Source organism: Heloderma suspectum, chromosome 2, assembly GCF_057233095.1.
Source record: "Heloderma suspectum isolate Gila_16-S chromosome 2, 16-S_ref, whole genome shotgun sequence".
In the NCBI taxonomy this organism is placed as follows: domain Eukaryota; kingdom Metazoa; phylum Chordata; class Lepidosauria; order Squamata; family Helodermatidae; genus Heloderma; species Heloderma suspectum.
The window spans coordinates 267,888,021-268,013,966 of NC_139459.1; the positions used below are offsets into that span (position 1 = coordinate 267,888,021).

The 125,946-nt window shown below is 44.7% G+C and overlaps 2 protein-coding genes across 8 annotated transcripts in view; one reads left to right on the plus strand and one right to left on the minus strand.

Annotated features, from left to right (window-relative positions):
• Positions 1-26,332: 26,332 nt before the first annotated feature.
• Positions 26,333-97,128, minus strand: ANXA6 (annexin A6). 6 transcript variants are annotated; one of them, XM_084839183.1, is made up of 26 exons: positions 96,979-97,128; positions 90,000-90,075; positions 69,572-69,662; positions 68,040-68,134; positions 66,095-66,208; positions 65,797-65,887; positions 65,012-65,091; positions 64,864-64,920; positions 63,691-63,784; positions 61,214-61,309; positions 60,648-60,706; positions 58,684-58,806; positions 57,366-57,424; positions 54,132-54,210; positions 52,833-52,914; positions 47,964-48,058; positions 46,423-46,536; positions 41,932-42,022; positions 40,462-40,541; positions 38,377-38,430; positions 34,433-34,450; positions 32,658-32,751; positions 31,676-31,771; positions 29,122-29,180; positions 28,342-28,464; positions 26,333-27,527 (listed from the first exon to the last, which is right to left on the minus strand). In XM_084839183.1, the coding sequence occupies exons 2-26, from the start codon at positions 90,015-90,017 to the stop codon at positions 27,468-27,470; spliced, it is 2,022 nt and encodes a 673-aa protein (XP_084695309.1). In that variant the 5' UTR covers positions 90,018-90,075; positions 96,979-97,128; the 3' UTR covers positions 26,333-27,467. The 6 variants fall into 6 exon arrangements, with proteins under 6 accessions (XP_084695309.1, XP_084695310.1, XP_084695307.1 ...); XM_084839184.1 differs by having other exon boundaries at positions 96,923-97,128; XM_084839181.1 differs by lacking the exon at positions 96,979-97,128 and adding an exon at positions 96,435-96,572.
• Positions 97,129-119,876: 22,748 nt separating this feature from the next.
• Positions 119,877-125,946, plus strand: part of LOC146354539 (cationic amino acid transporter 2-like) — a 26,133-nt gene continuing 20,063 nt past the window's right edge. Inside the window, exon 1 of one of the 2 annotated variants that reach the window (XM_084832431.1) lies at positions 119,877-119,937. The gene's annotated coding sequence lies outside the window, so the exon portion shown is untranslated. Of the gene's footprint in view, positions 119,938-122,684; positions 122,746-125,946 lie in introns of those variants that run through there. The other variant, XM_084832429.1, reaches the window with a different exon arrangement.

Sequence of the window (125,946 nt, forward strand, 5' to 3'; positions counted from 1 at the left end):
GGCACAGTTACAAGATGGGGGATACGTGGCTCAACAACACTACAAGCGAGAAGGATCTTGGAATTGTTGTCGATCACAAGCTGAATATGAGCCAACAGTGTGATGTGGCTGCAAAAAAGGCCAATGCTATTTTGGGCTGCATGAATAGAAGCATCGCTTCCAAATCCCGGGAAGCACTAGTTCCCCTCTACTCAGCACTGGTTAGGCCTCATCTGGAGTACTGTGTCCAGTTCTGGGCACCACACTTTAAGAAGGATGCAGACAAACTGGAGAGGGTTCAGAGGAGGGCAACAAAGATGATCAGGGGACTGGAAACAAAGCCCTATGAAGAGAGACTCAAAGAACTGGGCATGTTTAGCCTTGAGAAGAGAAGACTGAGGGGAGATATGATAGCACCCTTCAAGTACTTGAAAGGTTGTCACAGAGAAGAAGGCCAGGATCTCTTCTTGATCATCCCAGAGTGCAGGACACGGAATAATGGGCTCAAGTTACAGGAAGCCAGATTCCGGCTGAACATCAGGAAAAATGTCCTGACTGTTAGAGCAATATGACAATGGAACCAATGACCTAGGGAGGTGGTGGGCTCTCCCATACTGGAGGCCTTCAAGACGAGGCTGGACAGCCATCTGCCAGGGATGCTCTGACTTGGATTCCTGCATTGAGCAGGGGGTTGGACTCGATGGCCTTGTAGGCCCCTTCCAACCCTACTATTCTATGATTCTATGAATAACATATATGGTCGTGCAGCAGACTTGTAGGATTGTGGTGTAAGTCCCGCTGATTTTAGCGGGCTTAACTCACTTAGATCCAAGTGCTTTGGCTTCATTGTTTTGTGGATTAATTGACTTGTTAATGCATCTAATTAGCATTGCCAGTTTTAAAGTTGGCAAATTATGGGCAATCCAAGCATACATTGTCAGTGAGTCAAAATAAGGTGAGGCACCAAGGAGCTTGTACCAACCACAGGACAATCATGTTTATTTAGTCCCATTATTGGATAATTTTAATTATTAAATATGGAATTGGAAAACCTGCCATTACTGTTTAGTGGTAACTATATTTTGGCAACTGGGGGGGGGGGAGAGATATTCAAGCAGGGAAATCACTTTCTTCCTGTGGTACAAATTTGTACTCAGATTTCCTTGTGCCGGGGGAATTTCCCTATCTAGTAATGCTGTATTAATGATCTAGATTTTTTGTCAATAAAGATTGCTGTGTACAGAGCATATCTCTGAATTCAATTTGCCAAAGTGGCAAACTTATCTTCTATGATTCATCATTCATGTGAACATTACTATTTTCCATTGGTGCTTTCTTTCTTATGAGGAGCAATACTGCAACAACCAAACAATATGGCCAACCCATCCATACAGCCAGTGCGATGTGGTGGTTAGAGTGTTAGACTGGGACTCAGGAGACCGCAGTTCTAGTCCCCATTCAGGCCATGAAGCTCACTGGGTGACTTTGGGCCAGTCACTAACTGTCACCCTAACCTACCTCACAGGGTTGTTGTGAGAATAAAAATGGAGAGAGGAGGATCATGTACGCCTCCTTGGAAGAAAGGTGGGCTATAAATATAACAAATATGTTTTCAAGTTATTGTGTACAGACCTGAAATATGTACCAACCATGAACAGTAAAAAGGGATGGTAGCCCTACTTCTAAATCTAATCAATTATCTCTGTACCGGACTGAAAATGCATTTCATCAAACAACTCTTAGTTCTTCAACACCAACCACCTCTCTCAACCTATAGGAAGTCACTGCAGCAGCACTAAAAATCACAGAGAAACACTGAAAGTATACCTCCATTGTTTTTCTTTCCTTTCCTTTTTTCTCAGATCAGCATTTCAAGAAGTGGTTCTGTCTTGTTCCACAAAGCTGTGTCATTTTAAAATGAGACAGCATTGTTTTAAAATAAAGGAGCCAGTGAGTGATATCTTAAGTGTCAGCTAGCAAACCTACGCTTATTCTTGATTTAAAGTGACACTGCCCCTTCTTCTATAACCAAATGCCACCTTAAAAGATTCTGCAAGCAGCTCAGCTTCTGCAACCACAGCACAGATTTTTGGCATTTCTTCTCTAGAATGTAGTTAATTTAACTCTCATGTTCCACAGATACACTGCTATGGATGTCAGTGTATTAACTAGGATATCTAGGGAGACTTGAATTGTCAGTTCCCACCACGGTTCTGAGAACCAGCAATATTTTCCAAACCCTGAATAGTACTCCCCTCTTCCCTTTAATCCAAGCCCCATTGTTACCCAGATTTGTCTTTTTATTCCTTCTGCCTCTGCCTTAAAAAACTTACATAAAGGGAACTCCCCATTTGCCTGAACTAGCCAAATGTTTCAGCTTAGCTCCACGGCTGTTGAAATAAACAAATATTGTTTTGCTCAAATATTTTATCAGGTAGCCATGAAAATGGAAGCTACAGATTCTTGGATGGTGTGCTTCCTATACTATAGCAAATCCAAAGATCCAAACAGGGTTTGTTCTAGCTTATTTGAATTGAAAAGAAGCACTGGGGGTGGGGTGGGGTGGGGTGGGGGGTGGAGAGAGACATTTCAATTCCTATGTTCAAATTCTGATCTATATATCACAGGCTCCCCAAACCTCTTCCCCAAACTTCCCCATGTCCAAAATCATGGGGAAAGTTTCCCTTTGACTACTCACTCAGGCAAGTAAGGGAGAGGGTCCCCAAGAGTCTTCCATGGTGCTTTAAACGAATGTGGGGAGGAAGACACACCCAAGCTTACTTTTAACTTGGAGACGGGGAATTCCCCCTGATGGAGGCCCTAGACAGCTCTTCTTCGGTGGTTTTTGAACAGGATCCAAAAGCAATTTAAAGGGCTCCCCTGTAGCCCAGAGGGGTATGCTGAAGTACGTCACCATTCAGTGAATAATTCATTGAAGGAAAAAACGTTGATTCAGTTTTGGAATCCTAGAAAGACATGATTCTTTCATGCCAAGGAAGGGCTATTCTTCTTGCCACATTCCTTAAATGGATAAAAAGAGCCGGTTTATTTTTCCTAGGGAAAGTATGCTCAGTGAGCCTCTATTTTGTCCCTTTTCTGTAGTAGCCAGGAAAACACGTGTAATCAAACCCCCGAACTGTCTGTGGAATACTAAAAATAGCAGTCATATTATTATTATAGTTATGATTACTGTTGATAAACTGAGTGCCAAATGTGGGAGATATATGACTGAATGGTACACGGGTATGAAGAAAATGGTATGGGGAGAAGGATACAACACCTCTCCCCCCACCCCCGCCACTGCTCTTGTCAGAACCCTGTGGCTAATTTTAAGTTTTTTTAAAAATGGGAGAGCCAATCAGTCTCCCACATCATGACCATCTGAGCCCTGAGGGCCTGGGATTGCCACCTGGCTAGTGTTTTACCACCCTTCCATGTGATGGCCCAGGCAATGTAAAAGCTAGAAGACCTAAATCTTAACTAGAGCTGTGAAGGTCTGGGGAAAAATGGGTGGGGGGACAGGATATTTTCTCACTGCTTTGTCCCCCCCCCTTTAGTTTTAGCATCACCTATTAACATCAGGACACTGGGATAGCAGCAGCTGAGAAGCTGTTATAGTGAAGGGCTCATTTCAGGTACTCATTAGCCCCAGCAGATTATGAACACTGGAACGTTATTGTTTCTTGGGGCACAGCTATCCTTTTGAGGAAGGGATCAGAGTTGGGAGAGGAGAGCATAGAATGAGAGAAAGATCTGTATGGGGACCAGTATTTTTAAATCTAGCAAGCTGCCTTATATCAAGGCTGATGACTGGTCCATCTAGCTTAGGGCCCGGGGTCCAAATTTGGCCCTACGTGGCAGGGCTGGTGCCAGCCTCCAGAGGGCCCTCGGCATAGTGTTGGCAATGAGGCCCCCACTTACACATCACCTGAGCCGCCCCCTACCGCTCCCACCAGCCAGCCCTCATTTCTTTCTCTTTTTTTAACATGGAGGAAGAAGGTCTTCCTCCCCCTAACCCAGCCAGCCCCACAGGTGAAAGGAAGCCCCACAGCAGCTAGCTGCGCCAGCCTGCAAGGCCTGCACCGCTCCATTTCAGAACAAAACTTTTTTTTGGCCTTATGCTTTGAGTAGCAGCAACTTGAACCAATCAAATGCTGGCTCAAGGGGCGAAGCAATGAGGGTATAGGAGCAGTGAAAAGACCCCGCAGCAGTGGCTTACGTGCCACAGTGTTTCCTCTTGCCAGCAGGGCGAAGAGCGGGAGGACTGGAAAAGGAGGAGGTGCTGCCATTGTAGCAGCAGCAGTCTGATCCAGGAACAGCTGCCACAGGGATAGGCTTGGGCCCTTTCGAGCCTCTGAGCCTTCGGCAGTTGCCGGTCATGCTCTCTTCCCCCAGCCCCCAACCATTGATGGTTCGTTGGATTCTTGAATTATCTGCAGTTTTTTCCCTATTTTAAAAGGTTGAAATGCCTCTCCTAAGGTTTAATTACTGGCAGTAATTGCTTTATGCTACAATATGCTTAAATATGCTACAATATGCTACAATAAGCTACTCCGCCATGCCCCCTCTATAATGAGCTTCTGCCACGTGTTGAAAACTTGGTTGTTCAGGCAGGCATTTGTGGTGGGCTAGGGAAAGTTTAGAAAATGATGTTTTAAAGTGTAATTTTATTGTTTTTAAACTGTTTGTATTATTGTACATCACCCAGAGCGGCTGGGTGACTGGCCAGATGGGTGATTAAGAAATTTAATAAAATTAAAAATTAAAAAAATGCTAAAACCTTTGCCTTTGGCCTCACCCACCACTGGAATGCAATCCTCCAGAGCTTCTCAAAAATTGAATTTGGCCTCTGGGGCTGAAAGAAGTTCTCTGCCCCTGGTCTACACTTATTGCCAGTGGCTCTCCAGTGTTTCAGGCAGGAGCTTTTCTAGCCCTACTGTAGGTGTTGGGGACTGAACCTGGAACCTTCAGCATTCAGAGCATGTGCGCTATCACTGAGCTATAGACTTTCCCCAATAGGGTGGTGCATGTCAGCACCTACAGGAAAATGTTAGAGAAGGTATTTTACTTCAGCTAAGGAAGAATAAAGAAGTATCCAAGTATGTTTGCAGTTTGTTGTTTATGACTGTTGAAACTCAGCTAATTCCAACCATAGAGCTGCTTTGGTTGCAAAGGAAAAGCAATTAGCATGCAGCTGGAATACAGGTAGATCATGCTTGAGTTCAGAAAAATAATTGTTCAAATTCCATTTGCAGGTTTTCTCTGCCTACATGTTTCCAACCCACTCACTCCTGGAAAATAATTATTTGCCTTGGGGGGGGGGGGGTCCAAATCCCCTTTGCAGGATGCATTTCAGACAACCATTTTCTTCAGAATGTCTTGGCAGGACAAAACAGCACCCCTTATCTGTTGCCTCATAACACGCTGTTTGGGCACTTGGATCAAAAGTGTCCCTGCTCCCATTAATCCATTTAAGTTCTGGAGCTTCTTTTTCTCTCTGGCTTATGAAATTTGTGGTTTCTTCCCTCTCTGTGTGTAGGAATATGTTTTAGGACTTTCCCACAATTTAATTCCCATGCTTCTCTAGAATAACAAGATAAGAACACCGTAGTCTGCTTCCAATACATATAGGAATAATTGAAATAATTTGCAAGATAAGCTATGGGAGTCACAGATAAGTCGTTTGATAAGTATGGAGTTGCCAGAAGAATAAGTGGGTGGGCTGCCTTTAATACAGAGGTGTTGAACCTCTTTCAGCCAGAGAACCAAATTTCATTTTGGAGAAGCTCTTGGTGCCACATTCCAATGGTGGGCAAGGCTGAAACAAAAGGGGTAAGGCCAAAAATACCAGCATACTTTCGCTTAAATCTCTTACTGCCAGTAACTAAGCCTTATGGAGAGGAATTTCAGCCTTTTAAAATTGGGGGCAAACTGCAGAAAACTGGAAAACCACCAAATGACCAGTGGTTGAGGGAAAGGGGAGGCAGGGGAAGGGGACATGGCCAGCTGGGGACACCAAGAGGACTGGATTGGGATCCCAGGAAGTTCTGAGATTCTGCACCCCTACTTTAACAGTGAACATCTGCAGAGCGAGGGCAGGAGAAGTGGCTGGTGAAAAGTAGGCAACCCAAGGTATATTTAGATAATGTTACTTCACAACAGAAGTTCTGCTGTGGATAACACAGTGATACATGAGCCATTTATTGTGTCCTCATTATTCCTTTCTCATGGTTGTTTATGGGCTCTTAAGACAATGTATTCAAAGAATTCCAGAAAAACGTCTATGTCTGCTTCATTGACTATGCTAAAGCCTTTGATTGTGTGGATCACAACAAACTGTGGCAAATTCTTAAAGAGATGGGAGTATCAGACCACCTTACCTGTCTCCTGAGAAACCTGTACGAGGGTCAAGAAGCAACAGTAAGAACCGGACATGGAACAACCGATTGGTTCAAAACTGGAAAAGGAGTACGACAAGGCTGTATATTGTCACCCTGCTTATTTAATTTATATGCAGAGTACATCATGAGAAATGCCGGGTTGGATGAATCACAGGTTGGAATTAAGACTGCCGGGAGAATTGTCAACAACCTCAGTTATGCAGACGATACCACCCTAATGGCAGAAAGCGAAGAGGATCTCAAGAGCCTCTTGTTGAGGGTGAAAGAGGAGAGTGCAAAAGCTGGTTTGAAACTCAACATTAAAAAAACTAAAATCATGGCATCTGGCCCCATCACTTCCTGGCATATAGAAGGGGAAGAAATGGAAGCAGTGACAGATTTTATTTTCTTGGGCTCCAAGATCACCGCAGATGGTGACTGTAGCCATGAAATTAAAAGACGCTTGCTCCTTGGGAGGAAAGCTATGGCAAACCTAGACAGCATAGTACGAAGCAGAGACATCACCTTGCCGACAAAGGTTCATATAATCAAAGCTATGGTTTTCCCAGTAGCAACGTATGGCTGTGAGAGCTGAACTATAAGGAAGGCTGAGTGCCGAAGAATTGATGCTTTCGAACTGTGGTGCTGGAGAAGACTCTTACGAGTCCCCTGGACTGCAAGGAGGTCAAATCGGTCAATCCTAAAGGAAATCAACCCTGAGTGCTCATTGGAAGGACAGATACTGAAGCTGAAGCTCAAATATTTTGGCCACCTAATGTGAAGAGAAAACTCTCTGGAAAAGACCCTGATGCTGGGAAGGACTGAAGGCAAAAGGAAAAGGGGATGGCAGAGGATGAGATGGCTAGATAGCATCACCGATGCAATGAATATGGACTTGAGCACACTCCAGGAGAGAGCGCAGGACAGGAAGGCCTGGCGTGCTATGGTCCATGGGGTCACAAAGAGTCAGACATGACTGAACAACAACAACAAGACAATGTCATGACCCTCCAGTTTCATGTCTGTTTTTTTAAGAGCACTTTCGGGGGCGGGGGTTAGAGGAGGAAAATGGAGTATTATTTCTGAAAGTGAAAAAAACTGTATTTTCCTTCTTGTATAATTCTGCTATAGCACTGTGTCACCTAGAAGTTATGTAGCAGAAAAGCAGGAAATGAAAAGCTCTTTGTGTTGATCTTGGATCTCAATCCTGCAATTACAGAATTGCAGAATTACAGAACAGATACAGCAGATTAACAGCCTTGTGTAGAAAAGCTCTATAGCATGATATGGAGTAAACATCTTTTCAACAGTGAGCATCTTTTTGCTTATATGCCCTCCTATTTTTTCCCATGGCTGTGACAGACTCCAGAGAACCCAGCTAACTACTGGTGTGGTCAGCTTCTCACCAGCCACAAATGTGTGCACACAGCACAGTACTGCAAGTTCCTCCACCACCTCTGCCAGAGAAATCATTAGGTGGGCTGTTTCACCACAATCAGTACCTTAATCAAATGTCGAGGAGAGTCAGACGAAGTCAGAGTGCTTCTTCCAGGGCTGGCCCTATTACTAAGCAGACTGAGGCACCCTCATCAGGTGGTGGAGTGGGAGGAGTAGCGAATTGTGTCTCTCCCCTGCCAGGAGAGCCCAGCTTCACCACTGCCCTGCCTCTTCCAGCAGGTCCTCTGGAGAGCACCGCCAGACGCTCTCCTGCCATATTTGCTGCAGCAAGAGAGCTGTTGGCAGGGCTCTTTGGAGCCATCACCTGCCCCGCCCCACTCCCTGTAGCTTTTCTGCCACCACAGCAGAAGAAGCAGCCTCAAGACCTGGCCAAGCTCTCATGAGAGTCCTGTAGCCAAGAAAAAGAAAAAGACCTAGTGTAGATTGGCCCCAGTTGTGTTCCTGTGCTGCTTCATGGGCCATTCTGAAGTACTGGAGGACATGAGCCGTAATGTCTGTTGTGTAGAGCAGGTGCAGGTCAGTAAGGAAACCTTTTGACCATGGCAGGCCAGATGACTAATGCTGAAATATAAACAACAGAGAGCTCTCAGATGACAGGTCTGTCGGGATAACCTTGGCCTTCATAGCAGGCTTAGGACAAAGCTCTGTGTCTTGGTGGAAAATAGCTACATTGTCAAAAGTTGTCTGGTTGCTTTAACTCTTCTTTCCCAGGGTCAGACAGTGTTGTCCCTGTCTGTGTTGTGCCTTGAGGCAGTGTTGTGCCTTGAGGTTCAAGAATCAGACAGGAAGAATGGGGTCATGTGTACACTTCAGGTTAACTGATGCCAAACTGGCACCATATTCCTCTATGTACCACAACAGCATGCTTTTCTGTTAATTCAGAATAAGTACTGCTCCTTTGGTTGTGCATTCACAACAATCATGTACATGAATCAGAACCACCCAAGTCAACCGTGCAGAGTCATTGCAAGGTCTTAAAAACATACAGATTTCTGACAGTTGCATCGTTTTTACACCTGTTTTAATTTTTTGTGCAAAATAACTTGCATGTGCCCTGTGACCATAGCTCACAGGCATGTGTGCACACATGCCCATGCTCATATTAAGAAATCTGCAAAGTACTCAGGGAAAGTGTGCTTTAGTAGAGAAAAAGCCTGGGAGCAGGAAAAAAAATGAAAGGCACATAAAAATAACCAAGGCCAAAACAAAATATCCAGAATAGGAAATATTCTGTTGGCACTGAGTAAGCATCGCATGGTAGGGCCCTTTAGAGCAGCCCCATGGACCAGGACACCAAGCCCTCATCCTCAGAGGGAACCCTCCTGATCGCTCTTTCACAGAAGAAGAGGTTCCTGAATTAACTGTTCAGGAAGAAGACTCAGTTACAGAAAGGTATCATGAAGTTTCCATCTCCTCAGGATCCATTTCTCCAGGAATACCCAGGGACCTGCCCCACTGTGTCCAGAGGAGGTTGCACTGCCATCCTCTGACTCTGAGGGCTCCAGCCATGAAAGCACCACCATGCCACAGCCACCCCAGCATCATTGCATCCTATAGGTGCTAAAACAGACCAGGCCCATGAAAAGAAAAGGACTTAGTCAGCATGGAGGTGGGGCTAACCAGCCCTAAAGGAAGACAAGTCCCCACTTAAGGCTCAGTCACAATCTGCTGCTTGTTCAAGCAACATACAGACAAGCCTGTCTGACTTCCAGCCCCAGCATCACTTGGAGCTTTCGGTGGTGCTGTCATCTTCCCATTCCTGCCTTTCTGGGAAACCTGACTTTCTGAAAGCCCTGTACAGACCCAATCCATAGCGGAACCTCTAACCCAGGCCTCACCAGCATCCAATGACATTCAGCCCTCACAGGCAAAACATGCTGCTGAGGCATAACTTTTCTGAAAAACTGGAGCAGAATTAAAATGATGGTTCCACACAACACTTAACTTTGGTTATATACAACATTAACGTGCAATGCCTGTTGTCATAGCAAGATCCTTCTATAATGTTTACTTAGAAATAAACAACTCAACACTGGTTCCCTGCAACATTAATTAGTAGCTTCCTTCTTGCAGCTTCTGCCCCTATGGCTTTCTATTCTGCATATTGAAGAATGTCCTGTTATATTACCCCTTAAATAATTCCTATTTTGGTTGTGGGGGCTTTTATTTACTGATTTCCTATATTTTTTTCTTTTCATTTTTTAATAGCTTATCAGCTTATTGGACTATAAAAGCAAAAATAAAATGAGAGAAAAACTAATTAAAGCCTCCCTTCTCCAGAGAAGGAGAACTGACCACTTAAGGGGCAATTACAAGGCTATTCATCAGTAAAGCTGCTACCACACTGCACAGAAACATTAAAAAAGAAGCTGCAAGGAGGCAGCCACTAATTAAAGGCACAGTAGCCCTGGAAAGCCCTGGTAGTACTTTACCAGTCCACACTGAACAGTTATGGATGAGATGGGAGGACCAGATTCTCCATCAAAAGTAAGTGAACAAAAATGAATGAAAAATAGCTAGTATAGAAGCAAACTATGCCAAATATCAATGGGAAAACAGGAATCTCATATTTTCCACCATAGGGAAGGCAACATCAATAATAAGAACATGATAAGCTACATGGATCTTTATCCACACTTGTTTTGTTAAGTTGTAAGAGAAGACTTTACTCCTCTTCAAATTGATGCACTTCAGGATAAAATTCTGAAACAGGGATGTTGCTTGTTCAGGCAAAGGCTGCTTCAAAGTAGCATAACCCTGCTGCTAATAAGGCCCCTTTTAAGCGCCTCCTAAACATGCTCAATAAGACTTAGGCTGCAATTCTATACCCCCTTATATCTGAGAGTAAGCCCCATAGAACTCAGTGGGAGATACTTCTGAGCAGACATGTATAGGATGGCCCTGTTAGTGTGCATAAAATTGCAGCTAGGTAGCCTGATGCTTTGAGTCCTGATGAGTTCAATGTGACCCAATTAAATGTGCATAGAATGGTAGCTTTGCAGCTTGGTCTATGCAAAGTTATTTATTTACTTAAAATATTACTATACCACCTTCCGGGGGGGGGGGGGCAATTATGGTGGTTTACAAAAAAAATCAGAAAACAAAAAAACCAGTCATGGTAAAACATTAAAAACAATCTTAAAAGCCATAATATAGCAATTTAAAAAACCAAATTTAAAAAAGGTGTGTCTTGAGCCCCTTCCTGAATGCAGAGAGAGTGGGGACCAGTTGTAGCTCCAGAGGGAGTGTGTTCCAGTGGGAGCAATGCAAGAGAAAGCCCTGTGTGCTTCTTCATTTCAATGCATGCTTTGTTCTGGATAGGATCAGGCTGTTATCCACATTTCTAAGGTACACAATGCATTAAGTTCTGGTATACAGTTTTGAGTGTTCAATACATTCTCAAGAATGAAGATGGTTCAAGTTAGTGCATGATACACTGTTCCCACTCCCACCCCCACTGGGCAGTGGGGGATGACCCTCCTCCCTAATCAGGTTGAATCTGAAAAACAAGCAGTCTTGGATAAGGCAAGACTGGTTTTAGATATACCTCAGAGGCAAGACGTGGCAGGACCCATGCGTCAAGAAGAAAAGATCTTGCACTAAATGGGTCCAAGGTTTTGGGTGGCAGTCTCCCTGTTGACATCAGGAGTGGGGTATTGACATGATTTGTTTACCCCTCGAGTCTGCTCTCTTTGGTTCCTCTGGTCTGAAAGAAAGCAGTGAAACAAAACGATGACGCCTTCTGAGCCCAGGGAGGAAGTTTTGGTCAGAGAAGGGGATTTCCAGAACATTGAGATCTCTGATGTCTATGCAAATCAGGCACCCAGGTTAATCTGAGTGCATCTAACAGGCCCTGCATAATAGAATCTTGTACGTAAGAGAAGAGGATACTGTGGCATGGCGGGGCGGGGCGGGGCGGGGCGGGGCAGGGCAGGGCAGGGCAGGGGGAATGAAAAGGATATAAGGACCACTGGGGAAAAGGTGCCAAGAGGAGGCCAAGAGACAGGAGAAGAATGGGAAACAACAACTTGATAGTCAGAAACTAAAGAATCAAAAATGACATCAAACCCAATCTGGAGTAGCCATCAATATAAAAGCTCAGAATCAAAAATGACATTAAACCCAATCTGGAGTAGCCATCAGTATAAAAGCTCGTCATTATTACAGACTAGTTGTTCTGTTTTGACAACTCTGAGGGAAGCCTTACTTATGCATTCTTGGGAAAAGCAGGGCTTGAGAAAAAGAATAGGCACCCTAGCCCTCAATACTTGCACAGGCATAGCTGCTTATGTTGCCATCATCATAAAATCATGGAGCCGTAACTCAGTGGTGCTATGCTTTCTGCCTATAGAAGGCCCCAGGTTCAATTACTGGCTAAAGGTATTGCAGGTAGCAGGGCTGCAAAAGGTATAGCTCTCATGGAACTATTGCCAACTGGAATATGACTAATCTAGATAGACAAATGGTCTGATTCACTGTAAGCCAGTTCCCTATTGCATTCTGTCCCGGCAACATCTTGAGGGTTTTTTTTTACATGTTGCACTGGCTTAACTATTGACTAAGACACCCCATTCTGTTATATTTAAGGGCCTATTAAGATGACAAGCTGGTTGCATGGTGGAGACCTGAAAGGCTTGCACATGGTGTCCCACTGCCTGCAGCAAGCCCGTGGAGTGCAGCTACTTCACATGCAAAGTTCGGTACTTCCTGACGCACACTGAAAGCTTTTGTGTTCTCTTCCAGTGAACTCTGTGTTATTCAGTCTGGCTTTCAGTTCAGAATGTGGCTTATTCCACAGGCATTCACTTCCAAGGCGATCTTAACATTTTGCAGAAAGGAATCTAGTCAGAAGTTTGAAAACTGCTGTTTGGACTGGTTAAATTAATCCATGTAACAACAACAACAAAAAACTATTGGCTTGGGGATTGCATATTGCTCTAGAATCTAGAGCAAAACACTGGATGGAATGGAACACATAAAACAGAATAAAGTGAGTATGAATGAAGGGGAATAACATATAAGTGGGACTTTACACAAAGGTGGGGATGGGATTGGGCAGAGATTCCTCCTTTTTTCTCTGGACACCCCCCCTTTCTCATGCAGCCCCACAACACAAAAACAGCTGTGCACCCCTGCTCTAGATAATTGAATGTATTTCTATTAGCATCCAAAATCATTTCTTAATGAACAATACCTATACATCCTGGCAAATGTATTTCTGGCTAAGATATATTTCCGTCAATAACCATCGTGGTAACAGGTATTGTGTCTGAATGTCTGTCAGCTGAAATATGCTGCCACTCTGACCTAAACAAGCTAGTGTGTGTGTGTGACACATTCTCAGTGACTCGGGTGCAGAACCAAAATTAGGTGGGGGGCAGGATGACACACACACCCCAGTCTCCCATGGGCCTATAATGTCAGGTGGGCATGGTCATGGCCCTGACATCATTTGCCCCCTGGTGGAAGTTCCACATGGATCTTCCACCCAGTGCTAGGACCAGGGACCAGGGATCAGGCTGCCTTGTGCCTGGACTTTCCCAGTTAGGGAAGTCCCATACATGCCAAAGCTGAGCTAGACGAGCTTTCTTTGCTCTGGTGATAGAGAAGCGAAGGGGACCCAGCCGGCTCTGCCCAGCTTCCCTCGCCTTACCTCCTTCCCCCAATGAGAAAGCTCCTGCGCAGTGAAGCAGCAGCCTAGGTGAATCTCCACTGTTGTTGCTGATCTGTGGTCAGTGATAATAGTGGGGATTCCTCTCCCTGCCTCCTCTGCAATCCCTGGTTGGGACAGGGCTTATGGAGGGGGCGGATTAGGGCCTGCAGGCAGAAGGTTCTGCACCTCTGCGCTACCTGGACTCAACTCACTCTTGTAGCTCAACTCACTACTGCCACACTCTACACAAGGATTTGAATACAATAAAAATGCACTGTCCAAGAAACGACCCTCTCTAAATGTTATGCAGTAAGGCCTTTTCTTCAATCATTTGTGACGCGCAGGAGGTGTAACGTTGGGTGTTTCCAGATGGAGCGATCCTGGCGCTAACAGCTCAGCTATTTCACTCCCCACCCCCACCCCTAATGGTATTTCTGTGGTAAGAAAAAAGATAGAACCCCGGGGGGGGGGGGAATGCAGGAGGGTTGCAAGTGGAAGACTATTTACCATTGCAGGTAACTATGTTGGATATTTAACTTCATCAAGGCTGCAATCCTGTACACATTTACTTGGGAGTAAGACCCACTGAACTGCCATCTATTCTTGTGATTACTCTTTTAAATAATCATCTTATTCTAGATTGTTCTGATCGTCCATTCACAAGGCCAGCAACATGAAATGGCAATTAGTTCTAACAAGAGTCAAATTGATTTATGATCTTCTAGCATTTTTTTTTTTTAAATCAAGCCATGAAAGCTGGAGCCTTCTGGCTTTAGCAGTTATATTCATCAACTGGAATGCATTTGCCAGGGTGAACAGGTTCACAGTAGAGCCCTGGAGGCAGGTTATGTGCCTTGAAGGTTTCTAAAATTAGACAGTACAAAGACAACTGAAACCCCCAACCCCCCAGCACAATTGGCAGACAAGAGACCTCTTCTAGTAAGATTCCAAATCAATGGATCTCTCCAAACAACTCTTGGTAAGTTTTGCATCCTGTGCAAAGATCCTCTGGTGACTTTCCCCTCTCAAGTGGGCAGAGGGAAAGAAAGTCAGGGAATGAACTGGGCTGAATCAAATTATTATTTCCATTTTCTGAAATTATCAAAGAACTCTCTCTTAGGTGGAATTGGCGGAGGGGTTTATGAGCAACCTACAGCACAATCCTATGCATACTTAGAAATAAGCCCCATTGAGTTCTATGGAGTTTATTCCCAGGTAAGTGAGTAGAAAATCGCAGCCTCATACTATTATTGGTAAACAAGAAATGCTGACATGTCACATCTCTGTGGAATATTGAAAACACCGAACTGAATGCACAGGAAATTATCTGCTTTCTAATTGTAAATGAGGAATGCTTAAGGACTATGATTTGCATATGGCTTTCTATCTGATTGTTACTTGCAGTTAATATAACAGAAACCAAATCTGTTCATAAATGAATTAAAATGATGAACTGAGATGCTGAAATACATATTTATTAGGGCTAATTGCGATTGCATTATGTTAGATTGATTTGTTAGCCTCATATATGTATGGCTTAATGATAGGGGTGTGCAGTATTTATTTCCATTTTGCAATCTCATTCATTTTCATTGATAAAGGCCCTATTTGTTTTGTTTTACATTAGTTAAAATCACATTTGCTTCTTTTTCTGTTCATCAGAATCACATTCATTTTGTTTCTCAAATTCATGTTGGTTTTTAAAAATCTGTCATTTGTTTTTTGCTACTGCCCTGTGGCAGTGGCAGTAGAGGTCTTTGCCATTTTCTTTTCCCAGAATGCTTAGGAATGACACATCCAGGGCATTCTGGGAAAAGAAAATGGTGACCATCAGGAGGATGTCTGCTCTTGGTTAGAAAAGGTAAGTCCTTCCCACTCCAGAATGGTACAAAATGAGGAACATGTGGGTCTGAGTAGGAATAACAAATAAACATACCCATTTGTTCCTCAGTGTATTGATTTCAGAATGAAAGGGCCCCATTTGGTTCAATGTTTTAATTCGTTCCAAATCAATGTATACCCCTACTTGAGGAGTGTTGTAGGCATATGCAATAGCTCTGCCCCTTTACCGCTTGACTCAATACCATTAGAGATTAACAGTGCAATCCTATGCAAGTCTACTCAGATGTAAGCCCATTGAATTCAGTGGGGCTTACTCCCAGATAGGTGTGTATAGGAGTGCAGACTAAATTATGCAAGTTCTCTATACATCATGCACTTAAGAGGCCTTTGCAACATTTATGCACATTGATCAGCAATTATGTACTTCTGCAGTCCCACTTTTGTGGAAGTGAGCCCCATCTAACTCAGAGGGATTAGAGCAGACTCACTGAAATCAGTGGGAGTTAGGATCATCCCGACTTTCCTAAGTCCTATTGATTTCAAATGGTTCTACCTGGAGCATGTCTAAGTCTGGATCCAACCCCAAATCCTAAGAGTGTGGCTTGTTTAGCATATGTTACAACTGTCTCTAATTTGTAGGATCTGGAGTCAATAGTTATCTTCAACCCATATTTTTTATATTTTATTATTTGCACAGGAGGCAAATAATTGTTCCTGTTTTTCGCCTTCCTCCCCAAAACAAACAAAAAGGTTAGTGTGAGTTGCTGGAGTTGTTGCTTATCTCTAGTATCTGGTTCTATCTTTAGGATCTCTAGAATGTGAAACTCTGATTGGGGCAGCCAATGCATCTTGTCTGTAATGCACATCCATGTCAATGTGTGTGCTTGAACTACAAAGGCACTACGCAGTGCACAACATGCCTTTTCACACACTGGCCAGGCTGCTTTTGAACTTTCGATAACATACTGCAGGATAATTATATCTTTCAAATATATTTTCATGAGATTGGGGGTTTAGACAAGAGAGGGTTACTCAGTCCAGAAGTACTGCTGCAGACTGGCAAAGTTGCTAAGTGTCTTCCTTTTTTAGGGAAATTATAGGCTGGTGGCTCTCAATAATTGACATGTTAAAATGGCTAGGGCAGCCTTCCCCAACCTGGTGCTCTACAGATGTATTGGACTGCAATTCCCATAATTCCCTGCTGTCGTCCAATGTATCTGGAGGGCAACAGGCTGGGGAAGGCTGGGCTAGGAAATAACTGAAAGGGGCTTACCTCTCCCACCATCTCACAATGTAATTCAGATGTGTGCATAAAATAAAAAGACGAGACTGCAGTTTGATGGTAGACAGAGAGAATTTTTTTTTTTTTCTAATTCAGGCATGATCTTCGAATTTTCGAATCTTCAAAGATCATGCCTGAATTAGAAAAAAAAAATCACGGAGAAGCCACGATTCTTCGAAGATAACACTTTAATTAAAAAAAAATATCCGAAGCTGGGGATAGGAGGTGGTAAAACTTAGTCTAATTTGAAGGGATAGAACAACCCCCTGCTCAATGCAGGAAGCCTGATTCCCAGGCAGTCGCCCATCCAACTACTGACTGGGGCCGACCCTGCTTTAGGGATGTACGAAAGTCACTTACCTTTTACGAAATTTGATTCACGGTGGGGGGGAGGCGCTCTGTCCCTCCCCCCCCAAATTCTGGCCGGGGGGGGAGGCGCCCTGTCCCTCCCCCCCAAATTCTGGCTGGGGGGGAGGTGCCCCGTCCCTCCCGCCGCGAATCCTGGTTGGCCAGGTCTGCAAATGGCAGCGGCTATAGCCGCCGCCGTTTGCGTCGCTGCAGTCAGCCGTGATAGGCTACGTAAATGTTTACGTAGCCTATCATGGCTGAGTTTAAAAAAAAAAAATCCACGTGTACGCAAATGGCGGCGCCTATGGGCGCCGCCATTTGCGTTCCTTATTTTGGCACGTCTAGTCTACATAAACATTTACATAGACTACGGCGAAAATAAGGGGAACGCAAATAGCGTAGACGTTATGCTATTTGCGTTCCCCTTATTTTCGCCGTAGTCTACGTAAATGTTTATGTAGACTAGACGTGCCAAAATAAGGAACGCAAATGGCGGTGCCCATGGGTGCCGCCATTTGCGTACGCGCGGGTTTTTTTTTTTTAAACTCAGCCGTGATAGGCTACGTAAACATTTACGTAGCCTATCACGGTATTTTTTAAAAATCTATCCGCGATAGGCTACATAAATCTTTACGTAGCCTATCACGTGTGTTGTTGTTTTTTTTAAACTTGGAAATGGCGGCGGTGGCAGCCAGTCGGAAGACTGGCCACCGCTGCCGAACCACCGCCGGAGCCGCCGCCGCCGCCGCCAGGGAGATTCGCCCAAGGTAAGTCCCGTCCCGGGGGGGGGGGAGACCGTTTCGCCACTGATTTCGGGGGGCCGAATGCGCTGGCATTCGGCCTCCCCAAGATTCGTGGCGAAAATCTCTGACATCCGTACCCTGCTTAGCTTCCGAGATCAGACAAGCGCACACATCCTGCCCTTTGCTTGTTGCTGAGGAAACATTGAGTGCTGAGGAAGCTATGTGATCAGTAGCTGGAAGACGATATGGGGCCGTCAAGAGCTGTGATTGGACAGGAGGGAAATACAAACACTGCTGTATATGGACAGGCAGGGGAGGGGACTACGACCGGATTTGGTAGCGAAGGCGGAAAATCAGAGCACATTAAGGGGAAATACCGGGATATCAGGGTATTGAAAGCGGGAGTATGGAAGCGGGAAATTCCGGTTCCAATCTGAGGTGGGTACTGCGTAGTGTGAAAGACAGGCAGTGAAAGCGAAAAAACCCATAAGTGTAGATCGGCCCCTGGACAGTCCTTCAAATAGAGGACTGTCCTGTGTAAAGTAGGACACATGGTCACCCTACTTGTGAGTCTCAGGCTTTGGGATGCTGTGGCCGTGGCAAACCTAATGGTAACCAATTGAGACATCCCTTCTTTCTTTCTGAAGGAACCCAATTAAAATAATTCCATTCCTGCAGAGGGAAGAATGCTAAAGTCAGAATTTTCAGCAAAAGCCGTCCATTGAACATAGGCAGAACCAAAGCTATCTAATGAAGACCCAAAGGCTATAAGTGAGATTCCTCCCAGAATCTGCCATTGGCAAAAAGATGTGAAATAATGTTGCTAGCTGACTCAGGAGGGTATGTTCCAAGTGTCTGGATGCAATGTGCATAAGTCTGATTGTTATTTTTGAAATGTCGCAACTCCTGAAGCACAGTTTTGCTTGTCCGGGAAGCTTCTCTGAACAGCCCAATTTGAGGCAAGGTCATGCAATGAACCTGTAACCTTTAGAATGATGGTTTTCCTGGGGGAACCATTTAGGGTATTGTTTTCCTTATGACTAGCCTTCTCCTTGTCTTCCTCAATTTTTTAAATTTATTTTTTACTGTCCTCATCTCTCCTAAACATTAAGACACTCTTTCCTATTACTTTTTTTTGACACAGCACAGCCGTTAGTGGAGGCAAGAACTGGGGAAAATAGGGGACTGAGGGACAGCTGGCAAAGAGGAATCACCTCCTTGCTGTAGTAATATTAAAATGTGGGCTGCCATATTCATGCATTCTGTGTGTGTGTGTGTGTGTCTCACACACACACACACACACACACCACTTTTCAAAACTGCTTATGAGCAACCATTTTCTGATCCTTATGAGTAACATGTTTTTACCCCACATCAATTCAAATTTGACAGGGCTGTCAGGGGCCAAATAAATGCTCCATGGACTACATCAGTTGCCCATCTTGACTCTCAGAGATGGCCAAGTTCAACTGGCAGTCTTACAGCTCAGATGTGGCCCTGAAGCAATTATAGGCCTAAGGTGGCCAGTTATGTATTACCAAAAAGAAAATCCTCACCAAATGAAGAGGACAAAGGAGGATTGAAATTTTCAAATGCTAATTTATACGTCAGATATAAATTTAGAAATAATTACTCTCCTATAAATACAGTTACAGTACATCTCACCATAGTGGGGAAGTCTGTGACCAGGTGACCTGTGAGACCACCTTCCCAGTCTGCTAACTGTCGATGGGCCACTTCATGGCCTCTGTATCACTCCCTTCTTACAGTTCTTTATCTTCAAACTGACTTGGACTGGACAGGCCACCTTCTAATGGAGGATGTTCCTCTGACGGCTCTCCAAAATAGAGGACTGTAAAGAACCCTAAGTGGTCCTTCCAAAAATGTTGTAAGAAATTGTTTCCACACTTTAATTTACATCTTTATAACTAGTGTAAAGCCCGTGGGCATCTCTACACCAGCCTAAAATCCTGTATTTAAAACAGGGCTTTCTGCTTCCGTTTTAAATGCAGGATCACAAATGACTCCCTTTACACACGCTTCCTCCCCCACCCTTCTCCCCCATAGCTGAGTCTTCCATTATCTTTCATTGATCTCTCTCCTCTTCTTGCTGCTTTTACTCTTTTCACAGAGGGAACTCAAGCGGAACACAACCGGGTAATTTGATAGCTCATTATCTGCGATCTATTTAAAAACGGAACAAAGGGCATTTAGTGCAGAGGACGCCTTGGAGGGTCACGTCATCATGTAAGAGCCCGCAGACTTCCCCGAAGGAGCAATCTCAACCACAGGATAAAAGCTCCATGTGAAGAAAGCCCATGCCGCAATGGGCGCTAGTAGTCCTGCTCCTTTCCTGCTTTTTTGCCCCTCAGTCCCCTCACCACAGAGGGCTGATGACAAATGCAAATGTGGCTCATGCATAGTGAATCCCCTTCTCCGAAATTTGCATGTGGTGGAGACCCTCCCTTGCACACCCCGATTGGCTGCTTCCATCCCTTTCCCCCTACCTGTTGGCAGTGATAGCCTAACTGCGTGGCTGCACCCAGGCCCCACCTTTGCGACGCACTGATTGGCTGAGCAGGGCTGTCCCTCATCCCACTGGCAGAGGGGCTGCCCTGCCTGTTTGGCATGGAGGAAAGTAATTGCTATTAAAACTCAAGCTTTGAATTTGTTCAGACTTTCACAATTTTCTGCACATCTACATTGCTCAAGCTTCAGTTTAAAACGAAAATGAGCAAAATCGGTCTGGTAGATCTCAAATAATACGCCTTATCCTACCATATTCTTATATAAGATTGTGTGCGAGGCTGCTATTGTTCTTGGGGTAGACTCGACACACACCCACACACTATTTGGAGAAGAGATGGGCTTCTGAGAATACAGAAATTGGGCATTGGCCAGCTCAAACTCAGAAGGCCATCCTGAGTAGATCAGAATAATTCCAGAAAGTCAGTTGAAATTCCCGTGTTGTCAATTTGGAGGCAGTGGTGAACTACCTCCAGTGATAGTGATGACAGCAGCTCCATGTGTTTAAACTGAATCTGCCCCAGTTGTATAGAAAGGGGTGGGGTTTGGAGGTCTAATTTTAACAACAAACAGGATGTGTGGGTGAGGAGTACAGAACCTCACTCACATCTGCAGTGTACCTGCCTTTAGCCCCTCTCCTCAAACATTTTTCTCCAGCTTGAGGAAGAAAGCTGCTGAGGAGAAAAACACCCAGAAGAACAGACTACTGTAATAAATCTCTTATTTGATGTATTTTAGGGTTGTCCAGTCTTTAGTATCAAGCTGGATCATACCATTGTTTGTCACTGATCACCTCCCTTCAAATCTAGGACTTTGTGTCCCCATGTTAAGTGTGTCAGTCTAGGCCCGGGGAGACCCGAGTTCAAATCCTCTCTGGGCCATAAAGTTCACTTGTTGACTTTGGGCCAGTTACTTTCTCTTGGCATAGTCCCAATTCACAGAGTTGTTGTGAAGCTAAAATGGAAAGAGGAGAGAACGGTGTATGTTGCTGAGCTCCATAGAAGTTGGGATATAAATGTAATAAAGAGCATATAAGGATCAAACCAAACACGATAGTGCCACCATTTATGGATCCAGCTTGTTCACAAATAAAGCAGGGGCTGAGTGGGTGAAGACTAAAAACAACATATAGGAATCATAGAATAGTAGGGTTGGAAGGGGCTTATAAGACCATCGAGTCCCCCTGCTTAATGCAGGTATCCACATCAAAGCATCCCTGACAAGTGGCTGTCCAGCTTCATCTTGAAAGTCTCCAGTGTGGGAGAGCCCACCACCTCCCTAGGTCATTGGTTCCATTGTCGCATTGCTCTAGGAGATGGTGCCCAAACCCTCCCCTCCATTATAGCATACTTTCCCACACTTGACTGGCTTCAGGCACTTTGTCTGTTCTTGCTCTAATCTCAGAAATGGACCAACAATGAAGAAAAGTGGTTTGAACAACCAAGTCTGGTGAGGGAAGGTGTCCGAGAGAGAAGGCTTTGGAAACTCTCAGACACTCCTTTTACCCCTCACAAAGATGCATCAACCACTGTTATGTCTAGTTTGGCTCTAAACAGTGGTGGCGGGTGCCCATTAGGGTCAGTTGGGCAGAAGACAGGACAGATGCTCAGTATTCTAAGTTGGCTAGAAGAGGGCAGGAGATCATGTGTGGCACGTGGCAGCTGCACATCATGCACTGGAACAAATGTACCTGGCTGCTGTAGGGGAGGGTATCTCTCTGCCATAAGTGGGTGGGGGACAGATATGGGGCTGATGCCCCATCCACCCAAAATATAGAGCTGCCTTTGGCCCTAAATGTGTCTGGGTGTGAGTGTATGTGTACTTAGAAGAAACTGGAAATATTCTTAAAAATTAGCATAGAAGGGGGTGTATGTATCTAAATAAAAAGTTAGTGTGCACAAAGCAGTTTTCAAAAGGCTGTCTGAAAGAGCAACCGAATGCAGAACAAAAAGCAATGAACGGAAGACGCAACAAAACAGAGTTAAGATGGGGGTGTTTCCCAGTAGCTGGCATAACTGCAGTAATGGTTGAGCAATGCAATAAACTGCCCATGGAAGTTAAACCATGTTTTTCCCTGGAGATTTAAAAAATCATGCAAAACAGCTTGTCTCTCCCACTGGCGCAAGTGTTTGTTGTACATTATGCCTGGAAGCCCTATAAAAAGGAGCTCAGCCCTATTTCTCAAATGACTTGGCTCTCCAAAACTGTCCTTCATTTCCTGGGCAAAGTTTGATACCAAATATTCCCCATATTTATTTGGATATTTAGATCTCATTGCCTAGCATCTGATTTTAGTATTTTGTCAGACTTCTATTTTACCACATTTGTTCATTATGGGCTTTTGACATTCTGACTGTATCTGACAGCTAACCTGCAATTGTATCTATTGTAACAGTTGGCAGGTGTGTGTGTGTGTGTGTGAGAGAGAGAGAGAGAGAGAGAGAGAGAGATTCTATATTTAATATGAAAATATGTCAACATATCCAAGACACCCCCGTTTCAAAACTGGGTGTAAAATTTCAAATTTTCACAATCTTGAATAAGAACATTTAAAACCTTGTGTAACATGATGCAATTTGTTGGTGTGACTGAAGGTTCATGCAGCAAGAATGGTTCTGAGTATGAAAAAAATCCTTCTGATGCTGGAGGTTGGGCTAGGTAACTCAGATATTCCTCAAAATGGAGGCTATGATCTATAATACATGTTTGCATTATTTTATTAGCCTTTCCGATTAAAAACCTCCAAACCACAGATGAAGTGATGCCAGTAAGCGTGATGTATGTGAGAGAATGGTTGCATTAGTGCCATCATGACGGTCTCTGTGGGTTGGTAGAGCTAGTATAACTGTAGAGTGGAATTTTTCTATTACAGGGTAAAAAAGGAGAAAATAACACATTTGATTAGGGTGTCAGGCAACTTCACACATCCTTACTAAGTAATTACGATTAGCCTTTACAATATACATATTAGAAAGCATTTTCACCTAAACACTGAAGTAACAGGCTCTGATGGAAATAAACTGTACATTTGAAAGATTGGCCAGCCAAAGTCCATCTCGGAAGCCTCGTCGGAAACAGCCCTGCTTGCTCAGTCCAGTCATCTGAGAATTATGCCTATGTGCGGGTAGCAAATCTCTTTCCCTTTTCCCTTTGTTACCAATGGGCTGTTTATAAGGACCATGCCCACTACCCCCCACCTCCCTGCCCCCGACTGCCCTGTGTTGAGCGGAACATCAGCGAAAGAGCTGTACTTGTATAGGCCCCCCTCTCTTGTAGGCGTTCCACTCATTGTGTGGAACGTAGGGGCTGAGACTGGAAACTTCAGTCATGCTACCCACTCAACTATTATACATAGAGGATCTTGTGAACATCCCTCTTAGTAGCTTAAAGCAATGCTGAATTTCCTGTCTGACAGCAAGAGTTATTTTCCATAATATAGTAGGAAAGAGACCAGTTACTCCCAAGTTGCACAGCCTTCTAGGATTTCGAGTTTATTCTGCTGTCTCCTTGGGTACAGCTTGCCAATTCTCTCCTGAACTCTTTAAAAATCCTTTCTGTCTAGGCAGTGGAAAAAGGAATTTACTAGTTGCTGATTGATTTAGATAGGTTTTCTTTGTGCAAGAAGGGAACATAGGAACATGAGTCGTGCTGCATCAGACCAAGGGTCCATCTAGTGCAGCATTCTGTTCACAGAATGGATAACCAACTGCCCACGGGAAGACCACTAGCAGGACATGAGGGCAATAGCACCCTCCCACCCATGTTCCCTAGCAACTGGTGTACATAGACATACTGCCCCTGATCCTGGAGGTAGCAGATTGCCATCAGGACTAGATAAGAACATAAGAGCCATGCTGAGTTTGTCCCATATGTAACCAAAAAAGGACTATTCTTTCATTCTAGGATGTTACAGTGGTGTGCAAGAACATCAGTATGGCCTTCAGCCTCCTTAATTTTGAGAAAGGCCTGTGTGAGAATGGAGTGAATTTAGAATTAGTTTCTTACCAGATAAACTACCCTGAAAGCCTCCTGCAGCCAGGAAGTAAGAATATGGATGTTTAAAAACTGTTTTCAGCTTTCCCTCTTAAACTGTAAACTCTTGACCTTCTTAAACAAAAAGTAACATTGAGTTTATTTCCATAATCTATGCCTGGAGATAAATTCACTCGGGCATACTTCCCATCACCACTGAGGGCTCATGCTACTCAAGGTTTTTGAACCTTCCCTACTTAAAAGATTTTTAAAGTCTTCTGAACTGCCCCTAAAACAGGCAGAGGGGAGCTGTGGCCCTCCAGAGGTAGTTGAACTACAACTCCCATCATCATTGGCCATTCTGGCAGTGGCTAATGGGAGTTGGAGTCTAACAAAAAAGTTCCCCACTCCTGCCCTAAAAGAACTAAAGTGGTCTCCAATAAGAGATTTGTTTAGTAGTCTGACATGCTTGGTGGTTGTAGCGGTTTAAAAATAAAAACATGTCTCTTTTAAGAGGGCTGGGGAGGCCATGGTGCCTTGCCTATGACACCGCCTAAGCCAAACATGCTAACTTCCTCAGTCCTGGGACCAACACCACATCCCTTTCCACTTTCCAGCTGTAGTTCTGAGAGCATCTGAATCAGTTTTGTCAGTCTCCAGCTATAGGAACGACCCATTTCTTTGGAGAGGACAGCACCCTCTTATTAATTTGGTTGCAGGGCATATCGTTTCCTTCCAGTTGCCAACTCTATTGTCATTTCTTCCAGTGTGCGATCAGAATATAGACACAAAGGGATTGAGGGATTAGAAAGCAGAGAGCCAATCCCGACAGAACTGATATGATTTTACTTACTACACGGTAGCTGAGCTATTAGAATTGTAGGTTACAACCCAAAATGTCATCTCGTCTGCAATGGCTACAGAGCTGCAAAGAGGATGCCATGGCTCCTTCTGCCCATTGCAGTTTCCTCCCCTCACACCACCATCCCTGTTCTGTTTACTCCAGCAGGCAGAAGGGAGGGGGAGGCTCTTTGGTTGGGGACCCAGCAACCCTACTGCCTGCTTTGCTTTATTACAAATCTTTGTGGTGCAAAGCATGATGTTACTCTAGAAGCCGCTGCAGGTAAATTGAGCCAAGAGCACCTTGGAAGCATTAGAACCAGCAGATTTCCTGGCCTTGTCACCCTGGAGTCCTCTACAAACATTACATCTGTGCTCTAGGGGAAAATCCTCATGTGCAAGAGCAAAGAGGTTAATGCCAACACGTCAAGCATATATAGGTTTCTGGGAGGAACTGGTAGGTCACGTTATGAAGGATAATGCCAGGCTTGTGGTGCCAGGCTTGTGGCCAGAACAAATGTAAAGCAAGCAGCTCACAAGCCTCTTGGTTGGCTTTTCCTGGCTTGGGAAAACTCTTCTATATTTGCTGTTTTATTAAGTGCCGTCAATATCAGTGCTTGACTTGCTTCTAAGCGAGAGGTGTGATCTCAAGTGCATCTTGAGCCTGGACAACCCCTTGCTTGAGGAAGCTGGACTTAAGCAAAAGATGTCTAGGGGTGCCCACAATGATTCCATAAAAAACTCTCATTGCATGCATATGTAAATTCGCATCCTCTCTCATTCATCATAACTATCCTGTGAGGGCCTGTCACTGTTCTTTATTGTGGCCTGGGACTAGGCAATGTGAATATATTAAGCACAGTCCCAGCTTGCCTGCACTGGTTGCCAATTTGTTTCCAGGCCAAATTCAAAGCGCTGGTTGTAAACTATAAAGCCCCACATGGCTCGGGACCCCAATTATGCAAGGACAGTGTCTCATATGAACTTACCTGGTCCCTGAGGTCAGCTTCAGAGGGCCTTCTCCGTGTGCCCCCCTCCCTCCCTCCCTCCCTCCCTCCCAGAAGCTCACAGGTGTAAATTCAGGAACAGGGCTTTTCTGTGGTTCCCCATGTATGGAACCGTCTCCCCAATTAAGCTTGTCCGGCGTCGACCCTTACATCTTTTTGGCACCAGGCAAAGACAATGCTTGTGGGCTGCCTTTGTGGTGTTCATCCTAGGCTGTGAGCAGGGGGAGATTGTGCATTGGTGGATGAACACTTTTCATACTGTATTGTTCTTACATTATGTTTTTACGGTATTATTTTTATTTGTATTATTGTGCTGATTATGGCTTATATTGATTTTGGGTATTCTTTCCCTGTTATATTAATCATGGATTTCTGGGTTGTGTATGTTGCTTTGACGTTAATTTTTGTGGTGGGAAGCGACACATAAATTAAAATCATCATCATCCCATTTTACAGGTAGGGAACTGAGGCTGAGAAATAGTGACATGCCAAAGACCATCCCAGTGAGACTTCATGGGTGCTAGGAGCCTTGAGACCAGGCCTCAAGATTCACATTCTACCCCATTGGGCCATGCTGGCACTGTTTCGGACGCCATTTAAAAAAGTCTGTACAGAGTGACCAGACATAGCTGATAAAGGGGGTTTAGAAGTAGATCACATTGGATGTTTCAAGATCTAATTTTAGCCTTGAAACAGGAAGATTGGCCCTGGCTCTCCCTTACACAGAGGTCATAGGGGAAAGTTTTATGCTGATGAGAGCTTCAGAGGCACTCAAAGCCAAAGAGATGTCTCACTGCTTCCACTCAGGGAGAGATCAAAGATGAGACCCCAACTTGCTCCAAACTTGGGAGAAGGGTCAGGTCTCATCCCCACCAGACCTTTGGAGGCTCTGCTTTCAGGCTCCTCTGGAGTGCAGTGCATCTCTCATTTTGTGTTGTGTCAAGTGGTTGTCAGACTCAAGAAAAGGCTGCCATTGGTAACTACATCTGCAGACTACTACATGGGAACTGGATGGGTAAGTGCTTTTTGCATGCCCAGAATCTTATGTAAAATTAGACTCTTGTTGTCCTGTGCTTTTTACAAAAAGAAAAAAAAGCAGCCTAGAGCCAATTCATGGCCAGCAACATTGAACATTTTATTTCTCTGGTTTAAAATACCCATCACAGTGTTACTTCATTGGACATGTGCACGCTAGTCGGTTTTGTATGAATTCAGACAATTTCCCTGCCAGGAGGACTGAGCAATCCCTGTGGTCTTTGCTGCTTGCAGAGTTAAGCTCTTCTGTGATACATTTTTTCCTAGCACAAAGTGAATCTTCTCAGTGGATCCAAAACATCCCCCGAAGTGCCTAAAAGCAACAGTGACATCTAGGCTGCACATATGTGAGTGACAACGGCTCTGACATGAGGACGGGCTTCTACAGCAGTCATGGGTGGCTTAGTTTTCTCCCCCACAAATGGCTAGCAATGCTTTGCAGTAATCTCCTGAGGTGTCCTTCTGCAGAGAGGAAGATAAAGTGACAAGATGAAAACTGGAAATGTTTTCAAATGATCAGCCTTGTGGGTAAAGCCAAGCATATCAAAACACGATATAAATTTTTACCGATTTCCCACTATGTGTCTTTGGGGGCATCTACACTATAGCCTTAAACTAGTCCAACAATCATTACTTTGCAGCAGTGAACCCTGGGAACTGTAGTTCTGTGTGGGGAGACAGATCTCTAACACAGTAGTCTTACCACCCTTAAATTACCAGGATTCTTTGGGGGAAGCTTAAACGAGCATAAAAACGATATACTTATAATGTGGATGTGCCTTCCTTTAGCATCTGCTTAATGCTGGCTGTTAATGAGCTATTCTGCGGCAGCATTGTCATGCAGAAGCCTGATTAAGGGCTGCTTTGACAGTTACAATTTCACAAAGCTCAAGCGCTGCCTGGGAGAGGGAAAGAGCGCTCAAGCAGTAGAGAATTACTCATTTTAGGTGCCTGATCGCTGCACCTGAAGCAAAACGTATGTATATTTCAAACAGTATGCCCTTGTTTTCTCTCTCTGTCTTGCAGGAAGGTAGACCTGCATGGAGGAAAACCTAAGGTGTGAAGCAGTCTTACTGTGACTGCACATTGATCTCCTTTTTTTAGCCTCTGCAGGCAGCTTCTGTGTGGCTGGACCCAGTCAACTAGCTGCCTCAGTCAACTGTCACGAGCACAACCAACCCCACATGCAAACAAGGAGACAAATGATAAAGGCCAGTGCTGCTCAGTGCATACCAATAGGCAAATTTGTGCTTGCAAATGCAGAAGGCCTTGTTACCTCGATCATGTGGTAGAGAGACTTGTCATATATGTCCCAAAATTCACGCCGGATGTTGAGCAGATCCATTTCACTCCTCGAGACCATGATCCTGATGAGAGTTCGGTCGTCTGTGCCAGCACCCTTGAGATAGAAAAAACAGTCAGAAAGAACTGGGGGGGGGGGGAGCAGGAAGTGCTGGGATTTCCCCACATTGCCAGTAGCAAAATATTTTGAAGAGATGGCAACCATCACCCAGAATTTGGGTATTTTTGTTTACTCAATGACACCGGGGAGAAGATTAAACAGGAGCGTCCATATTCTGTTTTGCTAAATTTATATCAGCACTGAAATATGAGCTGCCTTCAGAGAGGTTGCTGGGCCCCTGCCACTGTCGTCTCCAGGGCCTGCTTCGCTCTGCAGCTGGTGCTGCTCCTCTCCCTGCTGCACTCAGGTTCTATATTTGGGGCAGGAGAAAGATGCAAGTCTTGGGGTTGAGTGCTGCGTCTCTCACCACTGCATCTGTTCCCGTGACAAGTTTTCCAAGTTAGCTCCCTTTATGCAAGCGACACACGGTTTGAGCTAGCTGGAGGATATGGGGATCTCTCTATTGGTAGAGACCTTAACTTGGGGGGGGGGGAAGTGTCCAAGTGGTAATTAATTATTTCCAGCCCTTTTGAAATAAGCAAGCTGCTCAGGGAGCCCCCCTCCCACCACTACACAATCAGATTCTCACACAAAGGTACTGAGCCAACTTTTCTTCCCTCAGTGAGTCAACAGCAAAGGGAGTGTTGTTTTTACCTTCATGGACTTGTAGAGCTTGTCAGCAAAGAAAGCTTGCTTGTTCTTGACACTCCGCACTTCAAACAGAGAGGGACAAGGAAGGCAACAGCATGACAATATTGCCCAGGAAGGGCCCAGCATTGGCTGTATTCAAAATACCCCATCTCAGCCATTCCCTGAAACACACACTCCCAACCAATGTTTGAAAAGAGCCAAAAGGTAAAACTGGTCATATTATAGTTTGCATGTAGGAAGAAAAGGATCCGGGGAGAAGACAGCTCTTGCAAAGAGCCATCGCAAGTTGCTCTACTGTACTTCCAAAATGGGCAGGTTGACAGGGCGGGGAAAATTTCCAGAGGGGCAGCCAGGTTCGTCTGTTGCAGCACAAACAACAAAGACCCTTGTGGCACCTTCCAGATGAATACATTTATTATGGCATGAACTTTCATGGATTACACAGTCCACTTCATCAGATGTGCAAACTGTTATCCGCACATGGCTGGAGGGAAGGAGGGAGGGAATTGTAAAGAGTGAGGTCAGAAGGAAACAAAGTACAGAAAGTACAGACAGCGACAAGCATGTCATTGTCCCGTCCTTGCCAGTAACAGCGGCCATTCACAAAAGAGTTGTTACTGACAACACAGACATCCCAGCATTGGTGAGCTGATGAACACTTGCAGTATAATAACAAGACTTTTATCCCAAATCACTCCCCAGCCACAGATTACAGCATCTGGGCCTCTCTCTGATGGATGGAGGCTTCCAGAGTTCAGGTGTACATATGCATTGTCTTGTTGCCTCAGCTCCATGAAGGAAAAAAGTGAACTAAAATTAAAACCAAAATTCTGTTGATTGCAGTAAGGAGGAAAGACATATGGATGGCTGGGTAGCCACTTCCTGATCTGACAATATGTGCAAGAAAGTTGCAAAATGTTCGAGCTGTGTAGCAAGAAACGAGACATTTAGCAAGTGGAGTTTCTGTGATAAGCAGCCTTCAGTGCTACTCAACCTTCTACTCAGCCTCTTGCTCTGGGCACCTCACCTGAAGCAGGTGTGGTAGGAAGCTGGGCAGTTGTGCCCAATGCAGCGCAACAAAATGAACAGGGAAGCAGCAATTAAAGAAGCCACTTTTAAGTCAGGTGTTGGCAATGCTAGTGGGTAGCGTGGCTGCTTCCTGTTGGCCTTGGTGAATATTCTCTTTAGAAGCCCGTTGAGGAGAACAGGCTGGCAGGCAGGCTACCCAGAAAATCAGCCTACTTCAGCAGGGGTGCACAACCCTTAGCTCCCCAAGGCCATAACTGCAGCACCCCAGGATGCCCAACCTCCTCGCCACCACATTCCCTCCCAGCAATCATGATACAGATATCTCTTTCCTCACTGGCAGCAGTAGCAGAGTGGTATGTATCAGGAGGATCGCTGGGGGAGTGGGTGGAAAGAGGGGTCTCCACTCTCTTCTCTGGAGATCATCACAGAGACAACTTTTTTTCTGCTTCTGCAGCAAGGGAAGAGGGGTCTGTATCAGGATCTCTGGGATGTGTATGCATGTGTAAGTACATGCATGCGTCGGCAAGTTATGTGCACATGTGGGTGACCATGTTTCCTCCAACCCAGCATCACATATTTTATGTATTATCTTTATATCCTGCCTTTTTTCCTCTTGCAAGGAACCCAGGGTGGCTTATAGGGTCCTCCTCCTCACAACAACCCTGTGAGGTAGGTTAGGCTGACAGTCACTGACTGGCCCAAAGTCATCCAGTAAGATCCATGGCCAAGTAGGGACTAGAACCCGGATCTCCCGACTCCCAGTCCAACACTCTAGCCACTACACCACACTGCCTCTCAGTGAAGGGTTGAAACAGTTGTGTAATCCCTACGCTACTGCCAAGCAAGAAGACAGTGATGAAGATACAATGCTGGAAGGATTCAAGATCTAAGCTCCCATGACAAGCTGCTGAAGTAAAGCTAAAGTTCCTTAAGGGTTCACTGATGTCAATGTGACTCTTAAGCACAGATTCTATCCAGCAATTGAATCTTAACCACAAGGATTTGAAATCTGCACAGCCATCGCCACGCTAGGCCGCGTGGAACATTCTTACCAAGCATGGCACCTGGTAATATATGTGGCATGTTAGGAATCTGAAGTTTTTATTTAAAATTGAGCACGTTTCTAGCTCTTATGGTTGTGCAGAAAAGGCTGAAAATGTGCAGACAGGTTTTAGTAAACTTCATCTTGATTACTGAGCCTATGTAAAATTTCCAGAGGCTAGGAGCCATCCCTTTCCCAACAGCCATCAGCTCTTTCCCACAGACCCATAACATGCTAGCCATACATTAATCCCATTTTACAAAATAGCCAAGTTCTGCAAAATAATGCACTCCACATTTCTGCAAATGAAATAAAATAGGAAATTAACTTAGCCCCTCCTTGCGTAACCAATGCAAATTATAGAAATTTGCTTAACAGCTGACGAGTTGCAAAATCAAGTTCAGCATGGCCAGGTTTGGTCAAGTCCACACTCCATATGTAAGGAAACCAGAAACTCCTCGTTAAGCCCGTGTTAAATACACTCACCGATGGCTAAAAAGGCATCCCGCACATCTCCAGACATCCGCTTGTTGATGGCATGTGCCACATCGTGGTTTGTCATCTTAATGAACTCCTGGAAGACTGCAAGGATCAAGGACAGAGTGTAAGAAGTTAGAATTTCCTATCTCTGCAGAACTGACCTAAGAGCTAGATTGGGGGACCAAGCCAAACCCCCTAGTGAGCCTCAGGGTTGGTGACAATGGGGCCACAAAGTTGCTGACACCCTCTGGCCACTTCTTCAGTGTGTTAGGGCCAAACTAAACGTTTGGCTAATCACAAATAATGGAGAAAGTTTCACTTACCTTCGTGTAAGCACGTGCAGCCCCGGTTTGGATTGAGACCATTAAACCTCCTCCCTCAATTCCCCCCTCAATGCCTTTAAAAGGGGGGGGAGCCTCCACTGACTCCATGGAGATTCCCCCCGCCTTTTTTTTTAACTCCCCTTTCCCCTGCCAACCATGGGTGTGTGGAATTTCAGGGGGGAAACTGGTGGTGGTGGGAGGTTTAATTCCCCCCAGAGCACCAAAGTCCTGATCCAAATCAGGGCTGCACACGCTTATGTAAAAGTAAATAAAACTATCATGCATCGGAATAGCTAAACATTTAGCTTGGCTCTTAGAAGATACAGGTTCAAGGACAATTAGGTACTGCCACAGGGAAGCATCAAATATCAAGGCATGCCCCAGAAATAGACCATTAACCATTCCGAGGAAAGGTGCAGCTGATGAAATGAACCTCCTGGCCTTGAAGTCCAACGGCCAGAGGAGATGGTTTCCTTCAGCTAAAAAGGAGAATGGCCACATCCGTGTACCCAAGTGGTTGCATCAGCAGCCCCTTGCCTTCAAGGCCCTTAGGGGGTGACAACAGCCCTTTCCCAAGCAGAAACAGCATGGCCTGAAAAGGTCAGGTCAATGAGTTTGTACCTAGCTGTGGACTAGAAGCACTCACACCATGCCCTCCTCCCTACCTCTCTTGAGTTGCGGGTAGCTCTGTGTGCACAAAATGCTCAGGAAGCGTGTCTCGAGGGATGTCGAGTCATCGCCAGAAACATCAGACAATTTCTGCAAAACCAATAAACAATGAAGGGGCGGGGAAGAACAGCAAAGGACGGGGCTAGGAAACGCTGTTGTTTGGCTTACCGAGAGCCTCTACAAGGGGGTCAGAATATTGTCTGCATTCATCTATCTGAATAAGAGGTGGGATGCCTAAGTAAAGCTACCTGGTTTGATAGAGGTGCTCCCTTCCCCTGTTAATCCAGCATCAGACATTGTGAAAGGAGCTCAGTCCATGCCCACTATGGAAAGTCTGTTGCCTGTTCCCTCTCCAAATCTAATTCTTTTTCCATGGGCACAGAACATATTGCTATTCAAAGTTATCCGGTGAGGGATCACATTAATTAACTCTTAAGCCACTGTATCTACTTTCAGTTTTGCCGCAGAACTGAGATCCAAGCACTACAAGAGGAGCATTTTCTTTCTTGCTTTTCCACTACATCACCTCCAGGTGGAACAGTGGTATTGCAGAATCGTGCAAATGTTAAGAGGAAATCGCACTTTCTCTCACTTTCACAATTAAGTGCCGCATTTTCCCTGCTCTAAAAAACTTGCTGCAAGTGCTGGTTAGACACAGAAGCAAAGCAAAACTAGTGGGTCATTGTGAACACATAAACAACCATGAGTAGGGAATGATGAGTGCATGATAAATGCCTCGTGTAGAAAAGCCCCAAATGTCCTTGTCCTATGACTGTAACTAAAAGAGAGAGACACGCACTCTCTCCAATGCAGCCTTCCCCAAAGTGATGTCCTCCAAATCTTTTGGACTACAACTCCCATCAGCCCCAGTCAGCATGGCCAATGGTCAGGAATGCTGAGAGCTGTCATCCAAAACATCTGGAGGGCACCAGTTGGGGAAGGCTGCTGTACTGGGTCCATAGTAGAACCCTCCCCTCCCCAAGATTATGCACACCTCCAATATGGAGGCTATTTGTCAGCTCAACATTTCTTCCCCACCTTAAATTGACTACTCAATTGCTTTTCTATCTAGCCAAAACAGATGTCACTCTTTACATGTCTGCCTTTATGCACAGTGGGGCAGAACACATGACAACAAAAAAACAACAACCACATTCCCCAAAATATGTCCCCACACACAGATGTGTGAAACTGTCCTCTGACAGTCACCACTACAGCGTTATGTTCATTTATCTTCCCATGGGATTCTTATGTAGCAGCACCCATCATGACCAGTGGCTTCCCGAAGGACTTTGATAGCCCTCACTGCCTATTGAACTGATCATCACATCTAACCGTTAACACGATGGGAAATGAGGAGGTATCCTTCCCTCCTGATTCTAAACAGGGTCAAACCCAGGAAGGATCCATAGCTCATATGGATAGATCATAGGTCTCGGGTTCAACGTTTAGGTAGAATAGACAATGTGGGGCTAAATGGATAGCACAATGGTCAGGCCCCGCCTATGAAAGCTTCACGTGTTCAGTCTTACTGCCCCCCTTATGGCATTCTGTCCCCAGTATGGAATCTGGTCATCTGTGGGAAAGCCCTAATGTTAACGTGTGCATATGAGACAGAACAAAGCAACGCTGACGGCTCCAGGCAAAACCCACACTTTAATCTTGAAAAGGCGACATGGTATTTAGTTCCATCTCGCTCCCTAAAACTTGCTCTCGATTATATTCTTAGACGTACAGAAAGAGTTGGGGGGGGGGGGAGGCAGGCACTCACCAAGGTTTCAGCAACGACCTGACAACAGAGAGAAAGAGGGAGAGAGAGAGACAGGAAGGCAACAGGGTCAGAGATGGTGCTGCACAGGCCTTGCCAGGGTTTTCACAGATAAAATGGGGCCATTCTAACGTCTCAAGTGGACACTGGCATTAGTACACACTACTGAATAGTGGCCACAGGGCGGAACTTTATTTTCCACGACTTGTTCAGAGGCTCAGACCATACACAGCACTTCAATGGCGGTCTAAGTGTGTCCAATTGAGTGGCTAACACCCCCCCTCCCCGGCAAACCACCCTAACCTCAGTTTAGATATAATCTGTTAATACAAAGGCAACGTGGCAGGAGAAAACTTATTTTAAAAGGAAACAGGGAAATAAGGGGCAACAACGGTTCCTATGGCTGGAGCACAGAAGCGGCATGTATGTGTATGATTTTCTGATCAGATGCACAAGAATCCCAGAAAACAAGGCCTTCGCCCCAAGGAGCTTCTAATTTGACAGACAGGCCAAGGCCAGATTCGAGAAGTGTGGGAAAAGGGAAGCAACAAACAGTCAGCACTGAAGCAGGGATCAGCCGCAGGCATCTAAGCCAAAGGAAGGTAGAGGCTGGATTTATGTGGATGGCAGGAAAGAGTGGTCTTGGGGGCAGAAAAGTGATTCGGGGAACCGCTTCCTGCTGCCAGCCTCAGTGTGCTGATGGGCCATCTATGCTAGAATTAGATATGGTACAGCCGGACGTGGTGGTGCTGGTGGGGGTCTCACTGGCCAATAAAGTGTTCTGAACATTCCAGTGTATATCCCCAGCTTGCTAAGCATGGAGAGCCGCAAACAGTGAAGGGCCGGGTTGTGTTACAATCTGCCTACAAATACAGTGTTTTAGCCAGAGTCCTCTGTATCTCTCTCTTTCTCCTGCCCAAACTGATGCAGCCGCAAAGAAACGCACAGCTCATTCAGTAACAGAAAAAACCCCATGCGTGAACATGCAGGAGTATCACCGCTCCCCCAAACGGAATGCTAACTTGCTCTTGCTCTCCACATCACTCAGAGCTCAGCTGAAGCCGCCTCAACAAATCCTCCTCCCCCAGCCCCTGCCTCCCCACAGTTGGCATTTAATACAGGTTGTTTAACCAGTTTGTCTTTTTAATGGAGCTGTCCCTGGTTATGGATTACACAGCTGCATCCTGCCAGTTCTGCTGAAGGGTTTCCATCTCTGAAAGATGGAGCTTTTCATCAACATTAAGAAGGCCTACATGAGTCTTCCACAACCCAGCACTCTCTGGATGTGCTGAACCACAACTCCCATCATCCCCAGCCAGCATGCCCACTGGCCATGTTGGCTGGGGATGATGGGAACTATAACCAGCTTGTCCAGAGGGAGCAAGGTTGGGGAAGATTGTCCTACGTGAAGGTTTAACACACACAAGCAACTTGAGCAATCTGAGTTAATGAAGCCATGCTGGAACCCCCGAGCTGAGAAACTCGTGCGACGAGAGCTGTGCCGGAGCATAAGATCCACCCTGAATACATGCACTATAACTGCCAGTGCAGGACTGGCCTTGCGGGTACTGGGTTCAAGTGCCTCTAAGGAAAGGAAAAATCTGAGAGCCGGCAGTGGCATGGGTTTTTTTCAACCCAAGCAACAACATACGTGTGTGTGTGTGTGTGTGTATACATATATGTGCGTGTATGTATATATATGTGTGTGTGTGTATATATACATGTGTGTGTGTATATAAACATATTTATGTGTGCGTGTGTATATATACATGTGTGCGTGTGTGTGCGTGTGCGTGTATATATATATGGTGGGGAATTGCTCTAAACCAGCAGGGCATCCACCATAAAGCTTCAAATCTCCTCTCTGTCTATAAAGTATGTTATATTGTTTTTAATATTATATTGTATTTTATATTATATTGCATTCCATTCTTTCACATTTTTATTGTATTTTATATTTTTAATTGTTATACAACATTTTAGTTTTTCAACAGTTTGTAATCTGCCCAGAGGATGTTAGTTATTGGATGGATTAAAAATGTAACAAATACACAAACAAATATTATGAAGCCTTCCCTATATTATGGACTGGCCAAACGAGCAGCCTTCTCTTCCGTAGGCTGATGGGGCTTTCTTGAGCTTAGGAGAAATTGCAGGGCAAGGCAAGGTTTCCCAGGCAGATTGGTTTGATTCTTCCCTAGCTCTGTTTAGCAGGAGCAAGAGCCATAGCCTTGTCCAGCCATTCAAGTTACTCACCCGATAAAGGAGAGCGGGGAAGAGCATGCTGGCTCAGCCCTCCCCCGTCACCATCCTCAGCCCTCCATGAGCTGGAGGCAAAGCAGGAAGCGGGTTCTGCTCTAGTACGGTCACCACTCCAGGGTTCTAAAACCAGGGTTCTAAATCATGAGGGGAGCCCAAAGTAGAAGAAAAGGCTCCCCTGCAGCAGATGTTTGCCTCCAAGTCAAGGAGAGCAACAAGATGGCTGCAGGGCTGGGGTGCACTCCTTCCCGCTCTCCTGCATCAGGTGAGGAACTAGAACCCCTGAATGGGGCAGTTCTTGTGTCTATGTTGGCTTTATATGTGTCATGCAAGGAAGCCCTGACCGTTCTTTTTATTTTAAAGAAAAGCAGCTTTGGGGCAGTGGAGTATGGAGTGGAGCAGTGGTGGCAGTAGGGTGGCTTAACCCTTTTCCTTTCCACTGCTTCGCCACTCCCAAATACCCAAGCTGCTTTGCCTCCCTCCTGTGAAGGGCTCAAAATGAATGCTTTCAAGAGAAAACAGTGTGTGTGTGTTTGGGGGGACGACGACAGCGTAACAGAGAAGCTGTGGGCACGGAAAATGTTAAGTACCCACTTCCCTTTGCCATTCTAAATTCCTGTTTACTAGAGGGCCTTTGAAAATGGCATCAAGGCTTTCTTTAAAAGATCTGCAAATTAGATAGCCTCTTAGGGCCACTTTATACACTCAGCAGTGTTAAGTGTCGACCCTCTTCTGGTGCTGTATCAACTCTAGGCTGCAGGCGGGAGTTTGCATGTTTGACCCCCCCCCACACACACACACACATACGGCCATAACTCGGTGCCAGAGGACATGTATTGAATGGAAAAGGTCCCAGGTTCAAGACTCCTGTCTGAAATCCCCCCAAAACTGCTGCCAGGCTGTAGTTACACAATAGTTGTGCAGTTCCAAAATATGTTTCATTTGCACATTATCACTGGAAGTCATACCGTGTTGGTCACCTTGCATATTTTCAACGTGTGGCTCAGTTTCCAGAGGTCTTCCCACTAGGGCTACTTGGTGTGAGGCACTAAGGGCACAATCCTACACGTATTTCGTCAGAAAAAAGCCCAACGACACCCAGCATTCCCCAGCCAGCCATGTTAAACATGTATAGGATTGTGCCCTAAGGGTGCTACCAGACCTAGTGTTTCATACGTGATCACAGCTTGAATCAGAATACCTGTTACCAGCTATCTTAACTATCAGGGAACTCACTGCCACAAAATCAGGCAGATGCGCAGGATCAGCGCGGCCGACAGAACTACTGTCCTGCCACATTAACAGAACTAACATCCCAAACTAGGAACTTCTTCTTTATGTCAGTGTGAAAATTCCACAGGTGTGGATGGTACAATGCTTTATTCTAGGCCTCGCAACACTCAGGGTCACTAGTTTGATGGCGACTTTGCATTTTTAATGGAGAAAGTAGAATATATTTTAGAAAAAGGGCTCCGTAGCGGATTCATTTCACTTTCAATGTATTCAGAGCCACAGGCATGCAATCTAGTATAGAGTGCAGACGTTCAGTAAAATAAAGCACAGGCAAAAATCAGCTAGTATCAATTTCTGTATTTTCGGTTCCAAAACATGGAGGAAAGGCTAAAAGAAATAATGGTCCCTGCATCTGTGGTTCATTTTGCGCATATATCAAAGTGTGTATTTCTCACCTGGGCATCCGCATGAGCTTTCATGAAGTCCTCTCCTCCTTCATCACGGCTCCCCTATGTTTAAAGATGGGAAAAAAACAGTGGATAAAGCTGCAAAAAGCATCTAAATAAGCGGGTTCAAGCAAGCAGAATGGCCATGATTGGGCCCGGCGTCAGAAGGCAGCATCCTTGGGTAGCAACCAACACACTGTCCTGGACCTTCTTTTCTGGTGCTCTGATGAGCAGCAGGTCAGCCCCCCTTACAATTGCCCACAATGCCATAGAGCAGTGCATTATGGGCAACCACAACAGCAGCTTCCTGGCACTCAGAAGAGAGCTACCACCACTACTGGCATCATCATGCCTGGTGTTTATACTGTGGACTTTGGGGCATTACCTTTTTGTTCTCCCAGGCATTTTAATTAGATTTTTAGTGTTCTAAATCTTATTATAGTTTTAGATCTTTGCACTGCTGCTGGTTTTTACTTCGGCTTTATACTGTAGTTTTAAACGTTTAAAAATGTTATACTGTGCTTTGTCTTGTTGTTGTATTTTATGGTTTTAACTGTTGTGAACCATCCAGAGAGCTTCAGCTATTGGGCAATATAGAAATGTAACAAATAAATAGGTGTTTGACTGTTGTCCACCCCAACTATTCCAGAACGGTGCCTGTCCACAATGTATTTTTAGTATTGCTTATTATGAGAGTGCCTAACACAGCTGAAGGCTTTAGGGTGCAATCCAATGGCCACTAGACAGTGGCGAGACAGGCACAGGATTTTTCATTTTCTGGGAAATGAGCTCAGAGCCAGTGCTCCGAGCTTGGTTCCCAGAAATCTGACTTCCTGCTCCCTCCCCTGCTGCCTCATAAGTGGTGTGGTTCGTCCCCGGCTCTATGCTTGGAAGAGCAGCGTGGAGCGGGGGAAAAGGGGCCATTCCCGGGGGTGGGGAGGGGACAAGGGAAACGCCGGTATGATGCTTCCTATGCGCCAATCTAGCCTCTTCCCTCTGCTCTGAGGTGCCCTGGCAAGACAGCCAAAATCAGCCGTCTAGCCGCAAATGCAGGGCGGCCATAGCGCGGAGGAGAAGATCCCATCTGCACTCCACCCTCCCTACATTGGATAGTCAGTCGCCTCCGAGTTTGGAGGCGAACGACTATCCCCATAGGACTGCACCCTTATAGAAATGAAAGGATGACAAACTTCCTATCCACAAATTTACAGTGTATGAGGCCAGGACATTACAAACTAGAGTCCAGCAAACATGAAAGACCTGTTCAACAAAGCTTGAGAAGAAGCAAGACCTTCAGAAATGTAGAAAGATAAAACAAGATGAATATTCTGGGAAATAAACTTAAAAGATAGAGAGCAATAAAGGAAAAATAATAGGTATGACGGGGCGGTAGGTAAGACTGCATGATTGGCTTCAAAATCCTAGCTTGGAGCATTAGGTTTCTATTTCTAAGGGACAACTAGCTTCCTCCAGCCAACACCAACTCGTTCTAGAGAACACAACAGTACTTTAGTTCTTCAATATTATGATGTGTTACGAAGACTGATGATGCACACATTGCTACCATCAGATGAATGTTGCTTCAATTCTATCCATGTGGTGACTGTCACCATGGAGCAAAGCAAGTCGGATGCAGCACAGGTGGGGTTATTCTTGCCTACTCCAAACAGCTTTTTTAAAAATAAAGAGGCTGTGATTGTGAAGAAAAGGCAAAGCAATTTAAAGCAGCCGCCAGATTAAATATAGGTTGCGAGCTTTTCCATTTTGCCAGAACTCGTGTGCCTTTAACACACTGCATAACAAGCAAAGATCACAGCTTGAACCTTTACGCCCATCAGCGCTCCTCTGTATCAGAGAAATGATTCAGCCGTTTATTTTTTGGTCCTGTTGCTTGTCATGCCACTGTCAAAGGGCCAGGAGCCTTGCTCTACTCCCTCCCCGCAGCCCCCAAAATAAGAGAGAGAGACCATAACCCTACCTTCGTAAATTGGCTGTAACATCTGCACAACCCCATCAATGTTAGAAAGCTGGAGATGTTAAATTTTGTTTTAACGGAAGGCTATTAGGGAAGCATGCAGGAGAAAGAGTCCTTACCAGAGCCAGAGAGATGAGGATCCTTTTGAAATGCCCTGAGGTGTCAGAACTCAATGAATCCTCCAAAGATGTCTGATAGGCTGGTGGAGGGAAAGAGCAGGGGGAAAAGGACTTCATAATGGAGACACCAGAAATATATACTGGAGTACTGATCCTCATCTTGCCCCCTGTCTGAACATCGATTTTTGTGCATTTTCCCTATGTTCATTGTGACTCATTACATACTCACGCAATGATGTATGAGGAGACCAGCTGCACACAAAGAACAACCCAGTATACCAACAAAGAATCGTGTGGCACCTTAAGGATGAACAAATTTAATCTGGCTTTCATGGACTACTATATGCCTACCACTCTGGAAACTAATATACCAATAGACTGCAATAAATGGGAGCACAAATGTCTTGTTTTCATGTGTAACATGGGAGCGTAAGAACCATGCGTACCATAGGAACACAGGAAGCTGCCTTATACTGAGTCAGACAATTGGTCCATCTAGCCCAGTATTGTTGGCACTGATGGGCATCGGCTCTCCAGGGTTTGAGGCAGGACTCTTTTCTTGTCCTACCAGGAGAAGCCGGGGATCGAACCTAGGACCTTCTGCATGAAAAGCATGTGCTCTATCACACTGAGCTATGGCCCCTCTCATGTTCAGCACTACTATAGGGTTAGTGCTCAACATACAGTTGTGTGTTCTTAAGTAGAGGTGCTCTCCAGTATCTATCCTAGCGTTAAAGGCACAAAGGATACTGGCTTTCAATATAGCTGTCAGAGCACAGGAATGGATCTTTTACCAGAACACACAGATTCCATAATTACAGTCTTGGCAGCATCTACCACCATAATACCCACTGACATGAGCATCTAGAGAGCAGAATTATTTCATTAATGCACTAATAACCTTTTCACAACGTGGTTAATTCTAAGTTAAGTAGCCTTGATAATTTTCCAGCAGCATCACAAATTCAAAATGTTCTCAACGATGTCAATACCCTTTGGAAGAAGAGAAAAAAGTCCACACTTCCAACACAGAGGGTGCTTCCAGATGGGGGCCTCTTAGCGCTAACAGCCAGAAGCCATTATGCAGCTATTCTATTTTTTTTCTTCTCCTTAACGGATTTTCCACAGTAAGAAAAAAGATGGCAGAAGCAGTGGCAAAACACAGGATGGTTACAAGAGGTTGTTGGCTGTCCCCACCCCCCAAATTCTGTCAATGAGGCAGAGTGATGGTGCCTTGAAAGACTCTAAGGGTGCAATCCTACGCATGTTTAGACAGAAAAAAGCCCTACAACTCCCAGCATTCCCCAGCCAGCCATGCTGGGAGTTGTAGGCCTTTTTTCTATCTAAACATGCATAAGATTGCACCCTAAATGTTTTTATGGAGCAACTCTTAAGTGATAGTCTGCCTTCCCAGTGCACCCATATCCATCTCTCCCTTAAAAAGGGCTGGGTGTCTCTGGAGCATTTCACCTTCTTTGTATGCTGCATTAATTGCTTGGATCTCCTGGTTGTTCCGAGTGGCCAAGATTTCAATGAGAACACTTTCATCGGTTCCGGCCCCCTGAAAGGATAAAGGATATTTGGCCTCTTAGCGGTTGTTAAAAGAGAGAGCTTCGGCTATTGAGCGGTACAGAAATAGATAGATAGATAGATAGATAGATAGATAGATAGATAGATACTTCAGGGCACCCAAGCGTCTACATTTCTGGATGCAAGGCATCATGCTGCTGGGAGATGGGTCAGCACAGTGACCTCCAGACACACTCCTTCAACTGTTGACTAAATGAGGGTGGCTCAGGGAGGAGCCAATTAGGGAGTAGGGATTTATTATTTATTATTATTAAATTTATTAATCGCCCATCTGGCTGGTCACCCAGCCACTCTGGGCGATGTACAGTATACAATAAAAGAGTTTAAAACAATAAAATTCTACAGTAAAATCATTTTCTAAAATACCCTAACCCACCCCAAATGCCTGCCTGAACAACCATGTTTTTAATGCACGACGGAAGCTCATTAAGGAGGGGGCATGACGGAGTTCCCTAGGGAGGGAGTTCCACAGAGTGGGGGCCACCACAGAAAAGGCCCTCTCCCTCGTCCCCACCAGTCTAGCTGTCCTGGCTGATGGGACAGAGAGAAGGCCATCCGAGGCTGATCTTGTTAAGCGGCCTGTCTGGTGCTGCTGGAGGCGCTCCTTAAGATAGGCTGGGCCAGAACCATATAGGGTTTTAAAGGTCAAAACCAACACCTTGAATTTGGCCCGGAAAACAACTGGTAACCAGTGCAACTCCTTCAGCACTGGAGTGATGTGATCTCGCCGGCGGCTGCTTTTAATCAGGCAAGCCGCCACGTTCTGTACCAGCTGCAGCTTCCGAACCGTCTTCAAGGGTAACCCCACGTAGAGCGCATTACAGTAGTCTAAACGAGAGGAGACCAGGGCATGTACTACCGATGGGAGCAGATGGTCGGGAAGGAAGGGACGCAGCCACCGTATCAGATGGAGGTGATACAGCGCTGTCCGGCTCACAGCTGACACCTGAGCCTCCATGGACAGCTGACCCCCAGGCTGCGGACCTGGTCTTTCAAGGGTAGCCGTACCCCATTCAACACCAGATCAACATCCCCCAGCCTCCTCTTGTCTCCCACCAAAAGTACCTTGGTCTTGTCAGGGTTCAGCTTCAGCTTATTCCTCCCCATCCAGCCACTCACCATCTCTGGACATTTGGACAGGGATTCTACGGCCAACCTTGGTGAAGATTTGAACGAGAGGTAGAGCCGCGTGTCATCCGCATATTGATGACACTGCACCCCAAACCTCCTGATGATAGCCCCCAGTGGCTTCACATAGATGTTAAATAGCACTGGGGAGAGGATGGAACCCTGTGGAACCCCACAAGTGAGCGCCACGGGTCCGAAGCCTCCTCTCCCAGTGCTACCCTCTGGTACCTGCCAGAGAGGAAGGACCGGAACCACCGCAATATGGTGTCTCCAATGCCCAACCACTCCAGGCGGTCCAGGAGGATACCGTGGTCAATGGTATCAAAAGCCGCTGAGAGGTCGAGGAGAACAAGGAAGGAGCATTCACCCCTATCCAGAGCCCTCCTCATATCATCTACCAAGGCGACCAAGGCCGTTTCTGTCCCATGCCCAAGCCTGAAGCCCGACTGAAATGGGTCTAGATAATCAGTTTATTCCAAGTGTGCCTTCAATTGCATCGCCACCACCCGCTCAATCACCTTGCCCCAAAATGGCAGATTTGAGACTGGGCGAAAGTTGTTCAGAACTTGAGGATCCAAGGAGGGCTTCTTTAAGAGCAGTCTTATCAATGCCCCCTTGAAGGCTGATGGCATCACTCCCTCCTCAAGGGAGGCGTTCACCACCGCCCTGATCCTCTCACCCAGTCTCTCTCTGCAGCCCATAATGAGCCAAGATGGGCAAGGATCAAGTAAGCAGGTGGTCAGCCTTACAGATGAAAGCACCTTGTCCACTTCATCAGGAGGAAGAAGCTGGAATCGATCCCACAAAACCGGTTTGCCACAGGCCGCCTCTTGCTAACTAACTGTATCCACAGCGTGCAGAGTAACACACCTAATCTGATCAATTTTATCTGCAAAGTGCCTTGCCAAGGCCTCACAGGAGGCCTTAGAATGCTCCAGTGGTTTCGGAGCCACAGGACCAACCAGGCTCCGGACCACTTGGAACAGCCTCCTGGGACAGCACTCTGCAGACGCGATAGAGGCAGCATAATATTCCTTTTTTGCTGCCTTCACCGCCACGTGATAGGCTGAAGATACAGCTCTAGCCCGTGTCTGATCGTCTTTGGAGCGAGACTTCCGCCATCGGCGCTCTAGCTGTCTCACCTCCTGTTTCAGAGCTCGTAACCACGCGGATTGAACCATGGTGCAGTCCGAGCCCTGTTCAGGGGGAGAGGGCATTTCAGAGCCACCTGATCTAATGCCCCAGTGATTGCGCCATTCCAGCCACCCACCAGGGTCTCGACCGAGTGGCCGTTGGCGCGCCCCAGAGAATCCCCAAGCATGTTCAGGAATCCATTTGGATCCATAAGACGCCTGGGGCGGACCATTGTAATGGGTCCTCCACCCCTGCGGAGGGGTTGTGGAACTGAGAAGTCCAACGTCACCAGATAGTGATCTGACCATGACAAGGGGGTGGTGGATATACCCCCGACTTCCAGATCACTCCCCGCTTCTCCAGAAACAAACACAAGGTCTAGTGCATGACCTGGACTTGGGTGGGCCCAGTTAGAATATGGTGCAGCTCCCAGGAAGCCACAGTCTCCATGAAGTCCCGAGGTGCTCCTGTGAGGATGGCCTCCGAATGTACGTTGAAGTCCCCCAACACCAATAAGTTAGGGGTCTGTACACGCACATCAGAGACCACCTCAAGCACCTCGGCCAGGGAGTCAGTCGTGCAGCAGGGTGGACGGTACACGAGCAGAATCTCCAGACTGCCCTTCGGGCCCAATCTCCAGTACATGCACTCAAATGGATTCGGGCCCAACATCCAAATGGATGTTGGAGGAATCCATTTGGGGAGTGGAGCTCAGTGAGTTTTCGCCAGGACAGGCCCCTGGACTCTGGCTCGATCATCTGCAAGCTGGCCTGCAGAGTTGGGGGGGGGGGGGAGGAGACTGCACAGATTGTGAACTACGCAAAATTGCAGCTGTAAATAGCACAATTTGCACAAAATCGCAGCCTTAAATGCTCTAATTTGACCATTTACGGCGCAATTTTGTGCAAACTGCACTATGTACAGCCACGATTTTGTACAAATTGACCCACGATTTTGTGCAAAAAACCTCGGCAGAATTCCCAGGTGAGCTGAGCTGTCGCACAGCTAAGCTGTCAAGTGCAAGCCAAGCTGGGGCCATCACAGGGTGTCCATTGGGCCCCAAAAGGGCAGGATTTCCCCACAATGGACAGTCCTACTAGGGGGTCAGAATTGCAACCAGAAGCAGCCTGAGCCACTTATGCTGACTCAGAAGAAAGAGCCTGTTCCGCTTTCCAAGGGCTAAGGGTCTCTCTGTAGAAAAGCAGAGTAGAGGATTTTCTCACCTCCCCCTTTTCCTCATGGTCCTGTCTTACTTGAAGCTTGGAACCAGCTTTAGCAGCACACACATTCCATGTTTTTGGGTGAGGGACAGTACCAAAATGGGGGCACTCCACCTTCCTTCCTAAAGACCCTTGTGTCAGTGATAGTGACAGGGAATTGGCCTTTGATTCTGGGGATCCTTGTGTCAAATCAGGCCTGTGTGCTCTGAACCACTATACTACGCTGTCTCTCGCACTCTCACACACACGCAGCAATGGAAATCATGACACAGCACCTCTGGATTGCCCCTCACAACTGTGAGGAAACACAAGCGCACAATAAATGGCTCATACAGAAAAGCGCAAAGCTCTTGCTCTGGATCTCTGTTTCAGGCATCCTTTGTGCATGCAGTTTTCACTTGGGTTGCTCCTGCATCATTGGCCCTTTGAGTACCAAAGCCAGAAAGGAATCATGGCCTTGGAGGGGGTCTTGTAGGCCATCTAGTCCAACCACTTGCTCAATGCAGATTTCCCGTCACCCCAACCTGTTTATAAGGATTGGTTAAGCAAGTTCCCACTCACAAAGCCTGTACCGGGAAGAGGGCGGATATCAATACACGCCGTGGCGCAGTTAGGTCATTTTATATTGTAGACTTATAAGCCCCCACCCCTTATGCAGTCATGTGTATTACTGCACTTATTTCAAAATCTGGTAAGCCAGCTCTGGTGCATTTGGGGGCCTCCTGTCCATTTTCCTGAGTGGGGCCTGGACCTCTGCCCAAGTGTCATGTCCTGACGTCATCACTAAATACGCCCCTAAGCATGGCAGATAAAGTGAACCAAGAAGAAAAAAAATTGTATCATGTTCTCCCAATGGGAATTAAACACAAAAGTCAAAACACTGTTATACCTCCATGGCTTTCTTCAGCTGCTTCGCATCATACTGCGCTGGTGTCATCATTAATCCAAGGATAACCTTTGCCAACGGCCCCGAAATCTCAGATTTCAGGTCTGCCATCAGATCCTGTCATGGGAAATATTCATGAATTATCGTGAACTGCAAAGAGAGCTTCAGCTATTGGGTGGTACAGAAATGTAAGAAAGAAAGAAGCGAGTGAGGACGGACGGACGGAAAGCAAAGGTGAAACCCTGAAGAGCTGCCGCCACACAGGGTAGACAGTACTGAGCTAGCTAGACAGAGGCTCTGACTCCACAGAAGCAACTTCCTACGTTCCTGAATAGTAGATACTAGCCATGGCCAGAGTAGGAAGGAATCTGGAAAGCAGAGAGGAGAAATGATGCGACTGTAAAACCAGATCCTAGTGGTGGGTGGCTCTGCCTGCAGATAACAGGATTTCCAGACAGCTTAGCAACCACTGCTTCGCCAAGCAGTCCTGTTCAGTTTAAATCTAGATAAATTAAAAAGTACAAAGAAGACACAAAGACAGCCATTTGGGCCATCAGAAACATTTCAATATCTATGTAAGTTAAGTACTTTATTAGGCCAACCCAAAAATAAGAAAAAAATGTGCAGGCTTTTGAGATCTCCAGATCTCTTCATTGAGCAAGATCTTATAAAAAGCATGGTGGGGTGGGGGAACTGACCTGGCCTAATAAAAGTATTGCACTATATGGAGTTCAGAAGTACAGGCACCCCCAAACAGCAGTTATTGGTGGGGGTGAGTAGGAGATATTTCTCTGCTTTTAAAATACAAGAAGCATGTTTAAAAATGTATTCCCCAAAGGAGGACTAAAAATACAGAGTACTCAGCCAAGATACATGGAAGGTACATATCTCATTCTCTTTGGGCATTTCTACATGAGCCTTTTATCCCACACCTTTATCGGGGCTTCTGATTCCAAATTCTTTGAGGGATTAAAATCAGCTCCTTAACACGGACTTTTTTCGGGGGGGGGGGGGTCTCTACCATTGTATAGGTTTCATTATTCAGCCACTAGATGGCACTGTGGTATAGTCGAATTGTTCATAGCTCTGTGTATTATTCAGGATGTACCAGACTTTTCCCTGATCTAAAAAAAGCATGATAATGGTTGCAAAGCACGGGAGAGGCCCTGGAGAATGACAACATTGTGTAAAGGACATGCAAACGACTATGAGTGAGCAATCACGAGCACACAATAAAAGCCTCATGTAGAAAGGCTCTTCATCTCCTCTCTAATGCTTAAGAAAATGGGCCTAGAAAATGCACAAGGGAGATCAGATCACAGATCTTGTCTAGTTACACCATTAATTTATGAAGGCTGCCAACAGAAAGGCAATGCTAAGTTGTTGCTTTTTTATAAAAAGAAGCATTTTGGTTATTTTTGAAGCAAGCACAACCTTGGGGACCTGGAGGAAACAGCAGCAGGTAAAAGGAAAGAACAAAAAAATCAGTGTTTGTATGTGCGGTCGAAGGAAGATACTTGTAGTAGGTAGATCATGCTAATTACCCGGCCATAATGAGACTTGTATGCCCTTATGATTTCTTGCCTCTGGGCATTACTCCGCCGTGTGACAACCTCAATGACAGCATCTTCATCCGTGCCTGAAACCCAAACACATAGAAACTATGACTCATCCAGTTTTTGGCAACTCATGAGACTTGGCTCTAGATGGAAAGAATGTTTGGGTTTGACTCCCACACTCACCTGGAGAGCAACACAATAGCCCAGTTTGCACGTAATGAGAAGCCACCATGGACGAATTTCCCCACAGGATTTCTCACGGTGGCCGCCATTTTGAATATTCAGGGCAGGGTGCGAGTGCACTGCAGCTTCTCAGTATGTGTGAACCCAGCAAAGGTGGGTTTTGGGGTTGGTTGACAAGCCACCCGCAATTCTAAAACAGCCCATAGGTTCTGGATGGCTTGTCAACCACTCCAACAATCTTCCCTTGCCAGGTTCACACATAACGAGAAGTCGCGGCGGGGGATTTGATCAGCAACCTGGCACTCATGGGCACTGCAACCCACTGTACCTAATAAGCCATGGTGGACTGCGATGATCATGCAAATTAGGTCTCTGTCATAATCCCAAAATACCAATGGGAGGAAAGCTGTTCCAGTGGGCACATGTTGGGTTGAGAGAAAGGGGTAATGGTATTCACTCACAGTAAAGCTTAAAATCCCACTGCACAAAAGCCACACCGACATTTTCTGGCTCCCTACAAATATGCAGAATTCCAGATTTCCCATGTGCCGACCCAGTTCTGAAGCATGCATTCCCCTGCCACATCACAGATTGTAGACCCTGGGGGCTCAAATGGCCCTGTAAAGCTGACCAAAGAAACTGCAGCCAGGAAGCTCAGGTCCTCTCCACTGAAAGCAAATCAAGGAACTTGGAGGGGGTGAAAAAGTAAAAGTGGTGCAGAGGAGATTTCTGCTAACAGCATCCACACAACATCCGATGACCTTGCTTTTAGCTACCATGTGAAGAGTGCTTAAATTGCTCCCTGTGCTGGGTACAGCTGGTCACCAAAAAGTTCAGAGAATTTTCATCTCACTGCTGCAAACTTTTTTTTTAAAAGGAAGACATGGGATGGCATGTAGAAAGTCCCCAAAATGTGCAGCAAGCCATTGTACATGTATGACTTTTGGTACATGGAAACAACCAACACTTTTTGCAAGCACCAGCCCTCCTTAGAAGCCCATTCTAAAGCATCCTGAAGTGCAATCTAACCTAGGAATAGAATGCTTGCCCGAAGTCAGCTCTGATAGCAGATAGCACATACAAGGGGTCATTAATCCCTGCCATTTTGGGAAGAGATAGACAATCATCGTTGGCTTGCGTAGCAGCCACAGTTTCTCAAGAAACTATTAATCCAGTCCCCACACTAGACCCCTGTAAAAATGTTGAGGTCCAGAGATTTTTTGTGCTGATATGTGGTCTTGAGGTATTGGATTAACATCATAACTTGGGTAGGCATTCTGATTCTTGTGCAAAAATTTTTAGGTGCTATTTTCAAAATGGCGGGCAATTATCTTTAGGTCACTAGTTTTCCTCAACCACAGAAGTAACTATCTCGTGTTTGGTATCAAATTATAGGTTTTCAGGGCCCAGGAGCTCAAAAAATATATTATTTTAATTTTAGGAGTATTCCTTCTGCCATTTTCCAAGATGGCACTGAAATGTTGTCTCATTTTCTTGACAAAACAATGTACAAATGTGATTTTGGTTTTAAACTATAGGTTTTTTGGGTCAAGGAAGTCAACAATGGTATTAATTTGATGGAAAGGCAGTCCTTCCATCATTTTTAAAAATGGCACCCAAACCTTTATTGATATATACAATATTTAATGGGTTTTTCTCTTTTCAGGTTTGGTGAAATGAAAAATATGGAACTATGACTGAAATGCAGTGCCCTGTGGTGTTCTGTTGCAACAAACATCTGAGGACGACTTTAACAAGAGAAAGTACATTATATGTCAAAAAGATTCCAAAGAAAACATAACTTCTGCCGAAAATGGGCAAAAGAGAGTTGAGGATACAGCCGAAACACATGAAAATATAGTGCTAAAACCTTTGAAAATGATGAATGCAGAAGATCAAATAATGTACCACTGCAACAATAAGTGCTATAAGAGATACATCACTTAGAAAAACCACTTAGAAAAATTGCAGACAGCAAATCGGAAGTTACTGAAATGAGTACCAAGGAAGACTTATCTCAACAGTCACCCAGTACTGGTCCAAAGAAAAGGTCGATGTCAAATCCTCGTCCACCTCCAAGCCAGGAGACACCAGACAATTTCAACTGCATTATATGCGACTTATAAAAATTATATATCAGAATTTTGAATAACTTTCTCCTTGGGGAGGAGGATAGGATTTCAGCTTACCCTTTTAAGTGTAGGCAGTGGCTGAGGGTTCTTCTTTCAATTTTTTTTTTTTTTTAAACACGCCCCCCTGCACTTGCAGGAGGCCAGGACTCTTCTCCAGCCTAGCACCTCTTTTTGAACTCCCAGGAGACCACGTGACCTCACCCTCTCCAATAGGCATTCAGGAAAGGGTCCAGGACTGCAGAAACTTTGCAAAGTATGAGCAATTGAGGCTTTTAGAGCTTCAGAAAAATTCTGCTCTTCCTTGCAGCAACGCAGCACAAGCAAAATAAGTGTTTTTCTAATGCACCAGAAGTCCCATTGGTTTTTTGCAAAGAAGCTTTTTGCAAAGAAGCTTCTGCAACCCGAGAGTTCTTCCTGAGAATGCCTACTGCAGAGAGCAAGATCACATGGTGCTGCTGGGCTGGAGAAGCATCTCTGTAAAGAGTCTCGGGCTGGGGTGTTTTTCAAGTAAAAAAAAAATTACAAATAGAAGATCCTTCAGCCACCTCCCAAACTTAAAAAGGTAGGTGGAAACCCTGTCCCCCCCCCAAAGAGAAAATTATCCAAAATTCTCCCCACTCCCTACAAAAGGGCAGAAAAAACAATGCCTCTTTTGCAGGGAGGGAAAAACAGGGGGGAGGATTTGGCACAGCACTAATATATATTTAGCATCTCTCTCTGAGATAATTCTTGCCTCCAACTATAAAAGAAAGCTATTGATATAGTTGTGCCATCTACTGGATATCTAGGGAAGCAGCAGGCTAAGAACGCTCCTTTGGTCGTGGGGGACATCTCCTCTGGCAATCCTGAAATGTGGAGAAAAGGTTCACTCTCGGAGAGTGTTGGAGCGCATCTGCCATGGTACAGCACAGTTGCTATGAAGTACTTTCACTAAGTAAGACTTGTATGGAATCAATCAGCTCTCCATGCAGCATTACAGCCCCTCTCCTTTTTCCAGAGTCATGGGAATAGGAGGGTAACCAAGTTACCTCAGAAATATATTCTTCCTTTCTTTCAGCTAAGATGTAAGTATCTTTGTAAGACTTGCCAACTTTTACTGCAAGCATAAGGACCTGGGGTGCTTCCAGACAGGGGGCTCGTCACGCTACCAATGAGAAGGCAGTGTGCAACTGTTTCATCTTTTTCTCTTTAACGGATTTTCTGCATTAAGGAAAAAGAGGGAAAATGTGGTGGGAAACAGAGGGAGGGTCACGAGTAGAAAACAGCAGCACCTGGACCCCCCCCCCCATACACCTCTGTGAATGAGGCAGGGCGACGGCACTATAAATGCCTTGTCTGGAAGCACTCCAGGAGTTTGAGCCTCCAAATAGGTATTGAAATTTCCCTTTTGCAAGTCCAGTTAACTGGCCTTAAGGGTGAAGTAATTTGCGTCTTTTAAGCAATGTCTTCCAGTATCTGCACCTTCCTGGAAATCTTAAAAACACTTTAGATTCTTATTTCTTAAGAATCTTGTGATGAGAATGAGTAACTGATACTACCCTCAGCATTTCCTGTAACTGTATGCTGGGTCTTCCCTAGAATCACATACTTTTCTATACATACATGTGTAGCCTGACAAAATTTACATTATCTTGATCAAGTAAATATATATTCAGAATCTAAACTGTCCATTATATATCTTACTAACCATAAGCAGCAAAATTCAGCATAGAACCCAGTGTAGTAAGTAGGCCACACACTTGGCTTCCCTAAACCTAGTTTGTAGATTTAAGGCTATAAAATCAACCAGCACTTGGGACAAACATAACCCTTCTTACACAATTGGGCCTCTGTATAATTTACTCCCAAATCACCCCTTTAAGCAGAACCATGGTTCTGCACTTGCCTTCTGGGGGCACAATTATGGCTAAGGAATAAAGTGACAAGACATATGACACAAAGGGGGAGAAATGAGCTGCTTCACGTGGCTGTGTAGGGAAGAGGTGGGCAGAAATTAGATCGCCAGATATTTTGAACTTCAGCTCCCAGCATTCCTGACCATTGGCTATGCTGGCAGGGCCTTCTTCTGCCCACCCCTAGTCTAGGGTACTTATTCAGGAGTAGATTTACTCAGATGTCAGCACTTCAACCTGTTGCATGAAGCAGCTGGCTTGACAGGGGCAACGCTTGCTGGGATATCTGTTCAGACGAGAGAAATGTGGCATTGTACCTTTACAATCAACACATGACTTTATTGGAACAAAACCTAGAAACAGAGTCTGACGTAAGATACACCGCGCAGCGTGAGGGGCACCAGCCATTCCCAGTATGTGCTGGGCAAACCATGGGGTGGGGGAATATGGGAACCTGATGCAGAATTATATGCTTAAAGATTTCAGGTTAGAAAAACTCTGCTTCAGTGAAGATTAGACTTCTAAGATATTCAAACGTTATTCCCATCCTGCAAGCCTATCGATATTGTTTTTCCACAGGAGAAAAAGGGAAACTGGTTTTCCTCTCCCTGCATAAATGGCAAAACCGTTCACAAAGCCTTACATACCAAAACCTTTCATTGCTTTCCTTAGCACTTTAGCATCGCCATCAGCGTTGAAATCTGCAGCTGGACGAATGGTTCCTTTCAGCTATGGCAACAGAAATGTAGATTAAAACCATGACTACTGAAGGGTGGGGCGGGGGGGGAGAGAAAAGTGCAAAGCAGCTATTGGGGTAGAGCAAGCTGGGAAGTGACAGTCCCCTTATGAAAAGAAAAACAGGCAAGCCAGAAAAAAAGGTCCAAATAATGGCAATTTAAAAAATCCCCCTCCCCAAATGCGCTATTGCATTTAAAAGATCAAAACTGTGACTAAAAAGGAATAGAGAGCATCTAGGTAGATTTCATTCCCATGCATCTCCCAGAGCTGGCGTGGGGGCAGTTGGCCTTATCTTTCAGTGGCAGTTCCGCCCCCCAAAGCATCCCTGCAGTCACACCAGCTATCTTTTGAACATTACTTCAATCTGGTGGCTCACTTCTCCATGAACTGACAACAGGGCTCCTCGAACGAAGGCCCGCTAATAGCGTCACATGCACAAGAGCTAGGGTGAGTTCACACAGTCTGGTCCAGTGACATCAATTGCAGCAATGTCTTATTACCGCCTCTCCGCTTGCATCCTGCTATTAGGTAGTTGTGTGACACGATGAGAGGATAATCTGTGACGATCAGAAGGTTTACTTGTTGAAGCAATCAAATGATAGCTGTAATTATCACATGAAACATGCGACTCATGAATTCACCCTTTGAAAATGATTAGTAGATGCCCAAGATCTTGCATATTTCACAAAGCAAAGGAGAAAATCCCTGGACTTATAACCGGACCTTATAAAGCGGCAGTGTGGATTGGTTTAAATCAAGGGAGACATGAGAGTCCAGAAGACACACTTCTGCTACTCTGCCACTTTAAATAAGCACTCATGGAACTGCACTGAAACAAGGTCAGGGTAACCGTGCAGTGGGCCTATGGGCACCTACAACAGAACACCTTCATTGGTCAGATTTTCCATCTTACCAATAGAGATATTCCATAGTAATGTGTACCAGCATCTTAAAAGGTTCGTTCATAAGCACACACAAGACCAGAGAAGGGGGGAGGGGAGGAAAAGGTTCTCCATGAAACCATATTGGTTAAAAAAAGAGAACATGTCTAAAAAGGTGTCTGGTCCTAGCAGTGGTAGCCCACCAAACAGGAAGGGCAGCCAAGAGGCTGAACAGAAAGGGGTCAGCAGCAGGCAGAGTGAAGCGGCTGTGGTTTTCAAGCCAGCAAGGCACAGTCGGGGGTGGGGGAGAAGGGGGTGGGTTCTGACCTCTACTTTGGCCACTGCACTAAGTTCCCACATCTGGTAGGCCACCTGCGCAGCTTCGGGGAAGAACTCACCTGCGGCACTGAAATGGGAGGGGATAGGAGGACACAAGGTCTATCAGCTTGGTGAAGGCACAGGAACACACAGCAATGCGGGTCTTGTGCAAGCCACCAGCTGCCGCTCCCGCCCCTCCCCGCTCCCTCCAATCCCAAGAAGCGAAACAGCCTCACAGTCCCACCTGAATGCGACTCTGAATCCTTCCTTTTAAGTGAGCCACAGCTTCGTGTCTGAGGCTTAAGAAAGCCCTGTAAATAAGCCCAGAATCTGCAAAATGTTGTACTAGCCTGCTGCGGGGTGGCAGAAGAGGGATAAAGAGCTCCAGCCCTCTGTCCTGAGGCAACCCACTAACATTTCTACACTGGGGGCAGAAGAAAGGGGCTTCCCTCCTGTAGCAAACCTGCTTGTTTTTTTATGCTGGGTGCAGAGAAGGGCTGGAGCGCTTTAAGAATGGGAACTTTTCCCCCTGGGCAGGTGTGAATCAGGACCACAGTGGGAGGCAAAGGGTTAAAGCCCCTCTACCCACCCACCCCATTCTAAGATCCTAATTGGATCCACTGCACTTACTTTTCAGAAAGAAAATAAAAGCACTGATGTGACTGCCCTGCTACATATTGAAGGTGACGCGTAGTTTAGCCCTTAGAAGGAAAGGAAGAGGCCTCCCGTGAACATGGGCATCCTACACGACACACATCAGTCCTGCAGTGCTTCCTCGTCAGTTGAAATCCCACTGCAGCAGCTTCTGAGAATGTAGAAGCCACACAAGGATGGGATGACGCCAACGACTCCATGGTGGTTGAAAAGAGGGTACATGGAGTACATCATCTCAACTGCTGCTCCCACTCGGTCCCTCTACAGTCGTTTCTATGCTGTGTAATAACTTCGTATACTGACTACTACACACGAGTAAACCACCAGCAGCATCGGCACATTTTTCGGCACAAACGGGCTTGGTCTAAAGTAGAGTCAGGCAACCTGGTGACCTACAGACAGGGATGTTGGAGAAATCCATTTGGGCCTGCAGTTCGACAAGTTCTCCAAGGTTCAGCCCCCTGGACATTGTTCTGGTGCTCAACTCGGTCTGCAGCAAGTTAGACCAGTTCGTGGATTTTCTGGGCATTATGCACTTTTCCCTGCAGGTGCTGCAAGCTGCGCAAATTTCCAAACAATCTGAGCAAACTGCAGGACCTGCGGGGGAAAAAAAGGCTAAAAAAAGTTCCCAGAGTGCAGGGAAAATCCTGCGTCCCAACTTGCAAACACAAATCGAGTCATACATGCGATGGAACTCTGTCAAGCCAAAAAAGAGCCAGATTTCCCAGTCACAGATGTCCCTACCTACAGGTGCTTTGGACTACAACTCCCACTAGCCCCAGCCAGCAGGGCCAGTGCTCAGGGATTATGGAAGTTGTAGTAAAAAACATCTGCAGGGCAACGGGCTGCCTATCCCTGGTTGCACCAGTGATCAGCGCATCACTGATGCAACGTTACAGTTCAGATACAGAAGCCTGCGTGTAAGCAGACTGGACGAGGTCCTGGCATGGAGATGTAGAGATGGAGGGAGAAAGTGGAAGCTGATCAGTTTCTGCCTATGGCTGCTAGGAAACGGAGCCTGTATCGGGCAAAAGGGGAAGCAATTATCCATCTGCCGATTACAAAATGTTAAAACACTGTGAGCTCCTAGTGTATTTTCTAGCTGCGAATCCCCGTCAGAATTGCAGTAGATGAGATCCATTATGAGAACATTAAAACACCCTTTAAAGGGTTTGCCTGGTAAAATACATGCCCAGCCCTTGAATCGTTGTCACTTCAGGACAAGAGAATGATCCTCCGAGGATCCCTGAGAGAGACTTTCATTGCCAAAACCTAACAACCCTCCTGAAAGTAGGTTTGAACTCCTTGGGGGGCCCTGCTGTGTGACAAACTAGGATAAAAAGCTTCTTTCATATCCTGATTTGGGAATATTGCCTTTTGACAGGGGTGCACAACCCACTGGCTGCATGTGGCCATGGGACACCCACCAACAAATCCCCACCCCCCCAGCCGCCGATCGGGGTCTCTGGGATGGGAGGAAGCTTCCCCACCCCCAGCAACTCTGGAGGTGGGGATCCAGTGATACCTGTCAGGTTGCTGGGAGGAGAGGAGGCTTTAGCCTCCCCCTCCTTCAGTGACCCCAAAGGAGCCTCTCTACCCCCAACAATTTTGAGCAGGATGGCTGAGATGGAGGTGAGATTAAAGGCCCCACGGGCATCGCTTGCACATGTGTGCCCCCCCCTCCAGCCAGCACTGGAGCCAAAAAGATTGTGCACCCTTGCCTTTGGGCATCGTCATAGAGACAAGATGCTTTGGCCTGCAACTTCAAAAGGTTTTGCGCAACTAGAGACTACTAAAAAGCATGTGTTTTTCAGATATGAAAGAGGAAATTAAAACTATACAGGACACTTCAGAATAAAACTAATAAATTGGTTTTATTTTCAAAAACAGGAACTGAACTTTTGTTTTCTACCTACATTGTGCCTCCCCTCACTACCTAAAGATGTACAGATTTTGTAAAATCTGTTCCATCTGCATTTCTCAGGTCGTCAGGTGCCTTTTGTCCTACATCTACTCATTAACAGAACTGGATTTTTTTCTATTTTCCCACATTTGAGCAAATTCACAATTGTGCAAATTCGCAGCCCCCCAAAATGTGCAAATCCCCCCAAATGCGCATTTTCCTGCTTATGCCTATGGGGGAAATGCACATTTTTGACTGGTATTTTTTTAAAGTTCTACATATTTTTCTATGACTAAATTTGCATAAAATTCTGGAAAGTTAAAAAAACTGGCCCGCAAGTCTGTGGAATCTATGCAACTTAGGAAAAGCTTGTCTGCTGCGGAATGCGTGGGTCAGATTGATAGAAACCCAAACTCATTTGAATCCGTGGAGGATTTCTCCGACATCCCTACCACCACCACACACGAACACACAGAAGATCAACGGCAAAACTCCCAGAGTCTTCGCAGGTAGGCCCACAGTGATAACATCTAGCTTGGCCTCATGCTGCACTAGGGTGGATTTCCAAGAATTATGATTTTAACCCATCAGGGGGTGGAACACCACTCAGACAGAATGGCTCCCATCTAGCTTTATTGGGAGAAGTAAAAGGCACAAGGCAACTTTTAACTAGCAGTAGGGCTTACTCATCATCTCCCCCGCACAGCTTTAGCAGCGCCTTTTTGTACTCGCCAGATGTGTCACTCTGCAACGAAAGGAAGACAAAAGACAAAAGGTCAGGTTTGAAATACACCTAACTCAGACTACAGCTGCTATAGACACGCCATCAAAAGAAACTCCCTAGAAGTCCACAGTTAGGGTGTTCTAAACTGTCTGGTACATTCCCCCATTCCCAAAGGAGAGAAAGAGATTAAGAACTAAGTTTCAGGACACTGAGTTATGGAATCTCTTTGTTCTCTCCCCAGCATTGGTTAGAGCACAGCATATGGGACCCCATCACCACCATATGCTGCTCCCAAGAAGAAATAGTGCCCTCACTCCCAAAATGCCATACATCAGTCTTTCCCAACTTGAGTGTGACAATAAATGCCACATACTTGGTGCATGCTGATATTTACTGGCAATTTTTAAGATTTTAGGAGGATCAGGGGGAAGTGTCAGTTGTGTGTGTCATGAAGCAGTATTTAAAAGTTATTATGAAATGACCTCTACGCTATAAAACAGCCTCCCCCAACTTGGCGCTCTCCAGATGTTTTAGACTACATCTCCCAGCATTCCTGACCACAGGCCATGCTGGCTGGACTGGGGAGTCAAAAACATCTGGAACAGGGATAGGCAACAGATAGCCACCGTCCCCTCCCACAAAGTGCCCCAAATTTTTACACACACACACGTGCACGCACGTATATATTTAAACAAATGAATGGTGCTCCATAGCAGCTAAGGCTGCCTTCCCCAACCTGTGCCCTCCAGAAGTATTGAATTACAATTGCCAGCATCCCCTAGCCAGCCGTGCTGGCTGGGGGCTGCTCAAAGTTGTAGTCCAATACATCTGGAGGGCACCAAGTTGGGGAAGACTCGGCTACAGAGTGCTAAAAGGGTCAAATTTAGCTTGCATTTGAAATGTAGCTTGCTGACACAGAAAGAATTTACATTAACTCTGGGAATTTCTTCAGATGTGCAAGCTTCTTGAACCAGAATCCAGTTTGAAAAAAGAAAAAGTATTTTAGTCACATGAGAGAGATTCTTACTGAAAAAAGATGCATTGCTGTCCAAGAGAGTATACATACATGCCAAAAAGGTCAGAAGGGCTTCCTAGAAAGTGAAGTTTAACCCAAGCTGCTCCCTAAGGTTATCCAAGCATATCCATGCTGATGATCACTCCAAAACACAGCATGAGATAAGCGAGAGTGGGACATTCCATTGTAGAGTAGAAAGGAGGTGGGAGCGACGGTAAGAAGTTTCTCTCATACATCAGATATGATGCACTCACTCAGCATTCACCTCAATCATATGATGTAGGGACTTCTCGTATTTAGTCCGGAATATCTCCCGGATGTCCAGCATGTCAAGCTCGCTGCGCGACACCATGATACGAATCAACGTGTTGTCCCTCGTCCCTAAGCCCTGCAACAAACCCACGGAGATCACAACAATCCCAAAGTAGAGGGGAATATCAGTTTGCTTTTAGGCATTAATGAACGAAGAACGAATTGTGATGGTATATAAAAGCCTATTAGACTCACCAATACCTCATTTGTCCAAAGCCTATGGTGATGTTTTCTCATTCACATATGAAAATTGGGAAATGCTTGTTGGGCAATATCACCTACCAGGTCTTAGGAGGTAGAAATTAATTGCTATCCGTCTAATTATGTAGGTCTGGATAGCCACTAGTGCTGTACACACATACACACAACTCTGAGAACCCTCCTGCCTTGGGTATCTATGAGACTACAAGCGTAGCTCACATTCACACAAGTCAGATTACAATACTGCAGCCTATTACCCCACCTCCAAGTCACCAGCTTAGGACTACTTAGTAACATTTTCAGAGGAAATTCTATTCCTCTGAATACTATACTGATAGTGAATCAGTATTCACTATACTGAATACTATACTATACTGAATACTGTAACCATAAGCAACTATGTTGCTTATGGTTGCTCGCTATGGAAGAGTGAACGCACATGTAAACCTCATTTATTATAAAGCACTTTGTTAGCCATATTCAGTAATAAAAGGTTTAAAACACACTGGCATTATTACTTGAAATATCCAGAGATCAGGGCTGGGAACCCCATGTAACGCTGGACTTGTGTCTTTACCTGTCAGGAAGAGTCAATGCTCTTTCCCACTATGGGAAAATGCATAATCCATCCTAGACAAAAACCTGTTTTGGAGTACTGCTCAAAAACTGTATTTCCTGCTGAAGGGCGGTGGCTTGTCACTTATACGAACTGTTTTGTTGGCAGCAATACCTTCTGAAACCAGGCAAGGTTTCCTCACAACCAGCATTGTTGACTGCAGTGGTAATTACTGATTGGCACATTTGAGACTGTCTTAATGTTATTTTGTTTTATGTTTGGTTGATTGTGCTTTGTTTTAGTTAGATGACCTTTATTAACAGTATATGGTTCTAAATATAATCCTCCAAATATAGCTTGCCAGTACCATTTGTTAAGGCCAATGGCTGGAATAATACATTATTTGAGATCTGTATTTGACATGAGATTGTCTATTCACTACTAGGTCATCTCACAGGACCCATTAAGGAAACCAATGAAAACATATTTACAATTTATTTACAAATAAATTTATTATTTATATTAATCATACACATACACGTATACGTCTAAGTGTGTGTGTGTGTGTGTGTGTATGTGTGTGAGAGAGAGAGAGAGAGAGAGGGAGGGAGGGAGGGGGAGAGAGAGAGAGAGAGAGAGAGAAATGTTAACGCTTGTGAATATGTTTTCATTGGTTTCCTTATTGGGTCCCATGACATGGCCTAGCAGTGAATGGACAACCTCACTTTTTCATAAAGAACGCTCATTGTTTCAGCGTTCCTATTAGTGCTGTTTACACAGCGGGACTCGTTGCCACATAGAATGAACTCATGTACGGCGAGAGGCATAGCCTGCTGCCTCCTGCCATAAGCACATTTACTGTACAAGCCCTGCAGTCTGAACAGGGCTCTTGCATCAGGGGCCAGACCCAGAACCTGTTTTAAATGCAAGCACTGACATAGAAGAAATAATAGACTAATATCCTGAGCATGCTCAGAATCGTTTCCCTTCTTCGATGAGTGGTCACATTCTGCCTCCTTGCACCCAGCAAGAACAGCTTCCACCTCAGAGGATGCAGGTTCAAAATAGGCCCAAGGCCCAGAGTCTCTCCTTTTAGAAATTGTCTACTATAATACTTAATAAAGGTCACAAGCTGCACTGTAATACTTAATGGCACTCACCTTCATGGCTTTGAAGAGTCTGTCAGCAAAGTACTCTGCTGAACTCCGGATATTCTTCACTGTGGAGAGAATCAGGAGAGAGTAAGCTAAAGGCTCAGGTTTTCTGCCTACAGGCCAGTGAAATTTGGTTGCTTTCTTCCCAAGAGCCCTTCAAAACTTGATGTGTGTGTGTGTGTGTGTGTGTGTGCGCGCGCGCGCGCGTGTGTGTGTGTGTTACAAAAGGGGGAAATGCTTTTAAATATTCAAAGAACACAAGTGGAACAAAATTTAGGATTTTGCCTCTAATCCAACTTGCAACATTTTACTTATTTATTTTATTTTAAAACATTTATACCCCACCCTTTCCTCACGGGAGCTCAAGGTGGCTAAAAAAACATGCATGTTTAACAATAAAAAATGTTATTTCAATTTCAAACCAAACCAAATTGTTTAATAAAAAACTTGGCATCTCTGGCAAATATAGTAATTTTAAATATAATCCCAGATCTGGTTGAGTGATTCTGGCTTTTGGAGTTACTTCCAGCCTAATTCACTTCTTTAAAACACAAAGACACAGACCAGCTCACCTACAGCTAGCATCAGTTTTTCAAAGTCTCCAGACAGCTCTTCCCGGATGCTTATCTCAATGGGTTTGCCTGCAGTCTTCAGATACTCATCAAAGACTGAAACGAAAGCACAAGAGACTCACACACAGACACACCTCTGGTTCATTGCTAAACCCAAGGCACTCTGTACTCTTTTAAACAAGAAATGCTTGCTACATAGCAACTTAATTAACGCAATGTAACTTTAATGGAATATTTAAAGTTTCTGCTGTATAGAATTCTATTTTATGATCTGTTTTAGAAAATGAATGGCCTTTGAACTTGCACATCTCTAGATTCACTGGGACTCTGCTGTGCAGTGAAGCGGGGTGGGGTGGAAAATTTTCCAAAACAGAAATATGATACACATATGCTTTTCTGTGGAATTTCCCACCTACTTTTCAAAATGGCTAGGAAATCATTTTCAAAATGGCTATGAAGCTAGGAATCCACTTCTCTGTCAATTTAGGGTAGTGGGAAAATTGCCAATTCAATTTTTTCCCCAGAAAACTTACATCACTGCTGCTTTGTGAGGGTAACTATCCACAATGCATATTCCTTTTTACCCATGGTTGTCTCCCCTCATTGTTGAAATTTAGACTAAGGTTCTTGTTGCAGAACCCTGTCTTTTTTGCATATGTTACTCTACAAAGTGCTATCAACAGTGATGGCACTATAATATGCTTTACAATAATCCTGAATTACATTCAACAGCCAACTCTGCTTTTAATGCCAATAGGCAGAAGACTTCTCAATGACTTTTTAAAAATCAGATTACAATCACAAACCACTCAGGAACTATTCTACAGGACAAAGTGAAACAAAGGGGAGATCATAAGCAGAATGCAGAATGAAGGACAATGACAGTTTTTCCATGCTATACCCTTTTGGGATATGAAGGAGAAGGAAATAAAAGTTGTGGTGCCTATATGTTAAAGTAGGAGGAAAAATCTGAAACACAAAGTCACAGATCAGATTCTGATCCAACAGAAAGGTATCATCAGGAACCATTGTAACCTGGGGCATGTTTCCATGAGCGATTTACTCCAAACTGGCTGCGTGTGGAGGTCACTAGGGATACATGACGTTGTAGCCATCCAGCAGCCGCCCTGAAGTTTAGTACGGAAAAACCGTTTCTTCTGAGACTGGTTATAGTCTGACTTTTCCTCTTTACTTTGGCTCAGTTACTGTCCTGTTGGGGTGTGTTCCATCACCTGCACTTGCGTCGTAGCATAGTCCTGCCCATGGGGGCGTGTCACTTACCTGCCTGTAACCTCAATGACCCAACCCTTTCCCTCCCTGTTTTCTGGACACCGCCATTTTGGAGCAGGATGCCGAGGGACCATCTTTTAAAAAAACATTGAAAGTAAGCACTAGATCACTAGTGCATATAAGTGTGCTGTCATGGGCAAGCAAGTACTCCCACTACAGCCTGAAAATCAGGGTTATCTCAGGTCACTTCCCTAAAACTACATGTGGGGAGGATGCACAGCAATGTCCTTTGGAAACGATGCCGCAAGCAGCATAGTCCAGTTTCCATATTACATGTTAAGGCGCTATCTCATTATAACACTATTGTGCAGTTCAATATGCATTCCGTCTATGTTGGTATCACTCTATCACGCATTAGCACTAACTTGCATTTGCGCTATCACATGATAGCGCAAACACATGATAGCGCAGTTTGGGGAACAAGCCTCATAGATTACAACAGGACTTAGCGGGCACCCCTGAACTAATGCGCTATCATGCTTTTGCGCTATCACGTGATAGCACATTAGTTCAGGGGTCCCTGCTAACTCCTGTTGTAGTCAATGAGGCTTGTTTCCAAAAGTTCACTATCATGTGTTTGTGCTATCGTGTGATGGCACATTTATTCAGGGGTGCCTGCTAATGCAGAAGCCTGGTACTTAGAGGAAAAGGGGGAAAAATGGGCAGAATCGGGCATAGGTCCAGGAAGTCCACTCAGAAGTAACTCCTGTTGTGGTCAATGAGGCTTGCTCCCGAGATTGCCATTAAGGGAAGGAGAGCCTGGAGGGGGGAGCATCTTTTATTGGTTGAGCAGCCCCTGCCGCTCTGATGATGTTCACTTCTAATCCCCCCACCCAGAAGTATGTTTCTGTCAGCGACTTATAATGGTGTAGTGAAGTCCTTCATTGAGCCCTGCGCGGAGCCATGCTGATTCCATGAAAAATCCAGTATCCCTTCATTTACTTCACCCTTCTGTTGTCATAGAAACATGGCCCAGGTAACAAAGAACAGCTTGGCAAAAACATTCACCTCCTTCCTAGTGGCAATTTGCTAGTTTAGCTACTAGGTGGCAGGTTCATGGACACTTCCCGCGCATCATAACCAAAGCAGCAATCCCTTCAGGAAGACCTGTGAAGCTTTGCTAAGAGGAAACTCAAGTTGCGGTCTGAGAATCAAATAATCTTTTGGAATGCAGTGCTCAAGCTCACCTAGCCGAAGGTGTTGCTTGCTTCGGTTTCCAAGAATGTAGATAAACTGGGCCTCGTCTGTGCCCCATTTCAGCTCTCCAGCTTCCAACAGGTCCTTTTGAAAAGCACACACACACCACCTTAAAATCAAGGAGTAACACGAAGAGGCAACTACTAAGACCACCAGCCTTACAGAAGCATCTCATCTCAAAACTCTTAGAACAATGATCCATGGAACTCAAGACAAAAACATTAATGAGTTCTCAAAACTGATATGCAAAATATATCAGACTGGTGTAATCAGGTAATAGGAGTATGTCATCTTCGGGTCTTACTTTTAAAGTAGGTTCATTAGGAGTTGCTGGGAGCTTTTTAATCTCAAACCACCTCGAATGGCAGGAAACACAGGATTTAACCAAACAAAAAACAACCTTATTGTGTACTGCTGAGGACCTCAGAAATATATCCAGCAAGAGATCAGAATCTTAACCTGATCACATAACAATGCATGGTCAGGTTCAGCTATGAAGCTTCTCTGTCTCAATTATAATGCTTACAAGAAATACATCTGCGCCACGCTGTGGCTCAACTTGTTGGGAATATTTACCCTGCACATGGAGGTACATTTATGGTGACCTTAGGACCCCCATGAGTACCTACACCCAAATGAGTATGCACTGCAATGAAACAATCTTGAAAGCAACATTCTTTCCAGCCTGACAGCTCAATGGTTTAAATTCAAGGGGCAATCTGTAGAAGCCTGTTTCTCTACTCAACTTTGGGGTCACACACAGTAAATTGTTATGTACATCAGAAGAGTAACCAACTCAGGCATCCAAACTGAGCTCTCCAATTGGCTCAGAGAAGCGTGAAAGCCTTGAGTTGCATACATCAGAATGATCAGTATATGTGTGAGGTGGAGATCATACAGGCGTGCAGATCTGCCCTCTGCCCTCTCTTATTCTAGGAGATGTCTTCCCAAGGTTGCGTTTTAATCTCTATATAGCTGCTACATGGGGTGTGGAGGGGTGGAGAAGAATCACAACAGAACTGGCAAGAATCGCCTGGCCAAAACACTGGCCAGGCCCCACAGCACACCCATTTCTCTTAGGTTTGGATTTGTTCTAACACAAAGCCAGCCTCATTCTTTGGATCATCATCAATAGGCCAAAGTACCACATCCATAACCCCCACCTTGGCATCTTGTTCCACTAAGTCTTCACTCACAACATCGTCTTCTTCTCGGGTGCCCTGCAGAAAGGACAACGGAATGAATCCCATTAGGACAGCATGAGCATGCGAAGGGATAAAAATCTCAAGAGAAGCACTAAGGCCAACATACCTGCATAAGAACAATGAGCATCTTCTTGAAGTGTCCTGAGGTATCTGCAATGACATCTTGTTCCAGATCCCTCTCATATGCTGTGGGAATATACAAAAATGACAGGAGACGTCAGTTATTAAACCGCATGGTAGCAGGAAAGCATTCCTTAGCAGTGGGACATTAAAAAGAAAAGGTTAAAGGATGAGGGCTTGGAGACATGGGAAAGATTGAGGAGAGTAAGGTAGAACAGTGTAGGAGTTTGATGCAGAGTTGAATTTTGAACTGGGGGACTCCCATGAGTGGATTAAACCATCAAAAGCTAGGGAAGATTGTTAATTTTGAAGTTTCAATGTTTACATTTTAACTATATCTGAAATGTTATTTTTAAATGTCTCCAGGTTTTAGGGAAGAATTAAGACAAGCAAGGTAAGTATGTATGTGGGGTTTGACCAAAATGGGAAGGTACTTTCAATTATATTTATAGGGTGCGATACGAAATACGTTTTTTTAGGGCAACAAGAACAATTCAGTATATCTCAGTGGTTCAAGAACCTGATCAAGAAGCCAGGAAATAAAGATGGCAGACATAACCATAGGAAATGCTTCCATTTTATAAAAAGTACACCATGCCTTTCCCAGTGGATGTAAGTTAATCACAACTAACTGGATCTAAGTTAGTCACAACCAAGTCCTGTTGGTTTCAATGGTGCTACTGTAAGTATGACTAAGTCTGAATCCATTCCAGAAGCTGGAGCCAGCTCAAAATTCAGGAAAGCGACAAAGCCCCTGCCCTCCATAGTCACCATCTCTGTAGGCTTCCACCAAAGCATGGATCTGTTTATTGGTCCGTGATGCCAGAATCTCAATAAGGGCTTTCTCATCAGTTCCAATGCCCTATGAGTAAGGAAAACAAGTCAGCTGTATGAAAGGCAGTGCACTGAAACCTAAGAAAATGAAAAAAACTAAATGACCATCTCTGCAGATGTACATGAGATGGGCCTAATGTTCCCCCCAATGGACAAATACACTTGAAGGGGACAGCAACGAGTGTCTAGTATTGTCACGTGTGCCAGAAATAAATGACAAACTACAGTCCTTTACCTTTAGAGCGTCGTTGATTTCCTTGGCATCAAAGTACTCCAAGGGCCTCATCAGACCCACAATCAGCCGTTCAAATTTCCCAGTCAGTTCATACTTCAGGTCTGCAATCAGGTCCTAAGAAAATGGTAGAAAAGATCGAGAAGGAAAAGCAGAGGAGGGCTGCTTTAGGGTTCCCTTTGTCAGAAGATCACTCATTACAAAAAGTGTAAGGATTCAGAATGGCTCCATGATCTATAAGCAGACCCCAAGTTCCACGTTAGTGGCAGAGGCAGCTCTACCTATTTCACTAGATTAACACACTGGCATCACCCTATACAGGAAGGCAACAGGAGACTATGTCTACACAGAGACAATGAGGTCTTTTAGGATGAATTTCTCTAATGAAAGTGTAATCAAATTAAAAACTAATTGAAATACCATTGTTATAACTAACCATATTACTGTTACTACTAATCATTAATATAGCACTTTGTAAATTGAAAGTGCTTTCACGGGTTGTTGTTTTTTCCAATGTTTACCCTTATGCAACTACCAATGAGATCGCTCCCCATTATTCCCACTTTACAGATTGAAAACTAATGACTTGCCCAAGGCTAACCAGTGATACAACAGAGATAAGGGGTCTTGATCTTGAACGGAGGTCTCTCAGGTCAAGGACCACCTCTCCATCATAGTGGCCCTCAATGAAAAATTATATGAAAGTAGATAAAGAAGATAAAGATCAAAGAAGTTGCCCACTAAAGACACATTATCATGTAGCAGAGTGTTACTTATTGAGAGACTAAGGTGGTAATAGGGGGCAGAGAACAGCACCCATAGGCTGCATGCACTTCCAAAGCCCCTCATCAACTTGAAACATTCCCCAAAACACATATACCCGCGTGCGCACAGAGCCAAAGGAGCCATCTCCTGCTAGACTGATTTACACATACTCAGGGAAGGATACACAAATTCTGGTTTAGCAGATATACATTGTTTGTGGCTGCCACCAACTCCTCCCCACCCCTTTCTCTGCATGTCCCAGAAGATTCAGCAATGGGTAGAGGGGCAGAAGGATCTTGTCTTCCACTTTGTGCTGAGCTTTGAAGAGAGCCAGAGAAGCAGCGAGCTTTCTTTTCTGTACCAGTGTTCAAGGTTTAGTGCAAAGTGAGGAAAGACTCAATCCTTCTCTCAAGTTCCATTTCCTAGAAGTTTCAGAGGATGGGTAGCACGAAGCTAGAAGTCATGTGCTGAGTGCTCCTGCATTATAGCTGTGTAGGACACTCCTTCAACCCATGAGTGCCCTAGACATGAATAGGCCTTGCAATGTGTATAAAACTCAAGATTCTCCCTTTCTTGAGAGGGAAAGTTTGAGGGACAGTGGCCAGAGTGAAAGGTGCAGTCGTCACTGGCAATTTAGCATCCAGATTCGTGGATCCGACAGGAGGTTCTCTTCCAAGTATGTCCTTCTCGCTCCCTGTTGATCAAGGTAATCTCTGCTGTGCTGCAGAGCCTGCTATAATTATAGTTGGGGGGTGGGGGTATGGTGTCAGCATGACCACCAGCATATCTTAAGACTGGAATAGAAGACTGAGACCCATGTGCATGATGTGTAGGAAGGATAAAATGAAGCGCACACTCCTATGCTGTCACTTATGTCTGCTTGTGTTACATAAGGATTTATGGAGGGATGGAGGGCCCGCTAATGGCAGTGACAGAATTATAGGCCCAGCACACATTCTTCTCTTGACATTCCCCCATCTGCTTCCTTTGAATTGTCCAGTGCATAGCCCATCTTTGGAATCTATGCATCTTACCTGATGTGTTCCTGGTAACTCTTCTCCCCAAAAGTTTAAGTGATTAATTTGTTTAAAGAACTATCATGCATCCAACAGCTGAAGAAGGAACCTGAGAATGGCGATTGCTTGCAAGACAAAATAAGAGCCCTGTCCCTTCTCAGGTTTACCTTTCCATAGAGAGACTTGTATGCTTGGCAGATCTCATTTCTTTGCTTATTGCTTCTGGATGTTATGAGGTCTAGTATGGCTTCTTTGTCACTGCCTGCAGAAGAAAGACAGCAAAGTCATACAGCTCATATTAGAATCTTCTTTGAGACACCTAGATTAGACCCCATTTCTGTTTTTAAACAGGATTAACAGCACATTTAACTCCAAGGTTACCCTCTAATTCAAGAATTACCAAGAAGAGGGCCTTTTCTGCTGTGGCAACCCAGTTGTGGAATGAGCTTTTCCAGAGAAGCTCTCCTGCTGTCTCTCTTTGCAGCGCCAGGTAAAGACCTCCTTATTTTCCTGAGCATTTTAGACTTTCAGTTTCTGTTGTTTTAAATCTGTTATTGTATTTAAAATCTCTGCATTGCTGCTAGGTTTTATTTTGGTTTGTATTTTATGCTGCAGTTATAAACATTTAAATTTTATATTGTATTTTAGGATACATTTTGTGGTTTTAATTGTTGTGAGCCGCCCAATGAGCTTCGACTATTGAGCACTATAGAAATGTAATAAATAAATAATAAATGTGCCATCTGTTCCACCACAGGAAAAAAGAAATGGAAGAGAAACTACCTCAACATAGTGTGGGATGGGAACCCTTGAGGCAGAAGCTGTTTGGTCAGTTTCAGAGAGTAGTTTCATGCCCAGCTCTTCCCCTGTTCTCCACCATCTGCATAAAAGAAATGCCCTCAGCCTCTTTCCCCACAACCTACCAGGAATTTTCAACTGGACTACAAATTTAATAATAGGGAACCCTTTGAAAGTAGCATTCTTTTTCCATTTTACACCATGGCAGCTAAACCTGTGGCCTGGCACCACACAGGACACGGGCAGGAGGAACTTGGATGAGAGTAGAAGAGCTTGTGGGTCTATGTCAGCCTTCTGCAACCTGGTCCCCTCCAGATGTTTTGGACTACAACTCCCACCATTCCTGACTGTTGGCTGATGGAAGTTGCATTCCAAAACATCTGGAGGGCAACTTGTTGGGGAAGGCTGTTCAACAGCAAAAAGTCAGATGTGCACTCCTCTCTTCAGTGCTCCATTGCATCCTGGCTAAGCTGAATAGGGGCATGGACGGAAGGCTGATGGCCGTTCATATGAAGGGCTAAACCAGTGACACCCTTGTCAACATACCCTTGGCCACCACTGTATTATTATTCTGCATTTATTGCTATTCCCATCAGGCTGCACATTAGGCAAAAGGGTGGCAATAACTCAAACCTGTTCAGAAGCAAATACATTCATGCCAAAGGAATGAACGATACAATCTCCTTTTCCCTCCCATTATTCTTGCTTCCCTTTTCCTTTACAGAAACCAAAGTGGTTACTGTTCCCATCCCTGCCATCAGGTACACCTAGTGGGAATACCAGTAATGTTTTTTTCCTTTGCTTGCTTATTTACATAACAACACACTGCAAAGAGCCAGAAGTATGTTAAGCACACAAGTTTTCATTCCCATCTGTGGGAGACAACAGTTGCAGCACATACCAAATCCCTTCATGGCGTTGTACAGCAGCTCAGCATCCTGGCTGGCATCAAAGTTTGGGAAATCCTTCACTGAACCCCTGTATCTTCCAGCCTAGAAGCAAAGAGAAAGGGAAGGCGAAACCAGACTGTTACCTGTCACATGGCCCAATAAGGAAGCAATATTGCATACTGTGGCTCATTGTGATAGAGCACATGCTTTGCGTCAGACAGTCCCAGGCTCAATCCCCAGCATCTCCAGTGAAAAAATCCTGCCTGAGACCCTGGAGAGCTGCTGCCAGTCAGTGTCGACAATACTGGGCTAGATGGGCCGATGGTCTGACTCAGTATAAGGCAGCTTCCTGTGTTCCTAATATGCCAGATGCTGAATCTATATCCGGGGTGAAGACTCTCAGCCCAGAGAGCCAAATACAGCCCCCTGGGATTCTCCAGGAGGCCCCACCCCTTTCCCTGAGCCAGCCCCCTTCCCCCCCCCGGACCACCAATCATTTGGTGGTTTCCTGGCTTTGGCACAGTATTTCCCCATTTTCAAAGGCCAAAGTGCCTTTCCTAAGGCTTAGTTACTGGCAATAACAGCTTTAAATTAAATATGCTGGTATTTTTTATATTTTGGATTTCGGGCCCTGCTCCTTTCGCCTTGAGCCCAGCCAACCATTGGAAGGCTGCCCCCGAAAGCTTCGCCAAAATGGAATTCAGCCTTCCGGCTGACAGAAGTGCTGCACCCCTGATGAAGGGATGCTGGAAGGCATTGCCAGTGGCTGCACCACACGTGCAGAGTTCCTTCCCCTGGGGATGTCACCACAGTCCACAATTATACAAACTGCAGGGTAGCCAGGTTTGAGCTGTGTTGCACCACAGATCAGCTGGGGCGGCTTGGCTGGTGCACGCTAATATAGATATACTTTAGACACCAGGCCTGACCTAGGCAGGAATTTGGGGACTGTGGCCTTTCTCTCCTCATTGTGAAACTCCGCGAGCCAGAAGGTATGGCTGGGTTAGATCTGGTAATATCTGTCAGGTCTGTCCCTGCAAAGTAGATTTTAACATTCTCTCTTTACTCACCGGGAAACTGAGGCAGAGATAGCGAGACTGTTGAGTGTCCTGCATGAAGCTGCAATGCAAGTCGGGGTGTCAGATGCCCAGGCGCAATGCTCTGCTACCATCACATGAAAGGAAGGATGGAGCAACTCTCTCCCTAGGCGCCAAGACTTCAATGCCAGGCAACCCTTCCCCATCCCTAATCAAACTACACGGCAGCAGAATGAAGACAGCACCACTTTGGTCCGGGAGGGGGCTGCTGGCTTCCATAGTCTGCCAGTCATGCGTCATCTCACAATTGCTCCCCACTAGATCTGACCTCTCTTCGAATACTTTCGAAAGAACTATATGGGGCTGAGGACAACGCAGTTCCTTTCCTCTCCACATGAGCAGCTGTGGCCAATACTTGGCCACACGCATGCCTGGAACCACATGCAGAAACCAAGCATGAACTGGGTTGTAGAAGGATACAGCCAACACTGATTTCCACAATTGCAGTGGCACTTCCAACTATGACTTCCAGGGGAATTGCCATGCTCCATGCTTCTCTGCGTCACACTTCCTTTTCTGCCCAAGTATGTACCTGATCACAGGCTGGGAATTCCGCATGTGGTGAAGAAAATAATGGCATGAACTGGTCATAAGAAAGCACAGATAGGACTTTGAAGGAAGCTTAAGGGATCTGAATATCCTAATCCTACAGGCACTTACTGAAATCTCACATGTATAATTAAAGTAGATTCTCTGTCTCCTTATCCCTTCCCCCATATGTATGAGTCATCCTGGCTTCTTGACAGATGGCCAGAGCCCTTGAGGTTATAAATAGAAAAACTGCTCTGCTCAGGATTCTTCTCTTCATAATGCCAACTGGTCTCACAATGCCAGCGCCATGCCTGCACATCCTCCCTTATTGAAGTACGAAGAACAGAACTCGGCATCAGATTCACTGCTACCCCTCCTTCCACACTATAGTTTTCTTTTGCCTTCTACCCCCGCTCACAACCATTTTCTGCAATCTCTGTCTTGAGATTCAACAGAGAGTTATGAGTCACTTTACAACTATTCCCCTGCCCCTCTCTCTCTGGGGAGGGCTGGTAGAACACTCTCACCTGACAAGATGTGAGAACCCTGGATGCCATCATTGCCCCCACACATTCCCTGATGGGGCAACCTTTGCCAACTCCAAATACATCCTGAGGACTGTAATCACTTAGGGATCACAGATCACCAAGGAGCACTTCTCAGACACAAAACCCAGAGTTTCCAGGGTTACATGTAAGGGGAAAAAAAAGTCCTTGCAAACTTTGGATGCAGCATGCAGTGTATTCCTCAATGTATTTGTAAATAACTGGTAGGATCTGCACCTCAACCCACTAACTGGGAATTTAAATTCTACTTTCCTTGGACCAAGCACAATACTACATCACACTGACCTGGTTCACATATAATAACCCAGAGTGTAGGTTGAATATGGGTTGTCGTTGAATTGTGGATTATCATTATGTGCAAACCCTGCACTACAGTTTAACTATGGGCTGTTAACCACGAACAACCCAGAGTTCACAAGCCAACAAACCATGGACTCTCTTCCTGGGTTGTTCGTGGTTAACTACCCATAGTTAAACCACAGTCCAGGGTTCACATGTAACGACAACCCATGATTCAACTACAACCTTTACTCAACCCATACTCAGGGTTGTCATTATGTATGAACCAGGTCACTGGTTTTATCTGCTGTACCAAATTTCTAGACTGCCTACAGAAAGTAAAGGCCATTTCATGCATACCTGTATTCTTCCACAGAAGGAACAGGACAATCTCTGTGCATAGACCGAACACAGGTAGGTATTTACATGGAAATCGTAAAATTTCTTGCATAAAGTGACTTATTTATTTATTTATTTCATTTCTATACCGCCCAATAGCCGAAGCTCTCCGAAAGCCGACTTTCGTAGAGGAATACCCTGTTAAAAAGAAATACTATTCTTCCTTTAATACACAACTTTCTCTACCACTGAAGGAAGTCTTTCATCCTTCACGTGGCACTTGCCATCCCTACCAAGTAAAGTAAACCCGCTGGCATGGCAATACGCAGGACTAAATCAATTCAGGGTGCAAGCGAGGATTTGGTATTTGAATTCTCCTCAGGATTTAAAAAAAACTTTCCTGCATATGAACACCTAGCATGTAAGGGAGAAACTCACACATTCTTGCAAACACATAAGAAAAGAAAAAAGTCCACAAAACTTCTGGCATTACCGCAGAATAAAGGTATCCTTGCTCGCTCTTTGAACTGCCATATGGGCAACACCTGTGCCTGACTGATAGAACAGACTGAGAGCCAGTGTTGTATAGGGGTTACAGTGTTGGACTGGGGAGATCTGGGTTCTAGTCCCCAGTTGGCCATGAAGCTCACTGGGTGACTTTGGGCCAGTCACTGACTCTCAGCCTTACAGGGTTGTTGTGAGGATAAAATGTAGAGGAGGAGGATCATGTAAGCTGGCTTTGGGTCCTTGCAGGAGGAAAAAAGGCAGGATATAAATGTAATAAATAAATAAATCGAACAGGGGGTCATTCAGTCTCTAAATGAAGACAGAAAAACACCAAAGAAGCTCATAAACAACAAGAGCATAGGGTGGGAGGCTTGCCTCTCTCATCTCTAGCGATGCCATAGGCACCATCCAACAGTGCCTGTGATTCTTGCACAAATGACAATGCACAAGCACTCTTCACTACTGCTGAGACTTAGGACGGAGGTGGGACAAGACACATTCTCACAGTTGTCACTGAGGAAACGTAATACCACTGGAACAGGAATATCCCTACTTGAAACAAAGACACGTGGCAACGAATACATAGCACCATCACACTTGTTGCGCTCTAAACTGGTTGTCTGGGAAAGCATCTGGAATAAACAGATTCTCATGAAACAGAATCTGCATGACCTCAACAGCCACTTTTAAGTCTTATAGCTTTGGCATTACATCTTCATGCATTATTAGACACGGATAAGACTCAAAGTGCACCTGTGCTGTTGCTTGGAGGCTTCGGAGAGACGTCACAAGACCAGCAGAGATTCTACCATTTGAGTACAGAATGCTCTCTTTGTTGCTGGCTTGTACATCATCACCTGCCACAGACACAGCCTGCACCAACTTCTTTGGCATCATCCCTCTAGTGTTGAGAGACGCCCCTTAATTTTTGGCCACAAAGTTAGTTTTTTTGTTTGTTTGTTTAGCTCACCCGTTAAGCATCAGTTGTTGTTGTTTTGTAATTTAATTATTTGAGTATTGAGATGTTGTAATGAAATCTGATAACATACATCCAGACCACAATTACAGACACTAATGGGTGCATTAGTCTGGGGGTCCAGTGTGCATCTGCTAACCATCCGACCTCCACAGGCTATACATACAGTTTCCCTTTGTCCTTGCTAATCCATGCCATAGACAGGGGCAGCTGCTGACCACACAGCCTTCATGGCAGGGATTCAACATCTGGAAAGTCCTATGTGTTTTGTCCACTTGAGGCATTTCCAGTTTTCCACGAAGCAGAAAACATGGGGAGCCAACATATTAACATTGGTTTAGAACATTTGGGGTGGGTCTGCATGTCCATCTGCAATGCTCAGGTGCATTTGTACAAAACCAGAAGAGGGGAAAGGGGGAAAAGCAGGTACTCAGAGAAGTACTCTCCTCCTGCACCCCACATCTGAACCCTGCCAGCACAATCTGTGGTGGTCTCACAGTTGCCTTCACCTGCAGTGCAGACAGCTGGGACCACAGCATTTAGAGTGATCATTTTGGATGAGTGTTTGGATGTTCAGCCAACCTCTTTTAAAACTTCCCTGCAGATGTTTCTTTGAAATCCACAGTATAAAAGCCATAGCCTTGTAGTATCCTCTCTTTAAAATGTTCATCTGGTAGCTCTAAGGCTTAGAGCAGGAGTGGGCAACTTGTGACTCTCCAGATGTTCTGGCCTGCAACTCCCATCATCCCTTACCATTGGCTATGCTGGCTAAGACTGGTGGGAGCTGTAACCCGAAATATCTGGAGGGCAACAAGTTGCCTACCTTTCTGGCTTAGAGTCTAAGCTAACCCAAATGCATCTCTGTCTACGATGACTGAACAAATCTGGCTCTGTCCCACATGTTTTCATTCAAACCAAACCTTGCAGCTCACTACCCCCCATTGTCACAGTACTGTGGAGGTCTCAGCCCTCAGTGCTTTTACCCCTAAGCAAGGATGAGACGCAATTACCCTCCTTTTTGAAGATAGAAATCTGAAGCACAGCCAACATGTGGAATATTGTTCCCAATACTGAACAGATAGCCTAGAGAGAAAATGAAAATTTTATACTGCTCCCCCACAGCAATGCACTTGATTTCAGAGCCCAAATCTGAATCATGTTGTTCATGAAAACCCTTTCTGAAGTTGTCCTAGATTTTTTTATGGGTGTCTTACTTCCAGCTTTTCTAGATACGTCTATTTTTTCCATCTTTGGCAACAGGGTGAAGCAGCAGCCGCGCCTATGTTCCTGGGTCCAAAAAGGCTCAGTGGTAAGGACTGCCCTCCAGCAGCAGCAGCAGCTGTACCAACAGCAACAGCTGTGTGTGAATGTCATTGACACCTGATCCAGGGGATTTCCACCAAGGCTCCCTGAAATATTTATCAGGGCCCCCGCGCTAATGGAAGTGCCAGGCGGCGAGGGGGATCCACTGTGCTTTGACAGAAGGATCGCTTGCCTGCAGGGAGTTCTCTTGCAGGGCAGGTTTTGGGTTTTAAGCATCCGAAGCGGTGGGGTGCCATTTGCGGCCTGTCAGCCTGTCTGGCAATAGCTGTATATTATGACAAACAGGATCATCTCTGAATGGAGCGGCAGAACAACCCCCCCCCCCCCCGCCAACAAAACACCATTATAAACATATGACAATAGCCCAGCGGAAAAAGTGGGCAGGAACTGACTGGTACAGAGCATCAAAAAGCATTATAGAATACAAGTGACTATAGCACCACATTCACAACTAAGCTTAGGCTAGAGACTGTTTCTCCAGAGGGATGAAAGAGGAGTTACTGCTAGCAGTATGCACCCTCACCCCACTTTCATGTCTAGTAAACAGGTCTTGCACGGGATCTGTAGTGTTTCTAAAACCTGCACTCTGCTCTAGAATGGAAGTGTATACACAGCTAAGGGAATTGGTTCTCATTGATAGTGTAATCTATCATTTACTATCATTACAGTGATTACTATCATTGAAGATAGTAATCTTCAAACTGCATGTTAGTGGAGCTATAACTACCACCACTGCCCCTCCCAATATAGACTATATAGTAGCAAAAAGAGGGGGCAATCACTGCCCCCATATAGACTATATAGTAGCAAAAAGAGGGGGCAATCACTGCCCCCCATATAGACTATATAGTAGCAAAAAGAGGGGGCAATCACTGCCCCCCATATAGACTATACAGTAGCAAAAAGAGGGGGAGGGCAATGACCAGTCATGTAGGAGAGGGATGGAGCCAGGAGCAGCCTCAGCCTTGCTGCCCCAGGTGGAAAACCCAAATGGCATCCACCCTTGCAGTGCACTAGTGTCCTTCCCCTCACAATTCATAGGCTATATATCGCTGCTAGGCACACTAACAAAGCCACAAGACGCAACCCTATGCCTGTTTGGACAGAAAAAAGTCCTACAACTCCCAGCATGCCCCAGCCAGCATGGGAGTTGTAGGACTTTTTTCTGTCTAAACTTGCATAGGATTGTGCCTCAATAAACTATTAAGAGTTCATTACATAAGCAACATTCAAACCCAAAACTGCGTCATATGTACAGCGTTTTGTACATATGCATAGAGCTCAGGGCACATCCACCTGATCAAAATCCTGTCAAAAGAGTCAAACCTAAGATTCAATTTGTCTTAATGGAACACACGGTTCAGGCTGGTTTCGTACAGATGAATTTGGCACTTGATTTCAGACTCCGCAGTGCTTTGAAACACTGCCCGAGTCACGCAAGCACCGTTTTCTAGAAGCGGCACCCATATTGCTCCCGTAGCATTTCAGCGACCCAACCATGTGCAAGTAGGTCACAGAACTGACACCCTCACCCCTGTGATCAGGTTGCATCATCATGACCCCAGCCACACAGGAGCCACTCACAGAAAAGCAGCTCCCACATGACTTGGGCAATGTTTAAAGAAAGATTTCATTTCAGACTGATTCAACATCACCACCCCCTCCCCTCATTCCGTATTTCATTTAAAAAGTATCTATTGGTTTTAAATTTGTTTAAAACAGGGGTGGGCAACATCCGGGGTTCCAGGGCCTATTTCAACTCACTGGGGGCCACACTCCTGCCACCAAATTTTGGTGACAGCAGCATCTTCAAAACAATCTACGATTTGCCGCCAAACCACAACGGTGGCTTAAAAAGGCAAAATTTCGCTTTAAACCAAGGCTTTAAAGCTAAACTTGCCCTTTTTAGACCACTCTTGCAGTCTACTGCTGAAATTCAATGACAGATTGGCAATCATTTTGCTGCTGCCACCACAGCATCAAATTTGATGGCAGCAGGGGGCTGCATGTAACGCCAAAAGGCTGCATGATGCCTGCTAGCTGCAGGGTGCCCCCCCCCCCATTTAAAAACAGCATCTCATTTCAGACGAGTTCTACATACAACCCATGTAGTTCATGAGATTGAAGTTGGTCCCATATTTCCTATTGCTTATTCAGCACAGGATCTGAATGAGTTAGAACTGGGCCAAATGTTCAGCTATGACTCTTTTCATAGAACTTCAAGGGGTTGGGGGGGGTGTCAATACATCTTCAGGGGAGAAAAAAAAAATCAGAATTTTCCTAGGGGCAGAGAGCTTTACCTGAAAAATGGCAGCAGGTTTTTCACTTAAAAAAAAATTAGCACAGAAGTACTCCTCTAAATAGCTACGACTTCCCTACAGTGTCTCCCCAAATGGGCCTCCCTCATAATGAAGTGTTGTGATGTGGCATAGGATAAATAGGGGTCACTGGCACCAACTAACAGTGACCAGGAAAAGGGAAAATTGGGAAGACAGAAAGTCACGGCAACAGTTGCTATGGGGGATGGAAGGGTGAAAGAAGGGCAGCTGAAAAAAGAATGGAGAGAATAGGGGAAAAAAGGAGAATGGAAAGAGAAAACGAGAGGAGGAAAGATTTTCTCTCTCTCTGAAGAAGTTCAACCAGTATCACAGCTGAGAGATTGTTCTAGGAACCTGCCTGATCACCAAGGGACAGAACAGTTGTGAAGGGCATGTTGCAGCAGGAGGCCTGCTACGTGAAAGTCACCAGAGAAACAAGTAGTTGAAGTATTTTGTGATCTTATTCCAACTAAGACACACGGGGCAGTATCCAACTGTGTCATTCCGTTAGCGCACATGATGCTGCACTGGTGGAAACTAGGTTCTGAACAATGCGCAAGAGGTGAATCCAACTAAAGTTGTGTTTGTGCAAGGACGGCTGCACAAGCAGTTGCGCATTACACTTGTGCAATCCCCTGTGCAGCCAGTTACGCATATCTCTTGTGCAACCTGTATCCAGCCATTGGATACTGTCCTGTGTGTCTGCACACACACGAACTGGAATCAAGGAAAAACAGGGAGAGACAATGGAGCGATCCAACTGTTAAGGGGAGGGATGGATGGAAATGTATTGTTATTGGATTTCAAAGAGATAAAACGTCATTGATCTATCCAGGTGTTTGACTAGATCCTTTAATCCCCAACTCAGATCTCCATTAAACGAACCCTCCAGAGGCCCTTCTCTGGGTGTCCTGCCAAAGGAAATGAGGTGGATGGCTACTAAGGAGAGGGCCTTTTCTGTCATGGCATCCCAAATGTGGAACGCCTTACCCAGAGATGACTGCCTGGTCAGCGCCAGTTGAAGGCCTTCTTATTGTCCCAGCCATTTGAGTCATGCGGGGGGGGGGGAGGGGTTGTATTGAGTGATTGATTGCTTTTATATCCCGCCTTTTTTCTTCTTGCAAGGAACCCAAGGCGGCTTACATTATCCTCTTCCTCTCCATTTTATCCTCACAACAACCCTGTGAGGTAGGCTGGGTTGAGAGTCTATGACTGGCCCAAAGTCACCCAGTGAGCTTCATGGCAGAGTGGGGACTAGACCCCAGATCTCCCAGCTCCCAGCCCAACACTCTTGCCACTACACTGCACTGGCTCTCAAGCTTTTCAAAGCTTTTATTGTATTTTTTAGATCTTTACATTGCTGGTTTTTACCTTGGTTCTATACTGCAGTTTTTAAACTTTAAAAAGTTTTATATTAAATGTTTTATGCTGTAGATTGTGGTTTTAATTGTTGTGAACCACCTAGAGAGCTTTGGCTACTGGGGCCATTTATTTATTGTATTTATCACATTTCTGTATTGCCCAATAGCTGAAGCTCTCTGGGTGGTTTAGAAATGTAATAGAGAGATAAATAAAATGGCCCCAGCAGTGACATAATTTCATCTTGGATGAATTGTTGCGGGGAGGGAGTATGATGGCCAAGGATGCTGTGATGTTTTTCCCCCCACCCCAAAAATGCACCTGGAAGGATGCTATGTCAGGATGTAGCCTCATTCAGGGAAGGCATTGTGTGGAAGACAAAGGCCGCCACAAAAACTAAAAAGTCCCCACCCCCAAAATAATCATTTTTCTCCTGCTCTTTCCAGAAATTGTAGAATTGTAGCAGCCATATCAGGGGTCAGACTAAGTAGCCTCATGCAGTCTCATGCTTCATGTTCTTGCTGAGCTCTTTCTCCCTTGAATATATTGTTGTAAGCTGACGAGACACAGGAATTCCTTATCTTGTCAAAGGTCATACAATTGTATATCTTGTTCTCTGCTGTTCTCTTCTGTTCTCTCCTTATCATGGCTACCCTATAACCCAGTTCTTGTATTATAAACAATAGTGCTAAGAGAAAAAATGTTGAGGATTGCAACCCCATGCGGGAGGGGGAGGAGGAGCCGTTTCATATGTGTCACAATGTCTATAAAACCAATGTGCTAATGTAAATCGGGGCTTCTGGCTCTTTGGAAACGATTCCAGCCTTAAGCCCGCGCGTTAAATAAAGAATCTCTTTTTCCTTCACTCCGTGGTCTCTCTGACTCTGGGTTCTGCAACATAAATGGTGCCGTGACTCGGATGTGGCAGGCTCTGAGCCAGACAGGTGGCAGTTGCCTGCTCTTGATCGCCGCACCAGGAGGACGAGCTCGGCGCATGCCTCCCTTTCTTGGCGCCACCGACCTTTTTGTCGAGTGAATGGGAGAAAGCCTGCACCGGGATCGCCCAAACGGTAGCGAGCAGCAAGAGAACCTTGGGAAGCGGAGGAAGGAACTTGAGCCCTGCCTATATCGCAGCTGCAATTGAGTTGAAACCCACATTGGAAGCCTTCAGGAGAAAGGCAAGTATATGGGAAAAAGAGGGCCCCGCCTTTAGGGAGAAAGGCCACTGGGCAGAAAAAAAGAGGGCCCCGCCTTATGAAGAAGGTCAGTGTTGGTGGTATACGTATACAAAAGAACCTACTCCTTGCGGGTAGAAGGGGGGCCTGATCACACCCCCGAGTGGGCGCCAGTACCTAGCACGCCAGTACTCAGTAGGAAGCTGAGGAAGCTGGGGAAGCCGTTTTCCGCTCTGGTAAAAAGTGGGAAAAGTGGGTGGCAGGGACATATGGATGCAGTGGAGAGATTGATGATTGTGTGAGTGGCTACTGCGGTTTCTGACGCATACCGTTGACCGTCCGGGTGCCCAGGCCAGTAGCAAAGTGCGTGGTGTGAAAAATCCTCTTGTGTCGGCCAGTGAGACCCCTTACTCACTGACCAATTCCCATTCCCTAATTGTGTCTGTCTTCAATTTAGGAGGGAGGCTATGGGTGGTGGGGGAAGCAAACCTTGCACCCCCTTGAGATGTATGTCAAACAAAGAAGGAAAAAGGTTTTTTTTAAAAAAAGATTCAGAATAGAGAGAGAAAACAGCAAAAAGCTCAAGGTCGAGCTGAGAGAAAAAAAAAAACAAGATCTGAGGCTGTTAATTAGAAAAATGTTGCAGGACAGTCTGGCTTTTAACAAAGCGTGGGAGCGTGAGAGTGTAAGGCCGAAGAAGTAGCTGTTAGCCTAGCGCGCCGAGAGAGGGGGGGCAGGAAAATTGCCCACAACGTTCTGAGTTGTGCAACATCATCACCTCGCCTAATTGAGATGAAATCCCTAAGAAATGGAAACTGAAAATGAAGACCCAGAAGATTAAGGCAAAATAGAAAATAAAGGTGAAGAATCAGCCCCCAGAGCACAGGCTAGACCCCTCTTCGAGTGAAAAGTGTGCCATAAGACTGTCCCAAAGCAGAATGAAGCGGAAAGACCATGTTGAAGATCTCTGTCAAGGTAACCGTGTTTAGCTTTGAACTGTGTTAGAATTGCATAGAGCCTGTAGCTACTGACCATCGGCTATATGATTTCTGAAGAGCGTAACCATTAAGCTTTTGCCGTGGGATTCCCTGCAATGAAGAAATCTCACTGATTTGAGTGTCCAGTGTTACACTGCCTAAGTGTGTGTGCTAAAGAGACCGAGAAACCAGACAGCATGTTCCTGGCCAAGCCAAAATCACGCTACTGCCATGCTCCTGGAAGCTGCAATAAACTGTGTAAGCTGGGAGACCCAACCTGATTGAGAAGAAAAGATATTGGAGCAACTGTCTTGAAAAACAATGAGATCTGTGTAGCTGGCTGGCTGACGCTGTCAGTGATGTTACAACTTTAAATTAAGACTGTTTTCCTGTTTGAGACCCCAGTGAAGAAAGCTGAACCGAGTTATTTGTTGCCCGTGCCAAAGCAAGAATTTGGCTGCCCTGTACCTCATCGTGTCCTGTTTTGAGCTTGGGATTTACAAATACAAACAAACTGAGAAGCTTGCCTTTGAAGTCCTGCAAATCACCCCACCGCCTCCCCGAAGATTAATGGCTGCCTGAAAAATGCAAGTATAAAGCGATGCCCATCACCCCCCAGCGTCCTGAGTTTCGGCACTCAGTGTTTCAGTGCTTTCATGTACCAGGTTAGAAAAGAAAAAAAAAAAGAGTAAGTTTTTAAAATGTCTGTGAGAGAACCTGACAGAAGTAAAATAAAATTTACAAAGGAGTTGCCCAGGTTAAAGTGTCACGGCTAGAGAGCTGAGCTGTGCCGCTCTGTTTAGACAGAGGCCTTGCTAAAAAGTTAAAGGCCCTTGTCTGTCAGAAGGGGTGTAGGGCCACACTTCCCCTTTTTAAACTGATGCAAAAGTGGAGAGCCTTTGCTGGAAACATCGCATCTTCATTGCCCAGAGCCTTCTCTGTTTGCCTCCATCAATGTCTGGGCTTTTTAGAGACACTCTGCACATGAACTAAAATTTTAAATTGTCAAAGACTTGCCATGGACAGTGCTATGAAGCTTTTGATAAACTTGAACTCTCATCGCTGTGGACCGTGTGTCTATGTTTGTAGTCAGCTCAGTGTACAGCAGGCTGAGTTTGATCTATAACTTTTAGATTTCCTTCTGCCAGAACTCATGCGGCATAGAGTTGCCGATGCAAAAATGGTGACCTAGAACTCTGCGTGTGTGGGTATGCCCGTCCCTTGATTTTAATGAGCCCTGAGCCTTCAGCCAGAAGAGCAGTATAATTGCTGGATCTGCTCCATCATGCCTTACCATGCAAGAAGTGTTTTCCATTCATTGTGTTAAATTGCAGAAAAAGTTTGTTGTGTATATTTTATGATTTCTTAAATATCATGAAATATATGTGATATTTGCAGATTAGTGTTAGTTGCAACTCCAAATAATACTAAGTGTGGTTCCCAATAGATGACAAGAAAAGAAAGACAAAAGCAAGTAGAAAAGAAGGAATAGAGAAAGTAGCAGACAGATAGAGAAGAGAGGGGAAAAAAAAAGAAAGAAAAGGCAAAAGGCAAAGAAAAAAAAATTTGTAAAAAAAGAAGCGTGGCCATAGTTGCCCCCAGGGTAAATTAAAAGCAGCTGATTGTGCCTGGAGCTTATTACCTGGGATAAAGTAGCCACAATAATGTAATAGTTCTTTAAGATAAAGAAAATCTAACTAGAAGGAGAAGAAGAACCTATCCCAAATGTGTGTCAGTGGGACTAGTGTAAGGCAGAAAGGTTTAAGTAAGTGAGTTTAACTTGAAAAAGACAAATAAAGAGACAAGGCTGGTGCATAGATCAGAAAGTTTTGTATAAAAAGTTTGAAACATGATCTGCAATACAGGCAGATCAGCAAAGAAAAAGAAAGCAAAAAAAAGAGAAAAAATTTGTCTTCCCATACTAATAAATAAAAGTGTTATCAAGCACTTTGGGAAGCGAAGTTGTTTACAGGAAGCTGTGCCTGAGAACCAAACACTTCTAGCCTATGCTGAAAATGCTTGCTAGTGTTGTGCTGCCTCATGGGTAACATGTATAGTATAAAAACCCATTTAGTGCAATAGCTCGTGGTTCAGAGAAGCTGTCTGATCCAAAAATTAAGTACGCCTGTGTGCTGTAAATTACCCAATAAAGTCTCCTTGTAAGTAACCCCCCCTGCTGGAATCCCAAAACACAAGTGGGGCTAGAGCGCCTCACCCAGTATCAAACCCTGCTGTTAAAAGCCATGAAAGCAGGTATGAAGAAGTCAATTAATATGACCAAAGTGTCTAAAGTGCTGCAAGGTGCCACCGAGGCCCCAGAGCGTACTTGGAGCATCTTTCAAATGCCTATCGCCAGTACACCCCCCTCGACCCAGAAGCCCAAGAAGACATAAACGAAAAAAGAAAAGAAGAAGACCCGGCAGAGGCAGAAGATTCTTAAAAAAAAGAACCAGTGTGCCCAGTGTGGACAAGATGGACATTAGTGGCATGAATGCCCAAATAAAATAAATCAAATACACAAAGGAAAAAACCAAAGAGGCCAGAATGGGCGAAGAGGGAGACAGCTTGAGAGGGGCCGTGATATTGACTGTGAGGGGCCGTGACATTGACTTCATAATTGACACTGGAGCAGCATCAAAAGCAAGCAAACGTTAGCCTTAAACAAAAAGTTCAAACACTGAGCAAAGTTCTTCAAGCCCAGCGCCGCTTTGTCTTAAAAAAATAAGCCATTCCCATCACAGAAGCTCATCCTTTCCAACCAAGAGTTAAAGTATGAGTTAAAGAGGGAAAAATAACCCTTTGACTCCCAGATAGAGAGGACTGAAAACTGTCATACTTTCCACCCCCGCAGCTATGAAAGCAGCTAGAATTAAACCCTGGATACATTGGACACGAGTCAAGAGAGCGAGAGGGGGAAAGTAGACCATAAACAGAAATCCTGAAAATCCTTTAAAAATCATTCTGAAAAAGCAGTAAGAAGACTCAGGCTAGACCTTACTGTGGACACACCGGGAAACTGTCCCCCTGCGTACGGTCAGACCTGCAACTGGAGAATTGAAGAAGGGGACTAGACCCTACTGCAGCTTGCCAGGTGAATAGCTGCCCAGCGTACGGTCAGATCCCAAAGAAGATCAAACATGCGTGTTGTAGTGTTAGTAGTGTTGCATTGTGTTTCCTTAATAAGGTGCAAAAAGGGGGGTCTGCCCCTGGAAGGAGAAGTTTGTCCCAGTGATTTGCTGATAATTACTGGCTTCACCTGGCTAACATCATGAAAATAAAACATTTTTGTTTGCCAAGAGGTATACCTGCAAACAGGCTTATTAGCTCTTGCCTAATACCTGTCTGTAGACATCCTGAGAAAATTCAAAAAGATACCATGTTAAAAGTTTATGGTGTAAGTTTAACTTATTCCCAAAATGCTAATTGGGGCATGGTTGCAAAGATCCTACCCCCTACAGAGTTCACTCTACGCACCCCCATCATTGCTGAAACAAATGCTACGTGTGCACAAATGCTTAATTGTCAAAAATTTTTCCAGAAAATATAAAGCTATCCCTGGCCCCCTTCCACTGTAATAAAATTCAAAACATATCTTTTAATGATGCCCACATACTTTTGCCTCATGGATGGTTTTAGACATGTAATTCCCGCACTTGGTCATTCATTCCTGCCAACTTGTCTGATAACCACCCATGTTGCCTCAGCCGCCAATTAAACTGGTGCCAATTCTTCCCCTGTAGCCCGAGAAAATCCGTCAACGGCAGCCTCGAGCACTCCAACTAACTAAAAATTGTAATAGTCATGTGCAGTTATATTCTGACTCAGAAAAATTGGCCTTAGCAATGTCACTAGTTGGGGTTCCAGGTTTAGCCTTGGCTAATGGTCTAAAGAACAACTGGTTAGCTTGCAGCTTAGCCAAAAGCATAAATGCCACCTCACGAGCATTGTCATTGTTAAATAAAGAGTTGCGTGATCTAAGAGGTGCAGTTCTAGAAAATAGAGCTGGTATAGATTACCTCTTCCTTCTTCATCATTTAAGTTGTGAGACACACCAAAAGCTCTGTTGTTTTAACTTAACTGATAATGGCAATGCTGTAGATAAACAAATCAACAAGCTGCACAATATAGTAGCTAACAAAACAATAAGACAAAACAATTAGCTCAATTAGTTAACCCCTTGGCTTCCAGATCTTAGCTAGCTTAAAAGCATTGTTCATCCTAATTCTACCAGTATTGTTCATAAAAGTTCTGTTATGTCTCTGCGTTCCTTGTCTTATGCGCTGTTTAACCAATCTGTTTTATGTCTCAGCTAGTAAAACTGCTGCCCTCTATGCTCTAATAGCCCAACAAGAGGCTAAGTAATATGTATGTCACAAAAAGCTTTGTATGGTTATCAGAAATGCTATAATTGTAATGAAATTATGCATTTAAGGGGGGAATGTAGCAGCCATATCAGGGGTCAGACTAAGTAGCCTCATGCAGTCTCATGCTTCATGTTCTTGCTGAGCTCTTTCTCCCTTGAATATATTGTTGTAAGCTGACGAGACACAGGAATTCCTTATCTTGTCAAAGGTCATACAATTGTATATCTTGTTCTCTGCTGTTCTCTTCTGTTCTCTCCTTATCATGGCTACCCTATAACCCAGTTCTTGTATTATAAACAATAGTGCTAAGAGAAAAAATGTTGAGGATTGCAACCCCATGCGGGAGGGGGAGGAGGAGCCGTTTCATATGTGTCACAATGTCTATAAAACCAATGTGCTAATGTAAATCGGGGCTTCTGGCTCTTTGGAAACGATTCCAGCCTTAAGCCCGCGCGTTAAATAAAGAATCTCTTTTTCCTTCACTCCGTGGTCTCTCTGACTCTGGGTTCTGCAACAGAATCACCCCATACCACCCCAGTTTCGTGGGCTGTGAATGGGCCTGTGAGAAAGAGAGCATTTTGGCGCTATACTGGCAGCCCGAACAAACAATTCGCTCTCTGCCTTACTTTTTTAAGTGCTGCAAAGTGCTGTATTTTGAGTGCTGTAGCCATTCTTCCCCTGCCCTCCACCCCCACAACCACCCCCTACACTCCTCAGTTTAATACCCGCATAACAACTTAATCTTATTTAAACAAAGTTGCCAAAGACCTTATCAGTGACTTTGAACTATTTCCCCAGAGCAGCTCAACACAAAAAGAAAGAAAATCCACCCCCATGCTTTAGAAACAATGGCAACAGTGGGAACAGCAGCTGCATTCTCATATGATCTGACTATTTGACTAGCAAAACCCCGCTGGGCTAGATGTTAAGGACAACCTAGACGTGCAGCTCACCCTTGAGTTGAGTTTTCTTTAACGAATAACCAGCTTAGGTACTGCAGCCAGATCAGGACCACAGTACAGGGGTGAGGGGGCGTTAACCCTTTGCCCCCATCACGGTCCAGATCTGAATCATTCCCTCTCCCCACTCCCACATCTGCTATACGCAACAGGAAGAAAGCTCCCATTGGTGCTAATGTCTAGTTTGGCCCTTGGAGAGAGACCTAGGGTGCACTCAGATGAGGCTTTTATTACACCATCACTCTGAGCTTCTCCACACCAGCCTAAAATCCCATATTTAAAATGGGGCTTTCTGCTTCTGTTTTAAATGCAAGAACACGAAGGACTCCCTTTACATGCGCTTCCTCCACCCCTCCCCTGGCTTTCCCCCCTCCCTTCCCCCCTTATCTGAGCCTCCCGTATGTTTCACTATACAGCCATTAGATGTCGCTGTGGTCTAGCTACTCTTATTGCGGCTTTTCCTCTTTTCACAAGAGAACTCGAGCAGAACTCAAGCACTGTAATTTGATAGCTCATTATCTCTAATCTTTTAAAAAATGGAATTAAGATCATTTAGTGTGGGAGACTCCCTGGAGATTAATGACGTCATCTAAAAGACCCGCAAACTTCCACGAGTAACCAATCTCAATAGCAGGATGAAAGCTCTGTGTGAAGAAGTCCTCTGCCTCATTCACATAATTTTACCGGGGGGGGGGGGGTCCAGTCATTGTCATCTTCCACTTGAAGCCTTTCCATATTCTCCCATCTCTTCTTCTGTCTTTTTTCTTACCACAGGAAAAAACATTAAGGAAAAAAGAGAAGAATAGCTGCACGGTGCCTACTGACTGGTGGAACTAGCAGCCCTCCATCGGGAAACACCCCTAGAGATTTCGAAGAAATGTTGCCTTTTAATGTAAAAGCTCGGATGCTAACACACTGGGACTTCAGTGCAGAAGGGCGGTGTCCTATGGCTTCTGCCATCAGTCAAGGGACCAAAGGCCACCAGGAGATTACACTCCCTGCCTCCTAGGAAGAACATCACAGAAAGGGGAAAATCGGCCTGCTCCCAGCCAAGGGCCATAGGAAGGAGCAGCTTCTCCCCTCCCTACCAGAAAGAATACTTGGCTCCATCTGCAAGTTCCCCTGGGACTGCAGGGCTGAAGAGCAGCACATCCTGGCCTCTGCTATCGGTCAGGGCACCAACAACTGCTGGGTTCTGCATTCGCGTAAAGGGGTTTTATGTCATTATAATATATTGTAAGCCATACTGGGGATCTTCCCCAATGGGACAGGGGTATAAATCTTCCAAATGAATAAAGCTGCATCATGACGCAAGCCAAAACAGGCCCTATTCCGCCTCTCAGTGCCACCCTGCCATGCGGTTTGTCATTGTCACACAGGTGGCTTTCGATCTGGCATAAACATAATTTTTAAAAAAGCAGGCTCCATATGATGTTTCTGAAGAATGGGGAAAGACTGGAAAGTTTCCAGTCTACCACTGGAAACACTGCAAATCATAATAAAGATAGAAGCACTTGTATAGCACTTCCAAGCGTTCAGAGGGCTTCACGTGCCTTTTCTAGTTGTACTCCTTAAACAATCCTTAAGGTAAGCCAGCATTATTATACCCCGTAGTGCAGATAGGAGGGCCACAAGAGAGCAGCTTGCTTAAGGACACCTAATGAGTTCATGGCCAGAGGCGGTCCAAGACTAGCTGCCAACAACTGTCCCCCTAGGCGAACCATGAAATCGGCACCCACGCCCCCAAACCCCAACGGCAGATCTAGGCTGAGGTTTTTGGTAAACTGGGAAACATTTTGCCCCTATTTTCTGTTTAATGAAGAGGCAGCCCCCCCCCCCCATGCTCCTACATCTTCGGAAGCAGAAATATTATCATTTATAATAAAACGTGCCCCAAATATGTGTGTGTGTGAGTGTGCGAGTGTGTGTGTGTGTGAGTGTGCGAGTGTGTGTGTGTGTGTTTGTTTTACTAGGCACCGTATCAGCACAGAGGGTCTGATAAAAACATCAAAGGAGACGAGCATGGCCCTGCAAGAAGGGTCCCTGGAAGAAGGGTCTGGGTTGTATCCTCGGGGTGACATAGCAAACAAGGCGCCACCAGCCTCTAGGCTCAGCCTTCCAAGGGCAAAGGAAGGGGCTGCTGGGGGGAGGGGTGCTCTCACTCCCTGCCTCCAACCGGGAGCAACAGTGAAGCAGGAGGATATCCCATGTCACCTGAGGGCAGACCAGGTCCCAAAGGCGGGTGGGCAGCCTGACTTAACCCCACCATCTCCAGGTACCTCGCTCACCTCCACAGCCTTGGTCATATTGCCTCTGTACGCGCACGGGAATTGAAACAATGACATCTTTGTTATTTTATTTTTTGAAGTTTTTTAATTTGTATTTTCCCCCTCAAATTTGGCACCCCACTTGACTTGGTGCCCTAGGCGACCGCCTAGTTCGCCTATATGGACGGGCTGCCCCTGTTCACTGCAGAAGCAAGATTCAAACGAGGGACTTGGCGATTTACATCTCAGGCTCTTAGCCATACCACCTCTCACTCAGGTCTTCTTCATCGGAGGTCCACCTTCGGGTGGAGCAAGGCAGAGGGCTAGTGAGGATTTTGGGGCCCAGAAGAACTAGGCTTTCAAGGGAGAAATGCACTCAGGCTCCAAGGCTCCAATTCAGCTTTCAGAAGGCCCCAGGCTCAAGGGCTTCTTCACACATTTTTATCCTGCTACTGAGATTGGTTACTCACAGAAGTTTGCGGGCCCTTTAGATGACGTCATAAATCTCCAGGCTGTCTCCCACACTAAATGACCTTTATTCCATTTTTTAAAAGATCGGAGATAATGAGCTATCAAATTACAGCACTTGAGTTTTGAGTTCCCTCCATGAAAAGAGGAAATCCTGCAATAAGAGGAGTTAGACCACAGCACCATCTAGCGACCGTATAATGAAACATATCAAAGACTGAGACAAGGGGGGGAAGAAGGAAGTGCGGGTAAAGGGAGTCTGTCATGATTCTGCATTTAAAACAGAAGCAGAAAGCCCTGTTTTAAATGTAGGATTTCAGGCTGGTGCAGAGATACTCCAAGACACCCTACAGCTGAGTATCTGACACATCTGTTACAGAAGCCTCTGGAAATATGAACTACATCTGCTTCAGTGATGAACAAAGCCCCTCTCTCGCCTTTTCCAGTTCTATTTATGCTCCCCCCGCTTTCTTGTTCTACTCGCTTGTAGAGATTTCATTTTGGAGTCTCTAATATACAGTACATCTGTTTTGTGTTTAGATCCAACACTGGCTGCAGGAGGAAAGAATGTAAACTGTGCTCGGGATCTTACTCCTCACAAAAAGCCATAGCTGCCAGGAGAAAAAGACATCAGAAGATAGAACCTTCCAGAGGCAGGGTATATAACCAACGAGGTATCAATATATTTGCCTCCCTCATTATAAGCGTTGTAAGATTAGGAATGGAGATGACTGTCTATCCAGGTGATGATCTCATGTCAGTCTGGTAATGATTACCAACCCTTATAGTGCAAATCCTATGTATGCCTACTCAGAAGTAAGTCTCACTGAGTTCAGTTGGGCTTACTCCCAGGTAAATGTATAGGACTGCACTGTAAGTATCTTAAGCAAGCAAGGCCCTAGAGTAGTAACTGCAACAGCTGAAAATACCTTACCTTTCCTTTGCTTGACATCGTTTCTGGACCAAAATTAATCGAAGAGATGGAGGATGCTGCAGAACAGGACAGGATGCTGCAGAACAGAAGAAAAAAAATAATTAACCAGGTTCTCCTTTACTTTTATTGCCCTAAACGTCCTACATTTCAGAATGCTCCTATACCGCCAAACTGCATGAGGGCTATTGTGGCTGAAGTCTACTTGGATACTACATGACCCACATGAACAGGGGCTTACTCCGCTGCCTCAGTGTTGAGAAAGGAAGCTAGCATACACTCAGGGGGCAACTATCTCCAGCTTTCCTACTAGTGCAGAGAAATACAATTCCTCAATAAGCACCTCTCCTGTGCCAGGATATAACTGAAGTGAGCCAACTCAAATAAAGCACCGCAGTGGCTTGTTTCTTCCCATCTCTCTTTGCCGGATCACCATAAGCATCCAGTGAAGCTCACGCGGCCTGATTTTCTGACACAGGACATCAGCCAGCAGAATGACTGGGGTGCAAAGGCTGGAAACAGACTTCAGGGCTTTATCTTCCACTGCCACTAATGCGTTGCACTGCTTGGACAAGCCACCAAATATTTCTGGAGCACTGTTTCCCCATAACAAGGAGAGGTAGGGATATCTGTAAGAGCATACCTTGGCAGCATGAATGCAGTTCTATACTAGCAGCTACTGCAGGAGACATCCTCATAAACTGGGCTACAATAAATGCAAGATTCTTGGTGCATGTTGATATTTACTGGTAATTCTTAAGGTTTTAGGAGGTTTAGCAGTTGTTTGTGTCATGAAGCATCAATTATTAAATGTCCTCTATGCTATAAAACAGACTTCCCCTACCTGGTGTCCTCCAGATGTTTTGGACTACATCTCCCAGCATTTCTGACCACAGGCCATGCTGGCTGGGGCTGATGGGAACTGAAGTCCAAAACACTGGGTTGAGGAAGGCTGTGTCAGAAAGTGCCCTAGGGGCCTCTTTCAGTAGACTCCAATAGCCAACTCAAGACACAGACGAAAGGATTCTTTTCAAGGCTTTAATCCTTTTACAACTTAATGACTCTTTCAGATGCTAATCACCAGCGACTAAGCAAGGAACAGCAGAGTGGCTTATGCGCGGAGTAGGCAGTTGATCCCCAGGCAGTTGATCCCCGTTTGAAGGAGAGTCACTTGAAGACCCTGAACTTATGGGCTAGGGAGAGATCCTCCCTCTTTCCCTTGGGTCCACGGGAGGCAGCCGTTGCTTGCGCGCCAAACGGGCGCTACGCCTCTTTTCCGCACCCTCCATCGCTCGTCGCTCTTTGTGTCTGCGTTGAGCATCCAGCAAACCCGCCTCCCGCACTTTCTCACTGCTAGGATCACTACCTATCTCAGGAATGCTGGCAGGAGGAATCTCTGCCCGCTGCTGTGCCTGTGAGGGATGAGCTGGCTCCTCTCCCACGGACTGCTGATCCTCCTCAGAATCAGAACTGCTCTGGGGCTCTATCGGCTCAGTTTCCACCCTGACAGGCTGCTGTAAAACCCCATTTATGGATGCAGGAAAAAGATAGGCTGAACCTGAAACCACATCCATTGAGTAAGTTCAGCTATACATACTACTGAAATTCTTTTATTTTTTAAAAAATGAAGCATAATCACACAAAACCCCAAAACTGAGGGAGGGAAGTCACCATCAGTTTGCTGCAGAGAAGCATCCTCTATTTCCCTTTTAAAGCCGTTGGCCAAAGCTTTGTGTAAAAAAAAAAAAGGAAGTTCACATTAAATAAACACAGTAAGCAGAGTTGAGGTCTAAGGGCCTTTCCATCCAGTAAAAATGTATGGCAGCTCCTTGCAGGCAACTTATTACCGCACTGCAGTCTGCCTACTGGGCTGAGATCCACTAAGAAAGTGACCCGTCAGTCTTCAGCAGGCATGCTACAGAGTGAGAAAAGAGACAAAGGGAACCACACCTTTCCAAGGACTGCTTCATGCTTCATCTTTTAGCGCGTGGCATAAAACGTAATTTGTGCATGAAAGAAAGGTCCACTTACCGCATCGTATATGATAGAGGTACACACCAAGGAGCAATACCTGACATCATGTAGTATCTCTGGTGCATTTACTTACATTTCAGGAATGCGCCCATTGTACTGCAACTCAACCATGAATACCCTTTTATGCCACCGTGACTACAGCAAGGAACACCCAGGGTTGCCTCCCTTAATGCCAAACTCCTAGGGCTTCATAATTCTGTGAGTTCTGAGGAACCACAACAAGCTCTGGGATGCAGTACCAGTGACAGAAGCCTATGAGGGCTGGCAGAACAGGAACACTGCTGGTTGCGATGTACTGTGGTAGGTAGTAAAGTCAGGAGTGTCATTTATATAAAAGGGAGGGAGAAGAGATCGGGCCTCAAGGTAGAAAGGAGAGTTTCATTTTGTGGATGGCCTGGCTAATACCATCAAAATATACAGTAGTCCTGGCTGCTAATTTAGAAATAAACATAGCCTATCAGGTAATGTTGCAAATTCCGTAAAGCAAAAAAGGATGTTCAACCAGGGGAGCATGTAATACAGATGCGCTGAATATTCTAAAGTGAGAAATTTTGACTTGACAGGGACATTTGGGGGTAGGAGGTTTAAGAACATAAGAAGCGTCATGATGGATCAGACCAAAGGCCTATTTGGTCAGCATTCTGTCCACACAGCGGCCAACCAGATGCCAGTGGGAAGCCCACGAGCAGGACATGAGTGCAATAACTCCCTTCCACTTGTGCTTCCCAGCAGCTGGTGTACAGAGGCATATTGCCTCCAATACTGGAGGTAATACATAGTCATCATGACTGGTAGCCACTGATAGCCTTTCACAGTTTCTTGCTCACCTTTCACTACCAGCCTATTTATGGTTCTGGCACCGATGGCATTCTTCACCAATGCTTGGTGCCATTTCCCCCTGTTTGGCTCTGCCAGAGGAAAGGCAGGAAGGATTCCCTTCGCTCTGACCTGGCTTCAGCTGTCATCATGTAACCAAATCTGACTGGCTACATGGCACGAACACGAAACCAAATCAGAGGGAAGGCAATCCTTCCTGCCTTCACTTTGGTATTGCATCAAGCAGCCAAAAGAAAAAACAAATTGCGCCAAGCAAGAGTGCTTGCTCGCGGTAAGCTGAACGAAACCTTTGCCCCACTCATAGGCCACAATGAAGGATCACCAAAAGGGAACCCCCTCCTTGCAGTTCCCTGCAGCAAATGCTGCTTTGGCTCAGCCCTAGATGAAGGCTGCATACATTCGGGCCCTGTATATTATCAATGAGACTAACATGCCATCATATGTCCCAGTACCACCTCCAAAAGCAGCAATTTGTTGAAGAAAAACCAGTCTAAAGGGGGACACATCAGGAATGCTGAAGATTCCGAGACTAGTTTAGTAGAGAACAACTGGGACCATGAAAGACATACAGCAACAGCCATATACTGCATGGCTTCCTAGAAATACTTGTAGGAAGGAGCATTCCTTGGTCCAGACTAAAGTGTCACATGAACAAGTTGTTTTGAGCTTTAATATTTCTGAGCAGCAGTGGCTCCAGGTTTTTGAGGGCCCTTGAGCAAAGAACCTGTAATGGACCCCTCCCTCAGCGAGTCTACCTTCTCACCACCATTGTCACCAGCTGCTGTTGCTCCTCATCCTCTTATCAATGCTCTAACTTGCTTGAGAAGCAGAGAGCTAACAAACAAGCAGACAGTGACATCTACTGCTCTCCTTCTCACCACCACCATTGTCTGGGTCAGAGTAAGAGACAGGTGAGCATGCAGGTTGAAATGGTGAAGAGGAGGAGAAACTCCATGGGGCTCTTGTCAGTGGCCCCCTGCTGGGATGTGGCCACTTGACAAGTGCCCAATCATGCCTACCCTTGATGCTAGCCCTGTTTCTGAGCATTCTGGGTAAGGAAGTGGTTTGGCATTCAGATATAGCATGGGTCTATCAGGGATTACACACTGACCAAGAGAGGACATTGTTCTGACCAAGATATCAGAATTTAGTGGCTATGATAATGAGAAAGTAATGTTTCAGTGTGGTGTGCATGCAGGCTGCTTCATTTCCGGCCCCAACCCCACAGGAACTCACATCCTGATGATCTGAAGTTTAGTGCACAGGGTATAACATTTCCAGACTTTGAAAGCTCCCTTTAACCTTTGCTTGAAAATGAGATTTCAGTATATGGAAGGGAAAAAACTTATCCAAGCATCCACATTCAGAGAAAAATATACAGGAAAATGCAGAAATAAAAGGAGACAGGCTCATCTTGATGTCTGATAACCGTAAATCTCATGAGTCAATAAATGACTCCTCATGGGTTCATAATTATTAGTCCAGTCATATTGTACCAACACAACACAGAACAGTTGAACATCTGGGTTTAAATGTGCACCCCAGTGGGTAAAGCTGAACTAGGGCCAATGACCAAACAGACTGTCATCCATATTAGTCCATCATGGCTGCTCTCATGTTTGCTGAATTCAGCAACTCCTTGAGCCTAGCAGGGGGTAGATTAACAAGTACCAGACCCCCAACTCCATGCAATGCTAGATATCCAAAGAGTTACACTTTTTCCATCCCTAAGGAGGGAGTCAGGATCTATTTCCCCACCCATCTAACAATAGCTTTTAAAAAACATATAGACAAAGGCATTTATAACCACGCAATTTCAGTCACCTAAAGGCAAACACAAACCACTGAAACGAAAGATGAAGCAGAGCACAATAGACAGCGACAGCTGTTTTGCAATATATCTCTGTGTAGAGGAAATTCCATTCATACAGATAATCAGACTACCCAAGAGGATCCATCCAGGCTGAAACGGTCTCTAAAAACTGCCAGACTCCCATCTTTAGCTGAAGCCAGGGCAGCAATTTTGACAACTCCCTTCCAAGATTTAACAGGGTATCTGGGAGTTTAAGAGAACAGGAGATTCGGTGCAGGTTAGGGAAGGCCTGGTCTCAATTATTTTGTCAGAGCTCAAGAATGCAATTCTAAATGCACCTAAATTGAACACAGTGGGACTTAGTTCTAATTAAAAATGCTAAGGATTGCACTGTTAAAAGGCCATTTTGAAAACACTCCTGATAAATGATTTACCAGAGCGAATGAATGAGATTGCAACCACGTCCCTGAATGGAAGAGATGAGCAAATAGCCTATTAACCTTTTGAGAACTGTCAGAATCTCCTCCTTCTCAGCAATGGAAAGTTAGCTTCTGCCTATTCTTTTCAGTGACTTCTGAGAACTGCCTTGCCTTCTCCAGTCTTGATGAAATCAATGAAAAGATTAGCCACAAAGGCAGTTTGTTCATTTCAACCCTCCTCCACCCAGACAAGAGATCTTCATTTTAATATATAGGTTCCAGCTCTATGAATATAAACCAGCAGAGTATGAACTGAGGGTTATTTTTAAACACTGTAGGCAGTATGCTACGAAGACAGTTATTAAGATCTAACATCGTAGCCCGTAGGCTCACAAAGGTTTTCATTCCCAACGTTAAAAAATAACTCAATAGCACAATCCTATACATGTCTCCTCAGATGTAAGTCCCATTGAGTTTAATGGGGATTACTCCCAGGTAAGTGGATACTGGATTGCAGCCTAAACGCCATTCCTGAAACCATATGGCACACACATACTCCACCCAGTTCAAAGGGGCTAATGCATTAACAAGACTGGGTAGATCTAACACAAGTCATACACATAGAGGTGCCTTCTTTTAGAACCCCAATGGTCAACATATTGAAGATTTAAGTATTTGTACTAAGAGCACAATCCTACGCTTGTTGATTTGGAAGTACGTCCCACTCTGTTCAATGGAGTTTTATTCCCTAGTAAATCAACTTGGTCACTATGTTCTGAGTTGAAAGGGCCACGAAACCAAGAAAAAGCAAAATACTTTAAAATGTCATGGTTCGTTCACATGACTGTTTTGAAGTGTGGCTTGTGACTTTTTTTAAAAAAAACTTTTGATCTACAAATTCTCTCTTTGCTCTGGAACATATGTATAATTCAACTGAACTTTTTAGGTTACAAGACACAAAAACATCTCTCCCAAAAAAGGCCCCAGTCATTTCAGTGAGCTTGGAAGCAGACCTGCCTGTCGAAGATCTGAAGGACAAGAAGGTTTATTTTCAAATGCAACTTTACAGCCTTTATAACAGAAATCCAGCCACAAAACAGTTGCCTTCTAGCCTCCCACAATTTACCACTGAGATATCATAGGATTCATATATGAACCACTTAAAAAGAAAGAAAGAAAGAAAGAAAGAAAGAAAGGCAACACCCATAGGCAGAGATTAAGACAGGCAAGTATACCATCCTGCAGACTGAAATTTTAACAGGCTGAACAAATGCCCAACATTTTATGCCATGTTTTTGTTGTGGGGGTAGTGCTAAATTATGATGGGAAAATTACCTCATTGATTTGGTACCGTTTTCATTCTCTGAGCCCATATAGCCAAAATTCCCCAGAGATTGTATTACCATTGAATACAGTTTTGGCTTCTACTACTACCGCTAGCTAATTACTTCATCGTTTCGTCTTGTGCACTGCGTATATTTGTGTAGGATTTTTTTTTTAATAGTTCTATGACAAAACCTCCACCGCAACTCCTCCAAGATTAGTATCCTTGGCTATCTGCCCGGGCCACACCTACCGGCTCTTACAAGCACAATAGCTTATTCAAGAAAACGCAGGCAAGTTTCCTAGCTAGCGGGGAGTTCGGATTATGGGGATCTTCCCAACCCCTTGTGAATTTGCACTACAAAGCAAGCGATCTCCGTTGAAGAGAAAGTCAGCCTAGAACACAGCCCAAAAGCCAAAAGCCGCCCACTTTGCAGCTGCTACAAGAACAGCTCTTGCTCTTTTAGGCTGCCAATATCCCCTTCTTTACACACACGCACCTCCTCTCATTCCTCTCCGCTTTATTCCACGTTTCCTCCCACCGGCGTAAACTTACTTTGCAGGGAGGGCCGAGGCCTCTTCTGCTAGGGCTGTTGGAAGGAGCCTCTCTCAGTCTGCCGCCAGGCAGCCCGGCACTCGATACGGCTCAGCAAAGGCTGACCTCGATGCAATGCAGCTGTTTCCTTCCTTCCCTCCGCTCTGCTCTGCTCGAGCGGCAACGTCACGCTTTCCAGAGCCTTCCAATCCTGGCCGGCCCTTGATAACACCGTCCTCGCCTCCCCAGGTGGGAGACAGAGAGATACTTGCAGACTTACAGCCTTCGCTGTGGGCTGCGGGGGGCAAAAAGACACATCTTGCCCTTCAGAATGCCTCTCAGTGCATTGATTCAACCATGGTGTGGTGGGATCAGCTTGCTTGCTTGGACGGGTTTAAGAGAGAAAAAACGTTGCCCCTCGGTCACGGATGCTTAAGGCTGCAATCCTATGCACACTTCCATGATGGAAATAAGAACTCCTACTGAAGGGGGGAGGGGGGCGATTTACTTCTGAGTAAATGTGCATAGGATCGGGATGAACAGCAGGGTATAATGCCATTAATTAATTAATTAATATATTTCTTGGCCGCCTTTCAGGGCAGAAGCCCTCCCAAGGCAACACACAATAAAACACATAACACCATTACGATATTAAGAACCATAAAAACACAACAAAAACAGCAAGCAGGGCCAGTGCTAGGTACCTAAAAAATCCAGGGCTCAGGCCCATAGGACACACACAAAAATTGCACAGATTTGCATATGATAATTTGCATATGCAAAGATATGTGCATAATTAGAAACAATTACTATAATTTAAATTTTATAGAAGGCAAGCTTCTCACCTTCTTGCTTGCTTTTAGAACAGACCTACGCAATGTCCCAAACTGTGCTTGCTTAAAACTTACCCTCCATGCGCCCACACTTTCCCCTGGTCTTTCAGGCCCAAAACCGAATAGGGATGATAGAGTGCCTGGGACCAGCAAAGAGCTGTATGGCACCTTAAACATTTCCTGAGTCATTGCAAACTGTGCATGGCACACTGGGAAGCGAAAGTGTGGTAAGTATCATGGACTATAATAACTCATGCTCTTAGGCTGCAAACTTACAAAATTACCAGTTAGCCATTAAACATAGAAGTAAATCCCACTGCGTAAATCCTCATTCGCTCTTCCCCACCATCACCAACAAGCACAATAGCTCCAGACAGAAACCTCAGGACTGGAGGAAATTGCTGTGCTGTTCCTGGTACCTGGACCAGGTGAGGAGGCAGAGAGAGCCACAGCCAAAGGTGGCTCCTCATTTTATTTCAAATACATTATTTTGGTAGTTTCTGGGATTCTAGAACACTTTTTTTTTTTTACATAAATCTACACCAAATGTTGCAATATTAAGTTTCTAGCAACTTCATCATCATACAACTCTTAAATACCAAAATGCATAGTTGGACATCTTTATTAGGACCAACCAAAATTCCGAATAAAGTTATTGCCTAACTGTGGATTTGGGGGTTTTATTTCTCATGGGCCAGCATGGCTACCTTTGTTTTTTGGTTGTTTGTTTTTTTAAATTATCAAAGTTATCAATCCCCAGGTTTCTCACTAGATCCAGATATTGGAACTATCTTCAGGGTGGATAAGGCCGGTTGTAGTGCTGAGTACATTTACTGAGGAGTAAGACTCCAATCCTACACACACTTACTTGAGAGTAAATCCCATTGAACTCAGTATGACTTATTTCTGAATAAACATATTTAAGATTCACGTGTAATCCTAAACCTGAACATGTTAGATGTAATCCTGAACATGTTTCCCCATCCATAGATCTCTCTGTACCCCCAGTTATTTCCCTACCCCACATAATTTCCTGTACCATCTCAGCTACCTTTTCCTGTCCCACAGGTTTCTATAGTCATGTCCAGGGCTGCCCCAAGACATTTTACTACCTGAGGAAGAGCAGCAAATGCGCCCCCCCTCCCATCAAGGTGCACAGTAGTACTCAAAGCCAGTCAAGATGTTCTGGCCCCTGAGGCAGAAAATCCTAGAAGCACCTCTCCCCCTCCCTGGCCATGAAAATACAATAATAAATAATAAATTAAATAATAAATAATTTGTTGCTTTTTCATGACATTTGAAATCAGCTGTCTGAGGCAGCTGCTTCAGGCTCTAAAGTGTGTATGTGTGTAGGTGTGTGTCTTTAAAGGGCCTTGTCTCCTAAGGACACCCCTATTTGTAAAAACAGATGAATGGGCAGGGGAGAGGAGGGCAATTGATTTCAGGAAAAAATGTCAGGCAGAAAGGTTCAATGGAGGCAGCAGGCGGGGAAGCATATGTGGGGGAAAAAGCCAATTAGTCCTAGGAGATCAGATGTAACAGAGATCATCAGGGCTCCTGTTTCTTTATGTCAGCAAGTGCCATTTTTCTCCAGTTACAGGAAAAGCAACATCTTTCAAAATAATTTTCTGTACAGTGGTCTCCTGACCATGAAAGCTTATTGTTGTTGTTGTTGTTCAGTCGTTAAATCGTGTCCGACTGTTCGTGACCCCATGGACCATAGCACACCAGGCCTTCTTGTCCTCCGCTCTCCCTGGAGTGTGCTCAAGTTCATATTCATTGCATCGGTGATACTATCTAGCCATCTCATCCTCTGCCATCCCCTTCTCCTTTTGCCTTCAATCTTTCCCAGCATCAGGGTCTTTTCCAGTGACTTTTCTCTCTGCATTAGGCGGCCAAAATATTTGAGCTTCAGTATCTGTTCTTCCAATGAGCAGTCAGGGTTGATTTCCTTTAGGATTGACTGATCTGACCTCCTTGATGAAAGCTTATTATGCCACAGTAAATTTGTGAGTCTTTAAGGTGTCACAAGGCATTGTGGCTTTTGAACACAAAAGAGCAAGAAGCCCCTATCCTCCTCCCACATCTATTCACCTAGCCTAGTGCAAAAAAACCCCAAACAAACCCTGATGCCAAGGAAGACCATGCAGCCATTAGAATCTGGCCACATGGATCATGCAAAAAGCAGGTGCACTCCCGAAAGATGACTGCAGAGCCAAGGAGATCCAGATACACTCAAGCCAGCAAGCCAGGGCAAGCTGTATAGTCATACATTACCTTGCCCCAATGTCAGACATTGCTACTCATTCAAACCCTTTTTGCAAGTAAAACCACTTCTGTTTTTCCCCAAGGTAAGGGGCCTGGCCCAGCTTGGAGGAAGCAACAGATGAGGAAGGCCCCTGATGCTCCATTTGATATGTGAGCAGGCAGTACACCTGCTCTTCGTCTTGTCAGGGCCTCACTGCCTACAATGGCTAAGGGCACAAGTGCAATTGCCCAGTAGCCATGGGCTGGGCAGCTTTCTGCAGAGTCAGGCATACTCTGAGAAAGCCAGGTGACAGGCAATTTTGGACTCTGGCCATAATGAAAATAATGAGCAGACTGTGGAAGGAAAGATGGCAGTCTCCCCTCTAGTTTAAAGGCCGTTGCCTTCATGCTACACACCCTGTTAGTCTGCTAAGGAAGTGAGTCCTAAGATCTCCTAGTAAATGCAAGGCTACTGAGTTCAGAGGAAAGAAGCAGGCTTATTTTAAGGGAGATGATGGCAATTGGGGCAGCTCTAAAGATCCAGGGCACAGCTCAGAAGATCTGGGGCCCATGCCCAGTTGAGCTGTTCTTAACACCACCCATGACAGGAAGAACACAATAAAAACAGCAACAGCAGTGATCATATCAGCAGAAGGCCAGAGTAAAATAATATATTTTCAAGGCCTTCTTAAAAGCCTGTAATGATGGAGCATGGCAGACCCCCAATGGCAACTTGTTCCAAAGGTATGGGGCCACTCCAGAGAAGGCCCTCTCATGTGTGGTCACCCAGCTAATGGCTCTTACAGATGGGCAAATGAGAAGGGCCTCTCTTGCTGATCTTTAAATGTAGCTGGCTGATATGGGTGAGAGAAAGCAGAAAAGTGCCCATTTTAAATGCAATTTATTTTATATTCCGTACTTTAGGATGCTTCCAGATGGAGGGCTCCTAGCGCTGCCTATCAGAAGGCATTGTGCAGCTATTCTGTCTTGTCTTCCTTAATGGCTTAACTGCAGTAAGAAAAAAGACAGAAGAAGCAGTGGATAAAAACATGGGAGGGCTAAGAGTGGAAGATGATGATATCTAGACCCTTGTAAAAGTCCAGGAATGAAGCAGGGCGATTGCATATTAAAAGCCTAGTCTGGAAGCACCCTTAGTAGAGCTGTTGAGTAGATGAAGGGGTGGGGAAGAGAAAAAAGGATGATAGGGAGAGGTTGTGACAGGTTTTACGAATTTAGACAGGAGTCTAAGGTGATTAGGCTGAAGCTCCTAGGACCTTTTAGAGGCAGAGTTGAAAGAGAACACTATGGTGTCACGTTTAAAGCTTTATTTACCAAGACAGCAGATGGTGTGGGGATGCCACCCAAAGAAAATGAACATAAGAACAGCCATGCTGGATCAGACCAAGGGTCCATCTAGTCCAGCATTTTGTTCACACAGTGGCCAATCAGCTGTCGACCAGGAACTCACAAGCAGGACATGAGCACAACAGCACCCTCCTACCCGTGTTCCCCAGCAACTGGTGTACATAGGCTCACTGCCTCTGGTACTGGAGGTAGCACATAGCCATCAAGACTAGTAGCCGTTGATAGCCTTCTCCTCCACAAATTTGTCCAACCCCCTTTTAAAGCTGTCCAAATTGGTGGCCATCACCACATCCTGTGGTAGCAAATTCCATAGTTTAACTACACACTGTGTGAAGAACTCCTTTTATCTGTCCTGAATCTCCCACCAGTCAGCTTCATAGGATGACCCCTAGTATTTTGAGAGGGAGAAAAATGTCTCCCTGTCCACATTCTCCACACCATGCATAATTTTGTATACCTCTATCATGCATCCCTTTATCTTCCTTTTTACCAAGCTAAATAATCCCAACTGTTGTAGCCTTCCCTCATAGGGGAGATGCTCCAGCCCCTTGATCATTTTAGTTGCCCTTTTTTGCACTTTTTCCAACTCTACAATATCTTTTTTTAGGTGTGGTGACCAGAACTGTACACAGTATTCCAAGTGTGGTCACACCATAGATTTGTATAGGGCCAGTATGATATTGGCAGGTTTATTTCAATTCCTCTTCTAGTTATGCCTAACATGGAGTTTCCCCTTTTTACAGCAGCCGCACACTGAGTTGACATCTTCACTGAGCTGTCCACCACAACCCCAAGATCTCTTTCCTGGTTGGTCACCATCAGGCTCTACTGCAGTATAGCAACACTTAACTGCTCATTCATACTTACACGGTGACAATCCAAAGCTGGCCAGTCTGGGATGTAACGTAGAGGTGAAGGACCAGAGTTCTGGTTTGTGCACGCAGTCCTGGCTTCTGCTGTATTCTCCAACTTGCTTCCTCTCTCGTAAGGGTTGTTATACTCTTAGGTCCTGGGGGCATTTCCTTTAGGCTTCATCTTGTTCTCTCAAAATGTAGCTAACCCGTAATCAGTATAAACCGGTTTTGGGAAGTTGGTGTCTTAAGCATCCCAGAGCTCTGGGTGCCTCATCATTACCTCCCAAGGTTAGCTCTGGCTTGAACAGAGGCACCCTTTTGTTTTGCATGTAAGCTTTATTTGCCTGGGGCCCCTCTTTCTCAGTTCCTCTTGAAGTGTTTCCCTTATCTTGGGGCTTGAATGGAGTCTTCGTGCACCCCTTGCTCATCATCCTAGGCCTCATGCTGAAGAAGGAAAACCAAACACACATCCTTTCTCACATTGCTAAACAATTACTGGAGCAAGCACTTTCAAAACTGAATTGAAACAGAAGAGAGAGAAATAGGAAGAATAGCAGAATACAGATACATTTGGAACCAGTTGGGTCATAAGGTGAGGTGAGAAGGACAGTTTCAGAAAAGCTAAGAGACCAGATCATTCATGTACCAATTAAGTCTTGAACTCAGGGCTGGCCCTACCATTAGGCAGAATTAGGCAGTCCTCTCAGGCAGCAGATGCTGGGAGGTGGCAGCAAGGTACTGGAGGAGAGAGCAATGAATCATGCAACCTGCCCTGCACCCCCTAAGCTAGCCTCCTGCCTGCAGGCATGGTGGAGGATGCTGCCCCATTGCCAGTTTGAAGAAAGATTCAACTGCTAGTCCAAGCCTTTGTATGTAGAATGGGAGAGGGCACCATCTTGTCCTTTGCCTCAGGCAGCAAAATGTCTTGGGCCAGCCCTGCTTGAACTAGAGCTTTAATTTTAAAATTTGGTCTTGCAAGGCCCTTGAGACTTCCTGAAAGTGAGTGTGCTGTGCTACGGAGTGTGTGAAAGGACAGTCCATGATCCAATAGGTGCCAAAGCAAATAAACCTCCTCCGCAATCTTAAGAAGTTGGCCATCCCTGATGAGTGTATGTATCTGCCTGTATGATACCTGCATTGTTTACGAACATGTGTATTCTCAGTCATGCTGTACCTTTTAAGGTGTATACACTTAAAACAGATGGTTATTCACTTAAAAAAAAGAAATATGTGAAGTGGCCCTAAATCCCATTTCAATAGGATATGCAATCCGATCCTATGTTTTTTGTGGGGGAGGGGGGAAGCAAGTCTTTTTATGCTCAATAAAGCTGATTACCTCCCAGGTAAGTGTAAAGAAAACATTTGTAGGATTGTGCTAACAGTGTTTAAGCAGTGAGGCTGGTGGCTCGTATTTCAGTGGTGCTGTGAATCTGTTCTGGGTTTCAGTTAGAACCAGCCAGAACTCTAAAGGAGCTTTCCAAAGTGCTGAACCCTATCCCCAAAATGGGGTTCAGTGCCTTGGATATTTCCTTTAGGGTTCTGACTGGCTCTGACTAAAACCCAGAGGAGATTCACCACCCCACTGAAATAGCCTCCAGTGTGTTTAAGTCAAGCCAGACCTATACACTGAGCACCCTGAGAAAATCCAAAGTTTAGACACATGCAGTAACTATAGCTTGGCATCTTTAGGCAGCTACCAGGGCCCTGGCACCCCAGCAGGGCCCACTGCTGGTGCCTTCCCTGGGTCATCCTTTAATTTCTTTTTCTGGCCCAGCGTTCCAGCTAGTGCCAGGAGGCTGGGTTTAGCCACTATTTTAATTTCCACAATGCCCCTGATGTAGCATCACTCCTGGCCATTATGGGAAAATTAAGATGGTGATCAGACTGACTCAGCTGCCCGGTGCTGTGCAAAACACTGCCACCACTGCCTGCCACTGCCACGTAGCCTTCCAGAGGAAAAAGAAGGGGCCCCACCACAGAATTCTTTCCCCAGGACCTCCTCATACCTGGAGCCCTCCCTGATTGTAATAGTTGCAATGGCAGCAACCTTTCCCAGGAACAAAGAATTAGAAGAACGCAGAAGTGTCACATGGCTCCCATTATGAGTAACTTCCAAAAAGCATAACTCTCAGACCATATATGGTATGAATAGAGATTTATTTAAAACACACACACACACACACACACACACCAATCGGAGCAGCAGCTTCTCCTTGCTTAGTGAGATATGATCTCTCAGGAATTGTATTCAAGATGCTTTGCCCAGAAAAAAAAAGTTTTTAATCAAACAAAGCCTAACATTGTGTTTTTAATTCTACTACTGTAGCATATCTGATTTGCTTGCGCTTTTGTTTCTGAACCCTGGGATCTGCAGACCTCAGTGCCAGCGGCAGCCATTTCATTCTTATAGTAACAGCCGCTTGGTAATTGGGATAAGCTCCTTTCCTTTCCCCCGCTGTGCTTTCAGTTTGGCTTTTCTTAAACCAGTTGAACTTGAGCGCTGGCAAAGGTGATAATCTCCTTCATCATGATGACTGGCTTACTCAAGTCTGGAACAGAAAATTCGAGTGGGCCTCTGTCAAGCTGACCTATTGTAGGCACACGTTGCTTTAGCTTCACTTCTTATAGCAGCTGCATCACAAGCTGTCACCAGAGATCATGCAAAAAGAGTCCCAGACAGAACTACCCCAAAGCAGCTGTCTTGACATGCTCCAAAGCATGACTCTGTTGCAATTATCTAGATATTTCCAAGAAATTTCTTTCAAGTCTTATGATTTTTCCAGTAGCGATACTTGTTCTACTTTCCTCTATTTAGGAAGCAGCCAATACATTTTTGTGACACTGTATAGGAGTCAGGCAGCCTGATCCTGTACAAGTGTACATAATTACTTGGGAATACCCAGCCATGAATTCCTGGGGGTGAAGGGAGGTTACTACTCTCATGTAAGTCTATACGATTGCAGCCAGTCTTTCTTTCTTTCTTTCTTTCTTTCTTTCTTTCTTTCTTTCTTTAATTAATTATTGTATTTTTATCCCTTGGCCAGAAAAGGCTCCCGGAGCGGCTTACAATCAATGAACAAAGAAGACAGTCTTGATGAGGATTCAAATATTCTAGTATTCACAAAGAGTCGCTTACCTAGTTATTCTAGAAAGAACAAAAATAAAGCCTTTCCTATACAGATGTTATTGCATAAAGGGCTGCAAAAGACATTACAAGACCTGGCCAGAGATGCAACACAACGATTAATAGGTTTTGTGACACAAATTCCAACAAGTGGAACCTGCAACAAAATGTTGCCATGTGGAATGCTTCTGTTCAGGGTTCCAGCCAGTCAGCCATGCCCATATTCAGAATACTCCATTCCATTCCTCTTTCTACCAGTTCCCCTCCCCACTAATAGAATTCTGTGCCTACTAAGCATGGTCAGTCCTCACTGAGCTGTTTCGGGTCCCCATACTAGTTTTTTTTCCTAAAGATTTAAAAACAGAAGAAGAGCCATGCTGGACCAGGCCAAGGGTCCATCTAGTCCAGTATTCCGTTCACACAGTGGCCAACCAGCTGCCTACAGCAAACCCACAAGCAGGACATGAGTAAAACAGCACTCTCCTGCCCATGTTCCCCAGCAACTGATGCACATAGGCATACTGCGTCTGATCCTGGAGGTAGCATATACCTATCAGGACTAGTAGCCAGTAGTAGCCTTGTTGTTGTTCAGTCGTTCAGTCATGTCCGACTCTTCGTGACCCCATGGACCATAGCACGCCAGGACTTCCTGTCCTGCGCTCTCTCCCAGAGCGTGCTCAAGTTCATATTCATTGCATCGGTGATGCTATCTAGCCATCTCATCCTCTGCCGCCCCCTTCTCTTTTTGCCTTCAATCTTTCCCAGCATCAGGGTCTTTTCCAGGGACTTTTCTCTCCGCATTAGGTGGCCAAAATATTTGAGCTTCAGTTTCAGTATCTGTCCTTCCAATGAGCAGTCAGGGTTGATTTCCTTTAGGATGGACTGATTTGACCTCCTTGCAGTCCAGGGGACTCGTAAGAGTCTTCTCCAGCACCACAGTTCGAAGGCATCAATTCTTCGGCACTCAGCCTTCCTTATAGTCCAGCTCTCACAGCCATACGTTACTACTGGGAAAACCATAGCTTTGATTATACGAATCTTTGTCGGCAAGGTGATGTCTCTGCTTCGTACTATGCTGTCTAGGTTTGCCATAGCTTTCCTCCCAAGGAGCAAGCGTCTTTTAATTTCATGGCTACAGTCACCATCTGCAGTAGTCTTGGAGCCCAAGAAAATAAAATCTGTCACTGCTTCCATGTCTTCCCCTTCTATATGCCAGGAGGTGATGGGGACAGATGCCATGATCTTAGTTTTTTTAATGTTGAGTTTCAAATCAGCTTTTGCACTCTCCACTTTCACCCTCAACAAGAGGCTCTTGAGATCCTCTTCGCTTTCTGCCATTAGGGTGGTATCGTCTGCATATCTGAGGTTGTTGATAATTCTCCCAGCAATCTTAATTCCAACCTGTGTTTCATCCATCCTGGCGTTTCTCATGATGTACTCTGTACATAAGTTAAATAAGCAGGGCGACAATATACAGCCTTGTCGTACTCCTTTCCCAATTTTGAACCAATCGGTTGTTCCATGTCTGGTTCTTACTGTTGCTTCTTGACCCTCGTACAGGTTTTTCAGGAGACAGGTAAGGTGGTCTGGTACTCCCATCTCTTTAAGAATTTGCCACAGTTTGTTGTGATCCACACAATCAAAGGTTTTAGCGTAGTCAATGAAGCAGAAATAGACGTTTTTCTGGAGTTTCTCTTGCTTTCTCCATGATCCAGCGAAAGTTGGCGATTTGATCTCTAGTTCCTCTGCCTCTTCGAAACTCAGCTTGTACTTCCGGTAGTTCTCGGTTCACATACTGCTGAAGCCTAGCTTGTAGGATTTTGAGCATAACCTTGCTGGCATGTGAAATGAGCCTTATCCCCCATGAATTTGTCCAGTTCCCTTTTAAAGCCATCACCACATCTTGTGGTAGCAAATTCCATAGTTTAACTATGTGCTGTGTGAAGAAGTCCTTCCTTTTACCTGCCCTGAATCTCCCACCAGTCAGCTTCATGGGATGACCCCAGGTTTTAGTATTATGAGAAAGGGAGAAAAATGTCCTCTCCACACCATGCATAATTTTTGTACACTTTTATCGTGTCTGGTCTCACTCATCTCTTTTCTAAGCTAAACAATCCCAGATAAGATAAGCTAAACAATTCTAAGTTAAACAATCCGATTCTCCCTGTTTGGAGAGATTCTTTTGGAGCTCCTTGCAATCCTTTTTTGTTTTAACCAAACGAAATAATTTGGCGTCATCAGCAAACTTGGCCACTTCATTGCTCACTCCTAATTCCAGATCATTTATGAATTAGTTGAAAAGCATTGGTCCCAATACAGATCCCTGTGGGACCACACCGTTAACATCCCTCCATAGGGAGAAGTTACCATTTGTTCCTACTCTCTGCGTTCTGTTCTTTAACTAGTTACTGATCCATAAGAGGACTTCTCCTTTTATTCCATGACTGCTATGTTTGCTCAGGAGTCTTTGGTGAGGGATTTTGTCAAAAGCCTTTTGGAAGTCCAAATAAACAATGACTGCTGGATCACCCCTATCCACATGTGTATTGGCACTCTCAAAAGCTCTAAAAGGTTAGTGAAACAGGATTTATCTTTGTGGAAACCATATTGATTCTTTTTCAGCAGGTCTTATCCTTCTGCATGCTTACTAATTTTATCTTTAATATTGCTTACAACAATTTACCCAGGAAAAGATGTTAAGATAATGGGCTTGTAATTTCCCAGATCTCTCTGGATCCCTTTTTAAAAATTGGTGCTACATTGGCTGTTTTCCAGTCCTCTGGTAAAGAGTCTGATCTTAGGGACATGTTACATATTTTTGTTAGAAGATCAGCAATTTCATATTTGAGTTCTTTAAGAACTCTAAGATGGATACCATCTTGGCCTGGTGATTTATTAACTTTCAATTTGTCAATAAGGTTGAGAACTTCATCTTTTGTAACTACTATTTGACCCAGTTCCTCAGACTCCCTTCCTGAAAACATCTGTTCAGGCACAGGTATCTATCCTATATCTTCTGCAGTGAAGATAGGTGAAAAGAATTCATTCAGCTTCTACACGATCTCCTTATCTTCCTTTAGTACTCCTTTAACTCCATTGTCATCCAATGGTCCAACTGCTTTCCTAGCTGGTTTCCTGCTTCTGATATATTTAATTAATTATTTATTGTTGGCCTCAATGTTGTTAGTGATATACTCCTCCAAATGCTTTTTTGCATCTCTTATTGTATGCTTGCATCTCCTTTGGGCAAGCTTGTGCTCCCTTTTGTTTTCCTCCTTTGGCCAAGATTTCCATTTTCTGAAGGAAGCCCTCTTTTCTCTAATAGTTTCCTTGACCCTGCTTGTTAACCATGCTGGTGACCTCTTGGACTAGATGCTACCTTGTCTAACCTGTGGTATACTAGCTGAGCTTCTATTACTGTGGTTTTGAGTAACCTCCAAGCATTTTGAAGGGATTTAACCCTCTTGAACCCCCTTTCAACTTCTTTTTACAAATTCCCTCATTTTAGAGAATGTTCCTCTTTTGAAATCAAATGTGACAGTGTTGGACTTCCTTGGCAGTTTTTCACTTATATATTAAGATTGTGATCACTGTTTCCAATCGGTTCAACAACACTCACCTCTCATACTAGGTCCTGGGCAACACCACTTAGGATTAAATCCCGGGTCGCTTTCCCTCTGGTTAGTTCCATGACCAACTCTTCTAGGGCACAGTTGTTTAGGGCATTGAGAAACTGAACCTCTTTGTGGTGACTGGAACCTGCATTAATCCAGCCAGTGTGGGGGTAATTGAAATCACCCATTATTACGAAACGTCTTCGTTTGCTGTACTTCTGCAAACCTTGGGATTCTCCCAAGCCTGCTGATACCTCCTTCTTGCATGTGGCCATTTTGGCTATGTAAAGATCCACATTTGGAGAAAGAATTCGCTGCAGTATATAGGACCAGCCAGGGTAATGGTCCAGGCTGTATGTTGTCAGGGAAGAGGAAAATCACCAGTATCTTCAGTTTGTGAGAACATTCCATTCTGATTTAGCATGCTTACACCAAGTAAAAACCTGTTTCCAAGGCCCCAAAATGAGCATTGTGAAAATATGTGCAGAAGCGTGAGCAGCAACGATTATTTGAAAAGTATGTGGAAAATATGAATTCAAAATGCACTTTAATTGTTGGGAAGTGATGATGATGATGATGTTTGGAACCAGCCTTAGCCAACAGCATTCCCCTCGCCAGAACAATGACAATTATTTCAGAAAGAACAACTGTCCTAGGCTTTCAGGAACATAGGAAGCTGCCTTATACCATGTCAGACTATTTGTCAATCCAGCTCAATATTATCTATTCTGAAAGCGAAGAGGATCTCAAGAGCCTCTTGTTGAGGGTGAAAGAGGGGAGTGCAAAAGCTGGTTTGAAACTCAACATTAACAAAACGAAGATCATGGCATCTGGCCCCATCACTTCCTGGCATATAGAAGGGGAAGACATGGAAGCAGTGACAGATTTTACTTTCTTGGGCTCCAAGATCACCGCAGACGGTGACTGCAGCCATGAAATTAAAAGACGCTTGCTCCTTGGGAGGAAAGCTATGGCAAACCTAGACAGCATAGTAAGAAGCAGAGACATCACCTTGCCGACAAAGGTCCGTCTAAGCAAAGCTATGGTTTTCCCAGTAGTAATGTATGGCTGTGAGAGCTGGACTATAAGGAAGGCTGAGCGCCGAAGAATTGATGCTTTCGAACTGTGGTGCTGGAGAAGACTCTTACGAGTCCCCTGGACTGCAAGGAGGTCAGATCAGTCCATCCTAAAGGAAATCAACCCTGAGTGCTCCTTGGAAGGACAGATACTGAAGCTGAAGCTCAAATATTTCAGCCACCTAATGCGAAGAGAAAACTCACTGGAAAAGACCCTGATGCTGGGAAAGACTGAAGGCAAAAGGAGAAGGGGACGGCAGAGGATGAGATGGCTAGATAGCATCACCGATGCAGTGCATATGAACTTGAGCACACTCCGGGAGAGAGCAGAGGACAGGAAGGTCTGGTGTGCTATGGTCCATGGGGTCACGAAGAGTCGGACACGACTGAACGACTGAACAACAACAAGCAGCTCTCCAGGTGGGCTCAGGCAGAAAGGTCTTTCATATCATCCGACCCTTTTAAGGGGAGATGAATGTGCTGCACCACTGATCTACTGTTCTCCCCGACCCCCTAGTTTGATAGCAGGATGGTTATAAGCCATCTAGGGGGTTGCATGATTACTGGTTCTATTTTTATATCCCTACCTGGCCATTTTTAATGCTCAGCTTCAAATCAACCCGATCTGTGGATTACTGTGTACAACTCTGCAACCTGCTGGTTGAGGAAGGAACAGCAATTGACTCACATTTTCTAGTCAATAATGTCTGTTTGGGAGCATCTCAGGCTGTTTCATATGTGACATCTGTGTTTTTCCTTCAGGGACCCCCCCCCTTTTGTTGTTACAAACCCCTCGGTGCTACCTCTTCCTAAAGATGGACATCATCTCACCGCAAATCAAAACATAACATGTGTTTACATGGATTAAGAAAGTCTCTTTGGCAAAATAAGCACAGCATTGTCCCCTTGTTCTGTTTTTGGAAAAATGACAGGTAGCCTACCTACTACATGGCTTATAAAGCAATGTCCATAGTCAGTCAGTCATTGGAGTCCAAGGAACTGGACTCATTGGAGTCTATGGAAAACAGCTTCTTCTAGACATGAAATCCAGAGTGACTATCAGAGAAAGGCAATCACACACACACACACACACACACACACAAAATTTGTTTAAAGTTCCAAGTTCACAATGGGCCTAATCAATATGCAGTAGGAATCTGATTAGTACTATCAGGGGAGCGAGTGACAAGTTCTGCGTACCTAAAAGCACTGAAGAAGAAACCATCACAATGGGTGTTAAGTGAATTTAATTGACCAGACCTGACAAATGTAGAATTCCACATCCTCTTGACCCAGCTGTAGCTTGATGTCCAAGATGGACAGTTACATTCAGAGTAGCTACGGCCTTGCTAAAACAATACAATTATATTTCTACATTTACCATTTCAGTAGTAAAAGCCAAACAATAAACGAATACGCATATGCAGTTGTAAGTTTGACTTCACTGACAGCAGAGGAAACATACAGCAACCACTGGGAAAAGCATTTTCTAGACAGAGTAGCCTCCAAGAAGAATTATTGCCCCAAGCATGCAGAATTTTACTCTGTCTCTCAGGTTATTTATTTATTTATTACATTTATATCCCGCCTTTTTCCTCCAAGGAACTCAAGGTGGCGTACATAATCCCCCTCCTCCTCCTCCATTTTAGCCTCACAACAACAACCCTGTGAGGTAGGTTGGGCTGAGAGTATGTGACTGGCCCAAAGTCACCCAGTGAGCTTCCATGGCCGAGTGGGGACTAGAACCCGGATCTCCCGACTCCCAGTCCAGCACTCTAAGGACCGTCTTTGGGAGGGGAGTGGGGAGGAACTATTTTCCATTCAGCTGCATATTGTATTCATATGTATTCAGCACTGAGGAATCAGGATGTGTTTTGTATTTCTATAACTTTTTAGTTCTTATCTTAATTTGATATTATCTTCCAGTGAAACTTGACTTAGACATATGTCACCTTCTCAATCCCTTTCTTAGCTCCCAGTGAAGGAGGCTGGTTACCTACAGAAATTCAAGCTGCAGTAGACGAGTTCATCTAGCGACTGCACTCCCCCCCTTTTCTCCTTTTCAGTTGTAATTTCCATAAGCAAACCTGTCCTTTGTATAGATATTTTTTGCATAGTTCAGCAATCACAAAGAATTGAAAATAGTTGATTTGGGGGGAAAGAGAAATTAATAATGAAAACAAGCATGTGTAGTAGAAAAGCACTGTTTCTAACAAATGTATTTATCAACCTGCTGTTCTTGTAGAAAGCTGTGCAGGCATTTGTGTCTCCATACCCAAATACGTGAAAACTTAGTTCAGCTGCAGGGATGCAAATGCTTATGTGGGGATGGTTTGGGGTGCTTGCATGGAGAACAAGCACATAATTTGAATTGACTTTCAGCCAACTCTGCATAAAGACTCAACTAAAACAACAGAATAGGATGTGGATTGACCCAAGCTGGCCATTGGGCATGCATAGACAGAAAGGGCTATCAAAGGCTTCCTGTCTGGACTGGGCCATGGCCTGATGTACTTTGGTATGTTCTTCAGGTCTGACTCCCCCTGGCTTGGTCCCCTTAGTCAGTTTCTGGCTCACCTCTTTCAGCTACGTACAGCTTAGCTCTGACACCAGAATCTCTCATTACAAGGGAAGAAGCAAATATTATAAAGAGGCCACCTCTAGATCTTCCTACTGGGTCAGGGAAGGTGAGGGAAAGCCCATTTTTTAAAACCATACCCATTCATTTTTCCTCTATGTGAGCAGATGTGGACAAACATGTGTAAACTGGGCATGGAAAGAATACTGCTGAAGTGTTGATCTCCTAGGCTGCAGGGGAGGTTGTTGTAGACAGTAGGGATCAGAGAGATGAGCCAAGTAGGAAAAGTCAATAAGGGATTTCTCCTCAGTGTCATATTGCACTTGTAGTAGTATTGCCCCATTAAGCAGTACACCATTAATACGTTGTGATTTTTCTTGGTCTTGCATGAAGTATTTTGTTCTAAAAACTGGCTTAAAGATTCACATTTCCCTGGCAGAGCAAAAATTGTTCTACGATTGGTTGAGGTAATTATAACATCAGTACTGTCCAACCCCACTGCTCTCCCCTTCAGTGTGTAGACAGGACTGACTGAGTCTGAGGCTTGTTCGTTTTGCACAGATTAAAATGGGATGGTGTAAAAGTCGGAATGGAATGGGCCGGAACGACCCCTTTATTTTTTTAAAAATGCCAAAAACAATGGCATATGTTAGAGAGGCTCGAAAACAATATTTTAGGACTGGAACCCTTGTATTATTATATTATTAACCCCATAATGCTCAGAACCCATCCAGAACAGAAGATAATGGCCCAGAGAAAGTTCCCTAATGTTTGTCCTTATAGGTAAGGAGCCTGGAGAAGCCTACCAGTTATGAAGATAGTGATTTAGAGAGTGCCATCTGTGCACCTGGTATTTGTTTTACTGAGAGCTTCTCTATACCAGCAATTTATTGCACACTCATGATTGGCCACTCACGGATGTTTGCAGGTCCATTACATGACGTTGTCGACATTCAGGGCCTCTCCCACACTTTTTCATGTTTATCCCGCTATAAAAACCACCGGACTAAATCACGTTGTTGTTTTTTAAATGTGCAGAATTTATAGCATGTAATGCCGCTGTAGTGCTATATTTCAGACACTAGATGGCACTGTCTAAGGGAAATCATAGGAAAAGTGCTGAAATGGAAGTTTTCAATTTAAACCAGGTGGTCACTCATGTCCACCTGTGTAATGGAGCTGAACATAATCCGATAAAGAATCCAGAAGCAGAAAGCCTCAGAAAGGGAGTGGGATTTTCCTTTAATGCGGAGAAGCCCTGAGTCACAGAAGGAAAAGACAGATCCTTGCCCAAGGAACTTTCTGTCTAAATTTGGACAGGGTGGGGTGGGTGGGAGTGACAATACAGAGAGGTGAGGGAGGGTAAAATCGGGGTAAAAAAGGATGGACACGGGTAATGTTTCAGTTTGGGATTTGGACTTAGGCCATAAGCAAAATGCTCCATCGAAGAGGTTGCTTTAAACTCTGAAGTTTAACCTATGATTACACTCTATCGAAATTGGGTTTCTTTTTATGGTGGATGGACTTTCATTTATAGGGAATATGCCCTTAAAACAGACGACTTGAGACAAGCTGGTGGGGTAAAGAGAAAGCTTCAGATATAGGATGTTGGGTCAAGAGTTTATCCTGAACACAGGAAATATTACATTAGTTGCTTCTCTTAATAAAAATGGGCTCACACGCATTCATACACACTAGCGAGATCATTGGATCAACTGGTATTTTTGGTTTGTTCGTTTAATACTAGAAGCAGCCTTTCAGGCTACACTAAACGCTTCTTCAAGCTTAGGTTATGAAATCAAACATCAGACTTCCCAGAAAATCTACCTGATGGTTACCTAGGCTGGATCTACACTTACTGCCTTTTTTCGCTTCCAATGAGATTTCACCGTCCACCTTTCACACTATGCAGTACCCGCCTCAAATTGGAACCGGAATTTCCCACTTCTGTGCTCCCGCTTTCAATACCCTAATATCCCAGTATTTCCCCTTAACATGCTCTGATTTTCCGCCTTCGCCACCGTATCCGGTCATAGTCCCCTCCCCCGCCTGTCGATATACGGCAGTGTTCATGTTTCCCTCCTGTCCAATCTCAGCTCTTGACGGCCCCATGTCTTCTTTCGGCTACTGATTGCATAGCTTCCTCAGCAGCCCCTGTTTCCTCAGCAACAAGCAAAGGGCTGGATGTGTGCCCGCTTGACTGATCTTGGAAGCTAAGCAGGGTCGGCTCCAGTCAGTAGTTGGATGGGCGACTGCCTGGGAATCAGGCTTCCTGCACAGAGCAGGGGGTTATTCTATCCCTTCAAATGAGATTAAGTTTTACCCCCTCCTATCCCCCACTCCGGATTTTTTTTTTTTTAAATTAAGGCGTTATCCTCGCAGAATCGGGGCTTCTCCGCGATGTTTTTTTTTCTAATTCAGGCATGATCTTCAAAGATTCGAAGTTGTGAAGCTTCACAACTTCAAAGCTTCGAAGATCATGCCTGAATTAGAAAAAAAAACATCGCGGAGAAGCCCTGATTCTGCGAGGATAACGCCTTAATTTTTAAAAAAACATCCAGAACATCCGGGGCACAAAGCAGCAAGAAGCAGGTCAGGTCGCTCCAAAGCACTTTTGCAGTGCTTAAGAATGATCCGGAAGCCCAGCCCCGCTGTCCAGCCCCCAGCCCCTTACTTGAGCCCTCAGGACGCATGCTGGCAGCCCTCTTCCTGTTCCAGGGAGTCGCCATTGTTAAAATGGCGACTCCCTGTACTTCCGGAAATAGATCCTGTGCCATTTGTGTGGGTTTTATTTCCGGAAATACAGGGAGTCACCATTTTAACAATGGCGACTCCCTGGGACAGGAAGAGGGCTGCCAGCATGCATCCTGAGGGCCCAAGAGTTGGCAGTGGTAGTGGTGGCAGCAGTGATGACTCCCTGGAGCAGGAAGATGGCTGCCAGTGTGGGTCCCAAGAGCCCAGGTAAGGAGCTGAGGGCTTGTGTGGAGCAGCGGGGGGGGGGGGAGCCGGTCGGGGTGGGCCCACCTAGGAATCCCTGAAGCGGCCTCTGAGGCAGATTGGGTGGTCCCTGCACAGCATTAGTGGAAGCCATAATTTGGGAAGAACGAGCTGTATTGTGCAGATGCATGAACATCATTGTAGGGCAAACTCAGCCAGGGGTAGTGAGGCCCAGTTATCTTGTTGATGGGTTGTATAACAAAGCAGATACCCTTCCAGAGTTTGATTTTGAGCAAAGGAGAGGTGTACTCCTACATCCAATGCCTGAAATAGCGCTTTCCAAAATTTGGTCAAAAATGGGAGTCCTCAATCAGAGATGAGCCAGTCCAGGAGACCTTGTAGTTGGAATATACATGGAGAGTAAAGTTGTGCTTACCCCCCTGATGTAGATGAGCATGTGCATGGTCCAAAATGGGCCATTTGGGTAAAGGCATCAACTACCTCTAGGATGGCTATGTATTGTTGAGACAGAGGTAGCCCTGGAATCAAATCCAGGGTTACAGTTTTCTAGGGTCCATCTGGAGTAGGGAAGGGATGAAACAGGCCCTCTGATTGCCCAGAGCGATCCTTCACACGGGCACACATTTCACAGGGGGTAACATAACGTTGTGTGTCTACCTTGAGTCTTTAAAGTGCCGCAAGGTATTGTGCCTTTTGAACACAAAAGAGAAAGAAGCCCTTATCCTCCTCCCACATGTATTCAGCCTTCTCTAGCCTAATGCAAATCTCTGATGCCAAGGAGGACATGCACCCACCAGAATCTGGCCTCATGGATCATGCAAATCCAGGTGCACTCCAGAAAAATTATTGCAGAGCGAAGGAGCTCTGAACATACTCAAGGTAGCCAAAGTGTAGATCTTCAGATTTCAAGAAATTAGAACCCAAGAACTATAAAACAAAATTGAATCCCAGAAACGAAAATGAAAAAAAAATAACTGAAATAAATCGAGGAGCCATTTTTGGCGGTGGCTCTCTCTGCCTCTTGGCCTGGTCTGGAGACCAGGAGCAGCAAAGTACCATTCTCCAGTCCTGAGGTCTCTGTCTGGTGCTGTTGTGCTTGTTGGTTGCGGGGGTGGATTTAATCTGAAGTAAATCTCACTATGTTTAATGGGGATTGCTCCCTATTAATTGTGTAAATTTGCTTCTGAAGAGCCTGAGTTACTATTGTCTAAAATACATTCCCACACTTGCCCTTGCCAGTGTGCCATGTTCAGTTTGCTCTTCAGGAGGTGGGGGGGGGGGTTGCCCTTGTCAGCCGCACTTGATGAACCCACAGCATGGAGAACAGGAAACAGACTTTTTTCCCCCACAGGTAGATTGGAGGGTACATCTTATACATTTACTGGTAAGCCACTATATTTTGAAAAATGGGGATTTTAACTCCCCTCCTCTGAAACCATGGAAATGCCATGTCATAATAAAAATGTATATCAGAGGAGACGTGTTCCAGAAACTCTTCTTTTCAGTGCCATGATGTTCAGTTTGCAATTTATCTGTAAATGTTTAAGGTGCCAAACAGCTCTTTGCTGGTCCTGGGCACTCTGTCCTCCTCATCTGGATTTAGGCCTAAAAGACCAAGGAAAAGTGTGGGTGCATGGAGGGTAAATTGTAAGCAAGCACTATTTGGGACATTGAGTGTCATTTCCTGTAAACAAGCAAGAGGTTAATTAACTTGCTTCTATAACATTTAAATCATAGTAATTATTTCTAATTTTGCCCATATTTTTGCATATGTAAGTAGCATATGCAAATTTGTGCAATTTTGAATCCTATGGGCCTGTGGCCCGAATCTTTGAGGTACCTAGCACCACCCATTCTCAATAACTGGATGTCCTCTTTGACAGTTCTTCTTGTAACTAGCTACTGTTGCTCTAACTCAGACCTGGTGCCCTCCATATGTTTTGACTTCAACTCCCACCATCCCTAGTCAGCAAGGCCATGGGCCATGCAGGCTGAGTTGTACTTCTCTACCACCATAAGAAGACCCTCCAAGGTTTTAGCTCTGGCTCCTGGTCCACTAATATTCTGCACAGCTGGTGGCAACGGAGGTCTGCAATTATGTGGATTGCATTTGTGATCCCAGCCAATGGGGATGTTAGAAAATCTCTAAAAGGAAAAAGTGAATATCATAGCATTAATTTAAAGTTAAAGCCAGTCATCGTCCAGGGGGTGGGGGGATTGGGGCTAGACCTATACTCTATGCATGATGTGCAGGTTCTGCTGAAGGCTGAACTGCCGGATTTCTTCCTCTTCCTCCTCTCCCTCTTCCTCTCACACCCCTGCAACCCACAAAGCTTAACAGTACAATCCTAGACATGTCTCCTAGATTAATAGTACGATCCTAGACAAAGGTAAGTCCCCTTGAGTTCAATGGGGCTTACTTCCAGGAAACTGGGTTTGGGATTGCAGCCTTAGTAAAGTAACGCCTGTGATGTGTGACACTGCCTTTCCCTGCCCCCAGTGAGGGCATGGAAACTCACAACAGAATTGCATCACATCATGCTCCTCCAATCAATCCATGAGACTTCAAAAAAGAACATGGGGCATCTTTTTTGGTCCCAGATACTCTATCCTCCATGTGTGGATTTGGGCCTGAAAGACTTAGGAGAAATGTGGATGCATGGTGGGTAAGTTGTAAGCAAGCCAAATTCATGACATTGTACAACATCATCACTGATCATGGGGCACATCAGTTAAGGCCCCAGACTTAACTTCCAATTTCCTGGATTTGTGGACCTTGAGCAAACATGAGATAGCTTTAACTCTGATCTTAAACTAGCAAGCTTTTTAAAATCATTGAATATAAATTACGCTGTTGTTGTTTTCCGGAATACGGACTATTACCTGGAATTGGTATCCAAACATGGTTTCTGTTGATGTTTTGTGGCTCATTGCATGCCTCCTATGTAGTTATGTGCGACTGGAGAATTTGGTTGAGTTAGCTCATGTGGAAGTTGCCGTTCCAGGTCGTTTTTTGAGAATGTTTACTATTGCCCAGAATGGATATCCGAATATGGTTTCGATAGAAATGTTGTGACTTATTGCATCCTTCCGATACAGTCATGTGTGACTGGTGAATTTGGTTGATTTGGCTCACTTGAAAGTGGCCATTCTGGGTCATTTTTCAAGAATGCAGACTATTGCCCAGAACTGGTACCTGAACGTGGTTTCTGTGGAAGTTTTATGACTTATGGCATCCCTCCCGTACAGTCATGTGTGACTGGTTAATTTGGTTGATTTGGCTCATTTGGAAGTGGGCCATTCCGTTCCATTCCAGATGTGTTCTGGACATTATGGGGTTAATAACAACAACAACAACAACAACAACAACAACAATAATAATATAATTTTTCAGTGGTTTCTGCCCTAAAATATTGTTCTTGGGTGTCTCTAACACATGCCATAGAGTTTAGCATGTTTTTTTTAAAAAAATAAACGGCCTTTCCAGCCTGTTCCATTCCAGATCAACACGATCCTCATTAAAACAACTGAAAAAGGCTTTGTTAAAAGAATTCAGAATTGTAGATTCCTGCATGGTACCATTTTTCTTTGCTGGCAGTGAAGTGGTGTGGAGATGAGGGAAGAGTGCAAGGTTAGTATTAGAACTGGTTTTATCACTCATTCTCCTCCCCAATCACCCTCTCATATCACATGCCAGGATAGAGGAATTTTTTCTTTTGTCTCCCCTTTTAAGAAAAGAGTGACTGCACGGAGAAATGAGGGGGAGTGAACAGTGGCTGGTCAGTACCCCCCCCCCCTTCTTTGTCCTTAGCCCTGGAAATAGCTGAGAAGAGCTTCTTTCAGGGCTGGGGAAATCTTCCCTCCTCCCAAAGGAAGGAGAAATGTCTGAAAATAAAGGGCAACCATTATACTTGAATGGCTTAATTAGCGTCCGAGGTAGATTAGGCCTGTTCCGTGCATAGGCCTCGTCTCTTAGCAGCAGAAGTGTGACTGTTCTATCCGAGAGTGGCCACCTCCTTCCTTATGCTTCAAAACTGCTAGGCCTCAATGTTTGGCTTTTACTACTCTCAAACACTGTACCTCATATAGGGAAGAGGTTGCTGAGTTCCTTCTAAGGGGCAGATAGAAGCAGTCTCACAACTGCTGCTAACCGCTCTCCATTCTCACCAGCCAGGCCTCAAAGAAATAGAGGCATTTGTGATGTCACAACACAACCCCTCCATCTGCTTCCTGTTTGGGGCTGTGTAGCCAAATTGGCGCTTTCAGCCTTGATTTCAGCTGTGTGTTGTTGAGCAGGTTTCATCAAAAAATACAGAGAGAAAGAATACCAGGTGAATTATAATTGCTTTCTGGAGAGAACTGATATATATATATATATATATATATATATGATTGAGAGAGGGGGGGGGAATATATATATATATATATATATATATATATATATATAAAGGCAATCCCTATTGACATATCAATGTTAGATTTAGAGTATGCTAGAGAACAATGTGCGTTCGCAGCACTTTTTAAATATGATCCGTGTCTTCAACCTAGCGTCACAAGCCATTCTGCAATGTTTTTTTTATATATATATTTCTATACGGCCCAATAGCCGAAGCTCTCTGGGCTGTTCACAAAAATTAAAACCAAACGGCACACAATAAAACAATTTAAAATATATAGAACATTAAAACCACAATATAACAATACAACCACAATAAAACCTAGCAGCAGTGCAGGAGTTTAAAATACAGATTTAAAACAGCAAAGCTAAAAGTCTAGAAAGCTAAAATGCCTGGGAAAATAAAAAGGTCTTCACCTGGCGCCGAAAGGAATACAATGTAGGTGCCAGGCGAACCTCACTAGGGAGCTCGTTCCAGAGCCGGAGTGCCACAGCAGAAAAAGATTTGCTTTTAAACTCAAAGTTATGCCTTTTGTAATAATGAAATTGACCGGATGATACTCATACTTGTTGGCATATTCTGTTGTGATTGGCGTGGGGTGAACAGCTCATGTGAGATGAATGTACAAGACAATCAGTGCTTTGTAAAGAATTGTACGCATATCAGACTGCCCCCTCCTTCCCTCTGATGGAAAACAAAAGAGAATATTTCCTTCAAATCCATGCCTTGTTAACAGCATTCTAACATAGCTTGACCACCAAACAAAAACTTAGAAAGCCAGACCAATGGGCATGATACCATAATGACCAATATATCCTCAGTAGGATTCTTTTTCAGTTCATGAATGGCAGATATTCCCAGAGTTTGATTAAAGAACCTGGGGGCCTTGTAAGGGACCAGTTAAGGAGGACAGCCCCCTTCTGGTCCATAAGCCTTACTTTCATTCACAGAGATGATGGATAGAGATGGCCATTTATCCTGCAATGATATAGGTGGGCTGTCATCTTAAGCAAGGACAGGCAGATTTCAGGCTTGTCAGGTCCACTTTGCTTTTTACTAGAATTCCAAGATCCACCAACCAGAGCCAGGTGTAAAAGACCTAGAATAACTGAACTGAGCTCACTATCCTTTCACACAAAAGTCCACTCCTGATTGGTTTTCTGCACTTCAGCACCCTCATATATAGATGGGAATAGTCATTTTCTTTTTGCTGTTGTTACACACTTGGTAGCCAGAAATGCTTGCAGATACACTGCAAATCAATCAGTGGACCCCAATCTTTCTTCTGCCAACTCCTGATGTAAAGTATACAGCCAAATGGTGAGATGAGTTTGATCATTTTACTTGAGTAGGAGGGGGTCGTATCCAGTACATCTTCAAGGTGGTATGCCACTCATTTTATGGGAAATAAAATGGAACATCTCAAAATAACTAATAAAAATAATATGTGGGTTTTCATGCTCAGAAGGATACCTTGATCCAAAGTCTACCAAAATCCAGGCGAGCAAAGTCTGCTATTTAGTGGAGCCATGGTTGCTTTTTACTTTGTGAAATTAACCTTTGGTGCCAGTAACTTTATTTGCCCAGGATTTTTATTAGGTTAATATAGTTTTGTTGTTTTATTCTGGCATTCAATTTATTTATTTATTACATTTTTATACTGCTTACCATATTTTTAAAAAATCTAAGCGGCTTATGGGGAGGTTAATATACATTAATATAATTATTGCTCTGGTGGGATCTGTATTATGATGAATTATTTGATTTATAGTTTTCATGGTGATTTTATGAATTATTATTGAACTTCATAAGCTACTTAAAGAGCTTTTTGCTGAAGAGGAGCCAACACGAATCATGAAGAAACAACGAGAAGCAAATGGTCAATTGCTTAACTGTTCCATTTATTATACATTTTTTAAAATTCTGTGGTGCGTGAGTTTGAATGCAGTATGTTCCAGCTGGATTTTCTGACTCAGCCCCCAAAACGACTTGCATGGTCTCACTAATTCTAATCATCCATACATGTGTATCTGAAGTACTAGCTGCTGCACTGACCTATTTGTGCCATTCCCCTACACACACACACACACACACACACACACACACCCCTCACAGAACATGGCTTTCCTCAGACTACCACAATGTCTATCAACTTCTCCACTCCCCGGTCTGGTCTTCTAGAGTTCCAGCAACAACACCTGACTACACATTCATTTCTATCCTCCTGCGCTGTCCCCCCCAAACCATATGTACTTGCTCTTCTTTTTGCTTAATGCCTCAACCCCACTCCTTGCATGTGTCCTGCCAAATGCTATCATTCACATTCTTAAAGGCATCACACTCTCCATGCCAAGGGAACAGAGGCAAAGAGAAAATAAGAGGGAGAGAGGGAGCATGGGCAAAAGGGATGAGAATCACTATGTTCTGCCAGCCCAGGCAATTTTCAAATTTAATTCAAGCTTTCCAATAAGGCATTGAGCCGCTTAGCACTTTTGTGCTACGGGTATGATTTGGAAACTGCTATGTGAAAGAAGTATTTCTGCATAGATTTCCCCATGACCACAGTGGCCAGGGAAAGGCAGAGGTAAGTGGGCAGAGAAACAGAGGGATGGGCTACACATCTTACGAAATACATTTAAATGAGGAGGAAGCAAAAATACCCAGTGATTCTAGGTTTGCCTCCTTTCCTTGTTTTACTCTGTCAGTGTGGAACTGGGACAAGTGTCCTGAAAGAAGATAAAAGTAAGTGGATTATTGTTTAAATGGAGAAGGGTGTGGGGAGACATTTTTGCAATTCAGTTTTACTGTGAAGCATCTTGCAGAAGTGTGACAAGGGTGCAAAAAATGCAGCTTGCCAAAGGGTGACAAAGAAACATGAGGAAGATAAATCACCTTGAAAAAAATGGTGGGCACAGAAACTGGGGAAACAGGGAATAGTTCTTGTTGGGATCCAAACAAGCTCCAGGGAGTAGCGCTCACGAGGCAGATTTTTAAGAAGGGAAATCTAAAATGTAAGTGAACAATCTTAGACTTGTTAATTTTAAATGAAACACTTTGTTGGCGGTATGCTTTGAGTTACAATCTGGGTGAACACGTTTTCTTGTCAGACAGTATTCAGATTCTTGTATGCCTTGCAAATTTCCAAGTTACACCTGTATCTGATATGCTCTGAAGTAAAGCGGAGTTAAAACCATGAACTGAAAATTGTAGCAACCTGCGTGTGCCAGTTCATACATTTATTTCAGAACTTTTTAAAGTTAAACTGGAAACCATTTGAAGAGCAGAAGGTGGGCAGAGCCAACACATGGAGTAATAACAAATGGAGCAGAGACACCCAGTTGTCACTTGCTCACCATCTAAATTTTGACAAGAGAGGAAAATAAACGAGAAGGAAGGGAAGTCAGGAGCAAGTGTTGTCTTCTAGTTTTTATTGTTTTTATTTTAAATTTGTAGCATATCATCACTGCAATATGTTTTATGAATACTATTATATAAATCATTTTTAATATACATGCACATACCTAGATAAAGGGTAGCTGTGGAAAACTGCATGTGAATGCAGTTACACTTTGGGGTGTCCCCTAATTCAACAGATCTCAACTGATTAATCATACATATTTTAACCCAGGGGTCCCCAATGCAGCACCCATGGGCACCATGATACCTGCAGGCACCTCCAATGGTGCCCATGAAGGGGTCCCCAACATGGTGCCTGTGGGCACCCAGAATTTTTAATTCCCCCCCTTAAAAAAAATATACATACATGGATTTGTATGAAATGCATACAACTTTCTAGCAATTATACATGGGCTTCAACAAAAGTGGACCAAATATCCAAATAAGTATCCATTTGAAGGTGGTGTCTCTATGCCACCCATTCAAATATTGAAAGAGTTGTAAGGTTCTCAAGCCATTGCATTATAGAAGGTGAGCATTTATCCTTCCAATGTTGTAATATCAGTGTTTTAGCTGTCAAACGGGTGCAAAGAATCCATTTATGCTGACCATTTGTTAATTTCTAAGAAGCAAGTAAATAATTTAAAAGAGAAGGTACATCTGTGAATATTAAACACTGTTCCATACAAAATTTATCTATGTAATAATCTCTGTGCCCCCAAAAGAAGCAACTACTGGACATTGCCAAACCTTTTGTTTAAAAGAACTGTAGTGCACCACCCACAATCAGCCAAATTAGACAATCCTTTATTAAGGACACATTGCAGTGTCCCATACACATGAAACAAATATTTTTGCTGAAGAAGATGCAGCCTGAGATCCACAGATGCGGCAGGTAGACACCAAAACAGCAATCCACTGATTAGGCATTTTGTGGTGGTGCCCACAGCAGTTTCTCAAATTCCCAAATGCGGTGACGGATCCAAAAAGGTTGGGGACCCCTCTTTTAGCCTTTGACATCAAATGTATGGTATAGCCAATGTAGATTTTCCAATACAAGTTAACAGGTACTGGAAATGCCAAAGGTGGGCTCAACCAGCCCAAGGTAAGCAGTGTTCGGTCTCATTGATTTCAGTAGGAGAGATGATGCCCAGTGCTTTTTTGGAGTCATGAGGAAAAAATATCCTCGTCTGCACATTTATCTAAAAGAGAACCTAGGTGCCTGGAACTGCTGCCAGAATCCTGCAATCATGAAGACTTTCCCTCCTAGGTGTATGATAGTGCTGATGCCATTTCACCATGCCTTGAGAGCACTGGCTTGGGTTTACTATTAGTACATTCAGTCAGAATGCAAAACTATGTGGGGAGTAGGAATGGGGCAGAAATCTGTTGAGTTTTCATTTTCATGGGAACTTATATAATTTTGCACTTTTGAAGCAATATGCAAATTAAAAACTCAGTTATCATTCGAAATTTGCACTTCTCCAAATTCTGCAGTGGAGCTCTCCAATAAAAAAAAAATCTGTATAAAAATGTGTATCTTAGGGGCACACAAAAAATTCACATATTAGTGGAAATAATGTAAAAATGCATTATATTAGGAAAATTGCTTTCAGAACTTGCATATATTAGGCAGAAGTGCATATATAAATGCATACAAATTTTCATGCAAATGTGTTTTTTTTTTAATTCTGAAAGATCGGAAAAACGAAAAACAAAATGGATGGATTTGTCCATCCATAGTATAAAGGCATTTCTTTGTGGCTATTCCATAACTGTGGATTGCTTTCACTGTGATACTTCCTGGGCTTCTGTTCTCCAGTCTGTTCATACACACATTTCCTCTCTAAACCAGTTATATTACCCAGTTCAAAAATTAAGTCCACCCTGAGCTTCTGGCACATTAGTCAGATATAATGAAGTACCAGAGATTCTGTGGCTCCTTTTAAATGAAGGCATGATGATATGGTCAGCACAACCACTTTTGATTTCTTCAAGTCACTGGACCCAATCCCCACTGAATGAATAGATGTGGTGTCTGCTCATGGACCCAAACCAATGATCTTCAAGTCTAGTCAACTGTTATGGCCAGTTCCAGCTGAGAATGAAGTACCTTCATCCCTTTGCTACTTTCTCAGTTGAATTGTCTTCATTCCTGGTCTCCCCTTTCCACATCATAGATACAGTCCCCTAATCCTTAGATAGTAAAATTATAATTTATCTAAGTAGACTATGGGGAGTTACTATTCAGAATCAGGAACTGCCTAAAAACTGAAAAGCATGTGTTTACACTTTTGTATGTTGGCAGTGGTGGTGATGTGGATCCAAAGATGGATGGAGGAGAAATGGCTTTTTGACCTCTTCTTTTCAGTCAAAAACTAGAAAGTTCTGCATAGCAACAGTTCCAGATTGCATGGTGTTATTTAACCAGTGCCTCTGGCCAAGCTTAAGGTGCCTCTAAATCCTATAGAATACGTAAACCGTGTGACGTTCGATAACCTTTTCATATGACTACTGCAATTAGTTTCAAAGGGAACTGCTTTGTTG

Bases quoted from the DNA above. Each gene is read 5' to 3' on its own strand.
- ANXA6 (XM_084839181.1), bottom strand. From the start codon at position 96,505: ATGGTAATACAATCTCTGGGGAATTTTGGCTATATGGGCTCAGAGAAT. The intron at 69,663-89,999 runs GTAAGGTATTTT...CTTTGCTTCTAG, and splicing joins CGATGTCAAGCAAAGGAAAG to GCTGGAAGATACAGGGGTTC. The intron at 65,888-66,094 runs GTAAAGGACTGT...CCTTACTCATAG, and splicing joins AAATCAACGACGCTCTAAAG to GGCATTGGAACTGATGAGAA.